The following is a 144,179-nucleotide window of genomic DNA, read 5'->3' as shown; positions in this document are numbered from 1 at the left end:
ACTGTTTCATATATGTGTTCAAGAAAGGTTACCTGTGCCATAGCTCATCTTCATTTTGGGCATCATGAGATGAATATTCTTTAGACCCCTTATTGGATGAATTTAAATTCACAAAATCCTTGGTCTTGTGCAACTTCATGAATTTTCCTCTGGCTCTGTACAAGATTAATTTTGCGATGAATGTTTGACTCCTAGAAGAGCTGCCTGTGAGAACATTTGAGTTGGAGGACATGAACTTTTTAAAGTATTTTTATTTATTTTTACGAGAGAGAGAGAGAGAGAGAGGGAGGGAGAGAGTACTAGAGGAGGGGGAGAGGCAGAGGGAGAAACAGGCTCCCCGATGAGCAGGGAGCCCGATGTGGGACTCGATCCCAGGACCCTGGGATCATGACCTGAGCCGAGGGCAGATGCTTAACTCACTGAGCCACCCAGGCACCCCCATGTATTGGTACTTTTAAGGTATGTATCGTATCTCCACTTTAATGTCAAAAGTCCTCAAAAAATGCTATTTACATATTTCTTTTTTGTATCTGCCACTGAAATAATTGTATGCATAAAATATAATAGGTGTTAAATTACCATCTGACAAAAGAATGAATCATAGTACACTATTATTTGAAATTCAACCCACTATAGTTGCCTACATAACACCAGCTGTATGTACTAAATAAGGTATATTTGAGGAAGAAAGGAGTGACAGGTACAATAGATTAGTCAGTTAAAATATAAATATTCAAAGTTGCACAGAAGTTTGAGATGAAGTTATGTCTCTGATCAGCCTGGGGACTTCTACGTTACGCTTGAGTCTCGAATTTTCTCGCTTGTAATTCTAATAGTACTGACACTAATCTATATCTAAGAGGGCTCAAAATATGATTAAGAAGATAATGCATGTAAAATGCCTAGTTATTCCCATATTAGCACCCAGTAAATGTTGGGCACACAGTAAGCACCTAATAAATGTTATTTAATATTTTTGTTGCATGTAAATTTAAGGTAATTTTGCATTTTGAAGTGATGACTATAATAAAAGATAAAATAATAGAAAAATAATATTCATCATGAAATTATTGCTCAAATTTCCTTCCGTAAAGCAAATACTTTTTGAATTTGGTGGCAGGTAGTAAAGTGAAAAAGAATTAGGTAAATTAGAACAATTTATTCCTTTATTCCATATTTCCAGTTTTCAACTCTATTGCACATTGTATCACCACAGAGTTTAATGTAATAATAAAAATAATAGAATGCACATAAAGTGACACATTAATAGTCCTCTCTGATGACTAGAGATAGCAAGCTTTTTGGAAATTTCCTTTTCAATTTTCTCCACCATTACTGCAGTACACAGTCTCAGTTAATCAATCTGCATGAGGAGAGGTAACACTAGCCACGGTGTGTGTGAATCATTACTTTGCTCAAGGTGCATGCAAGTTTTATTGACATCGTTAGTCAAACAGCATTTTTCCTATACTGACTTGGTTCATAATGCTAGAAGGGCCTTAGATTTGAAATCTGAAGGTCTGCCTTATAACTGCACACTTACTTTCTGCCTAATCCTAGGGCAATGCTTTGCTTTCACATCTGTAAAATAAGATGCAAATCAAAACACAGTTCAGGTTTATATGCAAAGTCAAATGAGGTAATGCTATAACAGGCCAACTGCTAATCACATATCCGTTATTTGTATGCATTCATATACACCATATAGATTATAAAAATCTGAAAATACGAATAATTCATACTTCTCTGGAGTCCACATATAATTCCCAGCTCCTTCTCTGAGCTATTGAGCTCCTTATGCTAACTGGCACCATACTAAGTCTGGACATCATTAATTCTCCTGACCTTCCCTTTCACATTCCAACTCCGAAGCAACATGTGACTTGTCACGTTGGTAGTGAGAATGTAATTTCATAACAACATTGAGACATCTACCCAATCTTATTGTGCCATTGTTTTCCTTGTACTAGTTATAAGACATCAGAGAAAGAGAGAGAGAGAAAATTATTATTTTTTTTTTTTTTTAGGTTTTATTTATTTATTCGGCAGAGATAGAGACAGCCAGCGAGAGAGGGAACACAGGCAGGGGGAGTGGGAGAGGAAGAAGCAGGCTCATAGCGGAGGAGCCTGATGTGGGGCTCAATCCCACAACGCCGGGATCACGCCCTGAGCCAAAGGCAGACGCTTAACCACTGTGCCACCCAGGTGCCCTGAAAATTATTTTTTTTCTGTAAAATGTGTGTGTGTGTGTTTCTTTTGAAGAAGGCATATTTCTTGTATTACGAAAATTAATTGGCAGGTTTACTGAAAAGCAGAACCAACAGATGTGTGTAAACATTATAAATCACATTAAAAGTGTTCAAATCAACCTGTTTATTTCATTTTATAACATCACAAGTCAGGCTCCCCATAAAGCTGTCCAAATTATTTCGACATTCATGCATACTTCATAATCCGACATCCAAACAGAAAGAGTCATGCTGCTGGGACTTCAAAGATATTAAAAGGTAAACAACTGATAAATATATATATATATGCTCTTTTCCACAACAGGCTGAATATTTCGTGTTTGCTGGAACAAGTCAAGATAATAAATATTCTAAGTTTCGTGCATTTTAGATGATGCAGTCCAGAATCAGGTGATACAGTATGTGATAGGCTATGTGCAAGGAACAGTGCCTATCTTCCAAAGTTGTGAGGTCCCAGTGGAAGGACACTTTGAGGAAACCTTGAGAAAACACGAGGCACCCCGAATGTATATGGTAAGGATATTATCATAGAGAGACTCTTGAAAGCAAGAGATTCTTTTTGACTCTTTCTAGCATAAGACACACAGATAACCATGTAGGAATTATTTTTTTAAAAATTTTTAGGTGATTGATTTATTCTTTAAAAGAAGTTAATGGGTTGATTCTGTTTCTTTTTACAGAGTTAACAGATTATCTAGTATTCTGTAGACAAATGCATTGTCTGCTTCTACTTTTCAGCCCTGATGGTGATGCATAGATAGATACCATGTTTTGAAGAACACGAACTGAAAATCACCCATGTGCACACACACACAGACACACACATTCACACACATTCGCACACATTCACACACACAAGGCTGCAGCATACAATCTCTATCAGGCAGCCAAGAAAAAAATCAAGGTCAGTGCCATTTGGTTCATAAGTGCTTAGTTTCCGGGTGTCTGTTTCCTAAAACAGAGTCTTTTCCACTGAGTGGATATCTGGTAATATTATAGTAAAACTCAACACTATTAGGAGCACAGTTTTCTCCAAAAGATACTACGATCCAAAAGACTTGGGTGTCAAAAGTAAGCCAAGCATAATGTAGCAATGAGTTTTCTTTTTTTTTTAATAATAATTTTTTATTATGTTATGTTAGTCACCATACAGTCCATCCTTAGTTTTTGATGTAATGTTCCATGATTCATTATTTGTAGCAATGAGTTTTCATCTACTTCTGGTTGTCTTACTCAACAAACTTTATGATGATTTCCACAGTACCAATTTATACCCACGAAGCAAATGAAAACAAAGAAGTTTTCACGGTGAGTGAAAATAACAAAGGTGCTAAATCGTTCTCATCTGAGACATCATGAGCGTGGTGCTTATTTTTGGATGACTTTTTAACAGGCTCCGGAATCATTCTTACAGTAAACAGAAGTTTTAAAAATATCTCAAGGAGATGTATCTTCCTTTATCTTCGGTCGTATCCCTGCCTGCCAACAGCAAAGCATCTGGATGAAAGCAAAAATAATCAGCAAGCTAACTGGAAGGAGGGCCCATAGGAAGCCTGGCAGCAGGAAACACATCTGTAGATAATAATTGTGCGATATCAAACCATCGTAATTTTAACGTGTAAGTCAAATCATGTCACTACCCTGGTTTCTTGTTGTATTTCAATGAATTCAAATTCCTCACCTCCTTCTGAGCTGCCCTGCCTAGCACTGTGACCTGGTCTCCACCGCCAAGCCTCTCCTCCCGCTCACTTGCACCAGCCACATGGCTTGGCCTGTCCCTCAAATGTGTCCAGCTCCTTCCCCTCTTCCTCTGAGCAGGAGGCTGGAGACCACTGCTGCCAGGCTGGGTGAGGCTGGCATCCCACCAGCGGGGTGTGCCCCCCACTCTCCAGGCATGCCTGTCTGCAGGTGGCTCAGCGTTAAGGGGGCCCGGTGTTTTCCTGCACTGTCGCACCTCGACATTTCTCCCCCCTTGCAAAGCCCACCTGGAGGTCTGGTGGGTGCGTGGCTTCAGTTCCTAACTGTGTGGCCGCGTGTATCACAACCCCCGTGCTCAGGGCCTGGGGTCCTCGCTCACCTCCGTGCCCTGCACCTGCTGCTTTGGGGTATTTTCTAAACAAGTGACATGAAAACTAGCAAATTCTCAGCCCAGTGCTACTAATGATGCCGGCCTGGTCAAGACATTGAATCAGCTTCTTTACAGTGGATGCTCTCTATTCAGTGTTGGAGTCATTCTTCTCCATCTCATTCTTGATCTTTAAAATTCTCTGGACAGCTCTTGAGCAGATATTATTTCAGATCAACTGAGAACCTCAAATAGAGGTTAAAAATCATTCTATGGTGACTGCTATTCAATTTCTGTTACTATTAGTGATCTATTTGGGGGTGGGGAGAGGTCACTTTGTACATATGAATCTTTTATCCAAAAATAGTATTTTTTATGATTTATCAGTTTTCACTTGCATTTCTCAGGAAAGGTTTTTCATTTACTCATATGCAATTTGCTTATCATAAAACCACCACCAGTTTATTATATTTAATTAACACATAGTTCATTTCCTCTTTTAGAGATTTTCTTCTCAAGAACAAATCATCTCTTTTATCTTTTAATGTCCCTTTCTTTGATATGACTGGAGGTGTGCCATTTTATTTTAATTTCTAACTAAAGGATCAATTCTTGAATTAATCAGTTCTGTTTTTTCCCATTCTAATCAACTGATACCTATTATTTTTTACTGATTTTTTTTATTGTTTTGTTTTATTTTCTAAGCCTTTTATGTGAATACAAATATATTTTAATTATTCTGTTAAAATAGAGATGTCTCTGGTTAGAGATTGCACTATACATAAATTTGATATGCAGTGTTCTCTGTATCTCATTTTATAAATATTTTGGTATCCTTCTTTTGATTTCCTTTTTTTCTCAAAACTAAATTTCACTTATTTTATATATATATACACACACACACACACACACACACACACACACGTATATATATTATCTGAGTTTTTGTTTGTAATTATTTATGAATTTATTTTCATTATAAGATTTTTTGTGATAAATATTTCAAACATCTGATGGTGGATAAGAAGGTACAGTCACTATAGAATAAAAAGCTATGTGTTGGGGGGTGGGTACATACAAGATGTTAAATGACACATTTCCTATTGTCTTAGAATTTGAGGACAAATCTGAGGACAAATGATAAGTACCAATATCTAGGGAGAATCTAAACAAGTGTATGTAGGACACGTTAAAGGGTAGGAAACCAGTCCAGCAACTGCTATGCCATTCGGATCAAGTGAAAAGATTTTCCCAGTAAAACTTCTTATAGAGACCAGGTGTATTCGTTTCCCATTGTTACCATAATAAATGATCATTAGTATAGCAGCTTATGGCAACAAAATTTTACTCCCTTGCCGTCCTATCGGTTCGACTTCTGGTGCAGTTCTCACTGTGCAGAGAGAAGGTGTTGGAAGGCCTGCATTCCTTCCTAGAGGCTCTGGAAGAGAACAGAAATGCCCTCGCAGCGCTCAGGTTCTGTATTGGCTCCTGGCCTCCTCTCATCTATTCCCAAGTCAGCAAGAACAGATCAAGATCATTCTGTACATCACCTGTCTCTTTCTTTGTCTCTGATGGCAGCCAGGAGAGGGCTCTCTGCTTTGAGGGACTCACATGGGGCCCACAAGATAGATTCTCCAGGATCAATTCCTCATCTCGATACCTTTCTCTTTAGTCATATCTACAAAGTCCTGTTGGCCATATAAGGTAACTGTTTCTAGACATGAATGTCTTTCGGAGCCATTATTCTGCCTTCCATATGGGGGGTGGTAGAAGAGCAGGAGAAGGTTTTCACACTCCAAGGTAACTCATTAATCCAGGTGATCCATTTCATATCCTCACTGGAGTAAAAAGCATCAATTCTTAGGAAAATCAAAATCATGACCTTCATAGCTTTGGGCCAACATAGACGTAAAAATCTGTTTATGCCTTTCACTTGGAGAAAGCTAAGGTAGGGAAGGTTGCTGACATAGCCAATGACAGCACAGAAAGGTGGACACCGCTACTGGGAAGATGCATTTCAACCTGTGAAGGTTTAAGGATGTGTTTCCTTTGCTCTTTTGGACGCTGCAAATGTAGGCAGATATCAAACACATTGCTGGGGGTCTCCCTCAATGTCGTTTGCAGGAGTCAGGGCACTAGTATCAGGTGGATCTAGGAACATAACGCAAGAGGATAGGGTGCGGAGTCTATCACAAAGATCAGCTAGCTGGTGAAGAATCCAGATAAAATGCAGAATTGATGTCCCTAGGGAATAGTCAAATACCCTCAATTGTGTCACATGCAATTGTCAGCATATGGACACCTGTCAGAGAAGGGGCACCAGGAGCCGGATATCAGCAAGACCTAATTCCTCCTCCTCTCCTTCCATCCCCATGGTCATAACATGGAGGTTCAGAAACAAACTAGTAATGATTACACACACACACACACACACACACACACACACACACACAGAAATAAAAAAGGAAAGAAGTCATGACCAGATTTCCACAACTGGCCTCTGGGCCATGGATGAGGTCTGCGGAGTAGGAAGAAGAGGATCAGTAAGTGCAGGGTGAACTTGTAAGATTGGAGAGGATTTATGAGTACCCAAAAGTGACACTGTTCTTACAGGTGAAAATTTTCAGAAATCTATGGGGTTTCCCATACATATTGTCAAATCATGCAGAAGAAAAATCGGTCAGAGCAAGTTTGGTAGCAGTTATGAATAAAAGGTCTATCACTTTCCTATTGACACACACCACTGAATTCAGCTAGTTCACCACCCGGTTACCATTACATCAAACATATAATTAACTAAATGTTATGTGTGGCATATATGTACATATTAATGGATACTTGTATGTATGTGAATATCCATTCTTACCTTATCTATTAATACTCAAACATTCTTACATCAAATGCAAAGCCATCAAATATGCAATCCATCAAAAGTGTAATTTTGAGGAGATAGGTTCAATATGCTATTTTTCTCTTTAAATTCTTAACGAAGAAGCTGGAAGATGTTGTCCACAAGCATTACTAAAGATCATAAAGCTCTGATTTAATTTACTTGTCTAGGATTCTATCAGGGCTAAACCTCTCTGAGGAATAATTATTCCACTGTACTTAGTTCACTGTAATCACCGTCATATTTTGAAGTATAATTTAACACATTCTTTGATGAAAATGATTTCAAAAATTTATTCTCTAAATATCTGTACAACACATATGAAGATGGAGAGGACCGTCTCTAACAGGACTGACATTCGATTTCCTGACATCCTTAATGGAGGCAAGACTAGGTCACATTTAATTTAGAAAAATGAATATATATTATATATCTTATAATAAAAGGCTTGATTTTTAGATAGTTGTAATGTATCAATATCCATTTCCTGATTTTGGTAGTGTTTTGGTGGTTATGCATAAGAATGTACTTGTTCATAGGAAATAACCCTCTAATGTATCCTAGGGTGAAGGGACATTCTGTGACAGCTTCTCGAATGGTTCAGGAATAAAAATGTTATTTTTATTGTTCTAGCTAGTTTTAGATCATTTACAAAATTGAAGATTTTACCAACCAAAGAGAAAGTTATTTTCTCAAGTGGTTAAAAACATTTCTTGGGGCGCCTGGGTGGCACAGCGGTTAAGCATCTGCCTTCGGCTCAGGGAGTGATCCCGGCGTTCTGGGATCGAGCCCCACATCAGGCTCCTCCACTATGAGCTTGCTTCTTCCTCTCCCACTCCCCCTGCTTGTGTTCCCTCTCTCGCTGGCTGTCTCTATCTCTGTTGAATAAATAAAAAAAAAAAAAAAAAAAAAAAACATTTCTTGGGGTCCCATGTGATACACATGAGTAAATTATTTGTGTGCTAATTCCCATGAAAATATCCTCATGAGAAGAATGCACATATTTTTAGACGGTATGTGTAAGATTTTAGATCTGATTTCTCTTCCCTAAGTTTTAGTGTCCTCCTTTATAAAAACAGTAGAATACTCAGTAATTTTCATAAAATATCATACACTCCTTTCACATCCTGAATCCATAGGCAAAGACAGCTAGGAATTTCAAAGGTAATTAGCTGATCTATGCCTTTAAAGATACCTTGAGAGAAAAGAAAAAATGAATATATGTGCACATAAAGGGACAGAAGCAGGAAATATCATATGCTTGGCTGACAAGTCAGATGAGTTAGTGTGAGACATATCGAGTTGTTAGGGGCTATTTTTAGTGAGAGGCAACTGGAGAAAGATGGACAGGCGCTGTTTACGCAGAGTTGAGAGACCACTCACAGGAACCTGTTTGAGTCAGGGAATGACATTTTTATCCTGCTGGGTGTAGGCTTGTTTGGATCACTGCTGACATAATAAGGCAGAGAGCAGTTAGAGTCTGTTATGATAAGCAGGTATCTGGGAGATGAAAGCAGATGGTAACGGCTCTCAAAGGGAAAAGAAAGAGTGAATTTTCAATCCTGCGATGACAGAACTAGAAGATATTGATGACCATGCTGGAAATGGAAGCAGATCACAACAGAATATCGGAAGCCCTAGAAATCAAAACACAGGGTCTAGCAGTCCAGAAATACTTTATAGTTGCAAAAAAAAAATTGACAAATTCAAGGCGTAATTTTACGTGCCATGTCTAGTTTTTAAAATCTCATAAAGTACATGAGTTAATTAGATAAAACTTAGGAAATACAGGCATTTAAGCTATTTCAGCTCCCTATAATGACACATTTCATTATTATTACACAAATATTAAGTGATTTGACATTCATTGATAAACCTGCTACAGAAGTATACACTTAAAAATGATTTTGTATAGATGGGGAGAAAGGAAGAAAAATGCCACAAAACCAGAGTAACCTCAACTTGGAATTCATACACATATATGAATGAATATATATGTGTACAGGTGTGCATTTACATATCAACTATATTATTTGCTTAGGATTATATGAGTCTATTTACAAGTATTTAATATATAATAAAAACACACACAACGTAAAGAATATACCCATAAATTAGAATATATTGACCAAAAGAAGTCTAATGGTTTTTATGTCCGATTTCTCAAAAGGGATCACTTTCCATTTAGAAGTCAACTCATTAACATTCATGTCAATTTGAATTTTAAATAACAAGTATTTTTAAATTTGTACGCAAACCCTGGAGCATGTATTCAGTTTGTGTTTTGGTGAAATATACATTTTAGGGGAATTCAGAACTTTTTGGGGGGGGAAGAGATTATTTTACTCTGGTTAGATATTTATCCTGGGGAAATTTGAATGAGGAGGTTAAGAAACTTGAATAAAACTATGACTGAAATTTGTTTTCCTCAAGTCTTTTTATGTTGTCCACTAACCCAGCCCTTCACAAAGCCAAAGACTCTCTTTATTTCTTAAGATTGGAATGTTCACGTATTAAAGTATATTATTTTACAACTAGAATCAACAGACTAGAAACTTGAAACTAGTTCAAAAAATAATTTATGAAAGAGAAACAGATGCAGTCCTAAGAGAGTTAAAATCAACTTGTCACTTTATAATATTAACAACAAGCTAAATGACATTAATTGCCCTAATAAATAAAACTAAAAAGGAGAAAACAATATTACTTTTTCTTCTTAGAATCTGCCTGAAGTAATGTTACCACATTGATTTTTTTTCCAAGTGTCCATCAGAAGTTCCAATTAAAATCAAAAGCAAAAACACAATTATAATCTGCAATCTGAAAAGAATCCTGTGGCTCTCGAATCTTATTTTGCATTTCTTCAGAATGGAGAATTTTCATTCAAATAAACAAATTCTATCCCTTATATGTAATCAGAAGAATTTATATCATTCTAAATTAAAAGCACCTGGGACTTCACTTTCCTAGCTGTTTTTTTATGAAGATAATATAGCATTTAGAGAAAACCTTTAGAAAACAAAGTTATTCTATTACAGAGTATGCAAAATAAAGTTACAAGCTGAGCTCTGGTTGGTAACCTCCATGGGGATGCTTTCAGCTCATCTGGGGAGAACCCTACATGCCTTTCCAAGAGGTCAATTACCTGAAAGTACATGTCTTCAGAAAGATTATGTCATCATCGCTGGTTATCTAACAATAATAAACATCGCTCTCTCTCTCTCTCTCTCTCTTTTTTTTTTAACAGTACAACTCTGGAAGTAACTGTTCAAACTTTCAATAAACTCTTATCAATGGGTGAGGGGGGGGAATCCCACATAATAATTTAGGTCATTAATTTTATTAGAGGGAGAATTCTAAAGATACATTTAATTGCTGTTAAAATCATAAAAATCACTGAATATTTTTTAAGAAAAATAATTTCTGGAAGTAGGTTATGCAAGTCATGCTGAGGTCTACAATATTCTAAATAATTATTTTGGTTTAATTAATATGAAAATATTTCTAATATAAAAATAAATGTTATAGAAAAGATGAACCTTTCATTCGTTGCCACAGAAAAGCATCAAGCTTTTAAATTTTCTACCAGTTACTGGAGTCCAACTTAAAAAAAAAAATACAAAAACAAGAAGTACAAGATTGATTTCAGCAGAGAGTGGAGGTTTGGGGAAAACTTCTGCAATAATAAAGTCATATTTTTTCAACTGGCATTTAACAAAAAAAGATGATGTCTTCTGCTCAAACCTGCCGGTGATCCAGCAAGAGAAGGGGGCTAGGATCACAGCCCCCTGGGATCTTGCCCTGTAGCTAAATCTGTATCTAACATCAGAGTACACACTGTGACTACAGGTAGCAGCTTTCAGGGGCACATTTAAGTGATAACAGATGTTCTTCCTTGAGATGCCGAACTTGGGGAGGACTCACCTTCGAGGAGAGATCCTTTGTTTCATGCACTTACGACATTACCACACGCAGCTCTTGGACCTTGCACATTTGCGCACATGCGTGTCCACAAAAACACAACACAATAATCACAGACAGTAACACATTGGAAGAATTTGAAGAAACACAGAGGTCAACATTGTCTACATTAATTTTAGTGTATAGTGCATGCAGAAACGCCGTATTAGATTGACTTGGAAAACACTCCATTCCATACCCCTGTCACAGGCAGACATTGGCATATTCAAGGTACTGAGACATCTAGAGTGAAGAAGCCTTCTAAACCATTTTTAAATCTACTATTTCTCTCTTTTTTTTTTTTTCACTACCATACTTTTTTATACTGGAAACAGCTAATAGCCTCTCACTAAACTGCTCTCCATGGAATACTGTCTGAGATCGTCATAGATAGTATTCTCTTTATCAAGTATGGTATTAATTCTTTGGACTATAATTCTATCCACTTACTACTGTTTCGCTTCACTTGTAAATGCAATGGGTAGTTTTTAAAAATGAAATAGTATGACAATACTCCTTAAAAAAGAGTCCTAGCAGGCCAGGATTTTGTAATAAAATTATTCAAAACATAATGACTCTCAATTATAGTTCAGTGGAAAAAGCAGCTAATGATTCTATGTTTTGTTTACGTGACTGTCCTTAATTGCACTCAATATTGAAAAAATCTCATTTGTTACGTAAAATTCAAAAGAAACAATCTGGAGTCCCATTAAAGTAAAAAGCAGAAAGGGAAAACGAACCAACCAACCACCACAACAAAGAAATAAACTGTGCCTACTTTTTCATGCTACAATGTTTGTTAATAACATTTGACATCATTTCCTATAGTGCTCCCATACCGCGAGTCTTGCAATATAATTTTTAAAAATGCTAATGCTATGGTAGCAGTCTAAAGTGAATTAATCCTTATGGGTAATGACTTAAGCAGATTACGCACTCAGCGGTGCGTATCTTAGAGAGTTCAACTACAAAGGGTGTAATTACTAAAATAAATATAACTTCATTTCAAATGACAGCTTCAAGTGCTGATTTTTTTATTTCCCTACTTCTGTGAAAAGTACCCATAATTTAAATACGAGGAGTAGTCACGCTATTTGTTGTATGTGCTAGGCAGACTCATTCCCTCACTTAGGATTTTGGTCAATTACTTTTACTACGAGTTTCCTAGGGATACTAAGCAACATAAACAAAATTTAATTCTTAAAATTCTTGTTTCGCTTTCTCACTTAATTACCTAATTTGGTTATTACTCCTCTAATTGTGATTCAACTCCTTACTTCATAAAAGGAGCAGAAAACAGCAGAGAAGCAAGAGCAATGCATAATGGCAATCTAGCTCACCCACTAGGGGGCGGTGTCAGCGCGTGCCAGGGCCAAAAGACCCCCCCCCCCCCCCCCCCCCCGCAAGACGGCCCCTTGCTAGATCCTAATTGGATATTAATGTATGAAAATAATTTTATGTCATTCTACCTCTCTCCATCTTTCAGAGCATTATGTCTTAATATGACTCATCAGAGTATAGATAAATACAATTTTTTCATTGTATATTATCTCTGGAAAAGCACAGATACTAAAATTCGAATGTATGTCACAAGTAGAGAATAATTTTATCTTAATTTTCCTTGTGTTAATACGAACTCCAAAGGAAATGATGCACACGAAGAGGTCGAAGTAGGCTTCCCTCCATATAAATGCACCCCTCACATATGATCACAATGCCGTGAACCATCAAAAATAGCACGGTTTCATAACCAGGGATGGTAACCTGTAATTGTCGGGGTCTACAGGAACCTTACACCACTTGTTTTTAAGAAGAGCTTGTAAGAATTAACGTTCATAGAAACTGGAAGAAAACATGCTATTCTTTAGAGCATTATAATGTATTAGTGTCAGGGATCTCTTAAGTAAAGCTAAATTCTAAACTAATCTGTGCATGAAAAATTTCTATGTCCTATTTATTTTTTTTTAAGATTTTATTTATTTATTCGACAGAGATAGAGACAGCCAGCGAGAGAGGGAACACAAGGGGGGGAGTGGAAGAGGAAGAAGCAGGCTCATAGCGGAGGAGCCCGACGTGGGGCTCCATCCCAGAACGCGGGGATCACGCCCTGAGCCAAAGGCAGACGCTTAACCCCTGTGCCACCCAGGCACCCCTCTATGTCATATTTAGACAGGCATATTAACAGTACTGATAGTCGTACTATCCACTAGAAACATGAAGAAAGGTTTTTTTTTTTTTATATTATCATTTGGAATTACCTGCCTACTTCAGCAAAGAAGAAAATGGTTCAATGTGGGCTTAAGTGACTTGAACAGAAATCAGCAGGAAAACACAGAACTAGAACGCACCAATAAAAATCTAAACCAAAGATTTATTTTATGAAACATGATTATTGGGCTGTGTATTTTTACATATTCGTAGTCTACATTTTGAAAATATGTTTCTGTAATAAAATGAATAAATAAATACATAAACTACATAGAGTCAAGAGTCACATATTTAAACAACAACAACACACACGTGTTAGGTACTGGAAAAAGCATTCTTTTCTCCAATGTGGATGTTATCCACTAATAATACACATGTCTTCCTATTTCAGGTAAATACACTTAAAAAATAATAACAAAGCATTCTTTGGATAAGAGATACCATTAGTAAATGTGATCTTACAGTTAGATTGAGGATAAACTGTGGTATCAAATAAAATCTTGCCAAACACAGTTTATTTTATGTATTATGCAAAAGTAAAGATGATATAGTCAACCATCTTCAAAATCAAAGCTTTGGTATATGGTGTATGTTATAGTTAAGACAGGCAGATTTAGCACATAAAAATCTCAATCAACACTGCAGACATTTATACTAAAAAAATGTTGTTTATCTAAAATTTAAATTAAATTGGGCATCTTGTATTTTCTCTGGTGACCCTGGTAGGCATAATGTACGGCAAATGACAGTCATGGATTATTTCTTTCATTTTACATTTTGCCGCATAGTCAAATGAAAAGGTTTGTCAAGACGCCAGAAAACACTGACAAATAAAATTGGGTTGTATGGACAAGAGGGGAGTTAAGTATGTTTTATATTACAGTTAACAGTACTGTTTCTGAATGGTAGCTGACATATACTGGTAGCTATAATCACTGCAATGTTTTAGCATCTGTGAGAGTTTAAATGCTGGTCATTTTCCCAGTGCTAGAGTCATGTGACTCTGATTTTTTTTTTCTTTTAAATCTTGGATTTGATTTTAGAATCCAACCACGTTCCACTCATAGCAGTGATAACCTGATAGAAATCTCCATCCTGACCAAATATTACTAATGACAGAAAACCTCCATCACATGGGGAAAGCTAGCTGTTCTCCAACATCTCTTACACTTGGGAGTGGTTTCTTAACTAAAATCAAGCTTTCTGAATTCCAGTCATTGGTGTCAGTTTACCTCTTTGGCTGTATACTTGTTATACTCAACAAATACAGTTTTAAAACATACTTGTATTTAATCTCTTACACCTTTTCTGTCTAGTACTTATATCTATCTATCTATCTATCTATCTATCTAGATAAATTATAGAATACAGCAAACTTTCAATATCTGTTTAATTTATACAGGGAAATACAATGAGTATTGTAACTGACAACCCATATATCCTAAGTGGATGCTGGAGGTGAATTTGCTAGTAGTATTCTCTCACAAGATGACATACATCTCCTTACTATTTCCCTCAAACAGCCATTAGGTAATCTAAGGCTAAATCTAAACTATCCATTACCATGATGTCTCTTAGAAAAATTAAGTCAACTAGTGTTGTACAAAGTTTTATTATGTGTCCAATAAAATGAACCACTTAATTAGTCTATATGCATAATCTAGAAATAAGAGATGCAAACACTAAATATAAACATGTAAACCATATTTATGTTGATTCTAAAATAATAGCATAAATTATTTTGTTTTTGCTCTATACTGTCACTATGCTAAGTATTATATTCAATTCAATCCAAATAATAACATTAGGAGGTGAGTGTTTTCTGAATCATTACGCCTGATAAGAAAGCTTAAGAGGTGAGTAACATGCCCAGAATTACACAAATGGGATGCAGGGAGGCTGGGAAGTCAAAGTGGGTCCTCAGACTCCATGGTGCCCAACAGTGCAACCATTTACTTATAAGTACAAGCTCATGCTGAGACTTAGCCCTGCCACAGCCTCTGAGATTTTAGTCCCTCCAGTGGGGACTTTGTAGCGTTCTATATGTTCTATAAATGTTCTATAAATTAAGGGGTACTTAACAAAAGACCTATTTCATACAGTACTCAGTAATGTGAAACCCAGAGCCCATTTAAGTTTTCACTTTCCAGAAGAGATGAGGGGGTCGCAAAAAAAGAAATAAGGTAAAGCAGGATGCAAAAGTCACATCTGAAATGTTTCTGCTGGACATTTTCCAAAGTAGGAAATAGTGCTTGTTGAACTCTTTGTAGTTGAGATAAGGATGTCCTGTACTTTACAGACCAACCTTCATTATTTACAGAAAAATGGAGTTCTTGGTAATACGAGTTCTTGCAATATCGTAGATATGATTCAAGTAATCAACATTACTCTCAGAAGTAGAACAAGATGATAAAAGAAAAGAAAGTACCAAGAAAAGAACAGAGGCATTGCCTGATCATTCACAACAAAGGGTTTTACAGAGAGGGAGAACCATAAGGAAAAACCATTATAAGGTTTTATTCATGAGTTACACTCACACAATGTCTGTATATTATTTAACACAAAATTGGATTAACGATGTACTAAGATGTCTTGAGGAGCTCACTTAAACCTCACAGAAACCTAAGGAAGATAGTATTGTAATTCTCATTTCCAGATGAAGAGATTGAGATAGGTGGAGTTTAAGCAATTTGCCAAAGGTCGTATGCTATAAAAACCACAGAACTAGGATTCAACCTCAAGAATTCTCAACAGCAGTCTTATGCTGCCTTCCCCTACGTAGAAGACTTGCCATAAAGGGTCATTCATTAATTGTGAAGTAAATCTATGGATGGTTTCCTCCTATTTCAAATTTATGGTTGTAAAACACACACAAGTGGAAAATGTTTTGGACAACTGTAGGAATGTGGGGAAACACAATACAAACTGAAAAAACTGGGCTTATCCTAAGCAGACAACTACTAAAAAAAAAATCTGAATTAATATGTCATAGGAAAACAATGAAGAATTTTAATTGTACAGTAGGTCTCATGCCTTGGTGAATTATTACTACAATATATGAATCATCTGATACAATATGTATCAATGACAGTAGGCACTAACTTTTGAAGGACATATTGAGGCATTCTGTTGATTACATTACAATAGGTAAAAATTAGAATACTTCCTACTTATATTCCCTGGTAATATTAATTCTGGGTAAGAGAACCTTGTCCTCAGTATCCATAATATTTGTTTGCTTACTGTAAAAAATTTTGCCTAGGAGAAAAGTTGCTTTTCCAAATGATAAAGTGGGAAACAAGAACAAGGAAAATAAACTTGACTGCTAGAAGAAACAGATGATTATTACCTTTCTCATTATCAACTTTCTTCTATTACTCATAGCACTGGATACATACAAATACCTTCAGGAAAAAATCCTAAATGAAATGTAAACCAAATACCAAAGATAATCATTTTCCTCATATATTCTGCAATGACTTGCCCGGTAAACTTCACGTTCCTCAATGTACAACCTTTATCAATGTTTGCTGTCCTTAATGACTTAAAACAGGCAAGAAACACAGATTCCACATGATTTCCTCAAAGTTAATTTATTATATGCCTAATGAATACTTACTAAGAGCGTTTACATAGAAACTACAATGATAGACACTGTAGTTCATAAAGAGCTTTTATCTCGCTAGGATCTATACTACACACGCTTTTATTCAACATATATTCTTAAATGAGAAAGTTTCATACAAAAGGATTCAGGCTACTTCCCAGTCATGAGCTGTAGAGTCCCTGAACTACATTTCTACATCTTTCAAAAAAGTTAATATAATTAAATGAATGTTTCCTTTAAATGTCAAATACGTATTTCAGAACATTTAAACAATGGGGGAGAAATGTCTATTCAAAGGTATAATTCCTACTTGTGTTTTTTTGTTCAATTATCACCACACTCTGATCCACAACTTTAAAGGACCTGTCTGCCCTTCTGTAAATACAATAGGAAAATCAAGATCTGGAATAAGGAATGTGAGGCAAAGTAAGCAAAATTCATGACAATTCTTTTTTTTTTTTTTAAAGATTTTATTTATTTATTAGACAGAGATAGAGACAGCCAGCAAGAGAGGGAACACAAGCAGGGGGAGTGGGAGAGGAAGAAGCAGGCTCATAGTGGAGGAGCCTGATGCGGGGCTCAATCCCACGCCGGGATCACGCTCTGAGCCGAAGGCAGATGCTTAACCGCTGTGCCACCCAGGCGCCCCCATGACAATTCTTAAAAAAAACAAACTACCTCCTTCCCCTTGCTGTATTATGTATTTTGGAAACATACAGAAAAACTGAAATCTCTTCAGTCTGAGAGTTTAGAAACTTTTGCTAAGCATCACTTCTCTCTAATTTGTTTTCTTTATGACTCAAATATTGGTTTTAAAATGCGCTTATAGATTACTGCTTTCAATCACCAAAATCCATCATTGATATTTAAAGATTTCACTTCTCTCCAACCACACAAAAAAGGCAACAGGCTACAACAAATTCTCAGTCTTCACCACCAAGGTCAAGATAAGAAGATTGTGAATTGGTATATTTACTATTGCCTTATAATATTTTCACTTCTGGAAATGAAGCTTTATCTCTTATTTATGAAGTTTGATTTTGATTCCCAGAGTTTCTTTTGTTAAAAGTATATCTAATATACAGCGATAGCAAAGTATGTACACACGCACGCACACACACACACACACACGTTCTGTCCATAGTTTTCTATTGGTTTTCACACTTTATTCCAAGGACTAGGACGCGCAGAATGATTTTAAATACTTATTAAATGTATTTTTACCATCTCTGCAGTAGAACTACATTTTCTTTAGAACTATTTATGTTGTTACTTACATCTCCAGATTTATCAATATTAAATAGCATTTACATTTTTAGTATGTAAAAATTCACATATTCAATTTATTGATGAAGTCTTACTCAATTGCTTTTATATTAAATTTTAGTTGTATTTTGTTTTTTTAATATAATTTTATAGAGCATGAAATTTTATGATGTTCATTGTGGAATGAATTTTATCACTATTAATCATTTCTTTTTTTTAAGATTTATTTATTTGAGAGAGAAAAGGAGAGAATGAGTGAGCAAGAGAGCACAAAGAGGGGGAGTGGCAGAGAGAAAGGGAGAAGCAGGCTCTCCGCTGAGCAGGGAGCCTTGATGCAGGCCAGATCCCAGGGTCCTGGGATAATGACCTGAGCCAAAGGCAGATGCTTAACCGAATGAGCCACACAAGAGCGCCTATAAATCATCAAAGCACACTTAAGCACACTTAAACCTATATATCTTTCTAATCTTTCTCAATAGTTTGGATTGTGAATTTGATGCTTGCTTTTTCAATATTGCTTTCTTCTTCACGCTAAAATTGAGATGTTTTTATTTTTAATCTTCTAACTCTAAAAGGAAAAAAATTCCTTGGATATTCACTTAAAATGATCTCTGTCTCAACTATGAATATCTTAACTGTTGACTTTGCATTTTAATTTTGTTCACTTATTTTAGAGACCCTTTATTTGTAGCTTCTTATATCACAAGCCAGGCATTTACTTTCCCCTCTAATAAATACTACTAAAAATTATGATGTTTTGCACATGTGTAAAATGTCCACGTTTGCTTTTGCTTTAGGGTATTTTTAAAGGACCTATTATGAGTGGTTAGTATTAGTATCAATCTGCTATATTTCACACACAAGATAGATTCTCTTCAGTCCATCTGGTTGTTTGGGAAAACTTACATTAAGTTTTAAGCAGGAGTCATTTTTATTTTTCAAAGCTCATAACAAAATGCCCATTGCCTGCTAATGTTTTCTTTAGTACGGCTCTGCTAAACAGAGTAGGGGTCTCCTTCTTTTGTGTGTTTATCTGCATATGTAGCAGGAAATTGAATATTGGATAATGTGAGAGTTTGTCAATTTTTTCTTGAAAGACAATCAATCCATGAAATGATTTGTGTGTGTGTGTATCTGAAATGGACATCCTCAGAGGATATAAAATGAGGAAATCGCAGGGGCCGTGGGTGAGCACTGATTCACAAGAGCTGACTGGCAAATTGTCAGGAAAATTTTGCAAGCTGGTTATTAAAACGTTGGTGACTTGAAACCAGCCATGGTCAGAGTTATCTACACCATGGATACTTGTAAATGCTATAAGTCAGAGCCAGCTCTCGTTAATATGCCCCCGCACAAAGCCAGAACAGGTAAGGATTTTGTTGTCAGACAAAATTAAACTACAAGGAAACCATAGACATAATTAAATAAAAAGAACTGCAGACATAATTAAATGTTCAAACATAAACATACATCCCACAATTTTTTAAATAATTTTTTAATATTTTATGTATTTATTTGACAGAGAGTGGTAGAGAGAGAGAGAGTGAGCACAAGCAGGGGGAGTAGCAGAGGGAGAGGGAGAATCGGGCTCCCCACTGAGCAAGGAGTCCGATGCAGGACTCGATTCCAGGACCCTGGGATCATGACCTGAGCTGAAGGCAGATGCTTAACTGGCTGAGCCACCCAGGTGCCCATACATCCCACAGTTTTTGTTGTTGTTGTTGTTGTTGTTGTTTTTAAAAATTTCTCAACTAGACTGCAACTGTCCAAAGTACAATGGAAACATACTAATTCTTTCCACAGAAAAACATTCCAGAGTTTTATCCTAGTATTAAGTCTATCTCCAAGACTAGTATTTATTTTTAAGTTCCTTTGGTGAAGTATGGATTTAGCTCGTCATGGTTAACTGATCAATTTAACTGACCCCAACAAAACATGGAGGGAAAACAGAAAACGTTAGTACGTTTGGTAGAATAGAATAATCTCCAGTCCATAAGATAGACTGACTCCTTTTACACGTAGGAAGTGCCTACTCTCTGCCTCTGCAATCAATGTTATCAGTCTCATTAGCTCAAGTTCAAACCCTAGAAAGATATCCTTTATCAGATCCATTCGCTGGCCACCTCCCAGTGGTGCCTCCAAAAGCATTTTCTCTTAGAGGCTGTAGCCCATTGGCAGCATACTTTCCCTTTATAGGAATTTAAAGACATGGAGTTCACCTTGACTGTTGATTAAACACAGACTAATTACCAGTGTTGGTTTCTCTAAGAGTACAAGTCTGCTCATGGTTGATTAGATAAAAGTGAAACCATGAATTGAAAGACAGATTGAAACACTGATAATAGGCTTATCAGGACATTCATCAGATCATACATGAGAGGATTTTACATTATTTAATTAAGGCCAGATCAACTATGGATTTTTACTGCAAATACCCACGGGGTAGAGAAAAGCAAATGTTTCAAAGTAATGTGAAAAACGTGAATTTGCTTTCTGATGATAGTCTTCCTGTCTGTTCAGTAAATGCCACAAACTTCTAGTAAATTATCCAAGATCAAGACCGTAAGCATGCACGTGCTCGTGTTGGCAGTATTTACATTCAAGGGACAATATTTAAATATAATTACTGGTTATGGATTTAGTAAATTTTTTAGGTACTCTCATAATTTTCTAGCTAAATAGGTAATTATAAAGACTATGTCACATATAGAACATATAAGGGAAAACATGCAATAACAAAGCAGGACACAAGTCAGTAATCATGGCATAGTCACAGCTATATAAAATGCATGTAAAGTCACGGTGTCACAATTAGGTGGGATATATATATTTTTTTTTCCTAAAAATATGCTTTACTGTTGTACATTGTATTTTTTAGCAAAAGATCTGGGAGTCAAACTTTATAACCTATAGCTAAAGTTTAATTTTCAGTAGTTTAGAACTTAATATACCAATAAATGTAAAGCATTTTAGTGGGCTAAGTTTCCTATTGAAAAAACAATTAAATTTTAGGTAACGAGAAATCATGAGCAGTCCATAGGTATAGGATGAAAATACGACTTCCTTTCACATTCCAATGAAAAGAACTTAGTCACATAGTCATGCATATGTTCAGGGAATGTCTGGAAATACTGCAATGTGCCCAGCTATAATTCCATCATTAGGAAAGAAGAGGGAATGGACTTTGGAGGATAGACAGCAGTCCCTGCTATGATAACGTCCTCATGTTCAAGTGCTGCATGGAAGCAGCAGAGTCCTTGGGGTGAACAGACTATGATGGCTGGTGTGTTAATCAGTGACTGACAAGCAGAGACCAATGACCAATGGCTGGACACCTGACGCTTTGGTGCTACGATTCCAGAACGATTACTCAATACCATGTGGAGTGAGTGATGCTGAATTTTCCATGAACTCAAGATCATAGTGAGCTCCACTCAGATTAAATTACATTAAAAAAAATATATGTGTTGGGGCGCCTGGGTGGCTCAGTCGTTAAGCGTCTGCCTTCGGCTCAGGGCCCAATCCTGGCATTCTGGGATCGAGCCCCTCATCAGGCTCCTCCGCTGGGAGCCTGCTTCTTCCTCTCCCACTCCCCTTGCTTCTGTTCCCTCTCCCGCTGCCTGTCTCTCTCTCTCTGTCAAATAAATAAATAAAATCTTAAAAAAAAAAAAAAAAAAAATATATATATATATATATGTTATTCATTGAATACCTGTGTTTATGGGCTAAGGCACATAGCTACTTCATAGAGTTTATCAGAGAATGTGTAATTTGCACAAATAGTTTTATCTTCAGAAAACTTGCTTTGCAAAGTTCTTAAATGTTTAAACATTTGACTATTAATAACTTTTTTTAAAGAATTAATTTATTTATTTGATAGAGCAAGAGAGCACAAGCAGAGGGAGCCGCAGAAGGAGAGGGAGAAATAGACTCCCCACTGAGCAGGCAACCCGATGTGGGGCTCAATCCCAGGACTCTGAGATCATGACCTGAGCCGCAGGCAGATGCTTAACTCACTGAGCCACCCCAGCGCCCCAATAACTTACCTTTCTAATTTCTTCACAGGGCCAGTTTTACCCAATTAGCAACACCTTATTACCCTGAACCAATTCCTATGATTCTAAAATAATAAAATCAAAGCATCATAATTGATTATGATTGGAAACATTTCACATTATTTTTTCAAGTCATTTGCTTGAATATCTAGAGATATGTTTTTAGTCATGTGAGGTAAAAGAAGGAAAATCAGTACTTACAAAAAGATCTCACTGGGATGAAAAGGAAGTTTTTCACACACACACCCCCATTCTACTACACAAATAATTCCACTCTATTTGAAACACTGTGAAGTTATAAGGTTGATGAGGAAAGTCTTCAAACACTTCTCACAGTGTAGTAAATACATGCCTTTCCTGTCTTCAGCTTTCCAGGTTAAATTTAGTGTTCGAAAATGTAGAATTCTTAAAGTGACTCCCACCTTCAACTCATTCAGTAATAAACACATTCAGGAATGTGTATTCCAAATATACAGTCATTAAAAAAAAAAAAAGACAGCAACAGTTGGTGTTTTATTTATTTTTTATATTCACGGTACTTTCTTTTCCAATTTTACAAGTTTATATACTTTATGTAAAGGATGGAAATTTCCCCAAAATCAAATAAGCGGGGAAAAAAAAGCACTTTCAAGTCCGTGATCAAGAGATAAGCCCTGTAAACATTTACTGTGGTTCTTTCATGTGTTTAAGCTATATGTATAGGTATACATATTTTATTTAATATTAATTGTACAATGGTGACCACTGCTTCTTCATGAACTGTAGTATACATTTTCTGTTATTAACTATTTTAAATAAAAATTTCGGTAACTGTACATTACATTAAAAGATATTTCCAAAAATTACTTAGTTCCTTATGAAACCAGGAGCGTCCAGAGGATAAGGGATTTATGTTTTTCCTGTCCTGGCTCTACCTCCTTCGGTAATTGCTAATTATAATTTCTAATGGTACAGAAATCACAATAATAATATTGGGACCTACTTCCTAGGGGTTTGCGAAGCTTTAATGAGATACTCAGTGTATGGTGGAACAGGGTCTGGCACACCATGAACATTGAATAAATGGCCACTATTATTATTAAGAACCAACAGAGAGTAGCCGAGCCGCCTTAGTGAGTGTGCTGGTAGGAAGAGCTGGTTGCTTTAATGCACGTTTCTCCATCTACGTCCCACGTCACTTGATTCTAAGGCCTTCAGGCTTGCTTGCAACCAGTTCTAATTCTATGACAATTAGATTAATCTATTTTCCCAGACTCTGTGTGGTCAGGTTAATTAGTCTTCCGTGAGGTCTAGAATATTTGTGTCTATCAAGATACCCTCCACTAAATAAGATAACCGAAAAGAGTTTCTGTCCCTTCAAAGCAAAAACCAACCTAAACAAAATATAATCCTTACCTAAGGAGTTTAGTAAGGATTTGGTGTCATTCATTTAAAGAAAATGCATGCCCTTATTAGCTCCATGAATCAAGAATGAATTAGAAAAGAAAATGAACTGCATGGAGAGAATACACAAGTTATTGTTAGAAATTCCGCTCGTCTAATTGTGAACCAGCAGGTGCTGGCTTCTTATTTAATTAATGCAACCCACTCCATACTGTCTTGATCTCACAAAATATAGTTTCCTTTTCTTATGGCAATTAGATCGTAAATTTAAATGGGCTCAACTTTTTTTAATCTTAAATGTGGTAATAAACCTAATGTCAAACATAGTCCTTTCATTACTAAAACGGTTTCATGAAATAAAAATCTCTTGTTTCTAAGAAGCAGCATTTGAAATTTCATTTGTTCTGCTTGAATAAGAAAACAGTCGTGCACAATGGCAATTTTTTTGTCTTCATTAGCAATTTTTTCCTCAAGTGTGTGTCTGAAGACTCAGAAAAGGAGCATGGATGGATGAATAGCTTATGAAAGCAATCTGAAAGTCTTCTTAAAACACAAATAAGAATTAGATATTTTATTTTAGTCTAATGGAGAAAGTATATTTTAACCATATAACTTTTAAATAAAGACAGGCTTTTTTTCTTATTAACACGAAGGAGCAAAATAAATTCTTCTCAATTTAGCACAAGTGAAACTAACTTTAGCACAAGCAAGTGGATTTGAAGGGAAAACTCAGGCTAATGATTACCTGGTATTTCATCATTATATGAAATCTTCATTTCAGTTATCCTTCGCTATTTTACACCTGACTCAATTTGGAGTCCAGGAGTATTATCTGAAACAACTTCTTTCTCAAATTGCTGTTTCACTGTTCCCTGGGTTTCACATCATGTTTATGTCCTGCATTTAATAAGGCCTGCAAATAGTCACTTAAGACTCAGTAATGCACATTTATTTTTATTAACTTCTCTATTTTAAAACATTTTTAGATTTACAGAACAACGCAAAGATAGTACGGAGGTTGAGTGTATTACCACATACTCTGTTTACGCGATTAGTGACGTCCCACGTCAGTACCGTGCATTTGTAACAGCGAATGCACTGCTATTATGCACTATTATTTACTGAAGCCCATACTTGATTCATATTTCCTGTTCTTCTGGAACACCCCCTTTCTGCTCCCGGATCACATTCAGGATACTATGCTATTACATCGAGTCTTCATGTCTCCTTAGGCTCCTCTTATGTGCAATACACATTTATGTTTACAGCCATACACATCACGCGTGAGTGCTATGCTGAAAACATGAAGACTCTTTTCTGTTATGCAAGGTAACCCAAAGACATGGAAGGAGGCAACCCCCAAGCCCCCAAATCCCAAGCCGGTACACTCTAAAAGGAAGGAGAGTGACAGCACAGTAGAGGCCAGCAGCACCTCTACTGTATCTTCTCCTCCCATGTGCTGAAGCGAGCACCTGGACTCCCAGCAGACCCACAGCAGGCCAGCCAGTGTCTCTGCTCCCAGCCCCCGGGAGCCGGTGAGGTGCTGGCACAGAAAAGCGAGGAATGGTGAAGCACCTTTTTGGTAACCTCCTTCAAATCCATGCTGGGGACCGTCTGCTCCTCTCCAGGGGCGAACCAGTTCACTGCACTCACTGTGGATCGCAGAGTCTAGCAGGTGGGACAGCCCCAGGATACAAGGTTCACTCAACCTCATGGGGTAAAGCTTATCCCACCTGCCCTACACCACTGACCCCCAGGGCCATTGTAAAGTAAAGAAGTCAACTTCTATATCCTTTACACCGTTATCACCAGGGCTGTGTGTTATAACTTATCATGTACCATACCTGGTACGGTGCCAAAATAGACAATTACAAATTCAAATTTTAAAAGCACAAATTAAAAATATTAGATTTAAAAGTATTAATCAGATTACTACCAAAGATTAAAAAGTTAGTGTCAAGTCATAACATTCATTTTGAGGTTTTCAATGATGAAGTTTTGGAAAATAAACTTAATTTTATGTAGAACCTCATATGTGAATTTTTATAAGCGAGGAATTTTCAACTACTTGTTGCTTTTCTCTTTATTATTAATTATAAATATATAAAACACAGATTTATTTTGAAATAGATTCCAAAACTGTCTTGATTTTTTAAATTAATTTGAAAATGCCTGTTTCTAAATCATTATTTTCCCTAAAGTAAAAGACACTCTAAGCAAAAAAGATTTAAAGCAAGAGATATTCTTAGAAGAAAAGACCTTCAGCACTGGAAGCATGTACACAGCTTTCTGGAATAAAAGCCTGCTATTACTTCACCCAAAGTGTATGTTTCACATATATAGCAATATCTGGAAGCATTCAGCCTTTGGAATAAGCAGCATGAAAATGGAGGCCTATTTTTGTGCATGACTATTTGGTAGACTGCGTACTGCAGCTGGATTTCTTGAAAATCCCTCCTTGGTCTGATACTAGCAGTGTCCCCAAGACTGGGCGTGTAACCCAGGAATCAGCTACGGGCTTCCTGTTCCCTGAGAGCCAATGAAACTGCACTGGAAACCCCACTTCTGCATTCCGTGCAAAGCCTTCCCCAGGACCCACTGTTTCTAGGGACACCAACTGGGAGCCCAATCTGCTTCCACTACTTCATCTTCCATCTGCCATACCAGGAATCTCGGCCCCTTTTCTAGTTTTCAAAAGAAACCCCATTACATCTATTGAGTGTTATCACATTTTGTAAGAGTCCTGGGAACTTGAGAAGGGATCAGGTCATACGTTGAATGGCCGATGCGCAGCTCCCTCCCCCTCTTCCCTCTATTGCACCTCACCAGCCCCCACACCCAATTCACACCCCAAACACATGGAGGCTCTCAGAGGGTCCTCCAGGAATGAGTGTCCCTCTCACTCAGAAAGCATCCAGAGCCAGACACAGCACCCTAATCTCTGCCCTGTTCAAACATAATTCCAGGATGTTGCAATCAAACGTTTCATTGGTCAGGACCAGGGACTTTAACCAAAAGATATGCAGAACAGATATGATGGGCGCAGGACATGGCCAAAAGACCGTGAGTGAGCCCAAACATGACCGGGGAAGTAAGATGTGTGGATAAACACATAGGGCTTACATATCATTACATTTTACAAAACTAGAACCTTTAGTTATACTAGATCCAGTAGCTAAAATATTAAGATTCTTCACAATAAGTAGGGTATGTTATGTACTTGTTTGTTTATTCAGTTCAACGTATTTAAATGTCATTTGTGAATGTCAAAATATTCAAATACCGGGAACTTCATAGGGTTCAATCTAATACAGAAGCAAAACTTCCTGTATCTCCTATAATCCCTAAGTTTGTTCTCATGCTTCTACTAATCTATTGGCACACTGAAAACAGCCTGAGCCCAGGGTGCAGGGAAGACAGAGATGAATGCATCAAGACAAGGTAAAAGGCAAAATGGTAATGATAATGGGTGGACAGAGACTTGGGGCAGGCCAAATGCATGCTGTATTCATTCTGCTGCAGGAATATCATGTACTGTGACTGCCCTGCCTCGCTGTCACCATAGAACATGGAAAAGGGAAATGCAGGCTCCCCTTTATTTAATATAAAACCATTACTGTCATTGTGGTTAATCTGCAGAGAAGCCAGCCTTCTATTGTATTCAACAGAACCCTCAGCGAGTCCTATAAACCTTCTATAGTATCTGAAGTATTTTTCAACAGGCAAAGAGCTGTTAGCCTCTATTTGTCAACAGAAATGCCCAATGTTATGCCCTAAAGGCTAAATGAAAACAAAGGTCCTTGCAGTCATAGACCAATTACTGTGGCCTAGACGTATCATTTCCCAGGCTCAAAAAAAAGCAAAGTGCTCTCATTTCCTAGGAGGTGTGAACGGTCTGTCCAATTGCATTCTGGTGGTGTCCTCATTTGAACCTTGATGTCCTGAGGGAAACATAAGAGTCTTTCCCACAATTCAGAGTCAAGAATCAATCTGGAACAAACATCGGTACCTGACACCAGAAAGGGCTTCTAGGGAGATAAAGGAGCCAATTTGCAAAGGTCTGTTAGGAAACAGGACCTAGCAAATAGAGAAAAACCGAATGAAAACAGAGCAGGTATCAACAGATGGAGAAGTCATAAAACACCATAGCAGGTGTCATCAACTGGCTGCCCTGCAGAGGTCAGGATAAGTGTTGAGCTGAATCTAGGCCTAAGTAGGAACCCAAAATCACCTTGCAGATTTTCCCAGTGTTTCCCTAAGGCTGAAAAAATGCCTTGAGGATTTTTCCTTCGGTTATGTAAATATAGGGCTTGCCCAGGCCATTTTCCTGAGAGAAGGCTCTAACAACAAATTCTGGTGTTCACGTGGCTTCCCCCAAAAGAGGTGGTGATAGAAGAACCCAGGAAGATTACAACCCAGAAAGGAAGGGACTAATCCTCTGGCTCCCATCTTCTGAGACTAGCAGCTGGGGCCCTCGATCAGATGGACAAGTGCTGTCTTAACTAAAACCAGAGTGCAGAAAAATTGAACTGAGATTAGCTACAGGGCTGACTCTGGGATGGACTTATGAATAGAAAGAGGTTAAATGAAAGATCTGGGTTCTGTAAAGACGATGCCACCTTGGTCCTGGGTCTCCTCAACCTACCTTACATTCCATGAGGCAAATGGAAGTTGACAAAGGTGATCTCTGAAGCTTGGATACTGGGGTTCAGCTCTCTGGTGTATTGTGAGTCCTTGCTCCAAAGGGGGATAAGGGTTCAACTTCCCTTACAGTGATTCTCAATCTCGGCTGTAAATTAAAATGACCTGGGGGGGGGGGCATTCTAAAATCCCAATGCCCAGGCTAGACAGACCCAGACCAGTGCTGTGGTTACAGGCAACCAGTATTTTTAAAAGCTTTCTAAGTGATTTCAATGAAAGACAAGGTTGAAAATCCCCTCCTTACAATAGTCCTTCTCAAAGGGAGGATTGATGATGAGTCATTTCCTGATATGAGGAAGAAGAAGGGAGAAAGAGGAGACTAGGGGTGGGGAAGAGAGAATGAAAAATTTGCTTTATTTGAAAAACAAAGACAACCTTCATATTGATGAGGGAACAGAGGGCAAGCTGAGGACAAAGCAGAAACTGACACCCTGCACCCCCATGGGATGTATGCAACATTCCTCAGGCACTCCTGGCTGCCCTAAAGCTAAGGAAAGGAAAAACAAATAGTTAATCTATAGATACCACAATCCTGCAAGACTTGTCTCTCTCAGTTTACAAATGTCTTAGCAGTTTACAAGAACAAAGCATTTCTATCAATAGTCTAGCTTCCAGAAGGGAATGTAAATACAACTAAATGTCTTATAACCTGCAGACCATAGACAGATACTTCTAGGAATCCAGGAAGTTCCCAACTATTTTCATGTTAATGCCTTACTAGAGGGTTAAACAACCTTAACCTGACAATGGCAAGGCCTCCAGTATCCTGTGAGTCTTCTTTAACATATGAAAGTATTTTCTCAACCTCCCTGTTTCCTTATCTACCCCAACCCCCTAGTATATAATCAGCTACCCCTCACAACCCCAGTGCAGCAGCTCTTTCTGCCCAAGGGTCCTGTCCCTGTGCTTTAATAAACCACCATTTTGCACCAAAGACATCTCAAGAATTCTTTCTTGGGGTGCCTGGGTGGCACAGCGGTTAAGCGTCTGCCTTCAGCTCAGGGCGTGATCCCAGTGTTCTGGGATCGAGTCCCACATCGGGCTCCTCCGCTATGAGCCTGCTTCTTCCTCTCCCACTCCCCCTGCTTGTGTTCCCTCTCTCGCTGGCTGTCTCTATCTCTGCCAAATAAATAAATAAAATCTTTGAGAAAAAAAAAAAGAATTCTTTCTTGGTCGTGGGCTCTGGACTCCACCCCACTGAACCTCACCTATATTCCACAACCTCATCAATATGACTATGTGAAGACAGCAAGTTGGATACAGGAGTCTAGAATTCGAAGATGATAAAAAGGCTAGATAAAAATTTAATAACTTGGGGCTAGATAAGGTAATCTAAAAAGATTATATACATAGAGTAAACAGAGAACCCACCAAGAGACTGGGAGGAGTCCCACTGGGACCTGGAGCATTCCAACTTTTGGAGAATGAACACAGAAGAAGGGCCTGGAATGGTGACTGAAAGTGTACACAGAGACTTTGTACGGAAATTGAAAGGATCTAGCAACATGGATATCAAGAAAAGAGTCTGTTTTGAGAGAGAGAGAGGAAATATGAGTGTCAAACGTAAGATCAAGTAAAATGAGAAGGGGGAAGTGATTACTATATCAGGCAACACAGACATCACTGGAAACCTTAACGGAAGCAAAGAGAGTTGGCTACTGAAGACCAAATGGAGTATGAGAAGGGCATGTGGGATGAAGACCTGAAGACCAGGAAAGGGAACAGTATTTGGTGAAGTCAGTGAAAGTTGTCTTATTAGAAAGTAATTACTGGATCTTGCATGAATATAGATATGAATGACTCATCAAGCAAGGAAGAGAAACTCACAATTAAGGAGGATATGGGAAAGATGTGTATAACAAAGTACAGAGAAATTTATATCTAGAAACATACCAGTTGCCCTTTACGATACCAGGGACATGTGATCAATTTGTGTGTAAGTATAGATATTCCTTGGTCTTTACTTTGCACGATTGCAAATGAGGGAGTCTGATGACTTTCCTTTTCTCAGTGAAGTACAAGGAATGGGAGAGAGGGGGTTGAGAAAAAGTAGGGGAAAGGGTAAGAAATTACACTGTCAATTCTGAGGGTAGAAAAGCATATTATAAAGATGTATGAAAAGTGCTAGGCCCTATTGAATGCCCTTTTGTGTATGAGTGTGTGACCTTAAATTTAAGAGGAAATTGGCTGATGTGGTAGTGGGTTTTCTCTCCAAATGGCGCTCAGATGCAACACACAGATATCTGGATATAGGTAGGTAAAAGATTTTTCCAGAAGGATGTTGTAGAGAAATGATTGTGAACAAGTTCAGATGTTTCCAAAGCAGAGGTTTTAATTATGAGATAGAAATCTTAAATTGTGTAGATGTGCAGACATGATGGGGATTATTGAGACTAAAAGTACAATTGAGTAAATTATTTGGGGGTCTCAAACGTGCTGGGTTTACATACTAAAATAAGCATAGAATTGAGAGTTGAAGGGCATGAAGGTTTTAATTATGAGATAGAAATCTTAAATTGTGTAGATGTGCAGACATGATGGGGATTATTGAGACTAAAAGTACAATTGAGTAAATTATTTGGGGGTCTCAAACGTGCTGGGTTTACATACTAAAATAAGCATAGAATTGAGAGTTGAAGGGCATGAAATGAGTCAGTGAGATAGGGATGAGAATAAATTCTATTTGAATTAATAGGATTGATTTATGGATGTATCATCTATAGGAATGTTGAAAGAAAAAAAGTCAATGACAGGAAAAAATGGTGAAAACGAAGGGAGAATGTTGTATTCCAACTCTCTTTGCTTCCCTTAAGGTTTCCAGTGATGTCTGTGTTGCCTGACATAGCAATGGAAATTCATGGAAATTCTCCATGAATAAGTGGAATCACAGGAGTTTGGGAAATGATAACCACAAGGGTATTGGTAGCAGGACAAATCTCAAGGCAGACAAATAGAAAATGGTGTTTGGAAGAAAACAGATGAGAAATTCACATACATACACAAGTAAAAATGCTCAGACATTGAGAGAGTAATTATCATATGAAGATATGCAGAAAATTGTCATAATATCCAGAAAGCATATAAAGATGAGTAAATTTTCATCAAGAGTAAAATAATGGAACAAATATTGATAAAGTCATACAATCAAATGATTTGTTGCCATGAAAAATGGTATTTTTCTAGACTATTCTACAAAAGGAGAAAATTGGCATTGAATGTGGAAAAAGGCAGGAGATCTTTCTGCACAAACATATATGGTTCTATTTTTGTAAGACATTTCATTTAAAAGAAAAATAAAACCACCTTATCTTGTCAAAATTAGAAATAATTTTCCCTTTCTATATTTCATATTATTCAAGTTATCTATAAACATGTATTATATTTATAATAATTTTTAAAATAAAGATTTTAAATTATGAAGTCCCACTAAAATAATTTAGAAATTAACAAATACTCATTCTTATCATTTCATCTTTTTATTTTTCCTTTTAGGGACTTTCCTCTTTTCTGGATTTGAATTTTACAATCTAATACCTGTAAAAAAGTACTACACACTGAGGAAAATAGTTTCAATTACGTCTCAAAATTGTTCTTATGAAAAATGTTTCCCTGTCAACTGAACTTCTATTGTAAATATATGTGTTTGACCCCATTTTACATCATTACGATATAATGAAAAGAAGAGGCACTGTCTACGGATAACTTCAAAACCCCCTGCCCTAGACCCTGAGGCTACAGCTGAATGACTAGTATTTTATTTCCGGGAGTAGGAGTCTGAGAGGACAAGCAGAGAGGAAGGAGAGAAGATCAAAGAAGCATGATTGAGCACGACATCAACAGGAATTGACTGCTGGCTCAATTCCACAGAAACACACACAGAGCCATATGAAATGTCTCTGAACCTTCTTTCTGGGGGAATTATAGGAGGAATAGCTCCTAAACTCCATTGGTCAAGGTCTCATTCAAAAGATGATAACACTGCNGAACCTCTAGGTAGGACTTGGTAGCGCATCTCAAATGTGAGTTTCTCTTTGGCATCAACAGTTCTGGAGCGAGAGGACAGAGACATAGTGCCAGAAGCAGGGTGGGGACCAGAGAACATGGGACCATAGCAATGTCGAAGAGAAGAGACAGAGATGACATGTGCACCTCCTAAATAATGAAGTCAAGGTGGACCTTTCTTTAAGCCCTGATGATGCTCATTCAAATCCTAACTGAGGACTGTCACTGCCTACCATTTCTGAACACAAATTCAAATATGCAAATGATACATACCTACCAAAGCAGACATTTTATGAAAAATGTAATATACTTGGAAATGACTACTTCATGTTCTGTGTTTTTTTCACAAGAACAGTTTTATTTTTTTTTTAAGATTTTGTTTGTTTATTTATTTATCTATGTATTCATCAGAGAGAGAGGGAGAGAGAATGGCAGGCAGAGGGAGAATCAGGCTCTCCGCTGAGCAGGGAGCCTGACATGGGCTGAGTCTCGGGACCCTGAGATCATGACCTGAGCCAAAAGCAGATGCTTAACTGACTGAGCCACCCAGGCATCCCTAGAACAGTTTTAATAAAGGTACAGTATAACACTATCTCTACTGGTCACAGATCACTTGATGTTCTGGAACCTACTAAGCTAGGGTAGATATGTCAGCAATTCACAGGTAATTTGAAGACAGGGTTTCAATGATCTATAAGGATCTACAAAGTAAAGCGATTCATTATTTTGAATTATAGAAAAATACACACAACTTCTGTATTAAAGTTGTTTTTATTTAATACAGTAAAACTAAAGTTTTGGCACTTACTAACATTGTGAACTAATAGGGACTCTTGACGCTCTTTTTCTCTTTCATCTGTGATTCTTTCCCNNNNTATGTTGCCTGAACTGTCAATAGACCTAAGCTATTTTCAACAGAACATTGCCTTCTTTTCTGCCAGAAGCCCCCCGCCTCCACCACAGCATTTAGGGTGAAAATGAATTAAATACTACAATTAAGTGGCTGGACCCCAAATACTATTTGAAGTAAGAGGCTAAAGAATTAAATGTCAGTACATTTTATCTGCTCTAAAACAACTAAAATGATAAATCACTGATAAAACTCTACACACCCCTGGATGGGATATACTTCAATTGCTTCAATTTGCAGAAGAAGAAGCTGCAGTTTACAGAGACTGAATGGCAGGTCAAAGGTCATAGAGCACACTAGAAACTGAATTCCAAAAATAATTCAGATTTCCTCATTAAAAGTTCCTTCAATTAGGACTCCAGGGTTGCATGTGATACAAAAGTCAGTCTATCTATCTATCTATCTATCTATCTATCTATCTATCTATCTATCTATCATCTATCTATTTATTTATGAGAGAGACAGCTAGAAAGAGCATGAGCAGAGGGGAGGGAAGTGATGGGGAGGGGCAGAGGGATAAGCAGAGTCCCTCTGAGCAGGGAGCCCAAGGTGGGGCTTGATCCCAAGACCCCAAGATCATGACCTGAGCCAAAGGCAGATGCTTAGTGGACTGAGCCACCCAGGCGCCCCTACAAAAGCCTATTTAAAATGCTTCACATAAGAAAGGGAATTATTGGCTTAAGTGATCTCAGACTCTAGAAGTGAGACAGATGGCACTAACTTTAGGCAGAGGTAGACCAGCTATTCATAGTATCAGCCAATTTCTCAGTGGGAAACAGATGCCAAAATCAGATTAGTATACTTGAACAAATATTTTAATGGGGCGATTTTTTAAAAAATATGTATTAGGCACTATAGGAATCTATAAGAACTAATGTAATTAGTTCATTACTGCACCTAAAGTTGTGAAGGGTAATAGTTAACTGGAATCCCAGAACAGGAGGAACATAGAAAATTAGGGAGGAACACACAGAGAGAAAGCTGGAGGGACACATACCAGCCTTCTCCTTGGAAGGTGCTCAATTCAAAATACCCAGCCAGATGTACCCCCTTCCTCCCATCACCTGCAAAATCTTCTTCCCATTTAGAGGGTGCATAGATCAGCCTCCTGAGCAGGGCTGAGAAGGTTGTGAAGTGTACCTGGAGGAGCACACAGAAGCTGCCCAGTGTTGACCACTGCTCTTTTCTCCGGATGAAAAATCTGTGTCCCTCACAAAGAAGACAAACAAAATCCATCAGCTACCATGTCATCATAGTGTCAATTTGATCATATCTCCTTCTCACCCCTGAAAACTAAAACATCATCATTTTTTAATAGAACAGCAGGAGGGGATGGAAGACTAGAGTCACCATAGTTCATGAAGCATAATTGCTCCCATCTCTGTTTCTGCAGCTTGTTATAAGGCTTAGATTGATAGGCAATTTCCACATCCCAGCATGCTTTTCCTGTTGCTCTCAACTTAGACCAGCATCTCGGCTAGAAGGGGTTCTTTACCTAGCAGGGTGAGCCAAGGCTCAATTTACACAATATGCTTGGGGACTCTGTCTTTATTAAGTTGCAGTGTTTCTCCATTGACCCCAACTTTTGAGCAAAGGCAGATATGCTCTAATGAAGACCCTATATTCTAAACATAGTCATCTTTGCCTCAATATAGAAAAGCCTAATCTCTCTTTCTCTTTCCTGACATAGCTCTGGATAGACTTCCGTTCTGGTTTCCATGCCCTGACCCTCCCTTTTCTCCTAGTCTGCCTCTTCTCTTCTTATACCTATACAAGAGCCTCTTCCTGTTCCTCCTTCCACTCCTTCCTAAGCACATTCTTCTTACTGGACAAAATCCCCTCCTAATGTCTGTAAAGTAGGGAGAGATGATGAACAGAGTTGATGGTCTCGTTAGCTATAAACTCTGGCCAACATAAGATATGCACAATGAAAGAGTGTAAAAGTAGGACAATTTTCCTTAGCAGCTATCCTGAAGACCTTCCTTGATCACTGATTGGTGAAGAATCGGTGGCCTTAAATACGGAGTGACAGATTTAGTTAGAAAGCACAATGTAGGATAGCCGACTGATGACTCTGAATTACAAGACCTTGGTGAGGAAGTAGATGATACTTTGACTCAGAAATAAGAAAAAAATATAGATGAAATTAGTAGCTCTTTAGATTAAACAAGTAGATAAGTTCAAGACAAAGAATAAGAATATGCCTAAACAAAGATACCTGCTGATATTGGAAATAAAAGGAACACTAGATGAACAATTGTCCTGTTTTTGTTAGAAAAGATATAATCTAAACCGCAAAAGACAAATTTATATAATGTAGCATTCCTCTGAATAAACCTGTCCACTGTAGTTTTCCCACAATTATGCTAAACATAAAAGGTAGAAATATTCAGGGGCACCTGGGTGGCTCAGTTGGTTAGGTGTCCAACTGTTGGTTTTGGCTCAGGTCATGATCTCAGGCTTGTGAGAGCAAGCTCCATATCAGGTTCCATGCTGGGCATGGAGTCTGCTTGATATTTACTCCCTCTGCCCCTCTTCCCCCACCCCATCTCTCTCTCTCTCTCTTTCTTTCGCTCAAAAAAACAATATAATAATAAATTAATTAATTTTTTAAAAGTGGGGGAGAAATGCAATTGCAAAAACAAAATTTCCATTTCTAGTTGATACTGGGGCCACGTTCTTCACTATAAAGTCTAACATCTTTCCACCATGCCTTCTTTCTTTTGGTATCAAAATAAACGCAGTAGTAGGCATTTCAAATACTACTCTGACTATGCCTTTGTCTTAGCTATTTTCTGTTTCTTTGTCCCTAGTCGACACGCTTCCTTATTCACATGCTCTCCTGGTGTCTTATTCTATTCCAGGGAATTAACTGAGACAAGATCTACCTTGTAAATGGGATGCCACCATTAAATGCAGCCAGAAAATCCTGTTTCTGGAACTCCCAGAAGGGAATCACTGGTCTGTAATTTGATGATGGCACAGATTAATTAACCACAACCTGATGCTTTCCCTCTCAACATTTTATATCTTGAATTTATTTCCTCGGTGGCTCTGTGCCAAATCTATTTCAGATTTTAGACACATACTGGAGGCTGAACCAATTGAGCAGGATACGCCCTTACTGTAACTATCCCAAAACTGAAGAAAAATGAGTCTCTTAAAGGGCTGTGGCCACCATATCCACACATTTTCAAAATGGATTCATTATCCCCTGTTGACTGAAATACCCCTGTTCTACCCATCAAAAAGACAAACTATCGCTGCTTCCATTTTGAGCAAGATTTAAGGCCCATTGGAAAAACTGTTCTTCCTTGCCTCCCTGCAATCCCCCACCTAATACTATCCTACCTTCATTCCCGCAGAGAGCGGCTTCCTGGATACGGGCAGATCTCTCTGCTCTACATTCTCTTGCATACAGACTACAGTATCTGTTTCTATTTGGTTGAGAAAATCAACTGGGTATTTATGCCCCAGGTTTTACAGAAATACCCTCTTACTTCTTGAAATTATTTAACCATAACCTTAGAAACATTCAATTTGTTCAGGACTCCAATCTTACCCAATATGTAGGTGATTATTTTGTGCTGGTCTCAGCCTATCCATAATCAATGCTGTTACTAGACCGGCCCTTGTGGTTCTTACTTCAACTTCAAGACCTCCTCAGCAATAACCATTAGGAAAATTTGGGAGGAAAAAGTTTATTACTTCTAAGCCTTGGCAATTATATATACTTGCGGCCACACAGCCAGATGCAGAGAGGGCCATGCAGCCAGGATTCTGCTTCTGTTGTTTCTTCAAAACCTCACAGTAGGAATTTAAAGCTCGAGAAGAGAAAAAATAAAGAGCCCAAGTGATCGTTTGTTGAAATCAACCAAGGTCTCTAGAACAAAAGTGGTGGGAGCACCTGAGGCATGGAAAGCCTGGCTCTTTATCCAGTCCGATGGCTGGCCTTGTGTTTATTTGAGATAGCCATCTATGAATCAGATGCTTGTCTGAAGCGGATGAAGCAATCACAGCTTACATCTGGTGCTTGTATTCCAAGAAGAAAAGCCAAACTCTCAGGGTTTACACTACAGTGATCTTGCAGATTGAGTAACTTGCAGACTTGAAGTCCTCTATTTGCTGACAACAATAATATCCAAGGGATGCTGCATCTCTAAAGATAAAGTCCAATGATCAGGCCCATGTGCATCTTCCAGACCGTGGTATCATATAAAATGAAAAGTCTCTTTCTCCTCAAAGAGTGGAGACTATTTTCATGACTTTCCCCAGCCAGTGACCACAGGACAACTTAGTGGATTTCTCTGTCCCACAGGATACCAGATTCCTAACTTCTCCAAACTGGGTGACCCTTTCATGATCGACGAAAGTTATCATACTTATACCTTTGTGGATGCACTAAAATTGTCTTCTGAAGCTTAAAGCTATCCCTTTCAACCTCCCCCCCAAATACCATATATACTTGGACTCCCTAAAAACCACCCACCATTCTTTCTGTTTATATATTAAAGATAGGGATAAGCTTTGGGGATTCTAGCTCAGCACCACAGCAGGCATGACAGATCCCATGCTTGTGGGTCTCAGTCTGTCACTTATTCCATAGTGAACCTACCTTCCATGTTTGCTAGCAGTGGTAGACACCCTGGCAACCACGGAGCTAGGTGAGATCTCTGTGTACTTAATCTTCAGGTGATTTAACCTCAAAATCCGTCATGTGGGTGAGATTTTACTTTTGACTGAAAACATCTACCATGTTGGGCTCCTAATGTGGCCTCCTATGAAGTACCTGTCTTTCACTCACACATATTTCTATCTCTCATTGCAACACCTTAAACTGCTATTTTCTTCCCCTGATGAAAGAGGGAAACCTCATGAGTACCCTACACTCTTTTGGGAATTCCTCTTGCCTTACTGGAATCTCCTTTAACCTCGGTATTCCCTGTAAAATGTTAAATGTGCGTATGTGCAGCGACTCCCTTGACAAACGATTTAAAATCACTTACAAAGTCAAAATCCATGGGAAGTTGTGATGGTAGCCATCGCTAAGGAGTCCAAGATTACAGCCAACACTTTCCATAATGTTGAAGGGTATGAGACTTCACCCTTCTTGCCAGCTTACAAATTAGCCTGTCACAGTGTCATGAATGATGGCTGAGAACACAGAAAGCACTCCTGGGTCAGGAAGAAAGGACAGTTTATTACTCAAATCAGCAGTTGTCTGATTTTCAGCATATTTGAGTTACTTCCTCTTGCCCCAAGTCCTGTGGGGCCAAGGCAGATGGGATCCGATAGACACTTGCACAGCTAACAGTTCCATTGCAGAAGAAGAAACGAGATTAGGGCATCCCAGCTTTTTATAAACAGACAGTAAGCACACTTGCTCTCTGCTCCAAAGGAGACACTATCTCTCTCTCTTCCTTGGCTATCTGCTATACATACATCCATGGAAAGACAGTCTAGAACAAAGGCATTCAATGCCTCACTTGTAAGATGTGCAGAAGCAAGAAACCCAAGAATGGTCTCTTTAAAAACCATGAGAGGTGCACATCTAGAGAACTGAACTAATGAAGGTGGAGTTACATCATGAGACTCGATTTCCCCGATGACCAAGAAGAGGCGCTGAGAAAGACAGTGGAGGGCTGAGACCTTTCCATGGTGACCTCCACATACCCTTGTCATCTGAGCTCTTTCCCCAAGCCCAGACCCTCTCGCACATGACTAGCTTCTAACGCTTCCTCCCATCTCTCTGACAAAATCCAAACTCACCACTCAAAGTCCAAAAATCTGCACAGTCAATTCTTCCCTCTTCTGAGAATAATCCTTACTATTTTTTCCCCAAAATAAGCTGTTTTTGATGGTATACTTCCTATGAAATCCCCACAAAAGATTTCACCTCTTTCCCCAAACTAGAATGTTCTTTGCGGTATTGTCAAGTCTGATGTTTTTGAAGGAAGACTTATGCTAATGGTGCTCTGGTGGATTTTCTTGCACACCAAGTTTGCTTATTTAGTCAATAAATATTTATTTATTCACTCATTTAACAGATATTTATGTACCAGCTTGGATCTAGGCTCTGGTAATACAAATGTGAGTGATCTCATATACCTAGAGTCTATAAGCTAGTTGACTAAATAGATGGTCTGTAAATAAATTCACCCTGTTATATGATAATACAACAAATTCAAGGTACATCCCTGGCCATACACTGAAATTTCTGGTGACGTCTAAAATATTCACGCTGTCCAGTCACCTTTCTGAATGAATTAATTTGGCATCTCTGGGTTTGACTCTGGGTAAGTATGTCATTTTAAATAGCTGCTCAGGGGATTCTGGTGCATGTGAGGGTTGTTGTAATAAGTGTTATGGAGAAAACCCATGCAGTTTGGGAAAAGTGAACAGTGATCAGGCGGATGTGCACACACCTGTGTGCTCTTTCAGGTGGACGGTCAAGGGGTTAGGAAATTTGACCATTCTGAAAGGATACGAATGAGCCAGGCATGCTCATACCTGCGGAGGAGCAGTCAAGGCCTCAGGAATAGTGAAGCAAAGGCTCGAACACCAAGTGGCTAGAAATACTGGAGAATGAGCAAGACTGAGAGCGGAAGCAGGTGAGAGGATAAGGAAGGCATGTGAACTAGTGTTGCTTAGTTGCTAAGGGCATAGCATCTACAGAAGGACCACCCAGAATGAAAGCCCAGGTTCTTGGCCGACGGCAGCATCACCCGAGGAAAACTGTCAACTCTGTGTGGCTTATCCCCTGAAGCACAAGGTGGCGACAATAACAGTACGTAATCCTTGGGCTACTGTGAGGATTAAACTAGCTCATTCACGTCTCACGCATTAAACGAGGTTATGGGATAGATGCTCTCGATGAGAGTTATCATAATTAATATGCAAGAGCCAGATCCTGAATATCCTTCTAGAACTTGGCAAAGACCCACCTTCACAGAAGTACCTTTACAGGTCAAACAAAAATCTGATAAAGTGAAGATTCCTCTATGTTCGGTGGGTTGATAGCGCTTCAGCTTTAAAAGCCTTTAAGTAAGGAAGCAGTACTTGGAAGGAAAAAAAAAATTATTTTGAAAAAAAATTGTCAAATGGATTTCATTTAATTGGTTAATTTTCTAATTAGTAGGTGGGTCCAGACATCTTAGAAATTAAAGTCATCAAGTGTGTCATTCTTTGGAAATGTACAAATTTAAAAATTGTCACTTTTTAAAATATTATTTAAATGCCATTCTATTGTTTTGGCAATGAAGTATTTACAAATCAAAATAAACTCTATTAGCTGAAGTTCACAATGGATAGGTTCAAAGGTTTAAAAATTAGATTAAATTGTCCTTAAATATATGGTATTTGTAATAACACGGGTCACGTTACAAAACAGAGCAATAACAATTATTTGGAAAAGACGACTAACATATTAAACAACCCCTGGGTTTCATCCTCTGTAGCCTACTATCTTACTTCTTAATTCGGTATTGCATTATGAAAATAGGCATTATTTAAATAGTTAGATCATCTTAAAGACCAAAAAACTAGTACTCTGATAATTAATAATAATAAAGAATATATTCAGAGGTATAATAAAAGACATGAGTTTATTTTTGATGTATCAATGAGACCACTTTTCAGTCCTAGCACTCCACCTTTCTGCCATGTATCTGGGCGAGAAGATAAGCAAGCTGGGGGCCTCCTTCCCTGGCAGCTGGTGGTGAGTTCAAGCCAGGGAGCCCAGGCCCACATGCATATGGGACCTCATCACCATCTCTACCCTAAGCACAATGAAGGCAAAGTCAGTCTCCTGCCCCTGCCTTCTCAAGCCATCTTTGCATCTTACTAGGAACCTGAATTGTTCTCCCCAGCAAGCTTTTGCATGTTATAAATAAACCTTCATGGTTTTGTTTGTTTGTTTGTTTGTTTGATGAATGTGGGGCATCTCAAAATCTGAACACAGTTTTGGATAGAGGAGTCCATCCCTTCCTCCCAGCATGATCATACCATGACCAAAATGCATGATAATGAAGTGCAAGGAAAATGCTCTTAATAAATTTCATATCTGGGCCTTTAAGTGTATAACAACCACAGAGCAAAAATAGATAGATACATAGATAGAAAACAGCCATATAAAAATAATAATAAATCTAACTTGATAAAAAAAAAGAAGTGCATTTATGTACATATAATAAATTGGCATCATTCTGATGTGGTAGAAAGCCCAGGAAGCTAAGGTTCAAAATACCCAAGCCCGCTACTAACCAGCCACGTGACTTTGGGCAAGGTACTACGTTTGGTTAATAATGTTCTGTTTTTATGTTCAAGGGACTGAACTAACACCAAGTTTCCTTCCAATCTTATGATTTAAAAATGTGCTTGTATTTTCAAGGAGAATACATTTTCAAAAGCCCCCAAACTTCTTGCACTGTTGACAATGAAAACACTTCTGACCGTTGATATTGAGAGACAAGTTTCTGGAGAATGAGGATGGCATTTCCTGCCCAGAAAAAGGAGAATATTGTAGAAGATGCTCTATCTAGCATTCAAAGCAGGTAGTTTAGCATGTGACCAAACCAGACTGAGTCAGGGTGTAAAGGAAGATAAATAAATCCCTACCTGGCATTCAAACCTAAAACTTTTAAGAGGAATTTAACTTATAACTAGTGCTTCCGTTAATCCTATCAGCCCAATTTTATGAAAAACCCTAACACCCAAAAGAAATTACAAAAAATTTCAATCAAAAGACAAAATACTGGAAGAAAACTATAATGCTTCAAGCAAAATTATAACCAGTCCAGCCAGTCACATCTCCTTTCTTTATGGGAAGTCTTACGCAAGCCAAAACAAGCAAGTAAGTATTTAATATAAAAATGGAGAAGATGGTCAGAGACTGACTTCCCTCATGAAGTTCTGTAAAGCCTTTCACATCTTCAGAAAAATGTCAGCAGGATTGAAAAAAATAAAATTCATCATCTTGAAGCTTTGACCATATTTGTAAGATGTAATACAATATTTGTAAGAAGTAATACATGACTTTGGCTTATTTAACCCTGATAATTGCTGCATTAAATTCTCCAAAGTCTTCTGAAAAATCTGCAAATTAACAAATAAGACTAAATAAAACTTGGCTTCTTATTAAAAAATATTCCCAAATGCCCAAAGATTTTTAAATTAAATTTTGCAATGAATGGGTTGAATGACCCTTAGGATAGCAAAGTCATTAATGAGAAATAATTTCTAAGGAATATGAATGGAGAATGGATTCATTTATTCAATCAACAAGCATTAATTAATTAGCTTTTACAAGTCAATATGGTTTTAGGTGCTGGAGATTAGGAAATAATGCATGTTACCCACTGAGAGGGTACCAAGCACAAACACTCTGAGTGAGGAACAAGCTGTCTAAGTTCAAAGAAAGAGCAAGGACAATGGGCCTGCTAGAGGAGTGAACATGGTTGGGGTTGTAATAAATCCAGTGATTGTGATCGGGAGAGTATGCATACGGCATCTGTCTTCAGGCCTGTGAGAGTTTCAGGTTTTATTCTAAGGGATGAGAAGGTGCTGGGGTGGGGGCGGGGCATAGTAGTTGCTTAATTGTCCTCAGCACCCATCCCAACCTACTTGCATTGTGCTCTGCTATAATGTGAAGCCTGGAAAACTACCACTTATATCTTACCCTTGTCTTCCCTTGCAGCTAAGGCTGTCCATGAAAATAAGGTTCTACCAGTTAGATGCAGCAACTTGAGATCTGATGTCTGGAAATAAAACAGGACATAATGTTGTTGCTTGTAGGTGGTACAAGCCTGACCTGGGGGCAGGGTTAGCAAATTTAGCAAATAAACATATAGGAAACTCAGTTTTACTTAAATCAGAAATACCGTTGTTTTTTTACTATAAGTACCTCTACAGCAGTGCTTGGTAAATATTTTCCTAAAAAAGTATTCACTTTATAAATTCAAATGTTACTAGGTATCCTATATTTTTACGTGTCCATCCCATACTTGGAAACTGCATTTTCTACCATATGCAACCAGAACTTTTGTGGGTGTCGAGAAGTAATGTCAAGCACAGGGGCAGCCTTCTCTTCCCTGACTTGCAACTACTTATTGTATAATTGGACTAAATGAGTCCAGAGATGACTTTCTCATTGTGACCAGTGTAGCCACAACATCTAGGGAAATTTGTATTTCCCTGATGACAAATAACTCTCTTGGGCAGCCAGTTCAGCACATGTGATCTGGGAGTCAATACGGGAGGGCCAGTCTAGAAGGATCCCTTCTAGAACTTCCAAAGACTCTTTAAAGTAAGATTCCTGGAGGGGCGCTTAGGTGGCTCAGTCGGTTAAGCATCTGCCTTTGGCTCAGGTCATGATCTTGGGGTCCTGGGATCCAGCCCTGCTTAGCAGGGAGTCTGTTTGTCCTTCTGCCTCTCCCTCCCTCCCCTTGCTCCTGAGTGCATGCACACTCTCTCTCTCTCTCTCTCAAATAAATAAATAAAATCTTTTAAAAAAATAAGTTTCATAGAAGCATTGAAGCATTGTAGTAAAATATACTGCACTTAAGGTGTGAAATTTGATGAATTCTGACAGACACATGTACACTTGTAAAGTCGGTGTGAACATTAAGATATACGATACTGTCATTATTCCAAAAGTTTTCTTGTGTCCTCCCTACACCTTCAACCTGCAGGGGACCATGTATCCACTCTCTGTCATTATAGATAATTTGTATTTTCTAGAGTTGTATATAAAGAGAATCCCATAGAATGTACTTTTTTGTAATTGTCTTTTTTAACCTAGCATAATGCTGTCAAGATCCACAAATAGTGTTGTGTGTATTCGTAATTTGTTTCCTTTTACCGTGGAATAGTATTCTACTGTATAAATGCCACATTTTGTGTATTTATTCACCTATTGGTGGACATCTGGGTTGCCTAAATTTTGAGATTACTATGAATAAAGCAGCTATGAAAATGTACATACAAATCTTGGTGTATGTGTATACATATATATTATTACAATTATGGAAGTATAGTTGACACACAATATTACATTAGTTTCAGGTGTATAACATAGTGGTTTGACAAGTCTATATGCAGTGTTCACCTGATAAAGGAAATTTTCAACTTTCAGTGTTCATGGGCTCTGCTACTAGAAGCCCAGGGAGGCTACACTGTAACATTTACCAAGGTCAGAGTGACTTGGCAAAACCTCAAACCATGGGCTCTATTTTTGACCTGAGCATACATTTGCTTTGTTAAAATAAACAAATAATTTTTAATCAAAAAGGAGCATTCTGAACACAAGAAAAAGAAGCTTCCTGGTTCCCGTAAGACGAAAGTCACATAGCCCTGCATCTACTGAAAACTAAGATAAAGTCTGTAACTTTCTGGAATGTCCTTTGTCATGATGTTTTGTAACTGTTTATATAAAAACATATAGAACCCTGCACCAAATGTTCCTTCCTGGAGCACTCTCTTCTTTGTGAAGATTGTGTATCCTGGGCAGCTGTCCGAACTTGGGCTCAAATAAAATGCGTTGTTGTCGTCGTTGTCGTTGTTGTTGTTGTTTAGAAATTCTAAAAGTTGTGTTCATTTTGCATGGACACACCACGTGTAGCTGTCTGTCACCATACAACACCGTTATGCTGTCACTCCCTGTATTCCCTGTGCTCTACCTTTTATTCCTGTGACTGATTTATTCCATAACCAGAAGCCTGTATGAATATGTTTTTAATCTCTCCAGGGTAAATTCACAGAAAGTATAATTTCTAGGTCACATCAGAGCAGTATATTTAAATATAGAAAAACCTGCCAAATCATTTTCAAACTGGCTGTGCTTTTTATGTATTCATCAGAGCAAATGTGCGTTCTAGCCCACGTACCGCTCACACTTGGCATTGCCGGTCTTTTAAATTTTGGACATTTATGTATGTTCCAGTAATATTCTTTTTTTTTCTTAAAAGAAAAGAAAATATATTTATCATAACCAGAGGTCAGATGTAGGATAGAGACAGGACTGGTTAGAAGGGTGGCTCAGTTCAGTGGCTCATCTTACTGTTCTACCAGCCTGAGCATTTTGGCTTTGTCCTTTGACTTTTCCCTCTGACGTATATGCTGCAGCAATCCTGGCATTATATCCAAACATGACTATGTCCACAAGAAAATAGAGAACAATTATTTTATTATTAATTAATTTGAATACTCTTTTTTCCTGTTAAAGTTTTTGATCTGAGCTAAACTGACATTTATAGTTAATTCTGAGGTAGCACTCATTCAGTTGTAAGAAATAATATAGGAAGATCCCATGTGTCTTTGCCCAGTTTCTTTAAATGGTAACTTCTTGCAAACCTCTAAGTACACTAACAAAACAAGGATATTGACATGCATGCAATCAAGGTATGGGATATTTCTGTCTCCCTAGAGATCCCTCATTGTGCTCTTTGATAGCCTTACCTGCTTTGATCTTGCTCCCACTCCTTGCTTGCAAACATTAATCTTCTCTCAATTGCTCTAATTTTATCATTTCAAGAATGCTTAAATGGAATCTTACCGTACCTAACATTTTGAGATTGGCTTTTTTCATTCAGCGTAATTCTCTAGAGATTCATACAGGTTGTGCCTGCCAATAGTCCACTCCTTTTTGTTGCAGAATAGTATTCTTGGAATCGCTATACCACAGTTTGTGTGACCATTCACTTGTTGCAGAACAACTGTATTGCTCTTAGTTTTTTCTTATTATGTAAATGCAAGTTTTCATTTATCCAGGATAAATATCCAAGAGTGAAATTATGAGTCATAATATCATTGCAGGTTTCCTTTATTTATGTGTTTAGGAAACTGCCAAACTAGGGGCGCCTATGTGGCTCAGCCAGTTAAGCTGTTCAGCTCTTAATTTTGGCTCAGGTCATGATCTCAGGGTTGTGAGATCGAGCCCCACATCAGGCTCTGTCCTGAGTGTGGAGCCTGCTTAAAATATTCTCTCCTTCTCCCTCTGCCCCTTCCCGCTTGGGCTCTCTCTAAAAAAATAAATAAAATTTTTAAAAAAAGTGTGAACCTATTACCCAGGATGGCTGTCCTGTTTGACATTCTCATCAGAAGGGAGAAATAAAGATAGATATATCTATAGATATATAAGTGTCTATTCTGATAGGTATGTAGTAACATTTCATTGTGATTTTATTTTTTTTCCTGAGTTTTTGTCATTTATTTTTATTTTTTTTATTTTTTATTATGTTATGTTAGTCACCATACAGTATATCCTTAGCTTTTGATGTAGTGTTCCATGATTCATTGTTTGCATATAACACCCAGTGCTCCATGCAATATGTGTCCTCCTTATTACCTATCACGGCCTATCCCAGTCCCCCACCCCCCTCCCCTCTGAAGCCCTCAGTTTCTTTCCCGGAGTCCACAGTCTCTTGTGGTTCATTCCTCCTTCTGTTTACCCCCCTTCATTCTTCCCTTCCTTCTCCTACCAATCTCCCTGCTATTCTTATGTTCCATAAATGAGTGAAACCATATGATAACTGTCTTTCTCTGCTTAACTTATTTTACTTAGCATAATCTCCTCCAGTCCCGTCCATGTTGCTGCAAATGTTGGGTAATTGTTCTTTCTGATGGCTGAGTAATATTCCATTGTATATAGGGACCACATCTTCTTTATTCATTCATCTGTTGAAGGGCATCTCAGCTCCTTCCACAGTTTAGCTATTGTGGACAATGGTGCTATGAACATTGGGGTGCATATGGCCCTTCTCTTCACTACGTCTGTATCTTTGGGGTAAATACCCAGTAGTGCAATTGCTGGGTCATAGGGTAGCTCTATTTTCAACTTTTTGAGGGACCTCCACGTTGTTTTCCAAAGTGGCTGTACCAACTTGCATTCCCACCAACAGTGTAAGAGGGTTTCTCTTTCTCCACATCCTCTCAAGCATTTGTTGTTTCTTGCCTTGTCCATTTTTGCCATTCTGAATGGCATAAGGTGGTATCTCAATGTGGTTTTGATTTGAATTTCCCTGATGGCTAATGATGTTGAACATTTTTTCATGTGTCTGTTAGCCATTTGTATGTCTTCATTGGAAAAGTGTCTGTTCATATCTTCTGCCCATTTTTTTTTTTTAAAGATTTTATTTATTTATTAGAGATAGAGACAGCCAGCGAGAGAGGGAACACAAGCAGGGGGAGTGGGAGAGGAAGAAGCAGGCTCACAGCGGAGGAGCCTGACGTGGGGCTCGATCCCACAACGCCGGGATCACGCCCTGAGCCGAAGGCAGACGCTTAACCTCTGTGCCACCCAGGTGCCCCCTGCCCATTTTTTGATTTGATTATTTATTTCTCGTGTATTGAGTTTGAGAAGTTCTTTATAGATCTTGGATACCAGTCTTTTATCTGTAGTGTCATTTGCAAATATATTCTCCCATTCTGTGGGCTGCCTCTTAGTTTTTCTGACTGTTTCCTTTGCTGTGCAGAAGCTTTTTATCTTTGACAAAGCAGGAAAAAACATCCAGTGGAAAAAAGACAGTCTCTTCAATAAATGGTGCTGGGAAAATTGGACAGCTACATGCAAAAGAGTGAAACCTGACCACTCGCTCACACCATACACAAAGATAAACTCCAAATGGATGAAAAAACTCGATGTGAGACAGGAATCCATCAAAATCATAGAGGAGAACATAGGCTGTAACCTCTTTGACATCGGCCACAGCAACTTTCATGACACATCTCCAAAGGCAAGAGAAACAAAAGAGAAAATGAACTTGTGGGACTTTATTGTGATTTTAGTTTGCATTTCTCTAGTGGCTAATGATGTCAAACATTTTATGCTCTTATTTGCCATCTATACAACCTTGCAACTGAAATGCCTATCTTACAATCTTTCATAATTAAATATAATGCTGGCTGGAGGATTTTTGCAGATGATCTTCATCAAGTTTCAGACAATCCTCTCTATTGCTATTTTTTCTGAGATATTTTCTCATAAATTGATGTCAATTTTGTCAATAATTTTTTGATATAATCATATGATGTTTCATATTTACTCTATTTATGTAATAGATTATTTGGATTGATTTTTGAATGTTGAACCAGGCTTGCATCCATGATATAAAATATTATTAATTTTTGTGTCTGTATTTATGAGCTATACGTGTGTAGTTTTCTTTCTCTATGTTGTCTTTGTCGGGCTTTAGTATCAGAGTAATACTAGATTCATCACATGAAATAAAGATTGCAATTCTCCCTCTTCTATTTTCTAAATGAGACTGCAGACAATTGGTATTAAGTCTTCCTTAATCATTACGTAGAATTCTCCAATGAAACATTCAGGGCATGGAGATTTTTTTTTGAGGGGAGGGGATCATTTTTATTTCTGAATTTGATTTCCTTAAGAGTTATAGGGCTATTAAAATACTCTGTTTCCTGTGGATAAATTATAGTAGTTTGTAGTTGTTCTTGGAGGAATTGGTCTATCTCATCTAGTTTGTCAAATTTATGTAATCTGTTTCATTCCCTTAGTATCTTTTCGATGTCTGGAGGATCTGTAGTGATACATCCTTCTTTGTGTCTGAAATTACTAATTTATGTATTATTTTCTTTATCAATCTTTCTAAAGACTTGTCAATTCTATTGATATTTTCAAAGGACCTGTTGTTTTTTGTTGCTTTTCTGTTTTTAATTTTTAATTTTATTAACTTTTCTCCTTCTGCTTGCTTTGAGATATTCAGGGTTGGTTTGGGTTTTTTTTGGGGTGTGGGGTTATTGGATTTTTGGGGTTTTTTTTTGGATTTTTGAGATAAGCACTGTGATTATTGGTTTGTGATTTCTCATATTGTAATGTATGCATTTAGAGCTGCAGATGTTCCTCTCAAGACTTCTGTAGCTATTTCCCATAAACTTGTGGTTGGCAAAAGGGAGTAGGGATGGTGGAAGAAATGGGTGAAAGGAATCAAAACACAACAATAAAAAAAAAAGGCAAAAACTGTGGATATCTGCTAAATGTTAGTTCAACTACATTAACTCTGTATATGTAAAAAAAAGAGTCAGAAGAAATATATACTTAGTGGGTGTAGAAAAATAATGGAATAGGTACTTAATTTAAAATATTTATGAACCTGCACTATTCACTATGAATGAGTACACTGATATCTCAAATGGAATATGTGAATAGAATTGGATAAAATCATGACTAAAGGGAATCCATTTTCTAATGTGCACATAACAAAGAGTTCTATGTCAGAATATGTAAAGTCATCACACTGTACTTCCAATACCTTCTAACTATTGAAAAATAATCATTTTTATAGAAATAAATTCCTCATACCTAGAGTAGACTTCTGTCCATGTTTGCTAATTAATAACATATCATCTTGCAATACACTATGAAGAAAATGAAATCTAAAAAAGGGTTCCCATATTCATAAAGTTGAAGACTAATCATAGAGACTAGCCACACACAAGGAGAAATTAAATAGTGATATGATTTTGAAATAAGAAAATATTTACCTTGGCAGTGGATGGTGTATTATCAAGTCTTTAAGAAATCTGATAAACTTTTACTGGAAGATTTAGGTACTGCAAGGAACTGTGCTGGGTCCTATGGTGGTAGCTAGGAAAGTAGTGTGTTTGTTTGTTAAGAAGCTTAGAAGTTGTAAAAGGACATTATAAATAAAGACTAAAATTAGATAGTGTATGATGATTCCTATAGGGAAAGGGCAAAGTACTTATAAGTATCCACAGGCTAGATCATCTAATGGTGTATATTTAGCATTTAATTTGAAATTGTATGGAAAGGCAAAAATCTCAACAGCCTGAGATAAGGTAGTTGGCATTGCAAGTAGAAAAAAGGAGAAATGCATGGTGAGAACCAAGAGAATGCTACTGCTAATAACCACCATCAGAATTTGGAAGAGAGAGGTCACTGAAGAAGTTAGGGATATGCAAGATTTAGGCAAAATAGGTAATTGTGAGAGGTCATGATGATTTATAGACTGTTTCTGTTTATGTGGAGTCAAATGTTAAGTAATGGGTGTGCTTAAGATAGAATGCAAAACCAATAGCAGGTAGGGGAGTAGGGGCTTTAAGTATAATAAGTATGTGACTGAAAGTTAGAAAACAAGATTAGGGTCATGTTGGGGGAATTTAAGGACAGTCTAAAAAATTGGAAATTTTTATTGGGAATTAGGATATTTCTGAATAATAAAATGATGTTTTCTATGTTGTGTTAAAAACAAAACAAAAATAAAAACAAAACTATAAAGACATATTGTATTTTCATGTGATTGTCTAATTTTCGGACATTTGCTGAAAGTGTATCTTGGTGTGGATTTCTTTGGATTTATTCTCTTGTAGTATCATTAAGCTCTTTGAATTTGTAAATTTGTCCTCTGCCAAATTTGGGGAGTTTTCAGCTATAATTTACTCAAATCTATTTTTTAAAGACTGTCCTCCTTTTCTCCTCCCTCTGGGAATCAAATGACACAAAGCTAAATCTTTTGTTATAATCCCTCAGACCTTTGACAATCTGTTCATTTTATTGCTTTGTTCTGTCCAGTTATTTCCTATCTTTTGTTCAGCAACCATTTCTATTGTATTAACTTCATGTTCACTGATTCTTCCCACTGTCTCCATCATACTGTCGAATATATCAATTTAGGTTTGTTGTTTGTTTCTCTTTCTTTTATTTAAATTTTGGTTACTGTATTTTCCGTTACAAAAGGTCCATTTGGCTCAATTTTATACTATTCTTCACTGAGACACTTTAATGTTTTCATTTGTTTCCAGCATGTTTATTATTGCTTGTGGGAGCATTTTTATGATGGCTACTTTAAAATCTATGTCAGATAATTCTACCATCTCTGTGATCTTGGCATTGGTATCTCTTTATTATCTTCTTAATTAAAAATGAGATTTTTCTCATTCTTAATATGACAAAAGATTTTCAGTTGAAACCAGGACACTGTAGGTGTTAAGTTATGGGACTGTAGGCCATTTCAAACTTTTTGTTGTAGCTGGCTCTCTTTGATACTACTCTAACAGGTGAAAGGTGTTGCCTCATTATTGCCAAGTAGAGTTTGCCATTCATGTTCCCCATTCAGGTCCCTTGACCAAGGGAGGAGGGCTTTTTGTTAATGCTGGGTAAATCTTGGAGTTCCATCTTCTGACTAGCTTTCTGCTTATACCACCTAGCTGAGAGGGGCAGAATGTCTCATTATAGCTCACAATGTGGAATACACTAACACGTGGGGGCAGTGACATTGTTACTACTGACCATAATGAAAGTCCTCACTCCCCACTAGTCTTCCTCTGACACTCCCCGCAAGCACGGTGAAAGAATGTCCTTTTACTACTGAGTGGGAATGAAAGTCCAGCTTCTTTCTCTACCTTCTCAGATAACACCAGTGTGTGTGTGCATGTGTGTGTGTGTGTGCATGTCTAATGAGGGTAGTGGGGTTTGCACTGCCTCGTGACATTCTGGAGAATTTGGAATTCTAGGCTCCCTAGTCAGTCCTTGCTGGCACTTATGCTGATAAATCACAGGTTTTTCTGTGATTCTAGCTAAAGTAGAGTGATATATTGTCTAAAAGATTTTGTCTTTATAAGCTGTCCCTTTCCTGTTCTTTTTGCTAGAGAAAGCAAAACTTTGTTGGCTCTTCTTGTTGGTACTTGGGGTTTATGAGTTGCGTTTCTTTTATCTCCACGTCTAGAATATATAATATAAAAACAAATGCAGGGAACTCACCATGTTATCCTTTCTTGGGTACTGAGGTCACTACATTATCTGCAGTCTTCTCTCCTTTTTTCAATATCTTATTGTTTTATGTATAATCCTAATGGTTTTAGTTGTACTTAGTGGAAATGACAGGGAAAAGTGTGTCTAATCCATCTTCCTTGAAGCAGAAATCCCTATATTTTTAAGTATATACTTTACCTTGTTTGATTTCTTTCTTTTTACAATAGAAAGCTTTCAGTGTCCTGCAACTGAATCTCAATTGTTATAAAGGCTGAGAGCATGGCCAAGGTATAATTTTATTTTAATTTTTGTTTTGTTTTGTTTTAAAAGAACCATTCTCACTGGTATATGGCAAAAATAATATAGATTGAAAATGAAAGCAAAGCAAACAGCTAGAATAATTACTGAAATAGTTCAGATAAGACAGAAATAGGAGATTTCCCCTAATGGCTCAGCAGAAAATGGGTAGTTCATTTTTTGTAACAATTTCTTACTTATTTATTAAATGCTCCTTGTGCTTATATTAGTGACTAGATGTTGAGTAGTCCTAGATAAAATTCCATAGTCACTATCTTCAGAAAACAAAATGGGAGTGGGGATACAGAAAGAATGTGTATACAATTACATTCCCTTTCATCTACCTACCTATCCATACATCTATCTGTCCCTTTTTTTCCTCTCTCTCCACCCCCATTCTCTCAACCCATCCTTCCATTTATTTTTATTATTATCTACTAGATAGTTTTTTGTGGACAATTCATCCACTCATGCCCTTCCTAATTTCATCCAAGGAAGTAAAGCGATGTCCTAGCATAAAAATACAAAGGTATTATTCTATGAGAACAGCAATATTAACAAGACAGAGATCTCTTTGCTCTTCTCTCAACAACTGAAGGATCCATTGATGGGAGACTTTGTCATTCTTGATCATAATGGACAAGTGGTCACAGCAGCCTCTGAAAAAGGGTGGGCGGGATCAAAAGCCACAATCATAAAGGGAAATATATACACTATATTCCAGAGGGAAAAATAAAAGAAGGTACACTTTATGAAGAATCCCCAAGAGTCTTTTGCACATCTTTCTGAGAAGTCTTTCTTTTTCTAGTTTTTTTTTTCAGATATAATTAACATATAACACTGAATAGGTTTAAGGTGTGATACATAATGACCTGATATATGCATATATTACAAAATGATCATCGCAATTTTAGTTAATATCCATCACTTAACATATTTGCATTTCTCCTTATTATGAGAACTTTCAGGATGTCCTCTCTTAATAACTTTCAAACATGCAATACAGTATTGGTAACGGTTGTCATCACGTTGTACATTATATCCCCAGAAATTATGTATTTTATAACTGGAAGTTTGTGCCTTTTGACCAGGTTCACCCATTTTACCCCCCAACCCCCACCTCTGGCAATCACAAATCTTATTTCTGTTCTGTGAGTTTGTTTGTTTTAGATTCCATAAATAAGTGAGATCATACAATATTTGTCTTTTTCTGTCTGACTTATTTCACAAAGCATAATGCCCTCAAGGCCCATCCATGTTTTCAAAAATGGCAGGATTTCCTTCTTTTCATGGTTGAAGTTTTTAAAGGGGGAAAACATCACGGAACAACTAAGTAAAGATTTTTGCTTTATATCCCGGATTCCAATTTTTTTGTAATTACTCTAATTGAAATACTTATCAAAACACACATACAAAAGTACCCTTTATTTTTCCTTCTTCTAATAAGTCAAATGCTAAAGCCAAGGTTTACATTAAGTAAATAATGTTGTCAAAACATAGGAGCTCAGGGGCGCCTGGGTGGCACAGCGGTTAAGCATCTGCCTTCGGCTCAGGGCATGATCCTGGCGTTCTGGGATCGAGCCCCACATCAGGCTCCTCTGCTATGAGCCTGCTTCTTCCTCTCCCACTCCCCCTGCTTGTGTTCCCTCTCTCGCTGGCTGTCTCTATCTCTGTCAAATAAATAAATAAAATCTTTAAAAAAAAACACATAGGAGCTCAACTAATAAAACTGTGTTTACTGTCCTCATGTTTCTAACTCCTCTAATGCTAACAAATGATGTATGAAAGCTGAATGACATTAGAACTCCTTACAGAAAGATGCTGAATGAAAATAAAACCAAACCCCAGGCAACCAGAAATAAAACAGATAAACAAAAAGAAACAAATCATGGTCAAATTGTTACAAAAAGCAGGGGTTGCAGATATTTTCTTCCCAAGAGGCAACCTGTTTACTTTCTTTTAAAAAGACTACGAATAGACAGGAGGTTTCTCTCTTCCACAGTGACTTTTGCTGAATCCAGTTTTGGCCTAAGCAGAAAATTTATGTTTTGGTTTTGGTTTTGGTTTTTCCAATTGTTGGTGTTTTCTAATATTCACCAAAATAATTTCAAATGGTGTGCTGGATAGTGTCATTTACCTACAAAGTACATAAAGCCATTTCAGCACAAGAGTGTAAAATGCTTTCAGTATTTTAATATAGGTTATGAAAATAAAATACTAATGAAATAAATGCACTTAACTGTTAATCCACCAGGTGACGATGATGGTGATGATGATGATGATTGGTAAATCATTCAAAATTAAGATGGAAATATAAATGGTTATGTAAATTGCAAAAAGGGAATGCCTTTGAGCAAAGCGAAACTCATTAAAAGAACTACATTCAGCCTACAGGAGGAACTGCTCTTCATAGCAAATGGTTTATAGTTTCTTTACACCCATATTTTTTCAGGACATGTCTTGTGTGGTCAACAAATCCAATTTAGCAGCATCGCACAGGGAAGCAAGTATTCAAGAAGGCCACATTCTGACTTTTCACTGCATTCAGAGGTTTTATTCTTGGACATAAGACTAAAACTTCATGTTACACAGGAGAGATGGCAGGATGTATTTCTAAGAATTATAAGAACGAGACTACTGTAAGCAAACCGTCACTGACTGTAGCCCAAAGCAATGAATGTAAAGAGAATCCCAGCAATGCAATCACCTTTGTCTTTTTATATTTATCTTAGAGCCCACTTACCGATTTGTCCCCCCCCATCCAACCTGCTTTCCATTCTTCTAACTGTTCTGCTATCTTCTCATAGAAATGGACACACTATGAATGACCAAAGTCATCCTAGGAAGGGCTAAATGTAAGGTGGAGATGCATCCACTCATCTGCAGGCACATCTAATGATATTCTTACCCAATCGAGGAAAAGAAGGAACAGAGCCCGAGCCAGATGAGGTTTGGGGAGTTAAGAGTGTGTCGTACAGACCATAAGACCAATTGCTGTTGTCAATGATTAAGATCAGTCATTGCTTTTTGGAAGACCCCACTATAAATATAACAAGTTCCAAATCTGTGGGAGGTTGCTGACATTCCCATATGTCTTACTTTTGACAATGATTGCTATACAGGTACTTGTCCTAAATTTATTTTCATTTGCCTCTATTCATATTAAATCTATTGCCTGATTAGCTTTGAATTTGGACATTCATTACAGTACTCCAAGTTTTATAAGAAGACATAACAGACTCAGTATTTCTTTCCCCAGAATTATATCTAGAGCCATGTGACAAAAATTAGAGTACTCCTTGATAAAAGGAAGAAAAAAGAAAGAAATTCATTTGGATTATAAGTAGAAGAATCTTATTTTTAAACGGCACATATAAATAGAAGGTATCTCTTTGGGGAAGTCTGTAAATAACTGACCTTGAACAAATTATAATAGGCCAAGATATTTTAACCTCTGACCTTTCCTAGCTTATTTCCTCTGCTGGACATGTAAAATATATTTAGATTTGAATGATTTAGTCCCTTCTTCTCTAATCCCCAGCCTTCACACACCATCTGCCACCAATTGCTCGGAGGAGTACGAGGGTTCACTGGATATTTAGATGAGCAGATGCAGACTTGGGAGGAAAGAGAGGGGGGTATCCCTGAGGTAAGCAGGAGAAGACTCACAAAGAACTTTACTTAGGGATTTTGAATAAAGCAGTTGGGGTTTGTATGATGGGTAGGAGAAAAAAATGGGATTTAAGAAAAACAAAAAGTATGGCAGGTGATTATATATCCCTTTCATGGTGTTCAAGGACAACGGTCAATATGAAATTGCATATCGGTTCTTCTGGGATGTCCTTTAACTGTGATAGGACTATATGTAGGGCCATAATTGTTGGGGTCATAATCTCTCCCAGACTTATAAAGATAGAGAAATATATATCTTTGCTCAGGAGGACTCAAACTGTTCTGTGTTTTGGAAACAAATGACATTCATTGTTACTTGGAGTTGTTTCTATCACTAAACAGTTATATCAGTAATCTGCCTAAATAGATTGTCAATGTACATACAATTCCAAAAAATAATAAAATAGACATGATAGCAATACTTTTGTAAATATGGAACCAAAATTATAGTTTTCCTACTTTATAACATTAATCACTGGGGTTTATAGCTGAGATTTATAAGAAATCAATTGTCTTTAAAAATAATAATCCAATTAAGTATGTAGTCTTGAAACCACAGTCTTAACTGTAAGCTGCCCTATCATCAGACTGCAAAATGGGAAGAAACAGACTAAATAAAAACACACTGACCAAAGATGAAATAGAAATATAGAGTAGCTATGAATTATAAAACTATAAACAGGAATATCTTCTCCATTTCCCCTAAAAACTTAAAATATCTAACTCAGTGTTTCTTTGGGTAACCAATTGATACAGTGAGTGCTCACAGCAGGTGCATCTCTTCTTTGGGTCTCTATGGCAGACATTTTGATTTCCTAACGAGTATCCATTATAACGTTCGTAATTATTAATGAACAAGGTTTGCTCATGACATTCACCTGGTTAACAGCACTGATAACTTAGACATGCTTGCAACTAGTTGAGCCAAAAGGCTCATCTGCTCAATGGGTTCTAAGCAGAACTCCTTGGTTGTTACTGGGTTGTGTTTTTTGTTTGTTTGTTTGTTTGTTTTGTTTTGATTTGTTTTTTATTAAAAGAGGTGGGCTCAGTCAGCAGCGAGATTTTGCCTTTCTGCTTTTGCCTTTACTCCTCTCTAGAATTCACACGTAATACTTGGTACAGAAGCTATCGTGTGAGCCTGAGGAAGAGGGCTACACACCAACGAGGGCAAAGCCCAAAGGGAGGAATCTGGGTTCTTAATGGCAGCCTAACGGTAATTTATAACAAGACGTTTAATAGAAGAAGACTTGTATTAAGCTGTATATTAAAAAGCTCCAGAGATTACCAACCATCAAAATACCTAAGTAGATATCGTTCACTAAAGAAGATAATGAATATTAATAAATAAAAGATCGGAGATATGTAAAATAAAACTATTAAAAGGTATACAAATATTACATAATGGTCAGGAACTTACTATGAATTCTGTATATTTTATAGTAAACAAAAGGATCACAACCAATTGTTATTAAAACCACATTTCTATTAATTTTTTATATTATGTTTATAATATAAGATTTATAAATATTCTAAGTAATTTATCACTGGTTCGGAAATTACAAGTAAGAAATTATCCCGAGGGAGCAAGTGTACATACATATTGCTACTCAGTTCTTATAACTTATAACTTCTTATATGCACAGCATTTTAAATCGTAATTTAAAGTCATTCTTCTGAGCTACTTGGAGAAAAAGAAGTAAAGAAAGAAAAAGAATCTTTTAAAAAGCATCTATTGTGTTAGTTTAAAAATTCCTTTGACTCAATTGTCTCCAAATAAGACACTGTGTTTAAACACAACTGTGACCACAGAGCCATAATGTGATAAGAATCATACACTTACAATCTGCTCTTGTATTCACTTAATTATCTATGGAAAAATAATTATCTTAATTAAATTTTATTTTAAAAATATTTTTTCTATACAGAAAATTCAAATAACAGCTCTAATTACACAATATTTAGAATTCAAGCTCTTTTCTATGATAAATCCAAATCAAGTAAGCCTTCATACAATTTAAATAATATCAAGCATTCTAAGTATGATATCGATTTACTTCAGTCAACTATGGGCTGATTTAAAATCATGACATTTTTCTCAGAGTCATAAAACCTACATTTAAAATATATTTGGCAAGTCATTCTACCAGAGAATCCACAAATAGACTGATTTCCTCTTGTGAAATTATTAGCATATTTCTATCATAGAAACTGAAAAAGATAGAAGATTATTTGGAATTTTTCAAATTTTTATTCACAGTACCATTCTCTAGATTCTCTATCATATTAATTTTTTCCCGTGACTTGTTGATGCCTGAAATAGTTTTCATGCTAATTCTAGTGAATTCCTAAGTATTAAGACATGAAAACATTCTGAATCAATATTGAATTAAATCTGCACTTGAACACATATATTCTGAAGTCAATATGACACTGAAAATATTGACTCAATTCATTTCTTCATGTAACTATTTTTGTAATTAATTCAAAAATATTAGTATAACAATAAAAGGGAATTGCTGCTTTTAGTCACAAGGGAGAAACTCATACCAGACTAGGTGGCTTGCCATAAACAATTATAAAACAAGAAAAAAAAATTAAATGATGATTTGCCCATGTGAGACCAGAGGCAGCAACAGCACACACTGTGGACACTCACAAAAGAGAAAGAAGTGAGATGAGCTACATAATGACCCTAACCTTCTGCCTGGACCTTCTTTCCAGACTGGGGTGGAGGGAGAGGGTGTGCACAGAAAACACAGAGGGGAGGAGCTAGGTAAGCTGAGAAGGTAGGAACCGGGGTTCCAAGATGCTGTCAAGGGGCTAAAATTTGCAGGTATGGCAAGAAGGAAGCTTTGCAAGGAGCAAGTTTGAAAAAGTCCATAAATAAGCACAACCTGGGAGGAAATATTCTTAGCACATATATGCAATGTGCTCAAATCAATAATAAAAAAAAAGAAAAAATATACCAATTAAAAATGGGGTGGACACTACCAGGGGCTTCATAAAGCAATATACGTTAATGGTCAACAATCACATGAAAAAGTGGTCAACATTTTTAGTCATCAAGGGAATGCAAATTAAAACCATGAAGTCAATACACCGCACAGCCATGAGGAAGGCTGCAATAAAAAAGAGTGACCGAATTGGCAAAGATATGCAACAACCTAAACTCTCATATACTCCTTTTTTTTTTAATGTTATGTTAGTCACCATATAGTACATCATTAGTATTTGATGTAGTGTTCCATGATTCATTGTTTGCACATAATACCCAGCGCTCCATGCCATACATGCCCTCCTTAATACCTATCACCGGGCTACCCCATCCCCCCACCCCCTTCCTTCTGAAACCCTCAGTTTGTTTCCTATAGTCCATAGTCTCTTGTGTTTCATCTCCCCCTCAGAATTCCCCCCTTCATTTTTCCTTTCCTTCTCCTGATGTCCTCCATGCTATTCCTTATGTTCCACATGTAAGTGAAACCATATGGTAATTGTCTTTCTCTGCTTGACTTATTTCACTTAGCATAAGCCCCTCCAGTTGCATACATGTCAATGTAAATCATGGGTATTCATCCTTTCTGATGGCTGAGTAATATTGTATAGATGGACCACATCTTCTTTATCCATTCATTTGTTGAAGGGCATCTCAGCTCTTTCCACAGTTTGGCTATTGTGGACATTGCTGCTGTGAACATTGGGGTGCATGTGCCCCTTCTTCTCATTACATCTATATCTTTGAGGTGAATACCCAGTAGTGCAATTGGTGGGTCATAGGGTAGCTCTACAAAGTTAAAAGTTAAAAAAAATTAAAAACAGAGCTGCTCCCATATACTCTTGATGGGAATGTAAAATGATACAACCACTTTGGAGATCTGACACTTTTCATAAATTTAAATATACACTTACTTTATGACAAAACAGTAAGAGAAATGGAGAAAAACTGACCATCTAAAGATTGATTCATGAATGTTCATCAGCAATATTTGTATTGCTGGAAAAATATTTGTATCAAGCTGGAAAAACCAGAATCCCCATGAGCATAAGAATGAGACTTATTGATACAATGGAAATACCACACCATTATCGGAAGGTAGGCATGACTGATATATGCAGCAAGATGAGTGAACATCAAAGACATGCTGAGGAAAATAATTCAGACCCAGATGAGTGTACACTGCACGTTCTCATTTGGATGTCATTCTAATACAGGCAAAACTCACAACAGCTGCCTTGCAAGAAGAGAGTATTGAAATAGTGAAATAGCAATGTTCTCTAGGCCGGTAATGTCACGGGTGATATGACGAATCGGGTGATGTGATGCAATTATCAAAACTGATCAATCTGTATGCTTCTGGCCTGAGTATTTCACCGTATTCAAAACATACATTAAATTAAAAAAGAAATACAAGAAAAGAAACTACATATGCTGTTGTTCATGGTTAGCTTTCTAAGCTATTCACCCTTTTCTTTTGATTTTGACCTTGAACATTTCCCCCAGGTGAGAAAATGATATATAGCTATAACATCATAAGTTTAAAAAGAGTTTGAATTATCTTTCATACTAAAGAAGTTTCAACAAGGACCATTTTATATATAATGAAATCTAATCTATAAATCCAAGTGTGAGTTTCATCAATAAAATTATTTTCTAACATTTTGCTAGTTGCAGCAGGTGATTATAAATAAATAAAAGACTAAAAATGTTGTTTCTTTTTTACATACTAAATGTATTTTTAACCATCAGGATAATTAGAATGGCTTATTTTATTTTATTTTTTTACTAAGTAAACTCTACGCCCACTGTGAGGCTGGAACTCACGACCCCAAGATCAAGTGCCTCATGTTCCACTGACTGAGTCAGCTGGGTGCCCCGAGAGAATAGGTTATTGTAAACACATTGGTAATAAACACTAAACACAAATGAGTCAATAGCTAAAATGAAAAACAACTACATTTGGAAAAAATAAATTTTAAATAATATTATGCTTTACTACCTAATAATATCTAAGTTTATAAAAAGCAAAGGTCATTGGTATCACAAGATACTAATAGATCAAACACACACTTTTGCTTGTTTATAACAAAATTTTTCTTCCACAGTCTAGGGCGCTTAATAAAATTAAACAGTGCATTTTTCATTTAAAAAGTAATGTGGGTCTCTCTTCTCTTAATGTAATACAGTTGTACCACGGGTTAATCTTGGAAGACAGGTCACCTATGTAGTAGTTATCCGCTGGAGATGACTTTGTTCCCCAGGGAGCATCTTGCACTATCTAGAGATCGTTCTGTTTCTCTCGTTTAGGAGGAAGGTGCTGTGCCACTGGGATCTAATGAGTAGAGCCAGGGATATGGCTAAACATTCTATAATATACCAGACATCTTCCCACAACAAAGAATGATCTGGCCAAAAATATCACTGGTGTCAAGGTTGAGACACGCTGACCTACTGGTACCGTGTGGCTGTGTTATTTTTACCAACACACTTCACTGATGGGTAGAAAGCTACTCCATCCGATTATGCACTAGAGATCACTTGTCAGGAGATTTCAGCATATACGGATTCCATAAGTTACTATACCATTTTTTCTTAGGTCAGTGGAATCTTCCCCAGAAGAAAGGCATCTACCTATCACTAGGTAGAGAAACATTAAGATGCAAATATTTACTATGCGCATAGTTTCCATACAGATGTTAAGTATTATAACAAATCAAGTTACACTGAAGATTATTTTCTTTAAAACTGTATTAAAATGTGTGCTATTCATTATCAAGAGAATAAAGATTTTAATGACTTTATCAGTATTTCAAAGGCTTTATAGAACATCTGTGGGCTGTTCTCTCCAACATTTGTTTGAGAAAGCAGAAAGTGTAATTATTAATTAGACGGTGGTGTAAAGTCCCAAGACTGGTGATGGCCGTTGCTCGTGCAACCTGATGAAGACCTCAGTGAGATCACTGGAAGGTAACAAAGTAACAGAATTCCTTTCAGGGGAAGATCAGATTGCCCTCTTTTGTTCCTCTCAGTGTGTGTGCACACACACCCCTTTCAAAGAGGTGCTTACAAACTGCTTGTGTCCATTGGGTATTCAAATGTTACAATTTAAGACTTCTGAGGTTTTTATCTAAAATATTTTGAGAAAATTCTAATAAAATCATTGTTTTCCAATAGTGTGTTATTTAACGTGTTTCGCCATCAATTCAAATTTAAGTAAAAGTAGAATTATAGAATTAGAAGGTTACACATTTAGCAATATAAAAAGAAGACATTATATATAATTAGTGTGTTTACCCTTTTTGATTAAAGTGGTAAATTGCACCTGTTTGGTTTGTTATCAGTTGAGGCCAAATAATCCTATTTTTTAAAAAAATTAATTTATTTTTTGAGAGCGGGAGCAAGTAAGCGGGAGGGGCAGAAGGAGAGAGCGAGAACCTCAAGCAGATTGTGTGCTGGGCTCAGAGCCCCACGCAGGGCTTGATCTCACAACCCTGAGATCACGATCTGAGCCAAAATGAAGAGCTGGAGGCTTAACTCACTGTGCCACCCAGATGCCCCAAGGACAAATAATCCTATTAATTTGACAAATAAACACAAATAGCAAAAGGAATAAAATTAAGAATTTTCATGGTAACTAGTACAGTAAAATCCTCACATATATGTATGCATAGTTGTATAGCAGAGGAAAGATAGACAATAAAAGATAGACAATAAAAGATGGACAATAAAAAGATAGACAATAATTGATATAAAATTTATCAAATGTGCAGACATTATAGGTCTTATTTTCCATAATTTTAAATAGCAACTACTTTCAAAATAAAAATAAGTTTACTTTAGGGAGAAATATGTTGTGCACGGAGCAAGGAAATACAAAGCACTAGGGAAATGTTCAGTGTCTAGATGGTGTAGACAGATTTGAGTAAATGTGTGTATTTCTTTCCTTCCTTTCTACTCCATCTCCTTTCTTCTCCTCCGTATCTGCCCGTCACTCTCTCATTCATGGGATACTCTTCAACTTTGGAGAAAACTCCATGTTCCATTGGCTTCTCCTTTGGTAACTCAGAAGTAGTAATTACTGCTTTCTGACATATAATTTCCTATACGGCAAAAAATAACCTTTCTTCCCAAACTGTACCTGTGTCATCTTTTTCTCCATTTAACCTTACTCTTTAAACATGTTTAAAAGCTAAAGAAAATATCATAACAGAAAAAAAAAATTCTCTTTCTTACAGATACTGATGAGCTTTTCCACTCCCACTCTTCAGCTGTTACTGCAAATGCTACTTATTATCTCTGCTTCTTCCACTTCAATATCGTCTCCAACAAAATCCTTTACTGCATTTTAGGAAAAGAATGACAAAATACCTTGATGTGAGGTGTTAATATTTATGAACAGATTGAGTTTATGTCAAAATGTAAGAAGAACATTTATGAACTGACCCAGAAGATAGTAAGTCACAAATGTACTCCAAAAAGTGAGGTATATAAATCAAATAAAGATTAAACCACATTGACAAAAGTGTTAACATTTGTCAGACATGGTGGACTAGATCCTACAGGATACAGCCATAACTCAAGAGATATATATCATCATATTAACTCATTTAAATTAATGGAGAACATTTCAATTTACAACTCAGGGAATAGTTGAACTTCTTGGCAGGACCAACCTCATGATTTCATAGTACTTGGTTAAGATTAGTATTAAAATTTAACCTTTCAGATCCACAATTAAAAGTAAATTGCAGCCCTTAAATTTGGTAGCATATAAAGTTTCACTATGGAAAACGCATTTCAGCATTTTAGTGAAAAATCTATTTCAGTAAATTGTCTAAAGGGCAGAGACATGGTAATCCCTTTTAAGACTTCACTTTAGCCTTCATTCTCTTTAAACAAATCTTCAAAAGTCCTATCATATACACAAAACATGAAATAATCTTTATAAAGCAGCCTATCCCAACAAGTTTTTATGAAGATGTATGCAATGGGTTCTCGGCAAAAATTCTCGAAAAGAAGCTCAAGTGCAGTTAATGATAGAATTTTATATAAAAATACTATTTTTTGGAAGCTAAATAAGAATAAAACCTAGGGAAACTTGTCTGTTACCATTGCATTAATATGAGCTTTATCGTATGATAGCAATGTGGGGTTCATTTTCACTTTTGGTCTTAATTATCTTAGACAAGAAATAATAAAGATACAAAATATGGTGATTAAAAATAGGTAATATTGCTTAAACATATTTCAGCACATTTAGCCAATTTATATGAATTTAAATGACAAAAAAATTAATGATCATTTGAGAGTATTAAAAATGGGACAGTCTTGGGATGCCTGGATGGCTCAGTCGATTAAGCATTTCAGCTCCCAACATGAGATCTCAGGGTCTCAGGGTCATGAGATCAAGCCCTGTGCTGGGCTCCATGCTGAGCCTGGAGCCTGCTTAAGATTCTCTCCCTCTGCCTCTCCATTGTCATCCCCCCCCACCCCTCAGGAGTTCTCTCTCTCTCTCTCTTAAAAAATGGAGCAATCTCTCAATGAATACTTCTTAATTGATTGAAAATAAATGTAAGCATCACTCATCATCAGGGAAATGCAAATCAAAACCACAATGAGATACCACTTTATATGTTTTGGAATGTCTAGAAACAAAAAGACAAGAAGCATCAAGTGTTGATGAAGATGTGGAGAAAAAGGCACCCTCATGCACTATTGGTGGGAATGCAAACTAGCTCAGCCACTCTGGAAAACAGTATGGAGGTACCTCAGAAAAATAAAAATAGAATTACCATATAATCCAACAATTCCACTATTGGGCATTTACCCAAAGAAAACTAAAACACTAATTTGAAAAAATACAGGCACCCCTATGTTTATTTCAGCAACCTTTGCAATAGTCGATATATGAAAGCTACCCAATTGTCCATCGATAGATGAATGAGTAAAGAAGATGTGATATATACATATTCAATGAAACATCACTCAGCCATTAAAAAAATAAGAGTTTGCCGTTTGTGACAACGTGGATGGACCTAGAGGATATTCTGCTAGGAGAAATAAGTCAGAAAAAGACAAATACCGCATGACTTCACTTTATATGTGGAATCTAAAACAAAACAAATGGGTAATCAAACAAACAAAAGCAGAAACAGACCCATAAATACAGAGAACAAACTGATGAATGTTGAAGGGGTAGAGGGATGGGAAAAATGGGTGAGGGGGTGTGGGAGATACAGGCTTCCAATTATGAAATGAGTAAATTATGGGGAAAAAGTCATGGTCAATGGCATTTAATACAGTTAATGGCATTTAAATGGCATTGTATGGTGACAGATGGTAGCTACACTTGTGGTAAGCATGGCATAACACGCAGAAATGTTGAATCACTATGCTGTACATCTGAAACTAACATAACATTGTGTGTCAGCTGTATTTCAAGTAAAAAAATTCTTCATAATAGAAAATATAAAAAAAGTAAATTTAAAAATACTAAAAACAATTCTAGCAATTATTTTCTGTTTTTATGTGAAAAACTCATGTATCTATATTCAGTGAAAGTCTTCAAAACCTGGTTATAGGTATAGTATAGTATATCAAAAGGTATACATGTACAGGAGTCATACCGATTCTCAAAATAGGTGACAGAAGCTGTAATAGCTACAAAATAAAATCATCTTATAAACACTTTTTGATAAGAACAGACATAATTAGGTGGTGAAAAACCCAACTTCCTCTGTAACAGTTAAAAATCTATATTGAAAGTGACAGAAAGAAACAATTTGAATTAGTTTAGACAGTCAATGTTATGACTTCATACAACTGAAGATTCCAGTTGTAAGTTTTCAGGTTAACTATTTACCAAGTAATTTCAAAGTTGTGACCAGGGCAAAGTAACTCTCCCCTCTTTTCTCAGCTCTGCTTGCCTAATGTTAACATTCATGGGGGTGGGGGTGGGGGGTTCAAGGGTTTGCTGAACTACTTTTATATTCTTTTTTTTTTTCTTAAGATTTTATTTATTTATTTGACAAAGAGAGAGAGACAGAGAATAAGCAGGGAGAGTGGCAGGCAGGGAGACAAGGAGAAGCAGACTCCCCCTGAGCAGGGAGCCGGATGCAGGGCTCGATCCCAGGATCCTGAGATTATGACCTGAATCAAAGGCAGACGCTTAACCAACTGAACCACCCAGGTGCCCTGCCACTTTTATAATCTTATTCTAGAGTCAAAGCCGCAGAATTGAGAGCAGTTGGCTCTCACCAACCTGACAGGCATCATGTTCTCACTCTTGAATTATGGCCAAGAAGACGCACATACCATACTACACTTATTGGTTGAACTACTCAGGGCCCACACATGCCTCTGGGAGCATTCTCACCTAAATTATGGGGTGGAAATCCAAGTCCAGTTAGGTCAGACAAGGGCTGGATGGGGGAGCTAGAGAAGCTACCAGTCTGCTGATCTGCAGGGGTTTACAACAGCAACAAGCATTTTCAAGTCAGAAGAGATCTTGTTACTGGAATACAGTATAAAGACAATTGTACACAAGATAAATGGCCTGCCAAAACAACATTTCTAAAAGCTCTGGGACACTATTAACCTTACCTCTAATTTTTAAGTTGTTTGCTTTTTGGCAATAGCACAGTCAAGATAAACAATAGCTGAAAATTCAGCCATTTAAATTTCAAAATACAGATATAGAAGTGCTCCAAAAAACCACATTGCTCCGTATTTTATAGTCACCGTCTATTTGCACAAAAAATATGCCACAGGCAAATGATTCAATTAAATGCACATAATAAAGCTATATATTTGACATGATATCACAACTGGAGTGGAAAAATTATATAGTCTGTTAACTAGCAGCTTACATAAGCATGTAATATCTAAATGACAAGATAAAACATAAAAATGAGGATGTAATATTTCACTTAAATGGGATGACTCCTTGATGGTACAGAAATAGAAATAAAATCCAAAATATCTTTCAAAAATGTTCACCATCCCTGGTATTCAAGTTTCACTAGTAGTTGTTCAGAAGGAAAACAGAAGCATGAATGCAATATTGTTAATGCTTTCCACAGCAGGAATGGAAAGCCAAGAGCCCTCAGTTAGATTTTGAAGCTGATGAATATTAAAATAAGAAAATCAGATGCACTGCATGTGTGAATGGTAACTGAGACTCTTCAGAATTCCAATTTCACATTTGCAGTCAATTTATCTCTTCATCCTCCTGAAGTAGATAAATTGAATATTGTAGTTAATAGTCAGATAGCGCTTTGGAATAAAGCTAAGCATCTGTCTATTCAGCAAAGATACATATACCATTGTGCCTTCCATCAGATCCTACCATCCCTTTTGTAAGTATAAAAACCCAGAAGAAGAAACAAATGTCCAATTCGCCAAAGATTTTTCTTTCTCAGTTGCCTTACATGGTAGAGAGTATTTCTATCAGATGTAAGATCCAGAAGAGATGCACTTTGATTCTATTAAAAATTTGCATTTAAATTCTCATGGATGGTAGATTTTTTTCTTTCAACCAACAGAACAATGCCATTGGCTAAATTCAAAAATTTTTGAGTATACAAGTGTTCTCAAAGTTATAGGATAGGGAGGAGAATTGAAAGAACTAAGTATTCTGTTAGGTGACTTTAAATAAAAAAGTACTAAAAAATTTAGCCTCTAGTTCATATAATCATTGTAACAAATAAATGTGATATAACAGCACACACGAATGTAAATAACAGTCACAAACTCTTTCCACTTTGGTGAGTTAGACAGTAGTTAATATATGGGCACAGCATATTGTCAAAGGCCAAGATAACCGCACTGTTTTAATTTATTCTGGAAGAGCCAGAGGTAAAAATTTAATAGTGACCACCACAGAGCTCTGTCTCACATGACAATGTGGTCAAATATTTTTGGGGCAAGATAGAACTTTCATTCTCACTAACTAACTTTATTTCCCATAATGTGTTTTTCAACAAACACCAATCAACGTGTCTTAAATTCCTGCTTTTTATTAAGATAATGGTGCAGAATGTATGATGGTGATATAAAGATGAGAAGACTACAGTTCTAATTCTCAAAGATGTTAGGATCTACTAGGAATGATACATGTGAATAGATAAATACCATAGCAGACAGCAGCAGCCGTGGGGTAAAGACAGGGTATCAAAGGATAACTTTCTTTGTGTGTGTGCATGCATGTGTGTGTGTGTGTGTGTGTGTCCAATAATACTTCATTTAGAGACACTGAAATTTGCCTTTCATATGATTTTCACATGTTACAAACTATGCTTCTTTTAATTTTTCAGCCACTTACGAATGTAGAAACCATTCTTAGCTTGTGGGCCATATCAGCCATCAGAAAAAATGATTACCCAATATTTGCATCAACATGGATGGGACTGAAAGGATGAGTTCCTACATCAATAAGGATGAGAGGTAAGTCGGGAAGAAGGAATGACTGAGATGGATTTCAGGGAAGGGAGTATGCAGAGGGTGTGGAGTGTATAGAACCCTTCCAACAATGGACACTACACAGAGGCCTGGATGTATCGGGTGTTGCAATTATAAATGCACATTCCTTTCCTGAAAATCTTGCTAATGGGCAGGTGCCATATGCAGATTTTTTAAAGTGATTTATTCCATATGCAGATTATATAAAATCTCACCGGGGTCTGGAGCTGCATCCCATTATCAAATAATTAATATTTCTACAGTGAAACGGGAACATCTGCAGTGAGAGGGCAAACAGAGTCAAAACGAGCCTCACAACAGGTCAGGATAGGTTTTTCCACCAGAGGAGTTACAAAAAATAAATTATGTTCAGAATTTCTTTAAATTTAAAAATTCTAAATAAGGGACCTATACACCTGTAATTCTATTTATTTATTTATTTATTTATTTATTTATTTATTTATTTGACAGAGAGATAGACAGCCAGCGAGAGAGGGAACACAAGCAGGGGGAGTGGGAGAGGAAGAAGCAGGCTCCCAGCGGAGGAGCCTGATGTGGGGCTCGATCCCGTAATGCCGGGATCACGCCCTGAGCCGAAGGCAGACGCTTAACGACTGAGCCACCCAGGCGCCCCTATACCTGTAATTCTTACATTCATGTTTAACTAGGTATAATTTATAATAGCTAAAAGAGGGAATGACAAATGATAAGTTGAAGAGATCAGCAGAGGCTAGAGGTCATCGAGCTCTGAAACATTAAGAGCCAAGGTTTGGAAATGAAGGAGATTAGCACACCAGCCCATCTTCCCTGCTAGACTACACAGGTCCTACACAGAGGACAGCCTGGGAGCTGAGGAATCTTTAGGCCTTACTGGTAACCATCCCAATGAGACAGGAAGAGAACATGAACTAGGACTGAGAACACAGGTGCAAAGAAATAGGAAGAGTTGAATATCTTAATGAGAATTTTTTTTTTTTAAGAACAATTCACATTTGTCCTAAGAAAGCAATTAGTGGGGCACCTGGGTGGCTCATGATAGGGGGATCTACCCCACCTAGGGCTCCTTGCTCAGGCAAATGTCTGTTTCTCCTTTCCTTCTGCCTCTGCCCCTCACCTATCTCCTCCAACTCTCTCTCTCTAAAATAATTAAGTCTTTAAAAGAGCAAAAAGAAAGCAGTTAGCCCTTGACTGGGAAAAATAATTATAATATTTAAACTTAAATTCAAGAAATATATCATGAAATAAGAAAGTACACACCCTTCGTGACTGTGTGTGTATGTGCGTGTGTGTAGTGGGTATGTCTGACTGTCTACACACAGACACATGCACGCAGGCACACACACAGTGCTTACATGAATCCCACGAACTATTCAGGGTTGGCATTATATACTTCCCTCCTAACATCCAGATTTCTTTACTTCAGTGGAAATATTTAACCTTACGCTTAGAGAGGAACATACTGATAATTAAAATATTAGTGATTTTTAAAAATACAAAATAGTGTTAAAAATCAAAATAATGAATTATAATTTTGTATTTTACTCTGAAAAGGATAATTATCCTCAAGGTGTGCCATCGAACTGATCTACCATATCTGATTACACACGTATAGCTCACTTATCTGGAAACTCTCTTATCAGTGAGAGCAAATTAGCCTCCAAAGACAGAGCAAGACTGAGGACCTAGACATGGACACGATCCCAAAGCTACCCAGGCTGCATCCCGCCCACAAGGGTCCCATCAGGTCACCCGCGGGGAGGCTGAAGTCCAACCTCCCCTTCCCCTCATCAAGCTGGGCACTGTGGCAAGGGATGCCATCAGTCTGGAATAAGAGCTTGTCTCTCTAAATTAATTTTGTGCATTGGTTTAATTTTTGTGATCATTATGAGGCAAAGGAAACATTCTCAGAGGACGGCCTTTTATGAATTCTCAAAGGCACCTCTCTATGCCCGTAGTGGGAGCCTTGTCTAATTACCTCAGGAACTGTAGGGAGAATCACGAACACTGGTTCTTGAGGTTCAAGGACATGATTATCGAGGTTCTGCATCCGTGGTTCTGTGGCTCTATTTACAGCCTCAGTATTGCCTCCGGTGTGATGTGCCCATATTGGAGATAAGGAGTCAGGTTCTGCTCAAACTAGCTGTCCAAGGGACTGCTAGTACAACTATGGACGGAAGCCCAAAGTGGTCAAATCCTTACCAAAAGAAACACATTTAAACATTTACAAATTGAGTTTAATTCTGAAAATGACTATAACTGAATTTATACTCACAGAGTGAGAAATTACAACAGAAAAGCTCATTATATGGGTCACCACCACACAAAATTTCCTTTAACACAGCCTAATTTCTGGTTTAAGTTTGAAGTACATTATTTATATATATGTTCAGAAAATTTGGGACCACTATGAGTTAAACTGAAGTTTGAACAGAAGAAAAATTTTATAGTACTTAGGTATGTAAAAAATATATGAATTTTATTTTTCAGGATGTTAGAAGCCACTTTAAAATTAAAAAGCATACCTATGGGAAATAAAGAACTCACAGTTATTCTTTGATTTAGTATATAACAGTTATTTTAATAACTACGAAAACTTTTCAAACTTCAGTATCTTAAACTATCCAGAAATCCTCTGGAGAGAAGCAAGTGGATACACAGATACATACAGGTATGTTTCACCTCAGAGTGAAAACAAGTACTAATCAAAAGAAAATCAACCTTAAAAGTATTGTGAAATCCCCTGTACATTTGTATGTTCGTACAAAGATCTACATTTATATAAAGTGATACCTGCATTCGCACAGAGTGTCGTGAGGCAGATAAAGAATAAAATGTACAAGGGAGCCTAATGGTTCTTTGAAGTTCAGACAACAACAACTAGCAAAAAAACGGTTCACACCGAAACCTATAGACTTTTGACTGAAAATAACTAAAAATCAGTGTAGAAAGAAAGTTTTCCAAAATTTGCAAGGCTTAAAGTGCCTAGTGCTTGGTTCAAAGTAAAGCAGCTAGCATTTCAGCGATGGCTTTGGGGGGGGGGCATGCGATGCGGCAACGAAGAGGGACTCTGGACTAGCCTGCGAGTCCCCCTTCGGACAATCATGGCCCTCAGACGTGCCTCAGAAACTTCCGTGGACCACTATGAGAAAGGTACTTGGTGGATCAGCAAACGGGGACATAAAAGGAAATACAGAGAGACTTTTCACCCCTTGGAAATCTAGAAACTGAAGCATGCACATTTAAGAATTTCTAGGCTATCACTGATATCTTTCCACTTTGGACTATTTCTTCTCCGGTCAATGCAAATGCATCCGTGTGAGCCACTGGTGACAGCCACTGCTTCCTGCACCCATCAGTACCCTCGCAGGGCTGGTCCTCTGACTGCAGTACCCTGTCTGAGCTGGTCGGACAGGGACACGTGCTGCTGGAGGCCAGCCAGTCTTCTGACTTCTCACAGCCACCGAGCCACCAAAGGGGGAGGACTGCGCCAGGCAGGATGGCTCAGAGAGACGGCATGTCGGCAGACAGATGTAGACCCACACAGAAGTGCGGACACCGTGTTGTTCTACAGAGGAACTTAGGCTGATGGTGACATGATACGATACACAAGCGATAAATGAAATAACTGGCACATTACAGACCGGAGGCCTCAGTATTAACCATGGTTATTTTAGTGGATTCTGATATAGGCGTCACTTCTATTTACTTATTTGTTTTACTTCTTTTAGAATGTAATGTTATCACTGTTCATCCTCTACATTTTACATTTTTTTTATTATTAAGAAAAGTGTTATTTTCATAAAAAATTTAGGAAAAGAGTGACCACAGATTTAGCTCTCAGTTTTCTGACAGGAGAAAAAAATACAAGTAATCATTTTCAGTTATGTATATTTCATAATAAAAAAAATCATTGATCAGAAAAATTATGTTTATTTTAGGTCTCACATAGAGGCAAAAAATAGTTTTCAGCAGGGTCCTTAAAGATTGTTTCATAAAATAATTTTTTAAAAGATTTTATTTATTTGAGAGAGAGCACAAGAAGGGGGAGGGGCAGAGGAAGAAGCAGGCTCCCCGCTGAGCAAGGAGCCGGACACAGGACTTGATCCTGGGATTCGATCCTGGGACTCCAGGATCATGACCTGAGAGCTGAAGGCAGTAGCTCAACCAACTGAGCCATCCGGGCGCCCTATAAAAAATATTTTTAACAACCTCCCTTTGATAGAGACAGTGACGTCTCTGTCTCCGCAGGTCACTAATCCACAGACAACAGTGAGCCCCATCCATTCCCTGAGGCATGGGCTGATGCTACTGCACACTTAGTACGTCTATAGAAATGAAGAGGCAAGGTCCTTAAATAATACTTAGAAAAACCAAGGTTTGAGATGTATTTGTCAAAAAAGAGCACATACCACTGATTTCTGAGAAGGGTGCAAATATAGATATTTTTCACTGGGGCCTTACCCACATGACTCAGTGGTACACCGAGCCAACGTTAGGACTGACTCCCCTACAGTTGTCTAGAGAGGACCAGTGCACGGATACCCAAAACAATCCAATCCAGGAAACCCATGAAGAGACCAAATGTTTCCCTAGCAATAAAGGGGTCTGTTCTCATGCATATAAAAGTTGGTAATCAAGGATCCACAGTCCAATGCATGAACACAGCCTAATCATTTGCATCTTGGATATATATTTAAGGATAATTATATTATAGGCCAACCTTGAGCTGTATGCAATGAATATCTAACTTTGAGAAGTTCCATTCTTGCTAAATTTTTTGGAATAAATTAAGAAAATACATACATCTAGGAAAATTAATAAGATTAATCACTGCATAAGTATATTAAATAAGATTGTGGAACACTAGAAGATATTATATGTACTGATGATTGTGATCTTTGGAAATAACTAAAGCAATTGTGGTCAGTTTTCCTATAAGCCTCTTGCCATTGTTTAAACCATATGAAGTTACTGTGTTTTTTAATCTTCTGAATCACCTCCCCAAGTGGCAACTTTAAGCATTTCAAACTAATAGTTCATGACAACAAACTTAATTCCTATGCTCATGGGAGAACACTTGTATTTATTCTTTATATCGGGCATTAGAATCCAGACACCAAATATGCCCACATGCACACTTAATACTGATTCTGTTATTACGGAAGTAGAATGCACTATACCTCCTGCCACGTGGCATCCTTCCTCTGTTCTCAAAAGTTGTCATATCTGTGATCTGGGCATGCTGACAGCTAGCTCATTCCAGATGTGGAGCTTGTGACGTGAGCTAAACCAGCACTGGATACACTTACTGGCTTGTTCAGAGGGGTGTGTGTGACATGATGGGCTGGATAAAGAAGAATTGGTGATTTGGTTGGAAGGGCTAAGGATATAAATCTGGAAACACACAGGCTATGGAGAGTGCAGAAGTCAGACTGACATCAGGTCTCAAAACGCTAGGCAATATCACAAAGCCCTTGGATCAATTATTTCCCGAGGAATTCTGGACTGTCAGAGTCATAAGACAGTAAACTTACTTTACTGTGTATGCTAATTTGAGTTATATCTGTCGTTACTTTCACTATAAAGGGTCTAACACATGTGTGAAAGTAGATAGGGGTGCATGTATAGAAAATCATTAAAAACATTGCACATAAATATTATGCAGATTATTAGTAATTTTATTGTGCTCTATCGCTTTATTTTTTTAATGCTTTTTTATTATATTATGTTAGTCACCATACAGTACATCCCTGGTTTCTGATGCAAAGTTCGATGATTCATTAGTTGCGTATAACACCCAGTGCACCATGCAGTACGTGCCCTACTTACTACCCATCACCAGTCTATCCCATTCCCAAAAACACTTATATTTAAAATCATATATAAACGTGTGTGTATATATATTTTTATTATTTTCTTTTCTTCTAGAGAGGACGTTCAATGATTTTTTAAAAATGTATACAGCTAGGGGTGATGAGAGTTGGGTTTGTATTTCTGATCTGATCTGTGAATCCTACTTCTTTGTGATTTTACTGATGTGATGGGTGCGAACAGATATCTGATAGAAGCTGAGGGAGTATTGTTGACCTTACACATTTCAAAGACCCATAACTCCTCAGTTATCTAGTGAGAGAAATCCTCCTTATTCTTAATGACCCAAAAGTCATTCCAGCCACTCGTTATATTACAAGACAGAACTGCCTCCACTAGGGCTTCTCTAATTTTTATATAGGAACTTCAACATGCAAGCAAACAGAATCACTGATAAGGATATCTGACAGGCTTTCAGAGGGCCTGGGGTCAGACATAAAAGCTTTCAAAGTGAGAAAAAGATGTAATCATTGAAGAAGCAGCACCTAATAGCGTGATTCAATTTGCTTTAAGTAGAAAAAACAAACTGAGTGGCAGAAGCTATCACAGAGGCACGGATGCATCTCGATGATCATATTTATCATTTCAAGTGCTGGAGGGGGAGGGCTTCCTGTGTGTAGATAGCCCGGAGGGAGCGGGGGAAGAGCGACAGGCAGAGACCCCTCATCGGGGTCTTGCAGCAAACCTGCACAGTGTGAAGGGCAATTATTATTATGCTCATCTGAGAGATGATGAAAGGGAAGCTGATGTCCCGTGTGGCTGAGCACTCGAGAGCAGGCAAATCGCGGGTGCACGGTGGGTGAGCAAGCCCAGCTCCGATCTGGCTGCGCATGCTCAGAAGTTCTGTACCGCTCTCATACCACAACAGTCGCTCATAAGCTGCAAATACACCTTAAATTTAAAAGAGATGCTAATATAATCTCAACTGGAAAAGCTTTGATTATTTCACCACATCTGAGTCGAATAGTTTCCAGTTACGTCACGTGGCTCTGTTTCAAAAGGTAGTTTTTTCTCTTTATATAAATTTATCAGGTTATATTTACTAATCTTGAACACAAATATAGGCTATGGTCTGGCTAAAATCATCTTCTGAAAATTCTCACAGAATACTTGAAAATACTGATGACCGTCCCTGTGAACCTCTGTGCGCTCTCACACCCTTTCACTCCCTTCCTGGACGGGAGCAACACCAAACACCTGTTTTTCCCATTTCCCTTGCACACGACACGGAGTGACCATCTGACCCCTTTCCAGGCCACCGAATGTAAGTGGAAAGATGTGGTGGTGCTTCTGGCAAGTCTGGCTGCCCCGCTAGTGAAGAGAGTTCTGCCCTCGGGACAGCCTTGCCCTCTTCTCGCTCCAAGGCTGGGGCACAAGGCTGCAAAGGCAGCAGACACCTTACGGCCACGCCGGAAATGTGGAGGAGACCAGAGCCTCTGGCCCCGAGCCCTGGCAAGTGTGCATTGCCGAAAACATGCTACGGGCTGCCCAACTCTGTATTTGTCTTGGGGTGCGGAGGGGGATGGATGTTTCTTATAGTCTCTCAATCCCAAATGTCCAGATTATGCTCTTTTGGTCCCTGAAACACGCAAAACCAATTGAAGTATGTGGAGTATGCTTTATGCCACAACTTAGCACAGATAATACACAGGCATCATCAGGCGAGGTAAGCATGCATCATCCTCGCCTGAAGGCAAACGGGTATCCCTTCATCAAATAGTAAACTGTGTCTCCACCTGCATATATCCTTCAGGGGCTTGGCATGTCTTTTGGACCCCAAGTACCTTGCTGATCCAGACTTACTGTTCAGTCTTATGCCGTATGTTCTGCCACCTGACCGTTTGCTGCAAGAGGCCCATGCTGTCCCCATCACCCCACCCCCACCCCCTTCTCCGCGCCCTTCCACCAGCACCTGCACCCTCTCCCCGGCCGCACTTCTGGGGAACTGCCTTCTGAAGGCCACGCACGATCTTTTCACAACTCTTTCTGACACGAAGCCTTGCCTGGCACCTGTAACCAAAGCCTTTTTGTCCTTTTAATCTCCTTGGAAACATTCTTAATGTTCGTGTGGCAATAATATCACACATTTTATTCTATTCTGTGTACTAGCTGCAATCCCCGCCCTCTGCAAAATTACCACCAACACTCCCAACAGACCATAAAGTTCATGGAGGGCGGCGGAAGCACGGGAGCATTTTCCTTAGTTGCCCAGTACCTAGTAGTGATATTATTGCCACAGTTCGGGTAGCAGGGTGGATAGAGTTGATTTCTCCCTAAAGAGGGATTCTCTTCATTGTGCCCTTCTTTACTGCTACATACTCCTCAAGGATCATAGTCATCAAAGAGGAGGGATTACATCCTGAAAGCTTAACTTCTAAAGAATTTGCTAAATATGAATAAAGGACTTTTCTCAAGAACTCCAAGAGCACCTCTGCATTGTATTAGCAGGATTTGGCAAACTACCGCGCACAGACCAAATCCAGCCCACGGACTGTTTTGGTCAAGTTTTATCAGAACACAGCCACTCATGTGTTTACGTAAGATCTAAGGCCACTTTTGTCCTACAAAATCAGAATCAAGTACTTACCACAGAGACCCACACAGCCCACAAAGCCTCCAGTAGTACCCTGCTAGTAGGTTAAAAGTAACAAAAACTTAGGGGCACTGGGTGGCTCAGTTGGTTGAGCGTCAGACTCTTGATTTCAGCTCAGGTCATGATCTCAGGGTCATGAGTTCGAGCCCACCCTTGGGCTCACTGCTGGGGGGTGGGGAGTCTGCTTGAAGATTCTCTCCCTCTGCCCCCTCTCCCCATGCCTGTGCATGCTTGCTCTCTCTCTCTCTAAAATGGATAAATATATCTTTTTAAAAAATTAAAAACAACTTACTAGTCAAATAAATTAGAGAAACAAAATTCAAGTTTTTTTTTTACTTTAATGGCAAAATTTCCTGAGCATTGATTCCTACTATGTATTATATGTATTCCTATTACGCATTGCCAATTTTCATATATTTCCCTGAGTTCCCAAAATGTTTTTGACACAGGAATCTTGTTTAATGGATTGTGTCTCAGGCCCAGTTCTCTGAGGATCGCCAGTTTGGCAAATGCTGCTTTAGAAAACCGCTGAATTTTAACTGAATTGTAGTTTTCCCTTTAAAGTGTTGCCCTTATCTGATAATATCTAACTCTCCCGGAATTCACTTATTGTTCTAGTGATTTTCTCTGATACAATTAAGCCATTTAGCCAACTGCTCTGGCCCATGATAAAAGGACCGCTTAAGCTTCCTTGAGGTTGAAATTATAGCATACCTTGTGTTATAAACAAGTTAGGTGGTAATTATTTGAGTGATGTGGATAATTAAGACCAAAAGAGCCGCAAATGTACTTGAGGAGAGAATCTATGCTCTAGGATTTAAAATTATTTAATCTAATTTAAATGGATCCAGGAATACCAGGCTTTAGGTACATTAATGTGATTGATTACACAATTATAAACCCCGTTAGATGTAGACACTACCTGCTGTATTTTCTTATAGTTCTTAAGTTACTGCTTTCCTCAAATGCTTCCCTTAGAAAAAACAATTGTCCTCACCTGCATCCCTTTAAAGAAATTGTTCCTTCAACTTGAGTAAACATGTTGATGACAGAAAAAGAAGCTAAATTACAAAAAAAAAAAAAAAGTATTATTTTCCCAGAGGTTTAGAAGTGTGCACAAATTATTTGGTGATTCCTTTCATTTAATCTAACAGCAGATACAGAAATAATTGTAGCTAAGCTGACACATGCCTGTGCCAAGCAGACTCCCTAGGATTAGCTCAGAGAGGGAAATTCAACATGTAAAGATCCACAGCCTCCAACATGGAAATCACACGACCCGCGTACATACTCTCTGCCCAGTCCCAGAGCCTTCCAGTTATTGGAGGAGAAACGGTGAGGTATGGGGTCAGACCCCAGTCTGGATCTCAGCCCTCTGCCGGGTATCATCCAACCTAAGCTTTCAAGGGAGCCAAATTCTCTTGACAAGTAAAGCCCACCTATGGAAGCACACTCAAGGAATTCTATGCCACAGTAGGGCAGTAGGGTGACTCAACTTCCCCTATATGCCACACAGTCCCTTCACTGATGGTGTCTAAAACATTCTTTATGGTTAGCGTTTGTGTCCTGGCCCTATTAATATAATTGAGGACACTATTAAAAACACCTGTAAAAGTAAATGTTGCTTTGAATGATTTACCTGTTGAATATGTTTATTTAATGTGGTACCTGACTAAAAAATAAATCGAAATCGTTAACAAGATATGCAAAATGCTTTAAGAAATTAAGAAATACATCTGAGCATAGGTCAGGTACCACCTTAGAAAGCTTAGGTAGTTGAAGTCTATATCAAGAGTTTCTGTCGAGGGGCGCCTGGGTGGCACAGCGGTTAAGCGTCTGCCTTCGGCTCAGGGCGTGATCCCGGTGTTCTGGGATCGAGCCCCACATCAGGCTCTTCCACTATGAACCTACTTCTTCCTCTTCCACTCCCCCTGCTTGTGTTCCCTCTCTCGCTGGCTGTCTCTATCTCTGTCGAATAAATAAATAAAATCTTAAAAAAAAAAAAAAAGTTTCTGCCGAATTACTAAAGTCCTTTCCAACTAGATTGTGTCCTTGCTAATCTGTTATATAACAGCACCACCCACAGTGCACCAATGGCTCAAGGAGAGAAGCAGAGTTTCGTTCTGTAAATCAGGACCAAAAGGTTAACTAAAAATTAAAAAAAAAAAACCACTAAAGTATGTTCTATATTTTTTATGATTGCCCATTTTACCGCTAGTGACAGTTGTAACGGCCACATCTTGACTGGCCCGCCTCTGAGCACACATCGAGCACACAAGCACACACGGAGGTGCATGTGAAAAACACTTCCTCTCAGAGCAGAGAACAGAGAACTGTTGCCTAGGAGTGTTTGTGCGGGAAACTTTGATCCTGCTCTAGGAATACGTGTCTATCTACCATACATACGTGCATATCACATCTGCAAACACATCAGTTCATGTTATCAGTAATTACTCCATAACAAGCTATTTACATTGCATGTCTCTGGATGCTCTGAGATAGGCAATTCGTTGTGAGCTTACCTTGAACTATAAATAGCAAGAAACTTAAGGACCTGAAATTTGTCTCTTTTCAATTATTATTTTCATGCTTCTATGCACTCATCAACAAAATGGAATTACAATTTTTAAAAACGTATGTTCCTTTGCATGAAAAATTTATTACCTGAAATATATTGTTCCATAGGAATTTAAGTAGGCTTATATGAGAAATTAAGCTTCTGTTGGAAATATAAAGCCTCATGTGCATTGAGATATACTTAACACAGACATCTTACACATGCAAACAGGCACCTTCAGCACTTTCACAACTTGAGGAGATTTTTAAAAATTATAGTCATAATGGCTGACAAGGGAAAATTATTTCAACTCTTCATTTTCAAAATATTATAAATCTATCCACAAAACTGTTTTTTGTCATCTTTACAGTTACATTATAAAATATAACATTGTAAAAATACTGTTTTTTTAATATTTTAAAATATTGAGGCAGCAAATATTTATGGAATGCCTACTATGTCATAGCATTGTGACAGATTCTGTATATATCCTGGTGGATGAGAGAAATAGGTTATCTATCTGGAGCCTACATTCTTCTAGGAGCAAAAGGAATTTTAAAAATAGGCATATATATATAATATTTTTTCATAAAATATATACACACTCTATATATTTTCATAAAATATATATACACTATATTTTTTCATAAAAATATACACATACTATATTTTTATAAAATGCAAATTAAAATTATGTATTTCTTCTTTAAAAGTATTTGTTTTTCTGAAATATGTAACTTTTAACTGAGCCATTTAAATAAAAATTTCATTCACTACTACCTCAATTTTAGACATTATTCAGTGCCAATTTCCATAGGTTTCTACTTCTAATGCTATTTCCATGGATTTAAAATATTATTAGGTCACTAAACTATATTTCTCCTTGCTTTCACTGAAGCGACTGTTAGCCAAATTGTATCTTAATTCCTGTTTTGTTACTCCAAAATTCCAAAAGCCATTTCTCCTGCAATCAAAGCAAACGCCTCACTTCAGAAACACATAAAAGAAAATTGATTTTCATCCTGAAAATGTCAAACTTCTGCCTATAATACTCAGCTACGGTTTTCTGAAACAGCAAAGTTCAAAAAGAGCCATCGACCTGGTGGCCCTTTGACACATGATGATGGATGCAACTTGTCTCCTGCTTTACTGCTTGGACGTTCTCCCCAAGAAGGAGACGATCAATGAAGAATAATACATTTAAACTGGGGAGAAGGTTTGCTTGTTTTAATGTATTAAAAGAGAAAATACTGGCATTTCACTTCTCCAGGGAGAGTCTTTATATACTCGGTGATTAACTCTTTTCTCTCTTTCTGGCTTAGACGAGTCAGATATACGTGTATCCGCTAAAGGATGGGGAGCGCCCATCTCGAAGTTAAACTCTGTGTGTAGCTAATGAACTTAGGCTGAGAGACAGATGTGACATGTCACTCTTCTTCAAAGGAGAAGAAAAGATATTATATAAAGGATATTGTTTTAAGAAAAGTGTAACCACTACTCACCCTGGTGTCTTGTCCTTCTGTCAACCACGGGTCTGGCAACTTCAGCTGTTTCTAGTAAGGGAGGATATTTCCATTTTCCTACAGGATAAAGTTACTGATCAATGTCACATCAAAAACAGACTCTATTCAAGCGCAGAACACAAGAGCAACTCATTTTCTTGCAGATTATACTCATGTTTGCAATGAATTGATGCATATTCTGGAGTAAATCTTACAATCCTGCATGTAAATTTTGCAAGAAGCATATGCTTCCAGCTTAAAATAACTGTACAAATGCATGCCATCCTATATGCTCCATGTTATATTCTTTGCTCAAGAAACAGAAAATCACTTTCACCCGCAAATTTTTACACCATTTTACCAGAGTCCTAACAAGGAAACACAGTGTAAATCTTCTTCAATGACACTTTAAAAATAGGTGTTTTATAATATGGTAAATAGATTCAAGACAAATAAGGACAACTGTATAGGGAGAAGGCTACTTTTGTACCTACACCAAATTTAACTTCCAGAATGATACACCACATCATTATTACCTTTGATTCACAAATCGTGCATCTCTGCTTTTTCAAAGGAGAAAGGGATAATTTTAGGATACCGTAATGCAAAATCTTAAGACATTTTAGGTACTGCTCTCATTCCTATTGGGTTTTAATCTTCCTCACAGTTGAAGAGCATGTCTTAATTATTCATCACTCTTATAGTTCCACAGTTGATATTGCATTGAGTGTGTACATATTAGGAAAAAGGCACAGAAATAGATGAAAATAGCTATAGTTTCTTTCAAATGCTTAAGCATGTTTTCTTGAAACGCCTTAAAATATAAAGCCAACAGACACACTTAATTTATGGAAAAAAATACTTCATTCTCACAACCAAACTTTGTGAACTACTAAATAAGTGGAAATAAATACACAAAAAATTTAGTTAGTGCTTCTAAAATATTTACATTTAACAGTATCAAGTAAATAGTGTCACAAGGAAAGTGAGAACTATAAAACTCTAGGACATACCATTGAAATTTGATAATAGTGTATTTTATGAATATATAAAAAATTCTATACAAGTTAAAAATTAAAAAATGCACAAAAGTCCATTTTTTTACCTCTTTAAGGATTAAGAAATATCTGACTTTAAGGACAAATCAATAGGAGAGTTTTTAAAATTAAAAACAGTAAAAACATAAAAATTAAAAGCATATTCATCTATTTTTCACAATAAAACGTAAGTTTAACATCCATATTTAAAATGTCTCATTGAATATAGATGGGGTTTGACAGGATCTTCGCCACCCACCACACCCACTCTGCCTTCTTGGTGGCATTCGGGACATTTTTGTACAACTCTAAGGCTCTACGGAACACATTTTGAAAAATCTTGACATGGATGGGTCCCGAATACACTTTAATAAGAGCTATAAAAAAGAATATTGCATGGACTGAATAAAATTGAGTTTTTCAGTTGATTTGATCAAAACGGCCATAATAAGAGGACAATTATTACAGTGAACTCCTGACTGTACTTAGACTCTGAGTATAGCTTCCTTGGAATACTTCCTTTGAACAAGAAATACCCAGATTTTCCCTAGGAGTTTCCTATGTTTCTGAATAGTTGCTGAACCCTCAATTAGTCCCATTTTAAACAAACCATTTTTTCTTTTTTTTTTTTTTCTTTAAAGATTTTATTTGAGAGAGAGAGAAAGAGAGCACAAACGGGGGGGCCAGAGGGAGAGGTAGAAGCAAGATTCCCCCCTGAGCAGAGAGCCTGACAGCGGATTTGATTCTTTGATTCGAGGAATCTGAGATCATGACCTGAGCCCCAAGGCAGATGCTTAACTGACTGAGCCACCCAGGCACCCCAAACCAACTGTTTATATTGTTCCTTAAGTCTGTTTGGTAACACAGTGGAGTTGCTCACTATGATTTCTGAGTAATGATTACACACATTATAAAATATAGCAGAAATTCTAGAAGATTTGTAGTATTTAATGCCTCCAGAATGAGGAAATAGAAGACGAATCAAACAGAAGTTTGTATAATTTCATTATATGTAAAATCTAACTATGTAAAAAACAACAACTTAATTTCATGTGAATGTGCATATAATCATTATATTTCTGAAGACCAAATAATTAATTAAAATTTTACTTTTTTTAAAAAAGATTTTATTTATTTATTTGACAGAGAGAGGTACAGCCAGCGAGAGAGGGAACATAAGCAGGGGGAGCAGGAGAGGAAGAAGCAGGCTCCCAGCGGAGGAGCCTGATGTGGGGCTCGATCACAGAGCACTGGGATCATGCCCTGAGCTGAAGGCAGATGCTAATGACTGCGCCACCCAGGTGCCCCTAAATTTTTACTTTTTTAACATATATATCACCAGTCCTACATTTGGGGAGTTATAAATCAGAGCTTAACAGTATGGTCCTGGCATAAAAACAAACACATAGATTAATACACATTAAAGAGCCCAGAAATAAACCCACACCTACATGGTCAATTAATCTATGACAAAGGAGGCAAAAATATACAATGGGAGAAGACAGCCTCTTCAACAGATAATATCGGGAAAACTGGACATAAACATCCAAAAGAATGAAACTGAGCCACTTTCTTACACCACACACACAAATAAACTCAAAATGGATTAAAGACCCAAATGTGAGACCTGAAACCATAAAACTCCTAGAAGAAAACATAGGCAGTAATTTCTTTGACATCAGCCACAGCAACATATTTCTAGATAGGTTGCCTCAGGCAAGGAAGACAGAAGCAAAAATAAACTATTGGGACTACATCAAAATAAAACGTTTCTGCACAGTGAAGGAAACAATTCACAAAATAAAAAGACAACCTACGGAATGGGAGAAGATATTGTAAATGACATAACTGATAAAGGGTTAGTATCCAAATATATAAGGAACTTCTACAACTTCATACCAAAAATAATCTGATTAAAAAATTGGCAGAAGGCCTAAATAGACTTTTTTTTCCCAAAGAAGACCTCCAGATGGCAAACAGAAACACCAAAAGATGCTCAACATCACTCATCGTCAGGGAAATGCAAATTAAAACCACAATGAAATATCACCTCTCACCTGTCAAAATGGCTAGAATCAAAAACACAAGAAACAACAGGTGTTGGCGAGGATGCAGAGAAAAAGGAACCCTCTTGCAGTGTTGTTGGGAATGCAAAGTAGTGCGGCCACCCTGGAAAACAGTATGGAGTTTCGAAATTAAAAAAACAAAAAAACAAAAAGCAAACTACCTTAGGATCCAGTAATTCCACTGGTGAGTATTTACCCAAAGAACAAAAACACTATATGAACTCCTGCATTTATTGAGTGTTATTTACAGTAGCCAAGATATGGAAACAACCTGAGTCTCCATCAACAGATGAATGGATAAAGAAGATGTGGATGTATATACAATGGAATATTATTCAGCTATGAAAAAAAATGAGATCTTGCTATTTGCAACAACATGGATGGACCTAGAGGATATTACGCTAAGTAAAGTGAATTGGTCAAAGAAAGACAAATAAGTATGATTTCACTTATGTGTGGAATCTAAAATGAAATCTAAAACATAAAACAAAAAGAAACCACAAAAAAGCAAAAATAGACCATAAATGCAGAGAATGGATGTTTGTGCGAGGAGAGGTGGGTGGGGGATGGGCAAATTGTGTGAAGGGGAATGGGAAGTAGAGTCCTCCAGTTATGGAAGAAATAAGTCACAGGATAAAAGGTACAGCACAGGGAATATTATCTATGATACTATAATAGCGTCGTGTGGGGACAGATGGTAGATACACTTGTGGTGAGTGCAGCATAACATACAGAGAAGTTAAATCACTATGTTGTACACCTGAAACTAATGTGACATGGTGAGTCAACTATACTTAAGTTAAAAAATATTAATAAAAATGAATCAGAAGTTATCCCTGGAGAGTACGATTTCAGCAAATAGCTTTGCATTTTCAAAAATTCAGAGGTAGGATAAAGGTAACAGGTTAGTACCAAGTCCTGAAGTATTTCATTTACTGTGACTCTTAAAACTTAAAAGTAAAACTATTTCTCTAGATTGATATGTCAACAGTACCATTCTAGAGTTCTGTATAGTACCAAGAGTAAACCCAAGATTTTCTACCTGCTTTGGACTGCCCCAATATAAGGTGGAATAAATAATATTAGCAGAGATTCTATTTATTTACAGAATACAACCCCACATAGCACTTTGGAAATGTGTTACCTGATGCACTCAAACAAAGTCTAGAATCAATGGCCAAGAAAACTGGTGTGTGTTTCATAAAGTCTTACTCATGATTGGCCTCCATGACATAGTAGCATAGCATTTGATCAGTACGATGTGTTGTTCAGCTCTTCAGCAGTGTCACCAAATACAAGTGTCTACAAGTGTAGACAGATTTACGGTGGGATCTAATGGAACAACCATTCACCTGCGGTAATACCTGAGTAATGAAGCGTTTGGGTATTTATTAAAGTCAAAGACTGCATGTTTCAAAAAAAGCAAAATTTAGCCCTGAAAATGTCATCTACAAAAGGGCAATACTTTGAATTTTGAAACTAATATAAACATAAGAGAAGTATAAATGGATAAAAACATGAAATTATATGGTGTTTTGCTATGTAAGAATGGATGTATATATGTGTATGACTGCCAATTACCAGAGGTAATTCTTTATTAAAAAAAAAAAAACACACAAAACACTCAGGTGTGAAGTGAAAATAGTAGAAAAGATTAATATAATTAACTGACTACTAAAAGTATTTAAGGGTAAGAAAAAAATAATAGGAATTCAATAATACTTAGACTTATTTTGCTATGTAAATACTGTTATCAACCATCAGTAGACAACGAAATTGTACAAAAGTCCAATCACGCAGTTGTTTAATTAGGCACTGAGGAAAAGCGGAGGTGATGATGTGATGTTTTATAATGTGATAGGAGGTGTTCAATTTATGTTTAGTGTGAATGTCTCTCAGAAGGTGGTGGTGAGGCCAGAGAACAGATGATGCCCACCTCCCAGGCTTTACTATGAGATTAAATAAAATAGAGCAGTGCATCCTAAGAAATCAGTTGGCATTTTCAGTCCATATCCCTCCATCATTTAGTTTTGGATTCTACTTGAATAACTGTCATCACTAAGAACTCAGCATGAGCAAGGCCAACCTCTGGACTCCCCTCTTCCTCCAGACCCCTCCTTCCTAGCTGCCCTGACCTCTGGGACCAGCAGTTCCTTGCTTTCAGTAGCCCTGGCTAAGACAACAATGCATTCTATGCCCTGAAACCACAAAGTTAAGATTTACTCTTTCTCTGTCTACCATTTGCCACCCAGCATTTTTCCATTCAAGATGGATCTCAAATTCCTACCAGCTCCTATGTTGTTGTCCTCTCCTTTTTTTTTTATCACCACCCCAACAAGTTCATTCATCTTTGTAAATCTGCATATTTTAAGCCCTGGTGGGGTAAGGCAGAGGGATAGGTGGAGAGGCAAGAGTTTAAGTAAAAAAGCAGGATGTCAGCCCACTTTGCTATCGGGCCTTTGACCGAGTTCTTTGCCTACCTACCATCTAATTTACTAGTTTATGAAGTCGGTATGTTGGAGCTGATGAATTCTAAAATGTCTTGCAGATCTGCGATTCAAGACCATGTTCCCCCCGCCCCAAGACCATGCAATTTTAAATCAGAAGTAGACACTGGCTTTAACTCAAGAATTAATAGCAATCGACTGGTAATGGGTTTTGATGTGATTGAGGATTTGATTGCAGATCTGGGAGAGAATGTTGCATTCAGGACTTAAAATGGCTGAATACTGGTGATCTGTGTCACACAATTGTCACATCTATGGTAGATGTAACTGGAAAGGAAAAGAAAAAAAAAACATAAAGAACCTTTTTAGTGGCAGAAAGGACCTTCTTGAATCCAAATGATAAGAGCCATTTAAATTTGAGAACTATTTTGAATATTACACTTCAAACCTTTTAGAGATGATAACATAAAGTCTTCCCGGTCATCAGGGAATGGATTTTGTGATCACTTTTCCTTCTAAAAAATTGAGAGAGTCTCTCAAAAAAAAAAAAGTTAAAAAAACCAAAAATATTGCTTTGTTTCCTTAAAAGCCCTTAGAAAACCGATTTTTAGAGACATAAGGATTATAAAATATATACTGCCAATATACATGCCAATATATTCAATGAAGGATAAGTTTATATTTCAGGAAAAAATACCAGTATAAAATGGAGAACTTTAATTGACTAAAATAATACTTTGTTATAAAAAGAAATAAGCCACTATAATTACTAATCAATGTCATTTCTTAAACCTAAGTACTCATCTAATCAAAATGTTGTGATTTTTTTTCCCTTTCAAAGTAAGAGTATAAAAGTGTTCAAATGAACATGGTTTTTGATTTAATAGTTTTAACTTAGTCAAAGAGAGGCATAATAACCCAGAAACAGCTGCTAGGTGAACAGGGCTTTGTTTGGGACCAAAGTGATTAATATACGACTTTGCAGAATGCTTAGAGACTATTTTGCATAACAAGATACTCAATGAATGGCCACTTCAGAGCATTTGGATATTATAAATCATTATAAGACCAGTTCGAAATCTAAAAGGCCTTCTAATACTCAGCATGCTACAATAACTCCATGAAATTATTTTTGGCATAGTTCAAGAGCATGCCTCTCGTCATTACTTTCTCCTGCTGAGAGAGCTCGCACAGAACACATGATTCTGTAAATTATGTTTTATAGAATATGTGCGCTATCATTAAAATGTAACAAAAAATTTGAAGGTGCCAAAAGGAGAGATGGAGCCTATGTGCATTAAAATAAAGGCAGGATTTAAATATATGTCCTATTAAAAGAACTTACTTCTTTTAGATTGTCTTTGCTTGAGAAAGCTTTCATTAGAAAATGCATTGTTTTCTACAAGGTGGAAACAGTTTCACAAGTTCTAAAAGACTTTTAAATACACAGATCTACAAAAAAGATTTGTCTTATGCAAATGTAGGCGGCAGTCAGTCCGGGAAATCATATTTCAGAGACCCATAATCAATGCTCTCATTCAGAATCCAATTCATGCATAGAGCTACATTTGACAAATGCTGGGAAAATGTGTGAATTCTGTAGATAACTGACAGTGCTTCATAATGGGCAATACAAGGCACCGTCAATTCCATGGCTATGTTTTTAGTGCTTTTCTTTACCACCAGTAACACACCGGATCGGTGTATCTAAACTGGCAAAGCCCCAGCAAGACGTGCGTGAACTATATGATGTTAGTGGGGAAGGTGACAAAATAGGAATGAGTTTGCTTCTGTGGTAAGGATCACATGCATGCGTAGGCATATGTAAAGGGATGTGCAAGAAGCAGACTGTGCAGATGGTCACCTTTCTTAAAGGGTTGTGGTACTTTGCATGCCAGCAACCTTCCTAGATCTAGTCTCCCAGAAAATTGTAATTGAGTTAATTAAAAAGGAGGCTGTTAATTAGACTGAGGCTGAGGTGGTTCTATTTCAAGGCAGCCCATGGAGTGAACCCCCAATCTGAGCCTGTGAAGTCCTCGGTTACACAATCAAAATGCTAAGGGCCAGCAATCACAAAGAGCCAACCATGGTGCAACCCATAGCCAATCGATAGTCCCCTTCCTTTGTGCGTGACTTTCTGCAGAAAACCCTCTGTTTAAGCTCCCTTCAGTGGAGCCTCCAAACCACTTCAGTCTGGTGCTGCCCTACGTGAATCAATAAATGCTCAAACTCAATCTGTTTAATATGCCTCAGTTTATCTTTTAAACGAAAGTCCTAGGACTTTTTGTAATTACAAATGCATTTGAAGGTTTTCATGAGCTGGATCTGCTTAAAAGTGACAATTCCGTCAAGCTGTTCATTGCTTTGATCCATTATATAACTTTTTTATATGCTGACTATAAATATTGGTTATTTATTATTTTTTTTTTTTGTAAATTGCTTTTCTCAGTTTGTGGTATTCTTTGAAGGGAGGCAGAATACGCCACCTGAAACTATGCCACTTTGGCATAGGATTATTTTGAGCTAAAGGCACTTACAAAAACTGCAAATATAAGAAAAACGCTCTGTCCTTTTCTTAAAAGCAGGGAGTGAAAGGTCCACGTGACAGGTATCCTCCCTGTACCAGAAGGAAAGCAACATTCTTACCATTGCCAAAAGGGAGAAGTGGGGGCAGAGAGACTTCCGCACCAGCCAACCTTGTTAAAACAATTGCGTTTGCCTTCAGTCTCTTCTCCTCAGTTACTTTTCTAAACTTGCCTCTTTGCTCAACCCACTCCTGTAACACGTAGGTTTCACCATTTCTCTGCGCCTTTACTTCTTACGAGGGCTACCATGTTCTATAACACATATAAATGTGTATGATTTTCTCCTGGTAAACTGTTTTGTCATTCTGATTCTCAGGCCCAGCTAAAAAACTCTAAAAGGGTAAATGCAAAAATCTGCCTTCCCTGCACCTTCATCTTGTAGCATTGGACACAGACATTAAATAATTATACACTAAAAATCTCTCATTTTCCCTTTGCATTTATTTTTCTTCCTTTAAATTGAAAACTTATTTTTAGCACAGAAATTTGACACCTAATTTCTATTTATTTTTATATTACAAAATGTGCACCGAAATTTTTAATCCATGTGGAATTGATTTTGATATAACAGGAGTGTTAATGGGTCCTGAAATGAATTATTACATTCAAAACTTTCCTATTTCACACTTTGTACTACATTTTGTCAACCCATCCTGGAAACCAAAACATCCCTGTTAAAGACAAGTATTTTCATCTTTGTTACATAAACAGAATTGTATTCTCAAATCCTTGCTAATGGAATGTTATTGTATAATTATTATTGAGTACCAAGGCAGGTAATCTATTTTAAAATTGATACTTGATTATTTTATTTTTTTTTAAAGATTTTATTTATTTACTTTAAGAGAGAGCAAACTAAGAGAGAGAGAGAGAATGAGCAGGGGGAGGGGCAGAGAGAGAGGGGCAAGCAGACTCCTTGATGAGCAAGGAACCTGATGCAGGGCTCGATCCCAGGACCCTGAGATCATGACCTGAGCCGAAGGCAGACACTTAACTGAGCCACCCTGGCACCCCTGGTTATTTTTATTTTTAGAAGTTGCATTTTAGTTTAGAATTTATAAGAGAAACATGCTACCCATTTGCAATTAAGTACTTCTAGTCAAAATCCTTCAAATATCTCCACCTGAGCTAAGATATGTGGGAGACAGGAAGAATAGCGAACATACATCCCCGTTCTTAGCGTCCATCTAGGAGAGCACCAGCTCTGGTCCCCACAGAGCTATAACCTAGGGCAGACTGTGATAAGTACCCAGAATACTGTGCACCCCTGAAGACTGGAAGACAGGCACGAGGTCAGGAAGAAGTTAGGAGACGGCTTCAGAGAGCACCGGGAGTTTGGACAGGACGTGAGCAGATGATGAGATTGACCAGAGAAGGGCAAAGTGAAGAAAGAAGAAGTCAGCATCAATAAATACCAAAGCCAGAAAAAGAAACATCTGTTTGTTTTCAAACAGTTTGCTTTGGCTCCAGTAGTACAGGCTGGTGGGGGTGGGGGGCAGGTCCTCAAGTACCACCTGCAACACACTGACCACCCGGGCTCTGTACCTTCAAGATGGGAGACTTTCAGGCGATCATTTCTAGTAAGAGATGCATCCGTTTGTAGCTCAGGAAAATTAAGCTACTGGCACAAAGATCCCTTGTAACGGGAGAATGGTTAAGAGGCAGGTGCATTCATGCACCCATTTATTCACCTGTTCCTGCGTCCAGCAGTGGCTCAGGATGGGCCTGCTGTGAGCCAGGCGTCGGCCGAGCCCCACACCCACAGAGATCATACAGGGCACAACTCGGTAAGATTAACCCATCATGAGTCCTGTGTGAAGCTGTCTTTCTAACATGACAAAACACACACACAGAAAGCACAAGATAATAGATCGTGAGATCTGGTGCACATTTATAAAACGGTCTTCACGGCAACATCATGGAAGTCAATCAAATGCCACACTGCAAAAAATACATCTCACCTTTCAGTCCCAAGATTAACTTCCCAATAATACTGGGGAAAAAAAAAAAAAACAAAATCCCTGTAGATATGCAAGAGTAATTCCATCACGAGCAAATGGGCAAATGACACAAGTTTTTCTCACCCTATCTTACAGGATTGATAAAATGCCCCAGTCTCCCCTTTCCAGGTACATTTTTAAAAACTCTTCAATTGTCTTCAGTAAACACTCATATGGTAATTATTCTATAACAGGTTTATGTTAGTCCATGGAAAATTTTTTGTTGTTGGCTGCTAATGGCAGATTATTGTGTAACTATTCTTGAGTACCTATATTCTAGTGCAGGGTAGGGAAACACACTCAAAAATAAAATAAAGAAAAAAAATAAACCTTGAAGGAAACTGGCTTTTAAGAGATTATGCCAGGACCTGAAATTGAGACTCAGATTAGGAACTGGGATATATTTCAGATTGTGTGGCAAGGCTGAGTGCTCTGATGAGGTGACGGTTAAACTGAAGCCTAAAATAGGTGAAGACAAGTGCCTGGGTGGCTCAGTCAGTTAAGTGTCCGCCTGTTGATATTGGCTCAGGTCATGATCTCAGGGTCGTGGGATCGAGTCCCACATCTGGCTCTTCACAGAATCAGCTTGAGATTCTCTCCCTCTCCCGCTGCTCCTACCTGGCTCGTGTGCATGCTCTCTCTCTAACATAAATAAATCTTTAAAAAAGTAAAATAAAATATGTGAAGATGACAGAAGTTTGGGAGAAAGACCATTTCAAATAGCAAGAATAAGACAAGTTAAAGCTATGCTGGGAAGAAAAATAGTCTGAAATTCTATGACTTAAGATTCAATGAGTTTGGGTAAGCACACGTTTTTATTGTTTTTAACTCCAAAAGTTTTAAAATCATTTAAAAAGGATAGTTTCAAAGAAAGTTTTACATCATAGGTTCTTTTTGTAGATAGTCCCTGAATAGACAAACCTGATAAGACAAGTAATGAAACAAAAACAGCAATAGATATAACACAAAAAGACATTTTTCTATTCTAATTACTTTAGTTCCTAAGTGGTATTTTATAGTATTTTTTATATTATTTATATTATATTTATTTTTGTAGTATATTATTTTATAGATAAATTTTAAGATATCTATTTTATAGATATATTTTAAGATATGAACATTTAACAATATTGGGTTAACCAAGATCTTTAGCTTTGATCATTAAATGTGTTTTCCAAAGTAATTGACTGAGTTCCATTCAAACTGTTTCTTTGCACTGTTATAAAAACACACTAATTGATTCTTTTTTAATTTATGGTGATACCGCATTAGGTCTGTTTCTGCAACAGGACAAAAGGGGCACCTTGAACTGTGCCTCTGTGTGCATCCAAGAACTTGATCATTGCCCTGTCATAGGTTAGTTTTTAAGGACTTTTTAAAAAATTTATTGACAATAATTATCTGAGAGTACTAATATTTAAAAAAAAATTAGAAACATTTAAGGTAGAAGGCTAAAATTTGAGGAGTCTACATGAGTCCAAATGCTTTTTGTATACAAATGCATATGGGGCATTCTAATCCTTTCTGTAATCTATTTCCCATTGACCTATTTAAGGAGAGAGTTGCATGACATTTAGCTTAAAAATGGTTTAAAAATTTTTGAAGGTGAATATTACTCTGAAGTCTTTTTTCTTATGAAAGAAAAAATGCTTATTAAATAGGTATCTAAGTAGTAGTCTATCATTGGCAAATGACAATACAACTTTTGAATACAGTGTCATTAAATGCATATACTTTGTCTGCCGTCCTGCACTGGACTTTGGTCTACTATGATCTTGCCTTCATTGGCAGCACTGTCCTCCCCTTCAGAGTTCTTCTGTGATTGAGGGGAAGGTCCAGAGTCTGGGCATGATGGAGTGGCTCTTAGGGGCACATAACAAAATCTGGCAAAATACAGAACAGCTTTGGCATTATGAGCTTCAAATGATATTCTAGCATAGAGATACTACTTGCATATGTAGACCCCAAGGAAGTATACTGGAAAGTTAGTGACCCTGCCATGTGAGAGATTTTATTTCTATATATTTAAAAACAGAACAAAACACAATGAATCCAGTAATCAGTACAAAAAATTCAGCCAGACTTCAGGCGCAAAACTACCTTTATGCCCTATGTCTCCTTATCATTAAGACACAAGCCTTCTCTGATCACCTAAATACACACACAGACACATTTATGTTGTACATGCATACAACATAACATGGTGGTCAATAACACACATTCTGGAATAAATATCGGCCGTGTCCACAAATGTTGTAAACTCAGACAAGTTATTTAACTTGTTTTCACTTCCCTTACCCATGAGCAGATCTGTAAAGCACATCCTACCTCATGGTCTTGGTGAAATAAATGAATTGGCATGTAAGTCACCTAGAATAGTATCTGATAAATAGTAATCTCTAAGTCCCATTACTACTACTATTTTAATACATAGATGGTCTGTGGGAAGAAGACAGGAGAAAAACTGGGGTTTTCCTGGGAGGAATGAAAAGATTAAGGTTTTGTGGAAATGAACTGTGTCCAGCAAGTTGGGAAATCATTCAGCAAGACTGTGACCCAGCAGACAAGCACGCGAGAAAGTGACTAAGGATCATCTGACTGTGGGGAGCACTGTGAGTCCCCCGGCCAGGAACCCCCCACCACCACACACAGGTGTCTCGGGGGTGGCTGTGGCCTCTCCACCCCCAGCTGTCCACCTGAGAAGGGAAGCAGTGGACCTGACAGGCCTCCAGGAGGAGGGGGGAGGGGGGAAGGGTGGCAGGAGGCAGCCCTGCAGGACCACACAGTGGCTCAGGGGGGAAGCACCACCCCAGGAACCCAGAGGGAGCACAGGAGGGCCGTGAACCCCACAGGACCCTTGGTACAGGACAACACTTTGCTGCAGTCCTGTGACCAATGCCGAGGCTCTAGGATCATGGTGCCCCAGCTTGCCTGATTCCCAGTCCAGCAGACACTGTGGGGACAGCACCACAGCCTGAGGTCAGGGTGCCAGGCCCTCCCTGGCCAGGGGCTCAGAACCCAGACTCTCGGCTGCCTACCTTGGGAGGAGCCTCCAGAGCCAGGCTGGGGTCATTTTCCCAAATGCATATCCCCCTGGGCCTTCATCAGATTTGTAAACCGAAGCTGAGAAAGGTAGTATTGGAAGGGTTGGAGACCAGCGTAACTACAGGTCAGATTCAGAGTTGACCGCAGAAAAGAGCAGCTGGGGCAGGCGGATGGGCAGTGCTGGGCTCTGCCTTTTCCTGGCTGATACTCTGGGCCTGTCACTTCCCCTCGGCCTCCTTGGTTGACTCTGCTGAAACTGAAGTCTCGTGGGGGAGAGGGGGCAGGATCTAGGGTCTGCAGGCAGGACATCCTCTCCATCACCCCATGCAGGGCCTGCCAGGCACAGCCTCACCCAGCGCTTGAGCGGGCTCAGGAAGCGGCCTCTGTCAGGCTGCACCAGCAGGTGGGGTGGCCATCTGTCATGCTATCTTCCTCAAAGTACCACATCCATATTCTCATCGGATTTCCAAATGCATTATGAGATATAGACTATGTATTTGTACCATTATTGTACTTGTATTATCATTGTTTCTAGTAAAGTCACTTACTAATGTCAAAATCTTTTAAGTTATAGAATTAGTATTAGAACCCTATTCTTCCCATTCTGAATATAGGTACCTTCTGCATCACATCATTTGTTATTTTGAATGTCCCTTTTCAGAAGTATTGTCAAATATTTGAAGGAACAGTAACAGCATGATAACTAAGATTACACAGCGATAAAAAATTACATTAGATATTTCCAAATCATGATATGCATTGTAAGTTATCATTGATGAAATCAGAAATCTGAGACAAATTACAAAATAGCCCTGAAACATGGATACAATGTGGCTTTTAAAGATTTTATTTATTTGTTTGTTTGTTTATTTATTTGAGACAGAGGAAGAGAGAGGGAGCATGAGCAGGATGGGCCAAGGGAGAGGGAGAGAGAATCTCAGATAGACTCTGAGCTGACCGTGGAGCCTAACACAAGGGCTCAGTCTCAAGACCCTGAGATCATGACCTGAGCTGACACCAAGAGACGGATGCTTAACTGACTGAGCCACTCAGGTGCCCCAACAATGTGGCTTTTAAAACAAAGTACAAGAAACACCTTATAATATAACTAAAGGAAGTGAACTCAAAAACTAAAACAAAAACCAAATCTTTACATGACAACAATAGCAAAACCTATTGCATTTTTCTCTTCTAATTGGAAAAAAACTGTGATCCGTAGTATCAAATACATGGCTGGGATATCAGGTTTCTAATGAAGTTTGTTATTATCATGTCTGGGAGGACCTCACTCTCTGTTTGCCCTGGACTGTCCTATTTTACCCCTAGTTTTCTTGCATCACTTTTTTCTGGCCTTTGTTCCAGAGTTCTCATTTTTAACAAAATGTCACTCTTATTAGTTAGACAAAAACAAGTCGGGGTTATTTTGGTAGATCCTCATTTTTGGTTATAGAAGCTAAAAGGAACATCTCTCTTTTCCTGATCCTTTCTTTCCAGAACAAGGTAGTTCCAACCAATATTGCACCCACAGCTCCTATGCCCTCCTGTGCTAGAAGGAAAGTCGTCAGAGCTGTTGCCCGAGGCCCCCACACGGTCCACCAGCCAGCTGAAGCACAGGTGGTGGCTGGCAGGGTCAGCGGGAGGAGGAGAGAATGAGATAGTTTGGGTAGAAATGAGGTGCCCGTAGGAAATGTAAGTGCAGCGTTCCTGCTGAGGAGCTCAGAGAGAGCAGTCATGTACTGTTTGGTATAAATCCACAATGCATGTTCATCTGTTGCTTCAGTATTTTAGTGCTGATTTCATTTTCAGCCATAAACCCTGTCTGAAGCAATGCACAGCCCATGCCCCCCAAATGCAGATATAACGATAAGGTAAATACTGAATTTCCATTTCTCAAGAACCTCGATGTTACTTGCACACAATGCTTGTTGGCTTTTCCCATGTTTATCACTGGCCACGTGGAAAGCAGAATAAACAGACAGAATTGCCAGAGAAGCAATAGCATGAATTACGGAGACAAATGACTACATTAACAATATTGTGCCCTGAGAAAAAGATTTGACACCTGTAGCTGCATGCGGTGTATTTACATATCATGCAGGAAGCACACCCTTGTCTTCAGATCACATGACTCTTCATTACAGTGCAATCAGATCTTCTTGATGCCGAGAATGCATCACAGGCACACCAACAGTTAAGCCATGATACTGGTTCCACTAATAGATAAGAGTTTCTAAATTGTCAAATGATGTCTCTTTTATCAGATGTGTCAAATAGAAAATGAGTCAAAATAATTTTAATGGTGGATTATTTTCATACAATTCATAAATCAAAGTGAATGTTTCAGAAGTTTCTTCAATTGAATTTGAAAAAAGGTACCATTATTAATTCAAATAGAAAGTCAAATAATTCAATATATAACAAAATAATTTGCTATCGTGATAGTATGAATTACATTTTTAAAGTAATAAATTGAGAATCAACAAATTAGAAATGCACTTGGAATAGAAGGTGTCTAAACCTAAAATATTTGTATGTATACACAGAGATATTGAATTACAATTTTTTTTGAACTACAAATATTTGAGGCAAATGACTAGACAGTATGGATGTTGTCTTTTTGTAACTCTTAATTAATCAGATGTTACAAATGTTTAAGCCGTTGCTAAATTACTTTGTAAAATAACACAGGTTTCCTGAAACAATATTGTATCTTTCTATAAATTAGTCCTCTAAAATGCGGTTGCGTTTGTTCAAAAAAATAATCTTTGGAATCTTTATCAAAATCTTTTAGCGAGTATAACTACACATAAATCAACTTTTGGAGATTCTTATGAATTATAGTTATTGAGAATAAAGATTGCAAAGAAGAAAAGACCTATGAATAAGGCCTAGAAAAGTATGTTTTGATGGAACAAGTTAAAAGAATGAATAGTAAAAGAGTAGGATTTTATTTTGAATTCTATGAATGCTCTTTAGAGTACCTTACAGAAAGAATTTTTTTGATGAACTTCATAAGGTTTCGGGTTTGGTTTTGTTTTTCCCAGCTTCTAAGTTTGGCAAAACATTCATAGGACTCACAAAGAGAGGTAACATACATTGACTTTTGTTACGTAAAACTATTTTCATAAAGAAGTCTTCTCCATGGAGGAAAAAGATAGTGCCTGGAAAATAATTTGGATTGTAATACAGACACATTTAAATACTAAAATAAATAGTGTTGGGATTATCCTCCAGTTAGTGGAGTTTGGGCAGGGCTTACTTTAGAACGTGTTAGGAAAGGATTTTCTCAACTACAAATTAATAGCCCACAGAGAAATTCATCAAAAACATCAACACTTACATATTTGCTAATCATGGAATACTACTGAAAACTGAAGGCTATTTTGGCAAATAAATTAAAAATTGAGACTATGTTGAAGAAATATGTTATTTATAAAAGAACCATAAACATGACTTTAGAAAGAGATAGAACTAAGAGATAGATTCAAGTACTTTTAAAATGCACCAAGAATCATTCTTCGGTTATATTTTTATATTTAGATAAATAACATAAAGAGAAGGTTTTGTTTTTGCTTTATGGATGTGGATACATGCTCATTTTTTAGAGTTTTATCGTTCAAAAATTCTAGGTTTATTTCAGAAATACAGTACGATGATAAAATTAATTTGGTAAATACAGATAAGTGATCATTTGTTTTCCGTGTTGCACTCTCGGCAGTGACCTGTTTTGGACAACTTCTATTATGGAATTATATTAACTCAGTTCCTCAGCCAGAGTGGGAGCTGATGGTGCACCTTCAGAAATACTGTCTCCATGGAACTTTCCATTTTGAAAGAAAGTAATGCCTCAGAAGAGTCATTCCAGGTATACCCATATGTTTTCCACCAAGAATTATCAACTTTTAATACTTTGTCATTTTTCTTTTCTGTATATGCTTATGCACATATATTCCTTTCTTCCTGAAAAATTTACAATTACGAAGCTGCCATCATAGCACGTCGGTGCTGGTCATGAAGATTCCTCTGTGCCTCAGAACTGAGTTGTGATGTTTAAATTAATCAAGCCTACTTTTTGGTATAGAGTCATTAAAATAATGTCAGCATGAAAGTTATAATTAATAAATCATCATCACTTGTGACATTAATAGATGAATACATTATATTTTTCCTCTATTTGATTAATAATTATTGAGAACCTATTATGCCACTTTCTGTTTTTTTAACAAGAACATGATAGTCAAAGTCCATAGAAACGGAAGACTTATAACCTAGTGAGGTGTGACAAAGAGGAGATAAATTAATAAGCAGACATGAAGTCTTGAAGAGCTCTGAAGAAACTGAGATGAGGGCAAGTTAACAGGCAACCACTGGGAGCTGTCCCAGACAGAGTGTATAAGGTAGGCGTTCCTGGGAGCTGCATTTCACACAAAATCCAAAGAAATAGAAGCGTCGGCCATGTGAACATCTGTAGGTAGAAAGCTACAGTCATAGGAAACATCAAGAGCAAAGGCTTCACGGAAATATAAGTTCTGATTGATTGAGGAAGGGTGAGAGGATAATGTAGTTCGAGGGCAGAGAATGGAGAACCACACCAGTGAAGACGGCAGCGCAGTTGCTGGGCTGGATGGTATGGCGCAAGGCCTTTTTACAACACTGTGCAGCCTCGGGGCCAAAGCCAGCCCACTGACTGCTGGGTCCAGCCTATGAGCCAGCAACTTTTTCTGTTTTACATTTTATTTTTTTAAATTTTATTTATTTATTTGACACAGAGAGAGAGAGAGAGAGGGAGCACAGAGGGAGAGGGAGAAGCAGACTCCTCGCTGAGCAGGGAGCCCGATGTGGGACTCGATCCCAGGACCCCGAGATCATGACGTGAGCTGAAGTCAGATACTTAACCAACCTGAACCATGCAGGTGCCCCGTTTTACATGTTTAAATGTTTGTTAATAAAACATCAAAAACAAAGAAAAAGAACAGGTAGCAGAGAGTGTGTGTGGACCACAAAGTCTAATAACCGTCTGCCCATTTCCAGAGAAAAACAGGCAGTTTCAGTTTCAAGGAATTTTTGAGATTTTAGAATGAGCATTTGAGGGTGGAGGAGTCACATGACATGATTTACGTTTTATTTTACTCTGAGGGGCGCGGTGAACATATTCTGCAGGTGGCAAGAGCAGAAGCGGAGTCTACCATCGGGGCAAGAGGTGGTGATGGTCAGGTGTAGGGGGGCAGCCTTGGAGCAGCCGGACAAGGACTGGATTAGGGATGTAACATGAAGGTGAAGCCAGCAGGGTTTGCTGACAGATTGGTATGAGGTAGAGAAAACAGTCAAGGGTAAGTCCTATAACTGTAAACTAAATTACCATGTGGTGGTTTATCTGAGAAGGGAAATGCATACCATGTACTTTTTGATAGTGTTCGGGTCACAGATGATTTTTTTTTTCCTCTCGAGAACTCAAAAGAAAAAAAGACAGTTTCTATGGAAAATGAATGCAGCAAACATTAACAGTTACAGAAGTGATCATCTTTCTTAATTACGATTCTTTAGTGTATTTCCATTTTGATCATTAGCTTCTTTCTCTGACACCGAATTTCAAAATAAAAGCTTAAGAGTGGTGAATGTATTTTGGTAAAGAAATGGAAAAATCATACTCACTTTAAATATACTGCATCATGCAGAAGACCCTTACTGCATCGCTACTGGAGTTAAAGAACTATTTTCGTTAATGTGCTTAAGTAGCCCATAAACATTTTCTCGGTTTACACAGCTAATCTCAAATAATCATTTCCCCCGTTATTTTAGTCACCATAAGACTATTTCCAAAGCTTTATGGTATCTGTTTTTAACAAACTCAAAGTCCTTTAATGTTGATATTTCCACTTTCTTAAAAAACTCAATAGCATTTGCTATATACACTCTTATATTTAAAAAAAAATCCTACGTTCTCATTATTCCAATATCTCTACTATCCCTGTATTATTGCACCATAATGCACCCAACCATTTGTCTCCTGAAGGACTTTCAACTTGGCCAATGCCGGAGAAAGAATGACATGGGATTTATGAAGAACATTTCCTCATTATCAACAATTCTAAAGAGAAGAAAAAAAAATCTCAAGAGAAAACTGATTATTCATATTAAAGAAACCTCTCCTATCATTGCTTCAATAGGCTTTCCCCTGTCAAGAGATTATGAGGATGTGGGTCTTGATCTGATGCTGCTAATAGAACCACTGGAGGGACAACTGTTGGTCCCAACATCAGTGGCCACGCTAATGATAGCAGTGGGCAGTTCGATGAGGAGGGCCATAATTCCATGAGCCATTCATGTGTTTCCTGGTTACAGCTTAAATTTAAACACGCCTTGTACTATTCACAACATGTTATAGTTTATCAATAGTTCATTTGTCCTCAAAGGACTATTGCTCCAAATGACTCGAATATCCCGGACATCTCTCCTGTTGCATACGAGTGCCTGCATGATGCCCGTGGAAGGCAACAGGAGCATACCAATCCTGTCTGCTTCACAAGAGACTACAGACTTTGACCAAATTAGCTGGTTAGCTGTAAAAGAAAGAACCTTACCCATTGCTTTGCAAATTTACCCGTAATTTGCCTACATTGAGCAAAATGCTTCTTTGTTTTTTATCTTAAAACATGACAATAGGAATTTTCATTTATTTTTGAACTCCAGCAGTTTAAAGTTGGAAATCTTATTATTTAAAATCATACACATAAATATTTTTTAATGTGCTGCTTAGCAATTTGTTAAAAAAAACCCTCTGTCTTCTTTCTTGCATCGTTTACTATTCAAATACCACAAACTATCACTGTTTTTTGCTGCAAAGAGATCATGAAATAGCTTCCTGTGTTTGTGACTAAAGAGAAGCAAATCAGTACAACTATTTTTTTTTTAGAGTGAAACTTCTTTTTTTTTTTTTTTTAAGATTTTATTTATTTATTCGACAGGATAGAGACAGCCAGCGAGAGAGGGAACACAAGCAGGGGGAGCGGGAGAGGAAGAAGCAGGCTCCCAGCGGAAGAGCCTGATGTGGGGCTCGATCCCAGAACGCCAGGATCACGCCCTGAGCTGAAGGCAGACGCTTAACCGCTGTGCCACCCAGGCGCCCCTCAGTACAACTATTTTGTGGCGTGCTGTATGGAACTACAGAGACGGCATTTCCATTCTCCAGAACTCGGTTTTGCTCTGAAGTAAAGAGAAGTGTTGAAGAGCTTCCTTGTCCCATAAACCCATGTTCAATCTCAGCTCTACATCTTATTAATTCTCTTCATATCTCGGAGCATAAGATTCTTGTTTGAAAAATGAGGATTATAACACTTCTGAGACACTCTTATTGAAATAAAATCATGTTTATCAACTGTTGAAAGTTAAGTGTTGACATGATTGTGGATCAGCTGAAGTCCTGTGCATTGGGGGCCAGAGTTCCCACTTGTTCAAACACAAACACTCTGACAAAAGCTAAATATACATCTATCTTACGATCCAGCAAACTCAGTCCACAGTATATAGACACGCAGGAAGAAGGAGTGCCTACGGCTATCCAAACAACGTCCCTAGCCCCTTTATTCATCACACACCAAACTGGACAGTATCTAAATATTCATCACTGAGATCAAGGGAAACAAACTGTGGTCTGTCCAAACACTAGTGAAATGAAATAACGTCTGATATACAAAATATGAATGAATCTCATAACCTTTCGGTTGAGCAAAAGCAGCCAGACACAAGAACGTACATACTGCATGAGTCCATCTGTATGAAATTGAACACATGAGAAGACACACCTACAAGGACAGTCACCGTGGTGTTACATGTTGGTGGGATATTATCTCTGAAATTATAAAGAAAACTTCTGGGGTCATAGAAGCTTTGGTATCTTGATATGAGCAGTGTTTGTGGGGGTGAGCACATACAAGATAGATTATCCAGGGGTATATACATGAAAAATGAAACAAATTATTGAGGAAAGGTTATCGTTTTATTACATGTAAGCCATGATTCAATAAAAAATTATTTAAAACAGTTTGCACAGAACCTGGCAAATAGAGATCACAGGAGACGGTAACTACAGATCAAGTGTCACCTAAAACATTTAGAAATCAATTTCCAATTACGTTTAGATAAAAGTGAACATGAACTAGCCAGAGAAAGACAACTTTTAATAATCTGATAATTCACCAAATGGTCTGTAATTACATATCACAAAGGATGTTTATGATATTATCTGTATGCCAGTAAAATATTACATGACTGAGATGGCAGGAAATACCTGAATATTTAGACCAAAGTCAGAAAAATTAAGAGAAAAATAATTTATCATCCATCAGTGAGACCAATAAAATGCTTGGTCAAACTTTTTTAGTGCCTCAAGCATAAGATTGATAGGGTAGATAAAACAGGCATTACTCTTTATAAGACAGTTGACCCACTTATAAAATCAAACTAAATTCTCCCATTATTTTTTGACGCTAATGGAAATGAAGAGCAGATGCGATCTGTTACATTGAATAAAGCATTTGATAAACCTATTTTGACAGATGTCTAGAACAATATTCCTCCTCCAGAAAAAAAATATAGTTTTGTTTTGTTTTGTTAGCAAATTGAAATAGTATTACTTTCACATTTTGAGCCAGATGTATAATAATTGACAGGTGGACATAACAGATATTAATATATTTTGTTGTTTTGATCCAGTTTTGTATTAAAACTCTCAGTTTAGAGACTATAATTTTTCATTCACTGTGGAACATGAGGTCTTTATTATAATTTCAGACTAAACTTTTATTTTTTTGACATACGCTCTTAGTTCTAGTTCAAAGCACAGTCACACATTCATTCTCATGACCGTCCATTTTTCCATCTGCACCTTTTCAGGTAAAGACACAGATACATATATTCATGTAGACATCACTTATCTCCCTGGGTTCATTAGCTACATTGGTATTTCTAATGAATGTAAGTTTCCAAGTATCTTAACACATTTTCTTTCTACCTCTTCCAGCATCCCCTTATCATTTTAGGTGGTATTTACACTTGATTGCCTAAGGAATGTAATGGGAAATTAAATGGCCTGAATAAAGGAGCACCTAGTTTGGTATCAGATCTAGATTCAAATCTTTGCCTTCCCATTTACCAGAAGTATGGTTTCCCCGTGCTGTTTGATCTCTCTAGGTTTACTTTAATCCCTTTTGAAATGGGATTGATCATCCGATTACAGGATGTTTGCGACAATAAAGACTGGATCAGGTGGCTAATTACTGTCACATAATCCCTCAATAAGAGGCAACTACTTTACTGCAGGCTCATTTATTACACTGCCTTTGAAATCCCAGCAAATATAAGAAAAGTGCTCTCAGGCCAAAGATAAACACCTGCACGTTTCATCACAACTTTTTTGAACGATTTTCATGGGACGCATTGTTTTTCCCCTTCCTGTTCTCACCCTCTCATAGCATGATACTGTGTTTAAACAAGACAGCAAACCACTGCAAATCCCAAGTGTTTGGGGACACTGAAAAAAAGAACAGTTAATAAGAGTAGAATAGACCTTATTTTAAATTATGTTAGTCTTCCAAAGAAACGTTTGGCTATCCAACTGTCATGTGTAAAGAAATAATATCTTAATAGGATAAAGGGACTGTTTTTCTCATCTTAATTATCCTGGCCTGTGGGTATTCATTTCAATATCTGAGAGATGAGAAAAAAAATGTGGAGCCAGCACCTCACTTCATTAGCTAGTTCACCCACCTCAGCACACCTAGGTTTAAATCCCTATTCCTTCAAAGAGGGGGCTAGATGTTTGAACCCTCCATTTGTCTCTTCCATAACCAAAACCACTGGTGAGTTTTGTGGAGGACTTTTTATCAGCTGACCTCTGTTATGCTCCTATTTATAAGAGAAAGAGATTGGCAGGAAAAAGAATGGACTCACACTGGCCTAGAAGACAGAATATATTGTACAGTCACTCAGAAACAAAGGAGTGAGTCCTCCGATTGGATATTAAATGTCTGAAGCAGACTTGGAATGTTTCACGGTAGTGTGTGCTGTTTTCTGGGTCAATTATTTCTTTAATGCCCTTCCCAACTTTGATCAAGTTTCCCTCCCAACGTTTTAGGATGGAAATGTGGGAGTTTCAAAGATGAACCCAGAGGAATTTCATGGTGGCATGTAATTAATCTTGATATCGGGGATTCCTGACCTGCATATTAAGGTGCAGCTTGCTTTTTTTTTTTAATAGTCAATTTTTCTCGGTAAAACACAAATAAAATCAATTCTTCATTTCATAGATAAGAGACCCCTCCCCATCTCTCCCTCCCCTACTCTCTCTATAAGTATATGGTGTGACTTATGTATCCATACATACATATTATTTGTATTAAGCTATGCAAGAATGCAGATGAGAAATCATATATAAAATACACCTGCAAGGATTCATTATCCGTCCTCTCAAAATAACCGCATTCTTTTGATAACTGCAGGACACTTTTAAAAAAGGTCAAGTACATGTTGCCTTGGAGTATTTGGGGTGAATTCTGACAGATGTATTTGCTGCTTTGTGTGAGGAAAGTTGTCCTCACACTGAGCGCGTTGCCCTTCTAGAGAGCAGTGCTCACCTTTGACTGACGGGTCTTAGGGGACCTTCTTTCCCTCCCGGTTAGGTCGGAAATTCTAGAGCGCCTTGTGCTAACATGGGAGATGATCAATATTCACTTACAGTAAGTACTGATAAAAGAGCAGAAAACAGAATCTAGAAAAACAACTGTTATATGAAACTATAACACAATATGCTCATTTACATTCATTGTGCTTAGATTTAAAGCCCGGTTCTGTATCATAAACAATTTTTTGGAATCATTGCCAAAATTCATACGTCTAGTTATACTTATTCAGAGAATATATATACGATTATGTGAAAATTAAAGAAGAAAGCTCACCAATATGATTCACATTAATAAACCTAGTTTTTTACATCACTGCATGATGCATGCATATGGGGCTCTCTCTATGCTCTGTTGACGACAACCGTTTTGGTATCCCTCATCATTTCTTTCTCACAGAAGTAAAAACAGAAAGGTAAATGGCTTAATTTAAATTCAAATTACTAATCTAAGAAATTAAATTCTCATAGGCTAAGTTACACACTTCATCTATGAAGAATGACTTTTTCCACTTATGTATGTTTCATAATTTTTTTATACATTCAGTACTTGAGATATTTGTCAAGCAGGCTCATGAAATACTCATTAAATAGTCATCTCTCTACGTAGAAACCAAGCGGCTCATTTTCATAGTTCTCCCTCACTCTATTGCATATGTCCTGGAGGCTAATGTGAACAGAGTGGAAGTAGTGTTGCAACTGGATACAAAAGTTTTGTTTGGTTTGGTTTTTTTCCCCAAATTTGTATTTAAATTCTAGTTAGTTAAGGGGTGCCTGGATGGCTCAGTAGGTTAAGCACCGGACTCTTGATTTTGGCTCAGATCGTGATCTCAAGGTCATGACATTGAACCCCACGTCAGGTTCTGTGCTCTGCACAAAGATCTTCTTAGGCCCCCTCCCCTGCTCACGCACTCTCTCTAAAATAAATAAATCTTAAAAAAAAAAAATTCTAGCTAGTTAACATATAGTATAATATTGGTTTCAGTAGAATTCAGTGATTCATCATTACATATAACACCCAATGCTCATCACAACTAATGCCCTCCTTAATGCCCATCACCCTCCCTCCCTCCCTCAACCCTCAGTTTGTTCTCTACAGTTAAGAGTCTCTTATGGTTTGTTTCCATCTCTCCATCCCCCCCCTTTCCCATATGTTCATGTGTTTTGTTTCCTAAATTCCACATATGAATGAAATCATGTGGCATTTGTCTTTCTCTGACTGGCTTGTTTGCTTAGTATAATACCCTGTAGTTCCATCCACATCATTGCAAATGGCAAGATTTTATTCTTTTTCATGGCTCAGTAATATTCCATTATATATATATATATATATATCACATCTTCTTTATCCGTTCATCAGTCAATGGGCTTTTTCTGTAGTTCGACTATTGTTGATAATGTCAGGTGCACGTACACCTTCCAATTTGTATTTTTGTTCCTTTGGGTACATACCTAGTAATGCAATTTCTGGATTGTAGAATAGTCCTATTTTTAACTTTTTGAGGAACCTCCATACTGTTTTCCAGAGTGGATGCACGAGTTTGCATTCCCAGAAACAATGTAAGAGGGTGCCCCTTACTCTGCATCCTTGCCAACACCTGTTTTTCCCTGTGCTGTTGATTTTAGTCATTCTGACAGGTGTGAGGTGGTATCTCAACATGGTTTTGATTTGCATTTCCCTGATGATGAGTGATGTTGAGCATCTTTCCATAGGTCTGTTCGCCATCTGGATGTCTTCTTTTGGAAAAATGTCTATTCATGTCTTCTGCTCATTTCTTTTTTTAAAGATTTTATCTATTTATTTGAGAGAGAGTGAAACAAGAGAGAGAGAGAAAGCACAAGCAGGGAGAGCTGTAGAGGGAGAGGGAGAAGCAGACTCCCTGCTGAGCACAGAGCCCAACTCAGGGCTGGATCCTGGGACTCCAAGATCATGACCTAAGCCAAAGGCAGATCGTTACCCAACTGGGCCACCCACATACCCCATCTTCTGCCCATATCTTAACTGGACTGTTTGTTTTTTTGGGTGCTGAGTTTGAGAAGTTCTTTATAGATTTTGGATACTCACCCCTCATCAGATATGTAACATAGTACTGGATGTCTTAACTTCAGCAATCAAACAAAAAGAAATGAAAAGCGTTCAAATCAGCAAGGGAGAAGTGAAACTTTACTCTTTGCAGATGATATGATACTCTATATGAAAATCTGAAAGACTCCACCAAAAAACTGCTAGAACTGACACATGAATTCAGCAAAGTCATAGGGTATAAAAGCAATCTACAGAACTCTGCTGCATTTCTATACACCAACAATGGAGAAAGAGAAAATAAGGAATCAAACTCATTTACAATTGCACCAAAAACAATAAGACATCTAGGAATAAACTTAACTAAAGAGATGAAAGGTTTCTACTCTGAAGAGTATAGAACACTTATGAAAGAAATTGAAGAGGACGCAAATAAATGGGAAAAAATTCCATGTCCATGGTTTGGAAGAACAAACATTGTTAAAATGTCTATTCTATTCAAAGCATTCTATGCATTTAATGCAACCCCTATCAAAATACCACCAGCATTTTTCACAGAGCTAGAACAAACAATCCTAAAATCTGTGTGGAACCACAAAGACCCTGAATAGCTACTAATCCTGAAAAAGAAAACCAAAGCTGGAGGCATCACAATTCCAGACTTCAAGCTGTATTACAAAGCTGTAATCATCAAGACAGGATGGTATTGGCAAAAAAAAACAGACACATAGATCAATGAAACAGAATAGAGAACCTAGAAATGGACCCTCAACTTTGCGGCCAACTAATCTTTGACAAAGCAGGAAAGAATATCCAATGGAAAAAAGACAATCTCTTCAACAAATGGTGTTGGGAAAACTGGACAATAACATGCAGAAGAATGAAACTGGACCATATTCTTACACCGTATACAAAAATAAACTCAAAATGGAAAAAGATCTAAACGTAAGACAGGAATCCATCAAAATCCTAGAAGAGAACAGAGGCAGCAACCTCTTCGACTTTGGCCGCAGCAACTTCTTGCTAGACACGTCTCCAAAGGCAAGGGAAACAAAAGCAAAAATGAACTATTAGGACTTCATCAAGGTTAGAAGCTTCTGCACAGCAAAGGAAACAGTTGACAAAACTAAAAGGCAGCCTATGGAACTGGACAAGTTGTTTGCAAATAACTCAATACACAATAAAGTAAATTATTGGGTTCTCTAAATGATGATGAGACCATAATTTAATAATCCCAGTGTTGAACAATCATTACCTAAATAATGTCAGTCCCAGGGAATGTGTGCCTCATGTGTAGTAACAGCGTGCTGGGCACTGTGCTGAGCTAAACACGTGCACACACACATGTACACACATGTGCACACACATGTACATACACATACACACGTACACATATACATGCACACACACGTACACACACACACGAACACTCACATTTATAAGCTTGGTACTACCATTTTCATCATTGTACGGAGGAAGAAGATGGCATTTAGAGGAGTTAAGAGTCCTGGGACCTTGGCCAAGGCCTTGTACTTGCAGAGCAGCGATCAGAACTGTGATGTTACACGGCCTCTTACGATGATTCCGCACCCTCTTTCTCTGCTCTTTAAAAAAACCACTAAATTACAATGTCCCATTGGTTTCAATAACTGATCTTTTCTCTCTGCATCATTCTTTTCTCTCAAACTGGGAACATGCTAGGTATGAGAATGAATAAATATCTATGAGACTCCTACCGTGTACCAAGCTGTTGAAAGTAATGCTCTGGAGATGAGCTATTATCACCAGTTTTCACATCTGAAGAAAGTGAGGCATTGGCTAAATAAAGCTGCCCCTAAATCACAAAGCTAGAAAGCAATGGGGCCACGGTACATGAACCCAGAGTCCCTGCTGCCCATCACCACTATGCTTGCTCTCAAAGCAACAACCGTAAGGTGGTCCTTGTTCTCAGCTATGTCACTATTGTGATGGCGAAGTAAGACACATGCACAAGAAAAAAAATGCTAGCAGGGGCGCCTGGGTGGCGCAGTCGTTAAGTATCTGCCTTTGGCTCAGGGCGTGATCCCGGCGGTCTGGGATCGAGCCCCACATCGGGCTCCTCTGCTGGGAGCCTGCTTCTTCCTCTCCCACTCCCCCTGCTTGTGTTCCCTTTCTCGCTGGCTGTCTCTCTCTCTCTGTCAAATAAATAAATAAATAAAATCTTTAAAAAAAAAATGCTAGCGACACAAGCCAAATATGATGGGCAACAAACAACACTAGTGTGGATGAGAAGTCCTGCTGGGATTTAGAAGATCTTTCTCTCCATCTCTGCTTCTTCAGAGCCTTTGTCTCCCCATCTTTGCAAATCCATTCCCAAATCAACATATGTTCCACACGCTCTAGCAACTCGCACTACCTTTGGTTAACTCAGTTTCCCTCTCTCTGCTCTGTCTAGCAGTCCTGAAGTCTCATGCATGAGGCACGGAGGAAGAGAAACTACTTTTACCTTATTTTGTAAATGCAGGAGAGAGAAATGCATGATGATGGCCTCAAACAGAACCTACACCCAACAGTAACTAAATGGTCACAAATAAAAATGACCAAATTTATCATTTCTGTATTAGAAAATGGATTCTAGAAATATTCATGACTTTCATAGAATATGATATTTGTTTTCTACTTATTTTTTTTTATTATACAATGATAGGTCTGACTTTCCATTTGAAATAATCCTTGAAACTGCATTTCCTATCTCACTTTTCTTCATCAGTCATGATCTTTGGAAATCTGCAGTGCGCACGCCAGCTTGACTGCATAGACATGAACTCCTGCTTAATTAAGAGTTATGGCCTATCACACAAAGAAGAGAAAAATCCGTACTTATTGAGGTCTGTATTTTATCTAAAGCCCTAGACATTAACGCCCAATCCTCAGGGAATCTCCTTCTTTCTTCTTTCTCGGTTTGGATGACTGCACATTTTGAACCTTATCTTGACGTCGCAAGGCATCTTTTCTTTCCTTCTTCGTGTCCCTCACCTCCGCTTTGTTACTTGATTTGTATATTCACTTCCGACACTCAGTGATGTCTTCCTCTCAGTGATATATCGTCCACACTGTAGTTACCAGAGTAGGCGACGCACTGTTGCCTCAAAATCAACATGTTACAGTGTAATTAATCTTTTCCTCTAAACAGACTTTTTTCTGAGGCTTAAAACCATTCCCTTACTTTTTAAGGAGCCCATCACCTGAACTCTCCGTGCCCCTGGGGACACGATCTTGTGTTAACATTTAATCTTATTTTCTCTTTCAAAATAGCTCTCAGATTACCTCTTCCTTCTTTATGTTTAATGTCTTCAAGAGCGTTCATACACTCACAAGTTCTCTCTCCATTGTAACAGTCTCCTGGTGACAACAGACACAGAATGTAATGATCTAATGACAGAAAGCCAGTGGATACTCAACCTCTAATTATAAAATTCAGGGTTAAATACTATTAAATCACATACTATTAGAAGTACTAAAGTAAAAGTACTCCACTGAGGGTAATCTCTTGGTGTTTCTATAAGCCATATGCATTTGCCAGTTAAGAAAAACAGTGCTTGTCTATTAAAAAAAAAAAAAGAGTCTTTTGATTTGGATTTGCCAGGTTTTAGCCAAACACATCTTTATCAGCCTTAACTATAGATTAATTTATGAAGATGCTCTTGTAGAGACAGTGGTGGGGGATGGACAGGAATAGCTTTGAAAAAAAAAATTGTGTGTCATGGTGATCTCTGGGAAGGAAATGAGAAAATTATTGTTGTTTTTCAAGTGATTCAACTGGTTGTCTATATTTCTATTTATACCTGCAGTTCTTTTGTCACCAGAGATGCTTAAAGTAGTTAGTCTAGAATGTCCATATCTTCCTCTACCAAGTGAGCCAATTAGTTAAGAGAAAGGAATAACTACTTCTCAGAGACCAGATTAGAGCAAAGTTATTTAGCTTTGAAACCTTTCTTCAAGAAAATATTAAGATATCAGCACTACCAACTGACCCCCACCGCTTCTGATCAGGTAAGTGAGAGGAGAGCTTTTTTTCTGAAAAATCAACAGAAGACAATTCTATCTGTAAAACAACGTGCAATAACTCTGGAATTCTTATGTCTCTATTTCTTCTATAAACAGCTTCTTTTGCTCTAAATCGCATTTTCCAACACTTGCAGAAGGAAGAGAGGCCAAGAAATCTAGATCTGACTAATTTTGCTATTGATTGCCCTATAATTCTGGGAGAATTATGGCTCCTTGATAATTACGCTGCAAGGCGCACCTGGGTGGCACAGCGGTTAAGCGTCTGCCTTCGGCTCAGGACGTGATCCCGGCATTATAGGATCGAGCCCCACATCAGGCTCCTCCGCTATGAGCCTGCTTCTTCCTCTCCCACTCCCCCTGCTTGTGTTCCCTCTCTCGCTGGCTGTCTCTATCTCTGTCGAATAAATAAATAAAATCTTAAAAAAAAAATAATTACGCTGCAAGTTTCACATGAAGTTGAGTTGCTGCAGATGACCTTGGACTTCAACACAGTTGCTTACGTAAGTTTCTTTTTTTTAATTAAACATTTTATTTTGAAGTAACTATAGATTCGCATGCAGTTATATGAAATGACACAGAGGATGCAGCACACCCTTTACTCAGTTTCCCCATGGTCATCTCATGCACAGCTATAGTGCAATGCCACACTAAGATACTGACATCGTCAAGATACAGAATGATCTTCGAATTTTCAAAATAACATAAAATCAATAAAACACATCAAGTTTTGATTCTAGGTTTCTAAATGAAATTACCAATAAAACGTTTTTATCTATTGTTAGGGGTTGCAGAATAAAAAGGGCAGAAAGGGCAAATATTCCCCATCATCCGCTTCCACAACTGAAGGGCACAATTACCGAGTGTTTAATCCTACCAGTTGTATTATCTTCTTGAAATGCTGTATTTGGTTTGTAATTGGCATTCTAGTGAGATAGAAATACAAGTAACCTCTCTTAAGCATCTAACATTTATTTGAATGTACCTATTGATTTGATAAGGTAGCAAACTTATACGTCAAATGCTCCACAATTCCCTACAATTGATGAGTACTATATGGAGATATTGATAAATTTTACAGGATACCTACTTCATTTTAGTGCACTTATTTTTTTTTTGTCCCCAAAGGCTGAATATAACAGAATGCAGGTCCTGCAGCATAAAATTCCTTATAAGATATCTTATTTTCAGATAATGTCTTATTTATCTGTTAGTTGTCACAGTGGAGATACAAGTACTATGCTTCATATATCACCTTGAAATATTTTTAAAAACAAAGTCTTACAAGGTAACTTAATATGTGGTACCTTCTAGAAATTATTACAGCTCTCCTGTATTTAAAATTCTTTGGACAAGTTAAAAAAAAAAGAAGGGATTATTTTATTTGTTAAAGGACTATCAACTCTATAGTATAATTTAAAACATGACATTTTTTATGGTGGTAAATATATATTACATAAAATTTACCACTTTAGACATTTTTTACCATATTGTTTTAATGGCGTTAAGTACATTCACATTATCATGCAACTGTCACCACATCCATCTCCAGAACTTCTCTCGTCTTCCCAAATTGAAACTCTATATCCACTAAACAGTACTTTCTCATATATATGTAATATATACATACAGTGGAATATTATTCAGTATTTAAAAGGAAAGAAATCTACAAAGCTATGGTATTCAATATAGTATGGTGCTGGCACAAAAACAGACACATAGACCAGTGGAACAGATGGAGAGTCCAGAAATAAACCCAAGCTTTTTATGGTCAGTTAATCTACGACAAATAAGGCAAGAATACACAATGGAGAAAGACACACAGTCTCTTCAACAAATGGTGCTGGGAAAACTGGACAGTGACAAAAGAATGAAACTGGACCACTTTCTCACACCACACACAAAAATAAACGCAAAATGGATTGAAGACCTAAATGTGAGACCTGAAACCATAAAACTTCTAGTAGAAAACATAGGTAGTAATCTCTCAGACATCAGCCTTAGCAACACTCTTCTGGATCTGTCACCTCAGGTGAAGGAAACAGAAGCAAAAATAAATTATTGGGACTATATCCAACCGAAAAGCTTTCACACAGTGAAAGAAGCCATCAATAGGACAAAAAGGCAACCTATGGAATGGTAGAAAATATTTGCAAATAATGTATCTGCTAAAGGGTTAATATCCAAAATATTTAAAGAAGTCATATAGTTTAACACCAAAAAAACCTAAGCAATCCAATTAAAAATGGGCAGGGGACTTAGTAGAGATTTTTCCAAAGATTTTCCAAAGAAGCCATCCAGATGCCCAACAGACACATGAAAAGATGCTCAACATCACTCATCATCAGGGAAATACAAATAAAAACCACAATGAGATACCACCTCACACCTGTCAGAATGGCTAATATCAAGAGACAAGAAATAACAACTGTTGGCAAGGATGTGGAGAAAAGGGAACCCTCTTACACTGTTGGAGGGAATGCAAACTGGTGCAGCCACTGTGGAAAACAGGATGGAGTGTCCTCAAAAATTGAAAAGAGAAATATCATGTGATCTAGTAATTCTGCTACTGCATATTTACCCAAAGAAAATGAAAACACTAATTCAAAAAGATATTTATTGTACCCCTATATTTATTGCGACATTATTTACATTAGTCAAGACATGGAAGCAGCTCGAGAGTCCATCAATACATGAATGGATAAGGATGTGGTATGTATGTACCATGGAATATTAGTCATAAAAAAGAATGAAATCCTGCTATTTGTGGCAACATAAATGGACCTAATGGATATTATGCTAAGTGAAGTAAGTCAGGCAAAGAAATATAAATACCATATGATTTTACTTATATGTGGAATCTAAAAAAACACAAATGAACAAACAGACTGAAATGGAAACAGACTCATACGAACAGAGGACAGACTGGTGGTTGTCAGAAGGGTGGGTTGGAGGGATGAGAAAAATAGGTGAAGGGGAATTAAAAGGTACAAACCTCTAGTTATAAAAAAATAAGTCACAGGGATGAAGAATACAGCACAAGGAATATAGTTAATAATACTGTAATAACATCTGGTGGGAGATGGTAACTACATTTACCGTGGTGAGCATTTCATAATGTATAGAATTCTAGAATCACTAGGTTGAACATCTGAAACTAAGGTAACACCATGTGTCAACTACACTTCAACAGCACATGATAACACCTGGATGAACCCTGAAGACTTTATGCTAAATAGGATTTGTTTTGTTTGTAACTTTTTTAGGAGCACTGCTCTAACCATTGTCAATGTAGTGTGCAGTTGGCATGACCACCTGGGGAATTACCTGACAGATAAGATACTCTGTCATGAATTTTGGCACAGAAAATGCAGCCCTATGGGATCTATGAAAAGCTATTTGGCCTTCCCGGCAATTTGACTTTTTGTAATCAAGCAAAAATACTAGGTTCTTCATTTCAAGACTCTGAGTGAACCACATTATTACTTATAAGGAAAAAAAATGGAGGGGTAAACCCTAAAACAAAAGAAAGTCAATGACCAAGTTCTTTGCTTTAGGGGTTGAAAAAGAAATGTATGTATAAATATCTATTATAGTGAGTGGTCTAATATAATGGGGGTCAACAGTATTGATTTAACAATCAGCAAATCATGGTTAGCTGTGAACAGTGCTGCAAGGGGTATGGTCATCACTGTTCAAGCAGCTCATAACAACACCCCAACGATCCTTCAGGAAGCTGCTACTCCTGTTCTCCAGTGGTTTTAGCAAGTGGAATCTATCCTCCCTGCCCAGAGGCTGACAAATGATCCATGGGTGACACAGCACATTCTGTGTCCATTTACACGGTAACTGGTTGAGCAACTCATATAATCTGAGTGCAACCACTGAGGGTCGCCCACAGAAGGAAAGATGCTCAGGAAAGTAGTACCCTTCCTCCTAGATTGTCAGACTGGTAGAATGCAAGCCTGTAGAGATCAAAATCCACTGTTGCCACGTAACATGGAAAGGGCCTCCCTACGCCCTGAAAATCAAGTAACCATGAATTAATCATCATTTTCCAGAGAATTGGAACCAACATAGAGTGTAATGTATAAATACGATGGGTGTGTGTGCGCACACACACATACACACACACACACACAGGTGACCCACAACACAGGGGGTGGGGTTGCTTACCCCCTGCAGAGTCAAAAATCCATGTAGAACTTTTGACTCCCCAAAATCTTAGCTACTAACAGCCTACTGTTGACCAGAAGCCTTCCAGATAACACAAGCAGTGCATTGTTTTGCATATGTATTATATACTGTATTCTTACAATAAAGTTAGAGAAAAGACAATGTTATTAACAGAATTATAAGGAAGAGAAAATGCATTTATAGTACTATAGTACAGTGAAAAAGCTGCATGTAAGTGGACCTATACAGTTCAACCTGAGTTGTCTAAGGATCAATCCTTTAAAGAGAGAGAGAGAGAAATTATAAGAAAACTTACAAGACATTGGAGGATGAAAGATTCCCAGATCTGCAGTCGGCAAGCTGGAGACCCAGCAGCACTGGTGATATAATTCCCATCTGTACCTAGGGTCTGAGAACCAGGAGAGCCAATGTGGTTCCAGGCCAAAGTCCAGCAGGCTTAAAACCCAGGAGGAGCCCATATTTCAGTTTGCGTCCAAAGGAAGGAAAAATTTGAAATCCCAGTTCAAAGGCAGTCAGGAGGAAGAATTCCTCTTGCTCAGACATTTTTCTTTCCCTGTCCAGGCCTTCGACTGATTGGACGAGGCCCACCACATTAGGAAGAATGATCTGCTTTACTCAGTCTGTCAGCTTAAATATTAAACTCATCCAAAAACATCCTCACAGAAACATCCAAAATAATGTTGGACCAAATGTCTGCGTACCTCTGGGCCTAGTTAAGTTGATACACGAAATTAACCATCACACTCAGAATTATGCAGAACCTGAAGATGAATACAGAGATCATGCAGAAATGATACAATCTGAATTGTTGCTTTCAGCCATGCCTGAACCATCCCCTACTGCTGGTTTGCTCACGTGAATCGGCTTGAGTTGTGTTTCTGTTACTTGCAATTGAAAACAACACAAAAACCTCAAGTAATATAACAGGAAATTCTGTTAATGAATTAGAAATATTTCTCATGTTATTGTTTTAAAAACCTTAAAGCCTTAAGTTTCATCATTATCCTCATTTACTTCTCCCCCCCTGCCCCGAGACCTCTTATAGATCAGAAATAAATGTGAATTTCAAGGTGTTCCAGGAACACTTTCAGAAGAGTGAAATCTGGTGTGTGTGTTTTGACAGAAAAAATATTAAGAGCTTTTGTTGTAACATAGCTGATGTTCTCGTGCTGGTCCACATATTATTGATACTCACTGATGGAATTCCAATAGATGGAAATATGGGGACAATAAAGATGATCAAATGAATCTCTAAGTAACGAGTTGCTGAGCTAAGTATTTTCACTTGAAAGAGTTCCGTTTCCTTCTTAGATTATGACTTTCCAACTTTTTTGATGGAAAATTTTTTTAATGCAATGATGATTACAATAGAAAAGTGGGTTTGTGTGCTTTTCAGTGTCCTTACTTGGAGAAATAAAAGTTTAGTTTTTCTGTGCTGCCCCTTCAGTGCATTAAAAGTTTTGTCCTCCCGGGGCGCCTGGGTGGCACAGCGGTTAAGCGTCTGCCTTCGGCTCAGGGCGTGATCCCGGCGTTATGGGATCAAGCCCCACATCAGGCTCCCTGCTCAGCGGGGAGCCTGCTTCTCCTTCTGCCCCTACCTGTGTTCCCTCTCTCACTGGCTGTCTCTATCTCTGTCAAATAAATAAAATCTTTAAAAATAAAAAGTTTTATCCTCCCAACTGCCCCACAGAAAATTCACTGCTGGGGATAATTTCCCTGAAAGGTTTTATGACATCGTTGTGTCACTAGAGCATTCAACCAACAACGTGGAATGAATACCTTCCTAAAGATAATGCTGACATGACAAGAGCCCTCTGCTAATTTGGGGACTGAGAAGTTTGCAGGTATGAGAACTCCCATATCTCATGGCAGATACAGCTATTTGCTAAAATACCTTNTCCTGCTGAGCACAATCTATCTCAATGAGAGTCGCTAAAACTCAGCTGGGGGTAACGCTGAAGATGCTGTTATCTATCGCAGGCCAAGGCTAACACAGAGCATGCTAGCGACCGAGGTTTTCTGCTGCAGACACACTGCGTGCACATTTCCTTGTGATGCTGGGCTGGACCCCAAAAGCACATTCCTACTCACTTACTGCCTCCTTCTCCCAAGGGGAAGTGATGGAAGAGGACAGAGCTGAGGCAAAAACGCACCCCACTGTTTGCCTCTGTTCCTGTCCCCGCCTAACAATGATCCCCCCACCCCCCGGTGATTCCAGCACCTTACAGCAGCATGCATTTACTCGAGTTAACATTTCCCAACAGTCACGGAGCCAGTCTTACACACCCCTATAGGATACCAGTGCCAGTGCCCCCTCCTCAAAGGGCTGGTTTATTCCTTGAGTCTGTAGACATCCAGCAGCTCCCCTTTCAAAGCACGGGTTTCTCCTCTGGGCTTCTGAATTCTGTAATTCTTACCACTCCCATTTGCTTCCTAGGTTACTGATTACTGTTGTTGTTATCTAGCGATACCATCATTCATTGAGCTCTTCTGATGAGTCAGCAGTAACAGCATGAATCTCATACGTGCGTATCACATATATGTCCTTACAACAATACTATGTGGTAAGTCCTATTATGACCTATATTTTAGACATGAGGAAAATAAAGCAAAAGAAGCATATTTGACTTGTTAATGGTGGAAGGTAAGTCACACAGAGCCAACATTAAGAATAGCAATGGACAATGTTAAGAAGTGGAGGCGCAAACATCTGTAGATGCCTCTGTCATCCAGAGTCACCCTTGTAGGCAAAACAGCCATGGGTGAGAGAGTCAGGGGCCATGACGGTGTAATTGTCTTGATCTTCCAAAGCCTTCCTCGCTGAATACACAGAGATGTACACTTCTTCAAAAAGACTTAGTAGATTGGGCATTTCAGAAACTCTGGCGGGAAAGAGGATGCCCACTGCACAAAGAAGCTTGAGATAAAGATGGGACCCACATCCAATATGCAAAGAGATAAATGTTCCCAACTGTGGACAACTGAGTTCTATTCAGAGTTCTCATTTTAAAAGTCCTCTGTTGGGTGCCTGGGTGGCTCAGTTGGCTAAGCGTCTGCCTTCAGCTCAGGTCATGATCCCAGGGTCCTGGTCTCGAGTCCCGCATCGGGCTTCCTGCTCCTCGGGGAGTCGGCTTCTCCCTCTCTCTCTCTGCTGCTCCTCCTGCTTGTGCTGTCTATCTCTCTCTCAAAAATAAACCAACAAACTCTTTAAAAAAATAAAGTCCTCCGTTATTTGTCATGGCTCTAAAATTGAGTTGGTTGATAAAATGCAATACATTTAAATATATAAAATCTCTTCCTTAAATCTCAGAAAAATTATTGGTAGTGTAGAAGTGCTTAATTCTTTTAACACTTGTAAGTGCATTGTTGTTATCTTCAATTAGTAACTTTTGAACGAAACTACCAATAATCATTCTATTTACACTTTGCCAGTATAAACTCTAAGCAAGGATTACCGTGGAGAGGGCTCAAGTGTACAAGTCTAAGTTACTGGCTCGAGAAAGCACAGAGTTAAGATGGGCTAAGGACATCCTAGCTTCTGAGAGTAAGCAGAGTCAGAAATGTATAGCCTCGTACAGACCCCAGCCTTAAAGGCAGGAGATGAATAGTGTGGTCGTACAAAAGGATCATAACCTCAGACTATGGCAGTTATTGTGTCAAGCAAGAATCACAGTTATTCTTTTTCACTATTGTTTTTCTATTGATGTATAATTAGCAGTGTTCTATTAGTTTTGGGTGAACAATATGATTCAACAATTCTGCACATCACTCACCGCTCATCACGGTAAGGGTGTTCTTTATCATCTTTAATTTTCATAACTCTATGTGGTAGGTACTATGACATCCAAATTCTACCAAGTAAGAAAACTGAGGTTTAGAAAAATTAAGCAGCTGTTAAAAGTCACAGAGCTGAAGGACAAGCACAGCAGTGAACTCAAACCTAAACTCCCGCAGAAGTCCGTTCTTCTGTGCAAATAATTATCCTTGGATTAAATTCTTCTAATAGCTTTTGGAATTACAGCACCAACAGATTTCCTGTAGAAATTAGGTTTTTTCTCCTGTTCTGTAAACCTTTGTGCTCTCTCTGGATAGAGAAGTCTGTTTGTTGAAAGAACAGACTCCTCAGATATTCTCAGATCTTATTTCCAAGCAAGAAAACCACTCAGAGGGGCACCTGGGTGGCACAGTTATTAAGTGTCTGCCTTCGGCTCAGGGCGTGATCCCGGCATTTTGGGATCGAGCCCCACGTCAGGCTCCTCCACTGGGAGCCTTCTTCTTCCTCTCTCACTCCCCCTGCTTGTGTTCCCTCTCTCCCTGGCTGTGTCTCTCTCTGTGGAATGAATAAATAAAATCTTAAAAAAAAAAAAAGAAAACCACTCAGAACCAATGTTAAGGAGTAGAATTTCAAAAATCAATATAAGGTATAAAGAGATACTAAAAAGATTTAACTACATCAAAAACTTTATTTACAGTAAAAAAAAGTCAAATAATGGGGCGCCTGGGTGGCTCAGTCATTAAGCGTCTGCCTTCAGCTCAGGTCATGATCCCAGGGTCCTGGGATCGAGCCCCACATCAGGCTCCCTGCTCAGCGGGAAGCCTGCTTCTCCCTCTCCCACTCTGCCTGCTTGTGTCCCCTCTTTCACTGTATCTCTCTCTGTCAAAAAAAAAAAAAAAAAAGTCAAATAATGAATTTTGATTAACTCAGTGTGAAACACTATTTTTAAAAGCTTAATTAAATATAACCGAGATCTATAGGGAACCAGGGTTCATTAGAAGCTATTATAGCCACATATGTAGGACATATGATCATCTGATTATGCATTCTTATTGAGAAGCTAATAGAAGGTTTATAGAGACAAATATCTTAAAATATAAAATTGGTGAATTTTCTATTGATGTATTTATAGTACATACTGCAGTTTTGATGCAATCCAATCGCTAACGCAGTGCAAGAGATCAGCAAACTCCTAAATATTTTTTCCAGGGCAAAAAGTATATTCCTGCTTTCAATACTTAGTCCCTGTTCCTCTAGTAAGTTAGAGCATTTTCCCTTAGTTCCCACATACTTACACACCCAAACACGTACACAGCCAGTGTAAGAATATTGCATAGGTGGTGGTGATTTGCCTTCTGAATTTGAACAGGGCATGCTACAAAACTGTCTTAAACTTGGAGGAAAGCTCATGATCAAATTCAGAACAAAACAAAATGTTGATGTCACAGATTAAAGTGGCTCAACTGTTTTTTTCTCCTTATTTCAGCTTCCCAAAAGTTAAAAAATCTTCCCAAATATAAATAACCTAAAAATTATATATCCACTTTGTATATAGTGAGTTGTGACCCAGCTTTGCCGCAATACAGTGATAAATGAAACGTTTTGTTTTTCAAGTTTCTTTCCTCTGAATCTCGTAGGGTGCGCCTGGCTGACTCTGAGGCCAAACGCCATCATCTGGAAGGCTGGGTTTTATGGGTCCAAGGTCAGCCTGTATATGAACTATTTGTTCTTTTTCTTCCCACTTAATATCAAATGATGTTGTGATTAATATAAATGCATTTAAGGCAAGACCACAGTCTTAGACACAAAGTCTCTATTGTGATGAAGCTGGCAATATCTCCATCTAAGTTCTTCTTATATTAAATAATAAAATATTATTCATATCTTATTCCTAAAATTGATGTCTTTAAACTTCCGAGTTAATAGATTTGTAACCAAACTTACTGTCTGTGACAGTTAATTTGATGTGTCAGTATGACCGAGTTCACGGCTACCCACGTACCTGGGAACATTATTTCCAGTGTGTCTGCTAGTTTTTCTGGAGGAGAGTAGCATTTGAATTGATGATCTGAGTAAAGCAGACAGCTCTCCCCTCCCCAACATGGGTGGGCCCCATCCAATCCATCCAGGGACCTAATAGAACAAAAGGCAGAGGATGGGGGAATTTGCCCTCTCTCTGAGCAGGGACCCGATCTTCTGCCTTTGGCCATCAGAGGTCCTGGTTTGTGGAACCTGCATCATCAGCCCATCAGCCCACGGTTCTCAGACCCTCAGACTCAGGCTGAAGACAAAAAAGAGAAGTTTTGGAAAATCATCCAATTTCAAAAGCAATTGAGAAGACAAAGAAAATGGTATCTGGAGAAAAAAAATCTATTCAATTGAGGGACATGAAGTTAATTAGTAATCTAAGTAAAAACGGTTGATGCCAGATTGTACTGTTAGATTGCAGGGCTCTTGTCTCACGGAGTCGAAGAATGAATCTCAAGGACACAAAAGGGTGAGGTGAAGCGAGCGTTGATTAAGTGAAGGTGAAAACAGAAAAGGGAAGCTCTCTAGAGTGAGAAGGGTCCCAAATGGGTTGCCACTGAGGGCTTTTATGGTCGGTCTGTTATAGAAAACTGCCGGGGAACTTGGTAAATATCTTGTCTATAACATTTAAGACAAATTGGATCTGTAACTATCAGGTGAATATCCCATCCATAACATTTCTCCACATGTGGGATTTCTGTGAGCCTAGTCACGTAGCGCTCTACCTGTCTCTCCCTACATAGCCCCACCTGTCCCTTAGTACTATAGTGAAAAAACCTTGGGGGTATGACTAGAAGATATTAAACCCAACATCAAGATTCCATCTAAAAGGTAAGCTAATGTCCTTATGAAATATATAATCACAGAAAACATATGAGTATGAGCAGAGATGTATAAAATATATTAACATTGTTATAAAAATCACTAAGTATTTGAGGATATTTTAAGGAAACGACATTTGAAACATGACTTGAGGGATAAGCAAAATAGTGAAGCCCAGACAGAAGGTAGGAATGACCACATCATCTCAGAAGTGAGAGGAAAATACCCTGGGGGAAGCATGGGGGAAATTTGGGAGGAAAACAGAATTAAATCCATGGGTCTCATGATTCTTCTGAAGGACAGACTATAGATTCTGGAATCCCTACCACCTCCACCCCTGGAAGGTTCTGGGTCTGTGAGAAGATAACTAACAATTGCACATCGATGGGTTTAAGAACACAAGACTACATGAATGGAGGACCCACAGATTAGTGTCAGCCCAGCACACTGGCAGGGTGCTGAAGGCAGGGGCTGTGGGAACGGGGCCGCAGGAGGGGAGTTCCTGAATGGGTAACTGGACAAACTCACAGCCAAGAGGAGGCTGGAGTCCAGGGGCACAGAATGCCCCACCAAAACAGAAACAGAAGTTAGGAAATAGTCAATAAAGTGTAATTGGTCACTGAGTGGTAAAATGTGATACTTTTTCAACTGGAAATTAAATTCCACTGCAATGTAATCATTTGCATTCCCTGTGATAAAACACACAGAAAAAAAGTTGTGAAGTGAATAATTCATTTAGAAATGATGAACATTTAAGGAAAAATTTACATTACTGATCTAGTCTAAGTGCTTAGCTAAGAGGTCAATACTGATTACTTTTCTCCTCTCTTTCTACCCAAGTATTGCTTCTGAATGAGTGGCTTTTTAATATATTTGCAAAGAATGATAAATATTTCTAAATAGCAATGAGTGAAGTTGAATTCCTCTCAAAGATCAAATATTAACATTTAAAACGTAACGTGGCAAACCACAAAGGCAATGGAGCAGGCAACCAGTGACGGTATCAGAGCCAAAGTGGTTTCAGAGGAACAAACGGAGGTCGGTTACTACAAATTAACCCACAAGGAAAAGTTACATCGGATATAGAGTGAGAACCAGAATTAGTTCACTTATAGAAAGACATGCTTATGGTTGGAAGTGATATTCTGAAAACAAAGGGGCTGACCCAGGGGAACTCAAGCAGGTGTCAGCCAGGCGTGAGAGTCTGAGAACCAGTCAGGGATGTCCTGCATGAGGAATTTAGTTTCATTTTAAAATGTGGGAAAGCAATTAGACAGGTACACACACACACACAGACAGACACAGGGAGAGGTGAATGACCCAGTATGGGGGGAGAGGGGGCAAAAACGCATTAGTTGCTTTCCCTTGGAGATGCATGATGAGCGTGCGTGCTTTGTTCTCAAAGCCTGCCACTGGGAATAATGCCCATCTCGACTAGATAGCAGCTCCTGTCACTCATGGCCAAGAAGAACACCATGCAACATTCTGGACAGAAGGAATCACTGAGAAAATGTGCACAGCCACAAGGTGACGCGTCTGGGATTGAGACCACTGAGCACATGTGGAGTGTAAGGACTCTGTTCCCGCCATCTAGACAAAACCCTTCACAGAACTGCTTCACAGTTTACAGAAGACAAGCGTTTTCCTTGATCACACAAGTATTAGCTGTTCCTTGAGTGTTGGGTAGAACATTCCATTAAAACAATTATTGTAGTGTACTTTTATCAAAATATTTTAAATCACCAATTCAGTTTGGGAAATGTTTATAAAAACGTTCAGATTTTCTATATAATCTGGAGCTAGTCTTTGTAACTTCAATTTTATGTGTTTTTTTCTGTTTGTTTTGTTTTTTACTTTTCAATATTTGAATTTTTGACCTAAATATATCTTCAGGGTATTTCAAAATACTTTTAAGCCAAATTTGTGTTGGATCTGTATTAAGTTCTCCTCTCCATTCCTTTTTTTTTTTTTTAATTAAAGACTCCATTTATCCATTTGACAGAGATAGAGACAGCCAGCGAGAGAGGGAACACAAGCAGGGGGAGTGGGAGAGGAAGAGGCAGGCTCATAGCGGAGGAGCCTGATGCGGGGCTCGATCCCACAACGCAGGGATCACGCCCCGAGCCAAAGGCAGAGGCTTAACCGCTGTGCCACCCAGGCGCCCCTCCTCTCCATTCCTAATATTGTTTATATCTTCAGTCTTTTTTTCCCCCTTGTGGTCAACTGTAGAAAAGTTCAGTATTATTCTCAGTTTTGATAATAATAAAAATGTTAAACTTCTTTATTGTATATATTCTATTTTATTAACTTCTGTCTTAACTATCATTTTTTCCTTTACTTTCTTCCACTTTGTTTCCTTTATATATTACTGATGACTTGTTAATGTTCAACATTTTTTCTCAATATAAACATTAAATACTAAATTGACTTTAAATACTGCTTTGGGTACATTGTCTGCATTCGATGTGTGATGCTCTCATTTCAAGTTTTACCTACCTTCTATTATGAGCTCTTCTTTGACTTCAAAGTTATTTAGAAGTTTAGTCCCAAGTATATGAATTTTTATAAGATACCTTGTTGTCATTGATTTCTAGCTTAATAACATTGCCTCCAAAGAACATATTCTCTGTGATATAGATTTTTCTGAAATTTGTTGGGACTAGCTTTATGGTTTTATGTGTTGTAAATTTTTGTAAAAATGTGCTTGAAAAGCAAACGTGTTTTCCAGTTATTAGACGGAGCACTAGAAATCAATTGAATAGTTAAAGCTTGTAAATCACCTTATACTGCCTTATTATTTATTTTCTGGTCACTTTGATCTACCAACTACTGAGAGAAGTAGCACAGAAATTTCTATAATCATGGTATATTTGTCTACTTCTCTTTGCAGTGCTGTTGGTTTTATACATATTAAAAATAATGTGTTTAGGTCCATACAAGTAGTTTAGAACTTTTTGTGCTCTTCGTGGCTTTAACACTTTTATCCTCATATGCCCGTTGCACTTCTAGATTTTTCTTTCCATAATCCCAGTGGTATCTGGTATTTATACAGCATACCACTTTTGTTTTTATTCCTGTTTCCATGGGCATATATTCCTCATCCATTTACTTACAAACTGCATCTGTCCTTATGTTTTAAGGATGTATTTCGCAAATAGCACAGCTGGGTTTGCTTTAAATCCACTCTGATAATTTCTGCCTTCTCACTGATGAGTTCTGATGACTTAAATCATTTTGCATGTATACATGTGTATTGATTGCTACTGTTTTATTTGGAGATTTTTAGTTGTATTTTTCCTGTGCTCACTCATTTCTTCCTTCTTGCCCACATGGTACTGACCAGAGTTGTCTCCCTAGCCCCTTCCACCTTATTCCGAATCTGGTCTTTCCTCTGGTTTGGAAGCAGGGCATGCTTTAACCACTCTGCCATGAGGACTCAAATACCAGGCTGTCCTCACATCTCAACAGCGAGCTACTCGAATACGGTCAGTCTCTCAGGCTCCTCATTCCGAGATTCTGTCATGTGCTGCTGTCTGACCACGCACTTGCGATGCTCCCGGCCACCGCAAGTGGACCTTTGCTTGAGAGGGCTTTTTCATAGGTGGTATGGCAGGCCTGTTGACTTTCCCTTATGTCTTCAGGTCATCAGCATGTCCACTGTGGATTCCTGCCTAGGATTTAGGCACAGTAGGAATTATAAAGTATATGAAAGCTAATTGGCTCCCAAAGGGCTCAAATCCATGATCTTAGGCTCATTAGCTCCAAGCATCTAGCAGGATAAGGAACAGCTAAGTACGATAAATACAACAATGAAGACATTATGAAGCAGGAAAACAGCATAAAGAATTTGAAAATTTTAATTTGTTGACTTTGAAAATTAAAGAAAGGCAATTGAACAACTCTCTTGTTAGTACCAAAGTGTTTATCCCTAACTAAATTCCAGTGATAAGGGGGGGTTTCCTAAGGCGAGCCGCAGCCTCACGAGCTGCAGGTGGTGACGGCAGCGGGCAGCCCTGTGCCTGTGAGCTCTTCCGTGTCTCTGCTGGCCGCAGCATCGCAAAGTGGAAGAGGTTCCTGAGAGCACTTACTGTGAGGACGTCACTCACCTTCCGCCTTGTTCATTTTGTTCTGTACCGAGCAATTTGAACTTACTGGATACGGCACAGGTTACGTGGACAAAATTCAGCACTTTTAGGTGGAGAGGAAAGCGAAGTTGAGCATCACACTACTTAAGGCTTTTTAATGTCAATTGATGGATGCTGGTTGTCTTGTCATCAACTGGTAAGGATCACCCTTTGGCCACGACTTCCCAGGTAAAGTAACTGTTCTTAGTCCCTAAGTGTTGGCAACTTTGTAAATACGGTGTTGTAAGCATCTGTGTACATCCTCTCCCTCAAATCCCTTTCCGCTGGGACTGCGGCTGCACTTCCTTTGTAATTCTAGTTGTTTCTCTCCGTGTCAGAGACACCCAGGATTTCCGAAGTCGCTGCCTGATGTTACATAATACACCGTGAAGGAGTGGAATGGAATGCTTGACATCCGTTTTAGCAAGTAGGGCAGGTGCTGAATAGAGCCGTTAACAGCAAGGACTCTGGCCTTGCTTCCAAATGCAGATCTGCCTCGTTTTCTCTGTCTTATCCAGGGTTAATGACCTAATTTCCATGTGCTTACCTTTCCTTGTACATAAAATAAAATAATGTCTATGACCTGCGAAAAAGTAGGAAGCTCATCTAAAAATGCTTCCGCGTTACATTGTCTCGTACATCTAGCTCCCGTTCGGGCCTTATATCACTCCTTTTAGAACCCTTGACAGTCACGTGCCGTAACACCAAATTGCATGCACTTATAAGACCGTCTGTCTACCATTTCTGTGCTTTTTGGAATATACAGAAAGAGGATGTTTTAGCATAATACATTTAGCAATAGTCAAGTTAGCTAAGCTTCGCTTATATGGAGAAATAACAAATGTCCTTCAAGTCTAAAGGCTCTGAGGATATGTAACCTAACTCCTTCTTACCTTCCTTTATATAAACCTTCTATTTTTTGCATATATATTCTTTTTTTTTTTTAAAGATTTTATTTATTTATTTGACAGAGATAGAGACAGGCATCGAGAGAAGGAACACAAGCAGGGGGAGTGGGAGAGGAAGAAGCAGGCTCATAGCAGAAGAGCCTGATGTGGGGCTCGATCCCAGATCGCCGGGATCACGCCCTGAGCCGAAGGCAGACGCTTAACCGCTGTGCCACCCAGGCGCCCCTATTTTTTGCATATATATTCTTATTCCCCATCATATTACAAGTCTGAGGGATAATAACCTAGCAGACGTATACTTCTCAGACATTGCTATGCAAGACTTGGACACAATCTTGCATTTAGCCATTGTCATAAACTTGATTATACCTATAAAATTTTATTTGGGAAATTAACTTTTCACAGAAATGCACAGAGTTACCAATAATACTGAAAATTAACAACTGAAATTAAAAGTACTGGTACAACAGGAAAGACAAGGGATTTTTCCTACAAACAGGAAATGTGCAAATAGGACATGTGCAGATTTTTTCCTGCAAACAGGACATGCGCAGATTTTTCAGATCCATACTCTTTCTTCTTTATACATCCCCTCATATATAGGGTGTGGGTTCATCAATATTTAAAAACTAAGTATTCAGCTTGACACACACGGGAAAATAAGTGAAACTGGGGGACAAATCTGACACTGTAAATTGATGATACATTCATGCATTTGGTCAACTTGAGGAATAATCACCTTTCTTCTCACCAAGATCATATTGACATAGAAAACTTTTTGTTTTTCAAAATACATTTCAATTTTAAATGAAAAAAGTGAAAAATTGTTTTTTGCCATTGTAAAAACTCTGAAAATCGGGGCGCCTGGGGTGGCGCAGTCATTAAGCGTCTGCCTTCGGCTCAGGGCGTGATCCCAGCGTTCTGGGATCGAGTCCCACATCAGGCTCCTCTGATAGGAGCCTGCTTCTTCCTCTCCCAGGAGCCTGCTTCTTCCTCTCCCACTCCCCCTGCTTGTGTTCCCTCTCTCGCTGGCTATCTCTGTCAAATAAATAAATAAAATCTTTAAAAGAAAACAAACAAACAAAAATCCTCTGAAAACCTTCTCTGTCGCTATACTCATGTTGTTTGCTTGTATCAATTCACAATGCTCTAAAAATGTTCACTTTTTCATACTCAGAGGGTTGTTTTTATAGTCATAGCTCAATGCTTTCAAAATGAAAGCTTTAATTATTCTTTATCCAGTGACGTATATGGAATAGAAGTCAGCCCAAGTATCTCACCTGCTCATCATTCATGTATTTTTAAAATAAATTCTAAACAAATTTAGGATCGATGAAGGTACATTATATTGAGCAATAGGAATTAATAAGCGATAGAAATAACTGAGCATTTTTCAAAATAGACTGCCTGAGAATTGTGTTAAAATGACACACACACGCAAACACTGATATTTCCCTTCTTTAATTTTTTTTTAATTTTTAAATTTTTGTTTATATTCAATTTAGTTAACAGTGTATTATTAGTTTCAGAGATAGAATTTAGCGATTCATGAGTTTCATATAACACCCAGTGCTCATTACGTCATGTGTCCTCCTTAATGTCCATCACCCAGTTACCCCACCCCTCACCCACCTCCCCACCAGCAACCGTCAGTTTGTTTTCTATGTTTAAGAGTCTCTATGGTTTGCCTCCCTCTCTGTTTTTATCTTATTTTTCCTTCGCTTCCCCTATTTTCATCTGCTTTGTTTCTTAAATCCAACATATTAGTGAAATCATATGGTATTTGTCTTGATAGTTCCCTTCTTGAAAAATAACTAATCGAATGAGATTTTTATGTTTTAATAAAGGTCTAAGCTGTTGTAAAAAAAAAAATAAAAAGGAAGATTCTTATTTGGGGATGAGATTCTCTTTCTTAACAGTTTTTTTTTTTTTTTTAACATAAGTGTCTACTTTGAGGTGTGTCACGAGGGCAAAATACACAGATTTTTAAAAATGCTTTCTGCCATGATCAATGTGATTTCCTAAAATTGTGTAAGAAGGAGCACTTCTCCCTCTTTAAGAAGACCCTCCTAACACCCTTTGAACCACTTAGGACACCAGGCTTCCTTATTTTTATTATTTCTAGTCCTCACAACAACTTTTTAAAACAGCAGGGGTGTTTCCTTTTTGCAGGTGAAAATATGGGTGCACAGAAACAGGAAATTGACTGTTCCTGGTCATGCAGGGAAGGAAGAGGGTCTGTTTCCAGTGCCATCTTGATGACTCCCATGGCCAATCCTATACTCTGCTGTGACCCATGGAGTGAACTGCATGTTAAATATAGTAGCAGGGAGTTAACAGAATTATAGGAAGCAAGTGAAAATAATACAGAGAATGTGAATATGAATGAGAAAAACAATGGAAATCAAGAGAGAAGGTTATGATAGTGTGCATTAGTATTTTTTGCCATGGCTTTTATCTCTGGAACAGACCCCGATTTGGGTTTGGTGAACATTCCTCCCCAAATCTAGGGCCAAGTAACTTTGTGTGAGCCCATTTCCATGCAAGGAATATGGGTAGAGTCTTGACCCAGCGCCCTGTCAGTCATATACCTCCTTCACTCAGACTTCGAGATCAGTGGGCTGATTGAAGCAAGGTAAAATGAACCCGGGAAAATCAAGTCTTTGTTGAAATGTTCACTTGCTTTTCCTGCCATATTTAGAACATACATTGTGGAGAACGTCGGGCACCTTGCTGAGCCTCTGAAAACAGAACTAAAAGAGGGGGAACCAAGAGAGGGATCTCTGTGACCCCATGACCTCCATTTCTGCCTGCATGGAAATCCTGATCTACTTTTGGGTGTTTCTTTTTTTTTTTTAATCTTAATTTTTTAAAAAAAATTTTTATTATGTTATGTTAGTCACCATACAGTACCTCATTAGTTTTTGATGTAGCATTCCATGATGCAATGTTTGCATATAACACCCAGTGCTCCATGCAATATGTGCCCTCCTTAATACCCATCACCAGCCCATCCCAATCCCCCACTCCCCCTCCCCTCTGAAACCCTCAGTTTGTTTCCCAGAGTCCATAGTCCCTCGTGGTTCAGTCCCCCTTCTGTTTACTCCCCCTTCATTCTTCCCTTCCTTCTCCTACCAATCTCCCTGCTATTCCTTATGTTCCATAAATGAGTGAAGCCATATGATAATTGTCTTTCTCTGCTTGATTTTTTACTTTTGGGTGTTTCAATTGTGGGAATCCTCCACTTTTAGTGAAAGTCATTTTAGATCTTTCCTATGTAAATGACAGCCAAAGCTTAATTTTGTTGATTCCCTCCACTTTTATCTCAAAAACCGAGTCACGTTCAGGACAGTGAGATCCACGCAGCAATAGTCCCTCATGGTCTATCATGGGACTTTGTTTTCATCATCCCTACAATTGCTCCCCATCCTGGTAGAAATATTGACGGAGCTTAGTCCACTTTGGGAGGAAGTCACGTCTGACTAACTGTGGTGTGTTTCATCCATCCAATCTGCCCAACGAGCACACATACAGTTTTCTTAGGATTAGCAGACCATAAAGAAGTAATAGCTCCTCAATTTCCAGTGTGGCTAAACATCCTGGCTTGCTCAGGGCAGTTTTAATCTGCATCTGTTTTTCTTTCAAAGTTACTAATAGTGCCTAATCTTTCCCTCACAAGATGGTTCCTGTTTCATGAGAAATTGTATAGTCACATGATCGCCAATAGCTCTACGGCAACATTAAATCACTACACTATCAACGTTAGCCACTTTTTAATATCTGTCGGGTATATGTGTCTAAAATTCATGATACTACTTCCTCTTGTGTGTATGACACATTGACATGCACAGAATATTCTCTGTGGCAAAACTTCAGATTAATCTATTCTTTCAAAGTATCTGAATATTTTATCTTAATATAAAATTTAAAATATATTTCAACTTAAATCAGATACAATTTTATTTTATTTTCAAGTGTGGTGAAGGTAAATAGTGTCACAAGTTTTTCAAGAACAGTGTACAGCAAAATTCTGAGAAAATTCTATTAATTTTTGTAAGACCAACATTAGTAAGCAAATGCCTCAGTTTTCAGTTATCAAAATCTAAGTCACGAGTCCACAGTGAAAAAACCAAGGAGCTGAAGAACTAGTCCTCAGGATCACATCCCAAATCTCAGAATATTGGGCCCAGCAATCCTGACATCCCACACATGTGTGCACACACACACACGTGTACACACACACGTGTACACACACACACGTGCACACACATGTGGCTTTCCCAGAATTTTAGATCTGTGGTTACAAGGCAGCTATTCTATTTCATTAATTGATGTTCTCTTTTTAAACTCTCCAGTATATTTACAGGACGGCATGCTGTGATAGATCACATGGGTACTGCCAGTTCGATCCGTGCTACATTATGTATCAGAAATAAAACCACAGGTTATTAGTTTTTCTCTTTGTAGCTACTTACCACTAAGAACCTGGCACCTTGTGAAATCCCTCAAGCATACTGATCACCCTCCTGGTGACTTACTATGGTGCCAAACAAGATACGCACAACTATCTTAGAGTTTCCCACACCATAGCGTTGAGCCCACAAACTCCCCCTGATCTGAACCGAAAGAGAAAACAGTATCATTACATATTTTCCTCTCTTAATTTCAATGCAAAAGCCTTTCTCCCTCTCCATCCCCCACTCCCACTCTGTTTTTAAAACACTTTTCATTTATATAATTCATTTTTATAGCATGAGATAGGGGTCTAACCTCATCCTCCTATTAAAAAAAAAATAGCCATGGGGCACCTGGGTGGCTCAGTTGGTTAAGCATCTGGCTTTGGCTCAGGTCATGATCCCAGGGTCCTGAGATCGAGTTCTGGGTCGGGCTCCCTGCTCAGTGGGGAGTCTGCTTCCCCAGCTCCCTCTGCACCTCCTCCCACTCCTTCTCTCAATCTGTCTCAAATAAATAAAATATTTTTAAAAACCCAGTCAGTTGTCCAAATATCTTTCACTAAATTGTATATATTTCCTACGGATATGAAAACTTTTTATATATATTTGACTTTGTGTCATCGTTCAGTTAGTTACACACATTTTTATATCTCAAAAGACGAACATTTTTTCTTCAAAAATTTTTTTTACATATTCCTCATTGAGTTTTACTTTTCTAAATAAAGTTTAGAATTAGTTTATCCATTATATAGAAATTCCATCTAGTATACACAAAATATTCACAGAAGCAACCTCATTCATAATAATGAAAAGCTGGAAACCAGCCAACTGCCCATCAGCAAGAGATACATTCATGTGTTGTGATGCTTCTCAGAGTATCAACATCTCAAAGAAACGAATCCTAAATACAGGAATAGATTCTTAAAATGTCGAGTGAAAGAAACCAGATACAGACATACAGAGACAGACAGACGTATGCACACACTGCATACAGTGTGTCCAAGAAAAGGCAAATTTAATCTACGGTGATAAATTCAGAATATTCAGAATGTGGTTGTCTCTAGGGCTGGAAGAGTCAGCAGAGAGACAGAGGCAGTGGTGTGCTGGCAAATGTTTAACTTTCAAAATATGAATACATGCACATGTATGTAAGTTTATTTACTATTTCAGTGATACAAAAAGTGTAACAACATTTACACATAATGAAATATACAATGATCTCTACTGCCATTTTTATGGAGCCGACCAAATGCTTTTGCTGATGTTTCTGAATTCTTGTACCTCTTGGTAACCTGTGATTGCCAACCATGATTAAACAAATAGGGATGCATACTTATCTGCTCTTTTCCAATAAATGTATTGTCATCAAACCTGATATGTGACATGCCGTAAACCACTCCACCTTTGTGCCAAACGTAGCCAGAACCCCGTCAGCTGCAGCACAACGTCACACTACCGATGTTAGTGGATGTGCAGCTGAGAAGAGACACACTGCGACACATTATATGTGCTTCCAATAGATGTCAATCTCCCCAATACCATCAATAATGGTAAATGTGAGGGGCGCCTGGGTGGCACAGCGGTTAAGCGTCTGCCTTCGGCTCAGGGCGTGATCCCGGTGTTGTGGGATCGAGCCCCACATCAGGCTCCTCTGCTATGAGCCTGCTTCCTCCTCTCCCACTCCCCGTGCTTGTGTTCCCTCTCTCGCTGGCTGTCTCTATCTCTGTCGAGTAAATTAATAAAATCTTTAAAAAAAAATAATGGTAAATGTGGAATGATTAGTAATCAACAAGTTTACACTATTCCCTTTATTTTATTTATTCATTTGAGAGAGAGAGAGACAGAGAACATGAGCAGGGGGAGAGGCAGGCAGAGGCAGAGGGAGAAGCAGACTCTCTGCTGAGCAGGGAGCTCGACTGGGGACTCCATCCCAGCACGCTGCGATCTGACCTGAGCCTAAGGCAGATGCTTAACTTACTGAGCCACTCAGGAGCCCCTACACTATTCCCTTTAAAATACATAACTTACTTACCACTTTATATAATTTAATATTTAACATTAGCCCTGTTTAACAACATGCTTCCAAAATTCCTGAAATGCGAACAATTACCTGTGGTTCAGCCAAAACTAGCCAACTCCAGCTCACCATGGGCGTGAGGGAACTGTATGCAGTTAGGCAGAATATCCCGTTATCAAGATCCATTCAGGTAAACACATATAAAAACATGCAGTGAGGTTTGCACTGGAATTGAGTTGAACATGTATTATCAAAATGGTTCAAGTGGGATCAGCATCTTTAGAATATTGAACACTGTAACGTGGTTAATGTGACTGAGAAACTAATATCTCATTTCATTTAATTACTTTACTTAAATAGCCACATCTGGCTAGTGGCCCCTGTCTTGGACATTTCCGCATCTGCGTGTGCCAGGAGGCTCCTGTTAAAAAGCCACAAGCTGTTTGCAGGGAGAGCTACAATACATTCATCTCCAGCCTTCCCTGCCCTGCACTCAACTTTACCATCACGACAATGTTTTTATGTCCTGGATGGCCAGGATGCAGTCAAGACTTTCCTTTGGCCATTTTTCTATTTTTGATCACCTACCAAACACTGCCAACATTCAAATACCTATCTTAGAATGCCTAAGGTTTATGACTCCCTAGAAAGAGTTGTCAGAAACATCGTCTCCTTTGCTCCCTGCTGGAAACGGAGCTTAACTGGCTAAACTGCCATAATTCATTTGCGACCTGATATATGAGAAGACTTCCTCCTAGTTCTAGGGCTGCAGATTTAGAAACATCTTTCTCCTGGTATAATGCAAACTCTGTTTCCTAATTTACACGAGCAAGTTATCAACAACAAGGTCTGCTTCACAAAACGTCATTACAAAGCCATATTTACGAGCACCGTAATTTAGTGTGCAAATATACGGGCAGTTACCTGCTAAACTCTGGTCTTTAAAAAAACAAGAAGATCTTGCCAAATACAGGTAGGCTGATTTCTTAAAATCAGAATATACTAATTCTGGTTAGCCTCCCCAAACTGAAAGCACCCTTAGTTTACTCCACTGTAGCATTAAGGCATGCTTCCTACACAATAAATAAAACGTGCAAACAAACAAAACAAAACAAAACAAAATAAATATGGACTAAGGAATGTGCTCAGAATCTTTATTCCTTTCTGTACCCATAAGTTTACAAAGTGATTTTGTAAATCCTTCCATGAAGACATAACATTTATTTCCCTCTATGTTTGAATCAGGGTATAGGGGCCAAGCTGGGCCACCCCAAGCTGGGCCACCAAGGCACAAAGATTATTTTGAGCGGAAGACAACTGAGACCCTGTGGGTTCAAGAGAAACTTCTGTCCCTCCTTTAACTACATAGAAGAATCTAATTGGGTGTCTTTCCCAGAATAAGGCTTATTTGCTGAGATAAATTTTATAAGTGACCCATCTTATGGTAGGGCAAACATCTAATTATCAAACATCTGTTCTTATCGCCCTGTGAAGTGCATCCCTTTCCTCTGAAGTCCCAGACCCCCAGACCCTTCTTAGTTCAGGATGACAGAGAGACCTCATAGTGCCTGACTGTCTTTGGAATCTCCATGTCTGTGTGGATTCCCCATAGATGCACCTATTACATTTGATTTTCTCCTATTAATCTGTCATGTGCATTTGATTCTCAGTCTGACCAGAAAGACCTTGAAGGGGACAGGAATTATTGCTCTTGGATAAGAGCCAGCCTTGACTAACAGATGGTGGCAAAGCAGACATTGTATCAGTTCTGAGCCTTTGCTTTGAAAGAAGCCTGTTGCTTCTGCTCATTCTCCTAGAGGCACAGGCTCGCTTCTAGCACTTAGAGCACCAGCTCACACACAGTAGGAGCTCAGTCAACACCGACTGAATGAATAACTGCCATTCCCTCACTCAATCCTCCAACCAAATGTGGAATAAAACCCCAACCCCACACTATGGTCTATAGGGCAACATGATAAGGTCCCTTCCACCAGCTCACACCTCAGCTCCTACCGCTTTCAGCCAGGCCTGTTTACCTTTCTCCAGAATGGCATGCCCCATCTCACTTCTGGTGTCCTTTGCTGCTTGTTCACCCTGTCCCATCACGTGAAGAGATTTATGCTCAGATTCACATCAGGAATACCAAAAAGGCCCTTCCAGTGATATACCCACTGTAGCCACTCTTAGTTAGCAATCATCTTAACCCTTATCCTTAATTGCAACAATCTCAGGTTTCTTATTTCCTTTACCTAGTGTTTGTATCCCCTTTTAGAATGCAAGTTCATGAGAACAGATTGTTTTTGTTTTTCATAATGTCCTAGTTGTAAAACCTGCAGTTAGCACTCCGACCAGGAAAGGACAATTAGTGTGTAACAGATAAACGAATGAACAGCATCTCGTGTCCCTAAATGAACGAAATGACATCCCATGTCCTTAATTAACCATTTTGTCTAGTAATTATTGCTATAACTTGTTCTATCAAAGACTCCTCCTGTAACCTAGGCTTTGAAACTTACTACCTCTTAATTCTCCATTAATATTTCCGTCAAGAAATGAAAGTAAAATCCTCTTCAGAGCAAGGTACAATAGAACAGATGAGGGATGTCAAGTTCATTTTGTAGGATCAAAGTGGATGGACTGGTGCTAACGGCTTAACAGACCCAAAAATAAATAAATAAAAAAGAAAAGAAAAAAGAAAAAGAAAAAGGAAATCTGGCTGTTGTGTGGGAAGCCAGAAGAAAGGAAAACAAATTTGTGCTGCAAAATCCCTTACAAGCTCCGTAACTGCTGGCGCCAGATCCCTTTGAAGGACTGTGTATTTTCAGGTGTGTGAGTGTAAGTGACAGAGAAGAAGGGAGAGATATGAACAGGAACGTGAACTGACTGTCAGTGTGAAGTATAAGAAACAAGCAGATCCCCAGATTTCCTCTCTGATCTCCTAGTTAGGGGTTCCTCACCACTCAACTAACTAGAAAAAGGCAGAAAGTTTATTATCTGCAAGTTGGAACAAAGATGCTCTGGGCCCTGGGAACAGCAGAGAATAAGAGTGAGGTGCCCTATTTATTGATTAAAAGCGCACACTCCAGCCCCCTTCCTCACCGGCTTCTAGAATGCAGACTTAGAATTCTATCTCTAAGACCAAAGTAGGGTTGTTTGGGGGGAATCTGAGCAGCCCATAGAAAGAAAACAACATAAATATATAAAAATGGAGGTTTCAAAGTTCCCCCAAGAAAGATGGGATTTCTCATCATATCAACATGCTGATGCCAATCAGTTAGTAAGGTTGGACAGAGTTTATGTGTGTGTGGTGTTTTGTTTTGTTTTTTATAAGATGTATTTATTTGAGAGGGAGAGCAAGTGAGCATAAGTGGCAAGTGGAGAGGACCAGAGAGAGAGAGAAAGACTTTAACAGACTGCACTGGGTGCAGAGCCCCTTGTGGGGCTCTTGAGATCCTTGAGTTGGATATTTAATCAATTGAGCCATGTAGGCACCACTTGGACAGAGTTTCTAATCAGCTTTCTAGTGCCTCACACTTAAACAGGAACTAGTAGTCAATAAAAGACATTTGAGAAAAATATCTAACATATAAGGTTGATTAAATAAACAGAAGATTGATCTCAAAGGAAACAGTGATGAAACAAGGACACCAATTTGTAAAATTCTATAATTATTTTCTTCAGTTGGTTATTGACAGGATAATTGCCACAACAGGATCCTTAAAACAAAGAGGGTATATTCAGAGAATAGGCAGACCTCTTTATAATTAAATAGTATAAATAATAATTACTAATAAAAGTTAACAACAGAAATGAAAATTATTTTAAAGTTTGGAATATAGAATAGGAGGAGGTTCCCAGAAAGCAGAACAAAAAGAGAAAAGGGAATAAGAGAAAGAATAAGGCGGTGGTGGACCAAGCCAGACAGTCGGCCATTCAGCTAATAAAAGTTACACGACAGGAAACAGAATAGGGAAGGAGTGGGAGAGAATTAACCAAAAAAATTAAAGAAGTTTCTAGTATCAAGAAACTTAAGTTTTCAGACTTAAAAAGTGACCAAAATATGGGGCACCTGGGTGGCAAAGTCGTTAAGCGTCTGCCTTTGGCTCAGAGAATGATCCCAGCGTTCTGGGATCGAGCCCCACATCAGGCCCCACATCAGGCTCCTCCACTATGAGCCTGCTTCTTCCTCTCCCTACACTCCCTGCTTGTGTTCCCTCTCTCTCTATCAAATAAATAAATAAAATCTTTAAATAAAAAAAAAGTGACCAAAATAAATGAAAACTAAGTGAACAAAAATGATCAAATTGTGAAATTTCAAAACAATATAGAAAAGATCCTAAAAATTCTCAAAATGTAAAAAAAAAAAAAATCAGGAGTAGCAATGGTGTCAGAGTTCTCAATAAAAACACTAAAATCCAGAAGGAAATGGATAAATATTTTCTAAATCCTGGGACCACATTTACATGAGTAGCCAAACTTTGAATAAAGCAAATTGTACCCACTAAGGGGATCAGGAAATGCATCACTGCTGTGTTTTTTGTTTTTGTTTTTTTTTTCCTTTCAGAAAACCATTCGAGGATCTCTTTCACCAAAATGAGGACATAAATCAATTAAGAGCAAGACAGGAATACAGGCAGGAGAGAATCCAACACCAGAAGGAGGCAGGAAAATTCTAAGGTAGTGCTGGAAGAATTTCCAGGATGAAACTGCACTGCCGGAGGCTTAGGGGGCAGTCAGCCAGAAGGAAGGGAGGATGCTTCCTCCACTGTGAGCAATGTTACAGAAATTTAATATAAATGTGAGGCTTAAGTCATGAAAGAACCACTAAAAGTTAAGAAAATCATCAAAGGGGGCAGTTTTTATTGGGATGTGGGTAAGATGGGAAGTGGACTCATGGGGCCCTAGGTGGCTCAGCTATCAACCAGAGGAAGAGATTTGCAATACTGTGAATACCATTCACAAGACATTTGCTACTGTTACATTCAGAGGACATCTGTGTGGGGGAGGAGGAGTGTGGTCAACAACAAGCAATCTTCACCTTGAACTTGTAGACATAAAACATGGGTGTTTTTTATTTGACATTTTCTACAGATTTAACAGACCCTTCTCCTCCTGATCGCTGATCATGGGGTATGGTAAATGTGCAGATTTATTTACTGCAAGTCAATCAAAGTTACGATTCATCTGAGGCAACACATCACAGGTGCACATGGGAGACTCATGAGAATGCTGCTTTGTTCCAGTTCTTCAGATGAGCCAATGAAGTACACGCATGGCCGGTGCGCACATCAGGCAACACGTAAAATCAATACGTAACGTGTTCTGTGTCTCTGCCTGGGTTCCGAGCCTTATTATCACCCTATTCAAACAGTTCGTATGTGATATGTGATTTCAAAAAAATTAGAAAGAGATGTGTGAGAGAGTTATTTAGGAAGAAGGCAGTAACACAAAGAGAATGTTTTATATTGAGAATCAGACTAGGAGTGGAATGGGGTGGTGTTAGTTTTTTAATAAACCTGAAAAGGACTGTTTGACTTTCAAAACTATGTACATATATTACTTTAATTAAATTTTAAAAAGCTAAAACGAAAACATTCATCTCTCTTTACAACATACCAATTCTTCAATTTCATGTTAAATGTGTCTTTGCGCTGCTGTCTGTGGAGAATCAGCAAATACGTATATGTTTGTTTCAAACTGATATTTTAATTCGGTGATTTTCGTACTGCTGAAATTGAGGGAGCCTGCCAAGGTCATTTATCCTAGCCGTTATTTATACTTCTGAGACACCAGGTGATATCCTAAGCACCTCTCACATGTGTTATTCTAAAAATTATGGTAAATAAAATCTTATAATTTGTCACAACCAGCACTTTTATCTCCTGTGATCTAATGGCCTCATTTCAACTGTATCTGTCACAGTTTCAAATTTTGAAAAATGGTACTTATCATTTACCACGATAACTTAATACACTATTTCTTGTAAGCTTTAATGATTAGCAAAAATCTCAGAAGCATCAAATTTGAATTATTTTATGATGTCCTAAAAGTGGATAAAAATGATTCATAATATAACATGAAATGATTCATAACAGAAGGAAAGGCCCGAAGGGTGGTTGAGCGACACCACATTTTTTCTCTAGTAGTGACTTTATCATCTCCTTCGGGCTCCTTAGAGTTGAAATAATGAACTAAAGTCTATAAAATAAAAAATCCCTTAATTTTTTTCCTAGGAAATTCATATAATTTTGAATTCTAAAATACTTTTAAAAGCACATAAGTTTATAGTATGTACTAGACATGTGACTCTTTAGAGGGCAAATTATAATCAAATAGAAAATATTACCTGAAAAATAATATGCCTAACCAAGTTTTTCCAAACAGAAAACTGTAAATGATTTGTAACTCCTAAAAAGAAATAACACAGCATTCAAAACTACACTAAAGTAGAGCCTTGTAATCCATTGTGAAAAAGCAGATTTGTTGATATTTCTATTGAGATTTGTGATATAACATGTATTTTAGTAAAATTCTACTAAAATATTTGCCCCCAAGATATTTTTCATGTTGTGAATTCCATATCATTTCACTTTATTATAATGGTAACAATAGAAAGAAAATGATTAGTCCATACTTCATAATATTATGTGCCAGAAGTTTTGTATATATGATTTTTATCATCACAACTCAATGAAATCCAGACAGACATTCTTTGCCTTTTTTCTCTAACTTCGTAATGAGTTACATAATTAGTTGTAAATTAATCCTTTTATTTTCCCTTTATTTGCCAACTCTAGGCAAAATAGAATTATCTTCCAAACTACCTTTACAAAGCAATGGTTTGCCTCTTAATGATCCTTATTTGGTTACACTTCCAAAATTCATAATCTTTTACCTGTAAGATCTAATTTTAAAAAATTAAATTAATAATATTATATTATTATGTTCTCTTTCTTCCTAGCTGGTCCAAGGCCTTGATGATACCAGCCAACCATCATGCTGGCTGGGGACCCTGATGAGCAGTGAGTCTCCCTGTACTCAGAAACGTAACACCTGCTCCATGATTCACTGTTACAGCAAGCGTTAACTTTGTCAGTAAATATTTTAAATCTGTGATGGAAAAACAAAATCTCTTCTGTCTTCTGACTAGAGGTAAATTGAAAATCAAAGTATAGATTATCTTCATTCTAAAACTGCTGGCAGCCAAGGATGATCAAGAGGAAAGAGGCCTGAGGGTCCAGTAGACCACAGTCTACGTTCTCTGTTTTCTTTTCCTTTCTGGGCTTGGTTTTGCTTTGCTTTGCTTTTATTCTCCCTCTAATTTAAAAGGTTGGTATAGCTTTCAGAAGCACATGCTGTGCCTGTGGATTTTAATGATGAGGATTTAAATGAAGTTTCTAGTGGACATCCTGACACATATTAGGCACTCGATAAGTGGTAGCCATTAGCACTACTCTCGTTAACTAAGCACTTTCCTGCTTTGCCTGTTCTGTAAAATGCCTTTTAAAAATTATTCAATTCAGACAAATTGGAAAGAACATTAGAATGATTATCTATCGAAACATTCCTTGGAATATAGTTGAGGGTAAACTGAGTAGAACAAGACACCTTTCTGACAATTCATCCACCTACATGCTTCACCATTATAATACAAGTAGCCTAATTTCTAATTGCTCAGTTAATGAGGTGAGCAACAGAAAGTGTGCTTTTAATAAGAAATACTAATTTCCAAGTATTGAGCGATCTGTGCACTATTAAACATTAATAGAAATGTCCATATTACTAATCAGAAGAAATATCATAAAAAGAAATCAAATTCCTTCACAATTAAGTTACTACTCTACATTTAAAAGGCAACATTAATTCCATATTTTGAAATAATACTGAACATTCAAAAAGTGACTTTTTCCTATTAAATATACTTAACTTTTATATGAATAAAAAACTCAGGTTTGACTGAAAATGTTAGCTACAAATGTACATGAATATTAAGGATATTCTATTTGTAGAATTAGTAAGCCATAGCACATTACTACTGGTTTTAAAATACATACTGTAACCATGATAAATAAAACCAAAGCAACTAAGAAAATTAAGTAATTTTTAAAAATTGTGGAGAAATCAGTAACAATAAAAATAGTATAATTATATTCAAAAGTCACATATACACATCTCTGGATCACTTTTTAATAGTGTTATAAAGAATTAGGGCTTATATGTAACATCAAATAGGCTAGTATTTTACAGTTAATATAATAGTAACATACGAAACTAGACTGCTGTCAGAAACTTGTAATGCGTATTAGTTGCACACATGTAGAATAGAGCAATTAAAACACTTTCCTTGGTCAGGTTGGAAGATAGTGGCAGAAAGAGGGCCCTAGGCTCACCTCGTTCCATGAACACAACTAGATATTTATCAAATGATCCTAAATACCCCCAGAAATCTATGAAAAGATCAGCAGGACAAATTCCTCAACTAAAACAAAAGAAGAGGTCACAGGGAAGAAGGTAGGAAGTGGGGAGACAGGTTTGGGAGAGAAATGGATCATGGCTGCTGTGGTAGGGAGGGAGCCATGGTCATGGGGAAGGGTAAGAGACAGACCAGCACACAGGAGAGTTCACAGGGAAAATGAATCCCCATAGCAATTGGCTTGGAAGGCCTACAGGGTCGGATTTTGTGGGATTTGGGAACAGCTGGGTTCAAAGCCTAGAGTTTTAAAGGTCGGCAGGCTTGGCGGAGATAGAGCTTGCAGGGTACTGCACTGGTCTTGGAGAGAGGGCAGGCAAACAACCATCAGACATACAACGTGAAAACAACAATCTGAAGAGTACCTGGGGCACACAGTGAGAAAGTTACTCACTCATCTTGGAGCACATTCCAGAGAGGAAGTATTCATGGAAGACAGCATCCTCTGGGGACAAAGGAACTGGCAGGTGCCATTTCCCTCCTGCAGCCCCCAGCATAAACATAGAGCCACCTGCAGGAACTTGTGTAGCACCCACATTTGCTACCAAACTTGCTTATACCAAGCTCCTCTCCCCACATTCTGATGGAACTGCCCCTCCCAGTCACACTTGCCTCAGTCCCAGCACGGCAGCCTCTTCCCCCAGAAGACTGGCCCAAACACCTCCACACACCATGTCTCCTCATGCAGGATTTTTGCAGAACCTCAGTTCCAGTGGCAGTGGCAATAGGTCTCATTTCACAAACAAACCAGAGCACACCTAATTAAAATGCACCACATTCAGGCCAGGGACCATACACTGCCCACAACAAACAAAAGGAACCTCTGTAGATGACTGGCATGAAGGATAAAGTAGCCAGAACAAAACAGGAGAGCGCACACACACACACACACACACATACACACTGCAGACATTCCTGGAAGCACCGGGTCCTGGGAAACAGGGAACACTCCACAGAAGGACACTATAGGACCTCTTCTTCAAAAGGCCATTACTCTCAAGAACAGGAGATATAGCTGACTTTCCTAACACACACACATACACACACACACACACACACACACACAACAGATACAGAGACTTAGACAAAATGAGAAGACAGAAGAATTTACTGCAAATGAAAGAACAAGACAAACCCACAATCCAGAGATCTAAGCACAACAGACATAAGTAATATGCCTGATAGAGAATTTAAAGTAATGATCATAAGGATACACACTGGACTTGAGAAAAGTGTGTAGACATGAGTGAGACCCTTAACACAGAGGTAGGGAATCACATAGCAGACATAAGGGGCTCAGGAAAAGAAATGAGAAACACACCTGATGCAATGAACAGCAGGCTGGAAGAAGCAGAGGAATAAATTAATGACCTAGAAGACAGAGTACTAGAAAGAAATCAAGCTGAATAAAAGGGAAAAAAAAGAATTATGCAAAATGAGAATAGACTTAGGGAGCTCAGTGACTCCATCAAATGCGATAACACTTCATATGGGGGGGGAGGAGGGAAGGAGAAGGGGGGGGAGGGGGCAGAAAATTTGAAGAAATAATAGCTGAAAACTTCCCTAACCTGGGGAAGGTAACAGATATCTAGATCCAGGAGGCACAGAGAACTCCCATCAAAATCAACAAAAGCAGACGCACAACAAGATATATTGTGATTTAATTGGCAAAATATAGTGATAAAGAAAAAAAAAAGTAGCAAGACGAAAGAAGGCAGTTATTTATAAGGGAAAACCCATAAGGCTAGCTGGAGATTTTTCTGCAGAAACTTTCCAAGCCAGAAGAGAGTGGCATGATGTATTCAAATTGCTAAAAGGAAAAAAAATCTGCAGCCAAGAATAATCTAACTAGGAAGGCTATCATTCAGAAGAGAAGGAGAGACAGAGTTTCCCAAACAAAAACTAAATGAGTTCATGACCACTAAACTAGCCCTTCAATATTAAAGAGGACACTTTGAAAGGAAAGTAGAAACAAAACCAGGTGGAAAGCCCACAAATACATGGAGGTTAAACAGCATGCTACTATACAATGAAAGGATCAACCAGGAAATCAAAGAAGAAATAAAAAAGTGCATGGAAACAAATGAAAATGAAAAAACTATGACCCAAAACCTTTGGGATGCAGCAAAAGTGGTTCTAAGACGCAAGTTTATAGCAATATAGGCCTGCCTCAAGAAGAAAAATCTGAAATAAACAATCTAACCTTATACCTAAAGGAGCTAGAAAAAGAATAAATGAAATCCAAAACCAGCAGAAAGAAGGAAATAATAAAGATTAGAGCAGAAATAAATGAGAAACTAAAAAAAGCAAAATAAAAACAAAAATAGAACAAATCAATGAAACAAGGAGCTAGTTCTTTGAAAGAAAATCAATACAATGTATATAAACCTCTAGCTAGACTAATCAAGAAAAAAGGCAGAAAAGACTCAAATAAATAAAATCACAAATGAAAGAGGAGAATTAACTTATGAGAGAATATTATGAAAAAAAAAA

The sequence above is a fragment of the Ursus maritimus genome, unplaced genomic scaffold, assembly GCF_017311325.1.
Source record: "Ursus maritimus isolate PB19 unplaced genomic scaffold, ASM1731132v1 scaffold_7, whole genome shotgun sequence".
NCBI classification, from domain to species: Eukaryota; Metazoa; Chordata; class Mammalia; order Carnivora; family Ursidae; genus Ursus; species Ursus maritimus.
The sequence above is the reverse complement of the archived record's forward strand: the minus strand, read 5'-3'. Positions refer to the sequence as shown.